Below are 131,205 nucleotides of genomic sequence, written 5' to 3'. Positions count from 1 at the left end.
TTCCAACGCAAGTTATGTCTTCCCCTGCCGTGAAATATTAAAACAACATGCTGACAGTCGCTGTCGTTTCTCACTCAAGATGTCTTCCCCTGTTCAGGGGTATAACATAATGCTGTGCTAAAGACATTAATACATTGCGTGGGAGAGATGTGTACTGAAGTTAGCATGCTAACCAGCTATCCTCTGGCCATCGTGTATCGTCATACCACTTTGTGCTCAAGAGTCTGATAGCCACTGTAGTTTCAGGTGGAAGCTGCCAGTGGCAAGTTTGCTGCAATATACAAGCTTCAGGCTGTTTTTGTATATAATGATCTTAAGGTAAAACAAATGCTTGCAAAATGCTTCCTAATTTCTTTAGGAATGGAAAAAAAATATCAATTCTGATTTATCTTAAATGTTATTTTTGTCAGTAAGCCTTAGCTTTGTTGCGTGCAGTGTGTGTGTGTTTTTATTGTGTATAAAGCACATTGTGTCACTTTGCTGTATGAATAGTGCTATACAAATAAAGTAATTGATTTATTCCCATCCACAAGTATTGCACTGCAGTGGTTTCGCTCTGTCCTCTACCTTTTCATCAAAATACATACATTCTGCTTCATCTGCTCCTCAATAAAGTTGGCTTGGAAATAGATTTTCCATTTTCAATATAAATCCAAAGGCATTTCACATCTCATATATCAATCTTCTCCCCATCCTGGCATGTTTTGATTGGAACGATCATACCACAGGTGTAATTTACCTCTTAAATCAAAATGAACTCAGGAGTGAATTGACCCTGTCCTGCCAAGCTGGGTGTTGTCCATTGTCGCAGCTGAGATCAACGCCTGATAAAGTGAAGGTCATCCCCACTGTCTGAGGCTATCTGTTATGCCGTAGCAATCAACAAAATCTATTTTCCATCACAGCAGCCGCAGAGGAGAAGATGGATTTGATGCACATAGACAAGTATTGATTCGGCAATTTCCAAAGGACAAACAAAATGGTCTTGCAACTGCTTAACTGTTTTTATTTGCCTCAGAGTCCCCAGTGGGAGTTTCATACACTCTTTGAACACAAATGAATCCTCCTAACATGCTTTCACAGTTTTAAGACAAATGACAGAGTCTACAGACTGTAAGCTGGATAAGTGAAAGAGAGTAGAAGACATTTTTCTATAATTGCAATTCAAGTCATTTAAATGATGCCAAGCCACACCACCCAAAGTTTCATTATTACTGCAGTGCTGATCACCCCATTCCCTCTCTCCAACCATCTGCTTTTCTTCCATTTCATTCAAAACAAGATAAACCTAACACACAATCATTCACACACTCAACTTTGTAAGATGGAATCTACGTGGCTTCCGAACACAGACCAAAAGGCTCAAAATCATCAATCATCTCATAATCATATCATATTCATCACACAAGAAATAACAGCAACAAGACCAGGAAACTACTTTAGAGACAAGAATTAAACACCTAACATGCCAATTTAATAATAACCCCAGTGAACAAACACAAAATGAATCAACCCAACTTGAAACCATTATACACCAAAAGATACAGTTCCTCATCCACCAGCTCAAATATGAAAACTTTCAATACAGTAACAAATCAAGCAAATATCTGGCTAATCTACTGCAACTCAAAAAAGAAAAAGCAATCATCCCGTCCATACTCAATTCTACAAATGAATAAAATGGCAGAAGCAATTTCAATTAAACAAGTGAAAGTTGTTAATTTGTTATCAGCACCTAGTAGACTTTGGAAGGACACTTACCCGAAGCGAAAGAGGAAGGATCTGTGTGCCAGGAGTTTATATATACATACATACATATTACATAATACTTCAACAATAACAATTATTTATATATATATATATATATATATATATATATATATACACACATATATATACACATATATATGTATATATATAGCTCTTTTATATATATATATGTATATATATATATATATATATATATATATATATATATATATATATATATATATATATATATACAGCTCTTTTTTCTGAAATCAGCATCTCTACATGTATGACAGCCATTCCATTCCAGTGTCTGTTGAATTCCAACACAAGCAAAGCACACCTCATTCTACTTAATGAGATACTGATTATGTGATCACCTGTACCCAAATCTTATTTAACAAGGAAAAGTATAAAAAACACTGCTGTGGTCATCACTATCCTCTTGCAATAGGAGCAGCTGGATGGCAAAAACAGTGCTAGTAGTACCTCAAAAGTAATTGGAATCAAAAAAGAACTATTGACCATGCCAAAAGTTGAAAAGAAAAGTTTTGAGTGAAGAAAAGAAGGGTTCAATTCTAGCTTGACTGGCAGAGGGATACATTGAGCGTCAGGTTGCTTCCATCCTTAAAATTTCTAAGATGGCAGTTCATAAGAGCAAGGTCAAGCAGCAGACATTGGGGACAACAAAGCTACAGACCGGCAGAGGGTGAAAACAACTCTCCACTGACTGGGATGACCGTCAACTCATTCGAATGTCACTCAGCAACTGTAGGATGACATCAAGTGACCTACAAAAAGAATGGCAAATGGCAGCTGGGGTGAAGTGCACTGCGAGAACGGTTTGAAACAGGCTCCTAGAGGCAGGGCTCAAGTCCTGTAAAGCTAGAAATAAGCCCTTCATCAATGAGAAGCAAAGAAGAGCCAGGCTGAGGTTTGCAGAAGACCATAAGGATTGGACCATAGAGGACTGGAGTAAAGTCATCTTCTCTGATGAGTCCAATTTTCAGCTTTGCCCAACACCTGGTCGTCTAATGGTTAGACGGAGACCTGGAGAGGCCTACAAGCCACAGTGTCTCGCACCCACTGTGAAGTTTGGTGGAGGATCGGTGATGATCTGGTGGTGCTTCAGCTTCAGCAAGGCTGGAATCGGGCAGATTCATGTTTGCGAAGAACGCATGAATCAAGCCACGTACAAGGTCATCCTGGAAGAAAACTTGCTTCCTTCTGCTCTGACAATGTTCCCCAACTCTGAGGATTGGTTTTTCCAGCAGGACAATGCTCCATGCCACACAGCCAAGTCAATCAAGGTGTTGATGAAGGAGTGGCATAAAGTCACCCAAAACTGTTCATTTTAGTCAAACACATATACACCTATAAATAGTAACATCAGAGAAACTGATAATTTTGCAGTGGTCTCTTAATTTTTTCCGGAGCTGTATGTATGTATATATATATATATATATATATATATATATATATATATATATATATATATATATATATATATATATATATACACATATATACATATATGTATATATATATATATATATATGTATAGAGAGAGAGAGAGAGAGATTTCTTTTTCTTTTCTTCCTCTCTGCCAATATCATTGATATTATGACTATAATTCTAATTGTTATATTTCAATTAATGGTATGATATGATGTAATGAAAATTATAATATTAATGCAATGGATGTATTTCATTCCCTCTCACTTGTCTTGTGTTGCATCACTTAATAAGAAAAAGAAAGAAAAAATATGTAGTGTTTTGTTTAGCTTGTAGGAGATGCCAGTGAGATCAAATGGATCTACCACAGGTATGAGGGCAAATGGACTGCAAGAGACGTTTGAAAAGGGTAACTCTGTGCTTGGACTTCTTTTGACATAAGTGATTGAGGAGCTCGAGTGGTTGAGCAAGTCCCTGCAAAAACGAACTGAAACTATTGCAGGAATGAGTACTGCAGCAGAGTGTGTCAGATCCACTCTTACAAGGCAAAAGGAATGAGGAAAGCTTTCAGGAGGTTTTTGACAAAGCAGTGGAGATGGTTGACTCCCTTGGGATTGAGCCCATTCAGATTCCTCACCAAAGAGGGGCGAGACAGCACATTTCCAAGTCACCTGAGGAGCATAACAGAATAAACTTCTACAAAATGCCAGATAGTGTAGATGTTCAGTTTAAGGAGAAGTTCAACCAACCAGATCTAGATGTCTTGCAGAAGCTGGAGGAAACTCTACTGACTGGAGAAGTGAATGACATTGTTGATCAGTACCCAGAACTGAACACAGAGAATCTAAAAGTCCAACTAGTCATGTTTTGGTCCGAATATGATGAGAGGATTGGCAGTTGAAGTGAGAGGCTTGTTTGATCAAGCTAAACCCTTGTCAGGCTGCTTTTAGTCAATCCAGTCTCATCAGCTAAGGCTGAAAGAAGTTTCAGTGCTCTCAGGAGACTGAAAACATGGTTCAGAACCACAATTGATGAGACTGAGCAACGTTGCTATATGCCATATCCACCAGGACAAACTGGAAACATTGATGTGAAAAAATCTGTCAACAGTTGTTACAGACAGGCGTAGGAATGTGTTTGGATTCTTCAAATAGGAGCAAGGCAGTGGACACTGCGCTGCTTGTTTAGGGTGTGGGTAGTATTTTTATTGTATTTTTTTTATGTTTAAGCCTAGATGTTAATACAAATGTACAGATCATTGGTTTGAAAAGGCAACAGTACCTGCCTTAAAATGTGTTTTTCAAGGTTCCATACTTCCATTCAGCTGACATATTTGGTCAGAAATTTCTTGTTTTGTGATTACAGTACTTGTTATTGTTGATGATTGCATTATGAAGTCTCTGTTAAACTGCATTCTTGATGGTCATTGCAATTTAAAAAACAAAACAAAACAAATAAATAAGCGTTCAGTGGTGTTGACTGTTGAGCTCTGCTGTTCGCTTATAACCCTGTAGACTAATTTGTTCTGAGCTTGGTTAATTTAGGCTTGTGACAGTGGTAATGTAACTTGTGTAACCGCTCTCCTCTCTCTCTTTCTGCCCTTCTGGTGCCAGCAGATACCTTAAAACCTCCAGGCAGGGCATGCTTTGCAAATGCTTCGCATTTCAAAATCTGTGATGTCCTCTGTCCCCGCCAATATCAAAACCAAACCTACGTCCTTTGGATTTGGATGAGGTACCATAGAGGACAGTGTTGCAGTAATCCAGTCTGGAAGTGATGAATGCGTGTATGAGAGTCTCTGCAGCTGTGAAGGAGGGGGATGGTGGGAGGCGGGCAATGTTTTGCAGTCCATCAATTGTGAGAGAGAAATTGTCAGTGGATTTAAATGTCTTGTTGAGCTCTGCGTACAGCACAGGCATTGGTGGCCCCATGCGTTGTGTTTATTGCTACTGCAACAAAATGAATCTTTCGTTTTCTGCTAATGGCAGATATTTATGATATTTGGGCTGCTGTAGCTCAGGAGGCAGAGCGGGTTGTCCAGCAATTGGAAGGTCTCTGGTTCAAATCCCCAGCTCCCCCAGCTGAGTGTCGAAGTATGCTTGAGCAAGATACTGAACCCCAAATTGCTCCTGAAAAAAAAGGCCATTCATTTTACTCTCTAATCTTACTTTCTCATTCACCTCTCCATCCTCTCCAATCTTTAATAAAAAATAGTTATGTTAACAGATTCCCATTGCTTGTTTGTATTTTATCTCAAAAACATTGTTTGAAATTAGGACTGGCTGACAGACAATGCCATCGTCCATTGCCAATGGCTGACAGTCTGAGCCCTGTACCACTGATTTCGTGATTTAATCAGTTCTCCACCAGAGCACAAAAAGTAGTGTGTTCCCTCACAGTTGCCATTAGGCAAGAGTCTTTTGCCATTTGTGACAAGCAAAAGAGAAAATGAAAAGAAGTTTGTTGCTGCTCAATCGTGCTGTTGTTATTGTGTTTTCTTAGCTTAGCTACCTCAACATAATCAAGCTTCTGGCTGAACAAAGCTAAGTTGCAGACATGTTGTGTGGAGACAAAGACCCTTTTAAAACCCAGCACAGGGATTTATGTTGGTGATAGCTGGAGACAATTTTCTCGGCTAGGTGAGATCAAATGGTCAGGAAACTACATTGGTTTGCCAGGAGCAATTCCTGCCTTACATTAACTCAGACTCACACTCCCCACGCCCCCCTAAAAAACAATGTCATCATCCATCATGATGTGTCACTGTGGACATCGTCATATACGGTTCAGTAGACATCACCCAACTCCATCTGGATTAATACATTTGCTGGCTCTGTAATCATATCTTTACCATCCCTCCTTTATCTCCTTCTCTCTTCTTGCTATCCAATCTTCCTCCTCTTCTTCCTCCCCACTATACGTGGCCTAAAAAAGGTTAGGGATTTGTGGTGATGGTGTGGATTCACTTAACATTTTCCACAGCAGTTTTCATGCACGTGTTTAAGACATCAACCATAAGCTCTGCTGCCCAGGCTTTCTCACCACAGTCAATATCTATTTTGCTTTGCCCTCTGTTTTTAAGACACAGTTAAAACAGTTCCAGGCACAGTTCCAGCTGGGGACAGGCCACCAAAAACAGGGACTGTCCCTGGGAAACCGGGACTGTCCCTGGAAAACAGGGACGTCTGGTCACCTACAATGTTCATGAAGCTAACACCCATCAGCTGTTTGATCAGCACAAACAGGAGCTACACCAGTTTCCCTGTAATACAACCCAGACTCTAAAAAAGTTGTGACTCTCTGTCAAATGTAAACAAAACAGAATGTGATAATTAGCTCACTCTTTATACTAAGCCAGCTGACTGGCTTTAATATTGTCATGGATGGGTTTACACTGGTGCTAGTTGAAACTCCAGTGCATCTAATGCAGACACTAAAAGGTACCTTTTGCGTCTGTACAAGACAACATGTTGTTATTTGACAACCTGGGAATGACAACAGTTTGAAAGATATTATTAGAGGCCTTTTTATGGCTTTATTGATAGGACGGTTCAGAGATGACAGGAAACAGGGTGAGAGTGACGGGAGTGACATGCAGCAAAGGGCCACAGGTCGGACTCAAACCCCGGGCCACTGCAGCGAGGACAAGGCCTCTGCACATGTGACGCCCACTCTACCAACCGAGGTAATGGGCACCCAAGGCTAAAAAAGTCTCGATCATGCTTTATTTCTTTTGTTCATGTTTGTATTGAGCAGTAGCTACATTTTATTGTTGTTGATATATTATTCATTTAACCAGCATAATGTCTAACAAATGATTTTTTCTGGATAATATCTAAAATCAGATTTTTGTAACTTCTGAAACAATCGTCTTTAGAACACTAGAAGCACCAGAAATCCATAACTACTACAACTGTCATGAGTTATCATTTTGACTACTAGATTCCAAACAAATTATTGTGTCAGGATATATTTTAAAAAAAATGAAAGAACACCAAAATGTACATTTTATAAATTAAATGAGACATTTATCAATATTCATATCATCACATATATCAGCATATAATTTTTGCATATATACACACCAGTATTTTCCATAGAGAAATTCCTTCAGCATAACTCAGAAAAAGAAAATGACAATTAAAAGTATTTGATTTGATTGTCAAACATTACATTTTAGAATTTATAAGACGTTAAGACGTTAAGGCATTAAGGCGAGCCTTCGTTGCAGCAATAATGCGCAATCTCTGTGTGAAAAGGGCTACTGTCAGTGGTAATATTTCTTCCTTTCCCAAGGAATGGCTCTGCCACCCTCAACACCACACTCTCTCTCAGAAATGGAGCCCCTTTCTGCATGTATTTTGATTGGACATCCACAGCCAGACAAAATTTGATGCTGAACTTATTAGGCTCTTTCCCCATGAACAGAATACCCACTGCTCCATAACAGGGCTTTGAAGGCTTTCAATTCAGCCACTGTCAGTTCCTATGATCTGTCACAATGTTGCCAATGTGCCTCAGCCATAGTGCAGTCTCTTATGTGCATCAGCATGCCATCATTAAACACACACAAGAAGGCAGTGAGAGCATCTTTAATGTTGCACTTTGCATGTGCTGTGGGGCCAGCAGCTTCAGTGAGGACATTTTGGCTCTGTCTTCTTCCTGGACATTCACTTGTCTGAAGGACAGTTTGCATCCTTTCCCTTTTCCAAAGCTGCCTCCTGCTGAGATGAATCCATGGATGGTTTGAGCACTCCAGTTGGCTCAATAGCAGGTACAGGTTCAGGGACGTCAAGAGCTTACAATATAGAATGAATAGAGTATATATTTATATATTTATATATATATATATACATATATATGTGTATATATATATATATATATATATATATATATATATATAGAAATAATAATATCTGAAGTTGAGGAGACTTGATGATTGTAAGACTGAACTAATTAGCTTAGCGTGAGCTGCAAACTTTTCACCATACAAATATTAGTATTCTGCTCTCTCACAAAGTTTTATCTCCCATGTATTTTATGTGTTTCAGTTATAGTGACATGTATTACTATTGCTTGCTCAGGAGTCAATACAGGCGTCTAAACTAATATCCCCTCATAAGCACAACATCACATACTATGTATGTGCTATCGCTACTATGTAGTCATCCTACTCTATTTTCTGTATGTTGAGTTCACTTTGTACATTTTTTACATTATTTTGGTGGAGGCTCCAAATAAACTAACTGGGTTTTCTGCCTCTCCCTGAACTGTATAGCATTTTCATTCTTGTGTATTTATTTTTATTGTGCAAAAAATGAAACTTAAAAAAGTTGGAAACATTGCTATTTGTAGAAGCCTAAGTCAAAGTCCTCGGTGTCAAAATTTGAGAGCTGTAACACAAAATTTCAGCTAGTTATGGGTGCTGATTATATGTTGTGCTTGCTCAAAAAAGCATGCGCAGGGCAGTGGAACGGAGCTCACCTGCGTCAGCTGTGAATGGACCTGCGATGAAAGTGGTTGTTTTCTCTCTCTCTCTTCGGCATTGTCTTCAGAGTCGCTCTCTGATTAGGATGGGGATGAAATGTCCACATGCACCCAGGAAGAGTCACTGTCATCATATCCTCTGATAGATCCCCTCCATCTGAATTGTCGCTGTTTAAGTTTTGCAGCATGTTCCAGGCGGCAGCAACATGCATAATTCTCCTCATTTGCTCCGACATTATTGATTACAACGTAATTTCTTCATGTATAAGGAATATTTAGTCTAATTATTGTAGGCAAGAAGATTTTTTCTTTGACAGAGACAATGATAGTGGCCTAGCAACCTAGATGCATCTCCCAGCGCGAAAAAGTATCCGAAACCATGGTAAAATCTGTGTGGTCAATATGTGGCCAAAATAGGTAAAAAAAATTCACATTTTCTTTCCTTTTGTATAAATTACATAAAAGGCTTTTAGGAAAAGTCAGGTACCAGCAGTATTGCAATTTTTAATTCAACAAAGTTATAACACATATAAATTTGAAAACGGTCAAAATGACTTTCGTGGCCGTTCTAGTGTTAACCTAGACTGTGTAATAAATAGTGGATAAAGCCAATGTGTCACCCATTGTGGATGACGGTTGTGAAACCTTAAGCTATATTGAAGAAGACTTGAAACTAGTGATTGAAACCATAAACTCATTAGGAAACTGTTTACTTAATAATTAAGAAAGGTAATTTTCTCATAAGCTTACATATAAATTGACTTCTTGAAACCAGTGGAGTCTCTCCCTGCTAGCCATTAGAAAGAATGCAAGTTTAAGGCACTTCCGCATTGGCTTTACTTTTCAGAATTGGAAGCTCTGTCAGAAGTTGTGGACATCACAAATAAAACAAGCCGGAAGAGGCCAACATGTTCTGTAAATCTGAGGGGAACTGCAGAGTTGATGATACATCTCTGTGTCATTAGTGAGAACCTGTCACATTACGCATAGTAATTTATTGTTGATTGTTGAACAGTCCAGTGCTATAAATTACTTAATACATATATGTTGTGCAAGTAAAGCAACTTTTGGGCCCTTTGGCATCATGATGGCTCTGGTTTTGAAGGAAGACTATGAATCTAAATGAAGCCAATACAGAAAACATAAAGTCACTTATATCAGTACGTGACATGTGGACAGTGATAATGGTGAAAACAGGAAAATCACAATTTCCTAAATACACACAGGTTTGAGTCTGAGGCTCATGTAATCCTATATTTGTCTCAGCATCATGACCAGTGCACAATAACAGGAGCAATCAGCGCACAGCCCACTCATCAGTGTCAACATGTGACCTGTAGCTGAGGATTCAACACTTGTGTCCTCCCCCAAACTGAAGTAATTTCCCAGACTAATGACTCAGAGCTTACCAAATGAAAGCTCTAACTGAGAAGCCCATCTGTTTTTATTTGTATTCTGTTATTCTGTTTTGTCTGGTGTCTGCCTAATCCAAATATTTGCTCAACATCCAAAGCTGCTGCCAAGCAGATAAAGTATAAAAAGCTATGGTTCACAGAAAAAGGCTGATATCACATGACATAGAAGAAAATACAGATAAATTAATCTTTAAATGTCTAAAACAGGAAGGATTAAGTTAAGCAGGCGATGGTTACCATGGTTAACATCGTATTTTAGTATAGCAGCATGCTAGCTTATTGGCTCTAAATACAGATGAGCTGATGCATATGCCAAAGTATTAGACGGACAACAACTTTGACCTGACTATTGTGTGTATTATGGCTACAGTAAACATGACCGCTATACGGCACACAGAGCACACTTGAGACAACTGCTTCACGCGCTCTGCCTTCTCCAGTCACCTCACCTGCTTTATGTTCACCACAGTTCTGGAGAAATTATCGAAGCCTGGAAAATTAAGTCAGTGACAGTGTAACACAATTGTTACACTTAGTCCTAATCATAATGCAGGTCAAGTTCACCATACAAAAAAATAAGATCAAAGAACTATCAAACTTCTTCAAATGATATCCCAGACATTACAACTGAAGAGTGACAGGAAACAGGATGAAAGAGTGACATGCAGCAATGGGCCAAAGGTGGGCTTGAACCCTGGGCTGCTGCAACGGGGACACAGCCTCTGCACATGGGGCGCACACTCTACCAACTGAGCCCCCAGTGCCTTTCCTAGCATGGCTAATGCCCATATTCCACCAGACATGATGCCGTGTGTGTGGCGTGGTTTTGTACCTCCCACAGCACCATACCTCAGCAGAAGCATTTCATATTGTTGTCTTGCTGAGATTAAAAGTGAAGTGAATCCCATCTGTTCAGGGTGTGAAAATTGACCAGATGTTCTATGCTGTTTCTGGGTCTGACTTCCTGCCTGGCTTGGTCTGCTCTGTGAAACTAAAACTGACTTGGTGCACATTGTCTGCGGAGCCACATCTGGGGCGCTTCTGCCTGGTGGATGGTCTGGAATAGTTGGTTGAATCACTTATAGGAAATGTCTTGATGAGACTAAAGAATCTGATGTTGAAATCAAAATATTAGTTGAAGATATTTTTTATTAAGTTTTATGAATTAAAATACATGTAAACATACGTATAGTACCTCAGGCACTTTGAGGAGCTATCAAGGTTACCTTTTCACGCAACTGTAACTAGATTCTCAGCTCTCTAGGTAACCAGTCCACAACTATACTTCACATGGTTTTCTAAAAAGTCCTCACATCATTCTAGCCAGTGCCTGCCACAGTAAAAAAACATTACTAGAAAAGAATGGTAATTCCCACATGGCCACCCAAATTCTCTCTGCTGTGCAATTTCCTCTCAGCTCTCCTCAGTCGGAGTAGGCGGCGGTCTGTCTAGGATACTAGCCAGTGTTTTGAACGGCTGTCCCCAGTCACCAAGTGAGCTAAAGTCCCCTGTATCGTCAATTACCCACGACTCCTCGATGGAGCTGAGTGAGCCAGCCACCGAGCCCTCACCCTCATAGGCGTAGGTCGCCAGTGAATCATAGGGTGGGGCGGCATAACCCTGCTGACTGTCCTCCAACCGCTGTTGGATAAACTCCTTGATCATTTCAGCATCACCCTCCGTCACTCTGCCACGGTAAGACAGTGGGGCCTTGTTCATGGCAGCAATGACACTGGCTGTTTGACAGTGGATGTCAGGTGTCCTGATGTCATCAGAGCGACTGCTGAGGTGCAGCAGAACCCCGTCTCCGTAGCCATTTTTTTCCTTTATGGAGGTGTTGCTGTGAGTGCTGGTGCGTTGTGGATGTGTGTTGCGTAGAGTGCCCATGTCAAAGGCATGAGTGTCCGCCTCTCCGCCACCCTCATCGTCATAGTGAATGACATTATCCCGGATGTCCTCTTTTGATGTCATCAGAGTCTCTTTCTCTTTGTTGTGCCTCTGGTTCATGTATAATCCTGCCATAACTGCAAGACACAAAGAGAAGAAAGTGATGGTTTATTTGAAGATATGTTGAAGAAAAATTTGGACAGTCTCCTTCCCATTTTTTTTTTTAGCTTTTCTTTGAGTCAGCTCCTACTGAATGTTCGTTAAAACCTGTATGTATAAAGTGTATTTGATTATAGTGTCTTTCAAATTATTTATATCATTTATACACTCAAAGTGAAAATGTGTCTCTCCACCAAATAAACTCCTGAGGTCACCAAAATTATACATTTTCTAATCCGATGCAGAGTTGCCGTAAAATTCTATGTGCCTAGTCCAATGTTTGGCATTGATCTCAACCTATTTATGAACTTTTTCCCACGGTTCTACAATACTTTAGTTACTCCATCCTAATAAAAGAAAAGTGTACTGAATGAGTTTGTAGTTATCCTGTAGTTATCCATCTTATGTGTTCCCTTTCTGCTGAGTGACAAAATCTATTATCTGCTAGACGAGTAAGCAGTGACTGTGGATTTGCTTAATTTTTGTCTGTATCTGTAATCTTGGAGACAAGGGAACAACAGTAACTACAATAATATTTCCTCCCTAAACATATATTTAAACTATATACTATACTATACTATATATATATATACTATACTATATTTACACTATGTGACACAACTCTGTGGAGGACTGAGCTGCCAAAATCCTAAATAAATAAATAGCTTTTAGTACATTTAATTGCATATTCAGAGCTTCTTGGCAAAGTTAATATTAATTTGTATCAAGTTGATATTTGTCTACTTTTGACCACTCCCCTTTTCACCTCATGGTCAGTCCCGTGTTGCCTACTATATTTCAACAGAGATGTCACGCCCATACAAAGTGGCAGTGCACCAGATTTTTGATCTACACTGCCCGGCCAAAAAAAAAGTCACACACACAATATTTAATTGGACCACCTTTAGCTTTGATTATGGCTCGCATTTGCCGTGGCATTAATTTTCCACCAAGCTCTTGTATTGATGATGGGAGAGTAAACTGTTCTCCAGCACATCCCAAAGATTCTCAATGGGGTTAAGGTCTGGACTCTGTGGTGGCCAAGCCATGTGTGAAAATGATGTCTCATGCTCCCTGACACAATTTGAGCCCCATGAATTGTGGCATTATATTCTTGGAACATGCCCGTGCCATCAGGGAAGAAAAAATCCATTGATGGAAAAACTTGGTCATTCAGTATATTCAGCTGACCTCAGCTGATTTTTTTGGCACATAACATTGCTGAACCTTGATCTGACCAACTGAAGCCACCCCAGATCATAACACTGCCCCCACAGACTTGTATGGTAGGCACTAGGCATGATGGGTACATCACTTCATCTGCCTCTCTTCTTACCCTGATGCACCCATCACTCTGGAACAGGGTAAATCTGGACTCATCAGACCACATGACCTTTTTCCATTGCTCCAGAGTCCAATCTTCATGCTCCCTAGCAAACTGAAACCTTTATTTCTGATTAGCCTCCAGGTGATGATTTTTTTTTTTTGGCCAGGCAGTGTAGTTGGGATATTTTTTATATACAGTATTTATTTTTTATATTTTTATTTATTGTTTTATTTTGAGTCAAATGTATCTATGTTATAGATGGATAGATAAAGTCACAAACTTCCTTTGCCTATAGTATTGGTTTGGGTTGATAAAGGTACAGTATAGGTTTTTCAAGTGCACATGACACTTTAAATGTGTGAAAATGAAATGCAATTAGTAATTCACATTTTCGTTGAGAAATACTGCATTGTTTGCAAGATAGTTGGCTAGTGCAAGCCAAAGTTGGTAGCCATCCCTCAACACAGTTGTTTATTCTTCTGCCTCGTTGGCTAGTCATGACTTGGATGGATGGTATAACTCTGTACACTGTACTGACACCACTGTAATGAAAACAACAACTGAACAAAGAAAGAACAGAATTTAATGGGATTTGTTGACACAGCTGGATGCCAGACGACCTGACATTACTGTCATGCAACCACCATCAGATGCAGGATAAAACTACAACACTTACGGGTACCTCCTCACAAGTAGGACTAAAGACTCATGAAGAGAAGACCAAAATCATGAGAATGAATGTTTGCAGTCAGGAACTGATAACACTTGAAGGCAGCAGACTCAAAGAGGTGGAGTCCCTCCTCTACTTGGGGAGTATCATTGACAAGCGGGGAGGTAGAGATGCAGAGGTTAAAGCAGGAATAGGCAAGAGAAGGGCAGCATTTTTACAACTCAGTAACATCTGGCCTTCTAGAGGGACACAGCAACAAACATAAATAAGAATTTTCAAATCTAATATAAAATCAGTGCTGCTCTATGGCACAGAGACCTGGTGAAGTTGAAGATGACAATCAATAAGGTGCAGACCTAAATTGACAACTGCCTCAGAAGAATTTTTAATATTCACTGGTCCGACAAAATCAGCAATAGCTATCTGTGGATGAGGACACAACAACTACCAGCAGCAGATGAAATTGGAAAAAGATGGACATGCCATGCCTCCTGCTCTAAATGTGTACCCCCAGGATTTTGGCTTGCATGACACCCCTGTCCCACCACATGAGCAACAATACAGGCAGATGTAAATGTAACTGTAACTGCTGCACACTCTGGTCAGTGGGTCCTACTGTAAGAGTGTAGTCACGTTATACAAGGATCTCTTCACAACCAGCTTAGACAGAGTTAATGATTGCAGTGACCAATAACTCTTTCAACAAACATATGCCAGTTGAGTTCATATATTAAGGAGTGCAAAAGGTAAGAAAAGACAACTTTACTTGTCAACACTCCAAAATCCAGCTGTTCTTTCAGTTGTTATATGTCAGCTGACAAATGGAATATCCTGATGGTGGGGTCTAACAGGATGATACTTTACTCCCAGGTCAGATCCAGGGTAATTTGCTATGCTGTGAGCTGGAGTCTGCATGTGAGGGATACAAACTGCCAAAACTGAGTGCAAATAGCTTTGAAAATAGAGAGAGAAGGAAGCCCTGCTGCTCACTCAACTCTTGTGATTTCTCTTTAAGCACAAAACATTAGCCCTTTTCACACAGAGACTCTGCATTATCTCTGCAGCGAAGGCTCGCTTTTTCTCCAGCTTTGTTTGTTCCCACTGAACCAAGCAGCGCCAGCGTGAAGCCGCACCAGTGTGTCAATTCATACAGCATGAGGGTGCTGCAGAACCAAAAGAGGCGTTGCGATCCTTGTGGGGTTTTTTTAACGTGTTTCTACCTCCAGTTTCCACCTGTTACATGTCACCGGGTTGTGACATGGAGTGCCACATTTAATGGCTGAATGTTATCAATAACACCTTTAAAATCAGATAAAATAAAATATCTATTAGTGCAGCTTTAAATAGAAACCCTCCTTTCCATCATAAATGAAAATAAAATGGATCGGTAAAAGGATAGAAAGGATAGTGGGGTCTGAAACAGTATTTTGATTTCCTGGTATACAATAATACCTTAAACACACTAGCACTGTTGTTATTGTATAGGGGAGCTTGAAGATCTGCAGATTAATTTCAGGTAGAATAACCTGCAGCTCAGTTAATTATTAATAATTTGCCGCGGTTGTGGTGAGAACCTATGTGGACGCTTGTCCTGTTGCCACTTGTGAGGGATGGACTGTATAACATGACCATCTATGCCTTGCTTTGCACAGCTTTCAGTTCGCCTCACAGAGAAACACCAACCAGTTTCTGTGTGTTGTGTCACTGAATTTTGTAGCAGCAACCAAAGAAAAGGCACATACATGGATTAGTGAGAACAGAGGGCAGCTTTAGAGGCGGCTGTCTGAATACAGAGCAACACACAGTGCTGTGGATTAGTTTCCAAACTTGAGATCATTCAACGTCAACAACCAGCCTTATTCATTAAGCTAATGCTGCAAGAATTAAAAGTAATGTATACAGAGAGGTGTTTCTGTTATTTAGTCTATCCTCAGTGACATAAGTGAGTGTGGACAAAATAATAGAAACAACTCTATATAAATTAAACAGCACCACAAACTACATCCTCTGAAATGGGCATACAGTTAAGGCAGCACCTCTCTCAAACAGTTTCAACAAAAGCTGAACATTATAACCTTTATGAAGTGAGGATTAATTGATGACGTTGTACCTAATAAATTGGCAACAGAGCAGACCACATATAACATTTTCTTACATTCATTCATTATCTGTATCCGCTGGAACCGATCGCAGCTGACTTCGGGTGAGCGGCGGGGTACACCCTGAATAAGTCACCAGTTCATCACAGGGCTGACAAACGAGAGTGACCGATTAACCTAACTTGCATGTCTTTTAGATTGTGGGAGGAAGCCGGAATACCTGGAAGGAAACCCACGCAGGCACAGGGAGGACATGCAAACTCTGCACACTGAACCCTGCCCCAGCAGAGTCTGGAACCCAGGAGCTTCCTGCTGTGAGGCAATGACCACTGCATCAACACCTCTATGATACAGTGCCAACACATATATTTATTGTAGGATTGATGTCTTGGATTGAAACTGTTGTTTAAAGTCAGTTGTGTCGAGCTAGAAGATGATCACCCTTTGGCCAGCCTAGTGGTTGTTTTAAAAAGTCTTACTTTAAGCCATAGTGCTGCTTAAAATATGCCTTTATGAAACTGTGCTGCAAAATTGTTATTAATTCTCTACGCTGTACAGTCTTCTACATGTGACCGACTGTTTACATCCCACATCCCCTCACCAGAACCTCCCTCTTCATCTATGGTAGCATTTCAGTGTTCTGTCTCCTAATGAGACCTAACAGCAGTCAGTGCTATGAGATGGAGGTCTGTGTGACCCTCCAAGGATATGACCCCCCAGACCATCACTGACCCACTGCCAAACCAGTCATGCTGGATGATGTTACAGGCAGCACAATGTCCACCATGGCATCTCCAGACTCTTTCATACCTGTCATAGTTAGTTTGAACCTGATTTCATCTGTGAAGAGAATGGGGTGCCAGAGGCAGACCTGCCAATTCTGGTTTTCTCTCGTAAATGCCAATCGAGCTGCATGGTGCTGGGCTGTGAGCACAGGTCCCACTAGAGGACGTTGGGCCCTCATGCCACCCTCATGGAGTCTGACAGTTTGGTCAGAAACATGCACACCAGTAGCCTGCTGGAGGTCATTTTGTAGGGCTCTGGCAGTGCTCCTCCTGTTCCTCCTTGCACAGAGGAGCAGATACTGGTCCTGCTGCTGGGTTGATGCCCTTTTACAACCGTGTCCAGCTCTCCTTGTGTAACGGCCGGTCTCCTGGTATCTCTTTCGTGCTCTTGAGATTGTGCTGGGAGACACAACAGACCTTCTTGCAAGCGCACATATGGATGTGCTATCCTGGAGGAGCTGGACTACCTGTGCAACCTGATTGGGCTGCAGGTACCGCCTCATGCTACCAGTAGTGACAAGGACACTAGCAGAACACAAAACTAGAGAAGAATCAGTCAGGAAGGATAAGGAGAGAACAATTGTCTGTGGCCACCACATGCAAAACCATTCCCTTTTGGAGGTTGTCTTGTTTTTGCCTCTCAATTGCACCTGTTGCCACTTTTATTTGCACCAGAGCAGGTGAAATTGATTCACAATCACTTGTGCTTCCGAAATGGACAGATTGATATCCCTGAAGTTTAACTGACTTGTTGTTATGCTGTGATGATTAAGTGTTCCCTTAATTTTTCGAGCAGTGTATGTCAGTTGACTCTCTGTTTTTCCCTCTAATCTGGTTTATTTATCACCCTTTAAAATGCTAACTCACTCATCTTCAGCCTTTGTTGACAGGCAACTTTATTTGTCCACTGTGTGTCCTGTCCACTGCTATATAATCAATAGGAGCAGGAAAACAAAGGCAGCGCTTTAACCAGACAATCAATGAGTTTAAACTGCTCTGTAGGGCCTCATCTACACGGCTAATACCACCACTGATGCTGCTGACAGCAATATACTACAGCCCCTGACAGCAAAACACATACACACACTGCTGTCCTCTAAGAGGTGCACATACTTGACTGAGTTTGAGATGTTTTAATGATTTATTTCTTATCATTATGATAGTTTTTGTTATTATTCTAATTATGAGAGAATGTTGCAGTTGTGAAACATTTATAAGAAAATAACATAACTTTGTCAATTAAACATTACACTGCAAACACCAAAACCGTAATAGAAACTGGGACAATATCCCCAAAAGTATTTTTTCATACAGTGAGCGAAAACTGCAATAAACTTAATCTCAGTGGCGGCTGTCCAATAGAGGGGAAAAGTGCAAGAATAAATTATCATTTGGGTTTGGGTTACATATTCTAAATGAGCAGACAAATCAGGTTTTACCTTTTAAGCATTTTTACTTATATGAAGTTATACAGTACCAATTTAACTGCAAAAAGTCTATTTTGTATTCTCTTTTCTAATGGGCGATGTCTCTGCAATACACACATTCAAGACCAGCTATGTTGAAATGAAAGTACATTCCATGGTTACAATCAGATGCACATAAACTTTTTTCTTATTTCAAGAGATCTTTCTGCAGTGAGAAAAGAGACGGATGAAGTAAGTAGCTAAGCTGAGCTGTTGGATGGAGTGTGTGTGCTTTTCTGAGTTGGCTGTTGAGTAAATGTGTAATTCTTCTATATTTGAAGCTTAGTGCAACAAGCTATACAACAACATCGTTATTGTGTTCAGGAGCCCTCTGTGTCTGTGGTTCAAGTCAATAATCTCCATCCCCCACTGCTTCATCTTCAATCTTATCTGCATTACACAACAAAGAAAGCTTTTGTCTTCAGAGAGACCATTAAACCTGCCTGTTCCTTAGGCTGATGACAGTGTGCAGTACTTAAACGCACGTACATTTCCTTAAAATGCTTCCAAATAAAAGCCACTGATATTTAGTTATCAAAAACCTTTTATAATGAAGCAGCAAATTAAGAAATGTTCGGTTGTCATCAGAAGTAATCTATCACAGATCCTAAATAAATAACTGGAAAAAAGTGTCCGGTATAGTCTTGTGTATATGTTATGTAGCTTTTCTGGATTGTATACAGAATGGGGCCAAACACTTCTGAAACCAGCAGCTCACTGTGGTCCAAGTAAATAATCTCCAATCCCCCACTGCTTCATCTTCAATCTTACCTGCATCACATAACAAGAACAGATTTTGTCGTCAGTACTTTAACGTACTCAGTACTTAAACGTAATGGCACACAGAGATCTTTGACATTTGGTGAAATTCTGCTTTACACATGTCTCTACACTGTAGGTGTTTTGTAACAAATATCACCAGAACAACTTTCCTTATACATCAGGAACATTTTTTACCAAGCAACATGAATCACTGCAACCTGTTTTGAGAAAGAAATATATAATAAATAAATACCGAAACATTAAAATAGCTTACAGTAGTGACCACAAGAGCACCTGTTGCAAATAGAAAACTGGCATGCTGTGAACTGACCGATTTGCAGTACCAGCACTTAGACATTTTACTCACGAATCGGCACTTCTCAGAAGCTGCCAAAACTCTTTTCTGCCCTCTCCATATCATGGCATGGACACCCAGTCAACGGAAGGGCCGCGAAGCATACCAGAACGCTGCCCACCTTCTTTTGGTGCATGGAGAGCCGAAGTTATGCCCCTTCCGGTTTGCCTCATTGGACCTTCTTTGGGGAAAAAAATTTACAGTAGTCAACGAGGAGAGACAAATACATTTTTGGTCCTACATATATGAAGTTTTTTAATATGCAAGAGCAGCTCTCCAATGTTTAAGTTACAGGTTTTGGTGAGACGTTCAAAGAGACGATGTCACTAACGCAACTGTTGGCTGTGTACTCTTTATGATTGCATATTTTCACAGTCTTATATTTCGTTAGTATTATGAAAAACTCAAACCAGTTATTATGAAAAACTGTGACTTTCTTGACTTGGAAAATTATTTTTTAAATTGCCATGTGTAGTTCAAGGCAAAATTCAAACAGGATCAAAACATTTTTTGTTTCTCTCCATTTACTACCATACATATTTTTTTTCCGAGATAAGGTCCTATGGGGTCATCCTGAAGGGGCGTGACTTAGGCTCTCTATTTGGGCTGATATTTGGAGCGCCATGGTGTGGTGTGGAGCTCCGTGGGTGGCTTGCACTCTGCAGCAATTTTTCAGTATCTGTTCTATTTCCTCCATGTCCCACGAGCATGTAAGTAAACACACTGATAATGTATGAGAAATAATGTCACCACTATTAGTGATCGGCTGTCTCTATGCCTAACTGGTACGGCTCTGGTTCTGAACCATCATGGTCTTGGGCAACAGGAAACTCCAGAGGAGATAAGTCCTCTACTTCAAACAACATTTCTGTCACAAAAATGTTTGTGCTGCTAAGCTAAATCAGAGCTAGATAAACTAGAAAACATATCTAATATGCTAGCTAATATAGAATATTGGTGTGAGTGTGTGTATGTGTATGTGTGTGCGTATGTTATGTGTTAGTGGGAACGTGCTGTGGTGGTGCTGGCTGCAGCTGCAGGTATTGGCACAAAGGAGTGAACGGGCATGTCTTAGCACCCCCTCCCAACCCTGCCAATGTTCATAACTTGTTTCATGTTCTAGAGTCATTTGTGGAATTTCTAGAGAAGAGGCACTTCAGCCAAAACTCTTGGGTTTAGTTACCTTTAAAAGATCTTTGTAGTGCGCTGCTGTTCAGACATAGTCAAGTCTATTCCAAAGTCCAGTCATCTCACATCTGTCTGATGTTTGGAGGTTGGTTTGAGTTTAGCAACTCAAACCAGAGTTTAGCAACTCAAACAAGATTGTTTGCTGGTTTGAGTTTAGCAACTCAAATCTTTATTTCTTTATGAATATGGCAGGTTTTCTTCTGTGGACTGACTATTAAAACAACAGTTCTGGCTTCCATCTTAAAATAAAACTAAGATAATCCATCGAAGGAAGACAGGGCTGTGTTTTGGACTGAGATCAGCGAGCCAATAATCAAAGACCTCCTAATCCTAGATGATTTTATCCCATCTGCTGCTCAAAGTCCTCACTGGAAGCCCTTCATGTAGATTTTATGCAGTTATGCCATCCTTATATGTAAACTGCTCCCCCTCACCTCCCTTCATTAAAAAACCAATGATCCGCCTGATCCGTGGAGTAGATCAGTGCACTGGGAAGGAAACACAACAACATCCCCTAGGGCTATGTGCTATAGAAACTAAACAAGGTCATAGTGGAGACTAGGGGCTGGGTTAATGGGGGATGCTAGTTTGTACTGCAGTATATTGATGTTTCAGCATGTTCAGCTCTTTGGGAGATTTAATACAAAAACCGTCTTGTGTCAGCATCGGGGCTTTTTTGTGAACTGCTTGCTGCTGGAAGAAAGAAAAACTCACAGTATGGTACAGCTGAGGATTGTGAAAAGGAACCAATGCTGTTCCAGAAATAATAACTAAGGAGCTACAGTAGGTCAGTGGGGATTTCAAATGAGAGGACACACGGCTGTCTGTTTGTGAAAAACATCCACTGAAATCCATGCACTATTTATTAGTTCCTTTGTGACGCACGTTAAAGCCAATATTCTGTTTGTTGGAGCGTATCACTAAATAGTTTTACAAGTGCATGAAATATACACAAAATGGACCAAATTGAAAAATATACAATCAATGTACAATAAAAAGGGCAGAACAATGTCCAATCATATATTAGGTTCTGATTCAGCAGCATCAGCACTACTGTATCCTGGTGCAGGTGGTAGAATAACACTGTGTTAGCATTAGAGGAAGATTTATTTGGGGTTGCGAGATGAGGAGGTGGGGTTGTTGGCTTAGTAAATTATGGAAAGTTCACCAGGCTTTAATGTAGCAGAAAGCCACTTTCTGACATAACAGAAAAACTCATAGCACCTTCTGAGCCAAACTGAAGTTAAAAATAGAACTGATCTGACACTGGCAGCAATGAATGAAACAGAGATTTTAATTGCAACTTCTATTATTTTGTTAAATCTGTTTTTAATCATTCATTTGTGTCTATAAAAAAGTCTATAAAATATCCAAATGTAATGAAAAAGTACCCTAAAAATTGCCCAAAGTGAAGTCTTTAAATGTTTGTTTACTATGACCAACAATCAAAACCTGAACCGACAGAGAAAAGCAGCAAATCCTTGCATTGGTAATTGTTAGATATCTTTGCATAATAAATGACTTCAGTGATGTATCGATCATTCATTTCAGCGATAAATGCAATGCAACAATGTTTAAACATTTCCAACATTTGGATGAAGGTTCTCAGTCATCCAGGTCATCAGTCTTCAGTTCTAACTAACAGGAGGGGAGCTGCAGGCTTTTAAACTCTGTGTGGGAGTGTCCTTACCGAGTCGTTAAGGAAACGTGTGAGCTCTTACTTTCAGAGCCATTAGGGCCACCAGCCTTCATGTGGATTGCTAGGGCTAGGTGAGCCCAGGTGTGAATGGTTGTTAAGTTGTCTGGGGAGAGAACTCAGTACAGCATTGTAGGTGGGTGATAATAATGTCGTAGGCCGCCTCCACTGTTCAAAGACGGTCATTCCAGTTTGATATAGATGGCTTCTCTTACTCCTCTTTCAAACCATCTGTCTTCTCTGGCCAATATGTTTACATTGTTGTCCTCAAAGGAATGACTTTTCTCCTTCAGATGGAAGTGGACAGCAGAGTCTTGACCTGAGGAGTTAGCCCTCCTGTGTTGTGCCATTCGTTTATGGATGAGTCATGCTTGCAAGTATGAATCAGTGAAATCCATTGTTTTTAGTGAAATACTTTAATTAATGCTGGGACTGTCAGAGAAACCTGTAATTCCAATAGGTTTTTTGAAGTCACGTGATTCTGATGATGTGGGAAATTCAGGTGGAGGAAGTAAAAAACAGAATGGACAACATACTGTTGAACAGAAAAAAACAATAACTTAAACATTACAAAGTAAGCAGTTAGCTACACAATATCCACAGTTACCAAGTTCCCTTTGAGGAAGTGGTCACTGCACAAATATTATTATCCAACTAGACTCCTCCAGATGGCAAACCTAGGTTTGGGCAACCATAAATTACACAAACCATTGACATTTAGAGAGTTTTTGATAGTACATCAACAACTGTGTGATATATCACACAGTATATACAAGAATAGATGTAGTGGTACACAAGGTTCCTTGGTGATACACAGGATGTACTATCAAAAACTCTCAGTCATGCTCCTGGATTCACACACTTTACATATATAATGACTATATCAGATATTATGTCAATTCAGTTTGTAAACTGTGATTTTGTTGTTCTGTTCTGTACATGCAACATCTATTGCATGTCTGTCCATCCTGGGAGGGGGATCCCTCCTCTGTGGCTCTTCCAGAGGTCTTTTTTTCCGTTCCGTTTTTCTCTCAATATGGCAAGTTTTTCCTCACTCAAATCGAGGGTCTAAGGACAGAGGATGTCGCTCACTGTACAGATTGTAAAGCCCACTAAGGCAATGTGATTGTGATTTTGGGCTATATAAAATTGATCTGATTTGATATGATTGTAGTTCATTTCTGAGATCAGGGAACTAAAATGGGAAAGGAAACAGAAGCAGCCAGGCAGTCAGACAGACTGAAAATAAACACGCGAAAACAGACAGCATATCTGAAGGGGAAAACGAAGTGAATGGTTAAATGATTACTGAAACTGATGTAAACATTTATCAAAGTTTACACAAAAGCTTCATGCTTCATCTTTGACTTACTATAGGCTGCTATAGTTGTGTGCTCAGTTTTCAGATGCGTTCACTTTCAGTTTGACTTCTAAATAATTTGGATAATCTGATCATCATTAGTTTGATGCCTGGTTGTGTTTCCCACCTCTTTGTACTATGTTTTAGTGGAGGGTTAAAGGGGGCAGCACAGTGGCGCAGTGATTAGCAAGAAGGTCCTGGGTTCGAAACCCAGCTGAGGCAGCGCTCTGTTCTCCCCGTGCCTGTGTGGGTTCTCTTGTTCCTCTTTCTCCCACAATCCAAAAATATGAAAGTGATAGTAATTGGTCAATCTAAATTGCCCATAGTTGTGAATGGAAGTGTGAATGGCTGTTTGTCCCTACATCTCAGCCCAGTAATGAACTGGCGAGTCATCGGCTGGAAGTCAATCAGGGAAGCTGTCAGTGATATTTTCTTTGGTGGGTGCAATAGTATGATCAGCAATACAAATGATGACCATAGCTACAAAAATAGGAGCCATGTTGTAAGTACGTCCACAATAATCGTTTAGTGATGGTTTGATCTTCAATATCACACTTTAGTCTCTGTAAATTTAGTTTAGTCTTTGATGTGGTATTTGATTTGAATTTTAGCTTTGAATATCAGGTAAAGGGTAGTTCAGTCATGTTGCTTCCAGACAGGAGACTTCTCTGTTAATCTGGAAAAGGTCATATATGCCTCAGTTCTTCACGCTTGGATTATTACTCCAACAGCTGTCACCCAAAGTGCTGCAGCCCTTTTAACCAAGACTAGGTGACAGAAACAGACCTTAAAGGTCAGCAAAAGTTCTAAGACCAAAGTTCTAAGACCTTTTGAGCCTTTATAAGCCTGCAATAAATATGCAATGTCCGGTTAGACTTAAAATGAAGCTTGCTGAGAAACATTTCAAATATTATGACATACGATAACGTTTGGACTTTGATTAACATTGTGAAATGGTCAGATTTGGTTGGGTTTAGACACAAAAAGTACTTGGTTAGGTTTAGGAAAAAAAATATGCTTTGGATTAAAACCTACGTTCAGTCTTGTCACTATAACAACTTTCCTGTGTATGACCCATCCAACCACACCCCATCTCAAACTTTTCTCATTCTTTATACCACTACCCCAGAGGGTTGCCTCCAGAAGTGACACTAGATAGGTGATCTAAATGACTGAATAGGTCAATTGCCAGTGACTCCCTAAACAACATATCACTGTTCCCAAAAAAACATGACTGCTGCAGTGTACCAGCAACAGGCATACTGGACTTTTGCTCACTTTTTGGTTATGTTTAGGCAACAAAAATACTCTGTTAAGTTCAGGAAAACATCTTGGTTTGGCTTAAAATAAGTATGTTACGTATGTAAATTAACTTATGTTATATGCATAACATTACAATGTTAATAAGTTAAAATAACTCACCGTTGACACTTGACATGAACAGTGGTCTACTGAATGAAAGTCCTGTGTTTTCTTATCCTGACCGTCCACCCCAACCTTCTCCTGACTTTGTCGCTCTTTATCAAACAAATTACTGTGATGTCATGCTAACAATAACAGTCACTTCTCCATAGACAACTAGTGGTTGATTTGCATTGCAGAGATATATGAAATCAGCAAACTTGTGAACTTCTGTTGTCATTTTCATATGTAAGTGTGAAATCAGCAAGCTTGTGTACTTCTGTTGTCAGTTTCAAAGGATGAAAAACACCTGTGATTATTGACTGTGTTACTTTGCAGCATATATAACCAACGGCCAATAGCAACATACACACTTTCTCCTTTGCTAATGTAATAATTACTACAGCCACTAGATGTAACTTAACAACAAACCTCATCGGTGTCGTAGGGTCGTTTTTTTCTGTTGTGGACAGACTGGGTTTATATCACTGAAAACTGATGACTATTTGGGTTTTGAACTGTTGGTTGGACAAAACAAGTAAGTTGAAGAGGTTAGTTTGGGCTGTAGAGTTGTAATGGGGATTATGCACTATACTATATTTTATTGACTAAACCATTAATAACTGTAGAAAAAATCCACAGGCTGATTAATAATGAAACTAATTTCCACAGTACTTCCAGTCTTGATGACATTATGTTGTTGGAAATGTTCTTATCTTGGCCACTATAAAGGTTTTTGTTTGTTTGTTTGTTTTCTTTTTGTTTTCTTTTACCTAGATACCACAACTGCTTTTCCCTTAAGGTAACAAGAGCTTACAGGAAGTTAATAAAACAATGGACAATGCCAGGCCAAAAATGAATCCTCAGGAAGACACAAGCTTTCAAAACTATTTCAGATTACTTTGTTGTTTACCAGCAGTGGCAGTTTTCGTTGTATCTTTTCCAGTCAGCCTTCTTTGCCAAAATATGGTCCATTTAGTCATGCCATTCAGTGCACAAATGCTAAGAAAGTAATACTTCAGAAATTAAACCCACGGCAGGATTTCTTTAAGCATTACTTCAAGCCCCCTCTTCTTCTACAGAAAAGTTCTTTGTTGCCATTCTGATATATGAGGAAGTGATTCTCTCTGTCAGGAATGAGAAAAGCTGGATGTTCTGTGTTAGCAGCTATTAGCCCATCCTCCATCCTCCTTCTTTATGTCCTCTTTCAGTTACCCTCGTTCTCTTCAGACACCAATAAAGAAAGCATAATGCCCTCAGGAGGCTGTGATTCTTCTCAGTACACACACACACACACACACACACACACACACACACCTACATGCATGGGGTGAATCAGTTGTGAGGGCAGAATAAATAACTGCTTTCACACTGCTTTAATTTCATTTCTGCTATCTGTAACGTAAAACACATACATGTGTATGCACAGGCACACACACACAAGTTGTGATGCACAATGAGAGCTGTGTACATGTGGCTCTGCGTGTTTTCACTGTGCTTGGACAGGTGGTTATGTAACTATAATTCTCTGTAACCAAAGCAGAAATTAGATAATAGAGCCAAAAAACGAAGTAAAGGAGGACTCAGCCTCTTTGGATGTACTTCAACATCTCCCTGTGATAATTGGAGGCTTATCACGGATTGTTGGTGCCCTCTAGTGTTACAGCACATGGTTTAATGCACTGGTAAAATCCCTCTCTTCATCATTATCTGCTGTGGACTAGAAACCTTTAAATACTGTTACATGAACCTGCAGGAACATATTTAAGCAGTAAAACACAAAGTGTAAGCTATAAAGAGAGGACAGATGAAACTCTCCAGAGGAAACAGGATTAAACTTTTAGTTTCTGAAATAAATATTTTAATGGAGCACAGGATTTATCAGTAGGATGGCTGCTTTAATAACTATTTCACTGTATGAACCTGAACTGTGTGTGTGACCTTAAGTATGTATAGAAGAACACATAGCATTATTTAACATTAGATCCTGACAAACCTTGTTGGCGTGTTGGGAGGTTTAAATAATTAAATGTTTGTGAGCCGAAAGAGCCATTTCCTCATGCTTAGATGAGCCAAATGAACTGGCTCACTGTAAAGAGCTGGCATTCCCATCACTACTTAAAACATTGCCTTGCTCTTTAATTATTATTGTCAGTGGCATAACTACCGGCTGTGCAGGAGGTGCAATGCACCAGGGCCCATGGCCCGATCGGGCAGATGAATTATAAACTGTTGGTAGCGTCATTAGGCCCCTATGTCAACTACAGCGGGCCCCTTCATGTACTGATCAGAAAATGCTGTATTGACAAAAGTGGCTAGTATTGAAACACGGTGTATGACATCACATGATCGAGGGGAGTATCATGGCTTCCTGTATCATTTTTCAACCTTGAGTTTAACACTTGTTGTTTGAGTCATAGCATATCTGTATGTATACAAATGACATTTGATATATATACCCTCACATGTGCACATCCACCTTTGTCATGGTGTCAATAATGTTATTGAAAAAGTCAATGGCAAGTAAAGTTTAAAAGTATAAAAATATATACATACATATAAACATATATATATATATATATATATATATATATATATATATATATATATATATATATATATATTACACATAGGCCACACAAAAGCTATGAATAAACCATTAAAAACTATTCAATTGAATTAATATTTTCTTATTTTCTTTGGTGTTCATGTCATTTACAGATGCAATGATGATTGCTGGGTAATGATTGTATGTTGTTGCCCAATCTTAAGTCTTTATTTGATCATGTGACAAGACCCATGTCAAATCTGTCAAGACCACCAAGCGAAAAGAGCAGTCAAGCCATTCAAACATAAAATTGGTTGCAAGAAAAGACAGGAGTGACAAGAGCAGGAGGAGAGGTGGCGAAGCTCGCTAAATAAGATATGTTTGGGGTTTTTACGAACACTCGACAGCTCACGGACAGGCTCCCTCCTAGCATGCCTCAGCAGCTAAGCTGCTGCCCTGAGTGGTGTGTCAGCAAGCAAGCACGCAGAAGGTAACCCCTTAGAAGCAAGCAAGCTAACATTGGTCTAAATAATCATAGCATTAGGCTTTTGTGTTAGATGAAACTTATATGTATTTAATGTATTGATGCCATTCATATAGTTTAGTAGAAGTGCTTTTTCAAGGGGATTTGGTGTATGTGGGCTGACGTGCCCTCTTTTAAAAGGTTGTTCAGAGTCAGGTTGCCGCTGAGCACCTGTCATTGTGTACATGTGCTTTTGTGGGTAAACTGTGTGCATGCCGATTTAGCTGGCCAGTTTTCGGTACATGGCGTTGTTTGTTGATAAGTATTGCAGCTCTCTTCTCTTATTTACTATAATCTCTTGTCTCTATGTCGAAGAAATGCAGTTGCTATTATTAGTGATAAGTTACTGTACCAAAAATGCCGGAAAAATTCTGTGGTCATTTCAGCTCAACAGTGAAATGGACAGCTCCCCTGCACTCAGATGCTTGTAATGTTTCAGAATTTTGACTGTCACAACACTATCCATGATTCTGATAACTTTCTCTTTAACTTTTTTCCGTTATTTCTGCTGATCATATGATGCAATGCCTACGAGCTCTGAACAGATTTACACATGAAGTGACTTAGCTGTTTTTGTCATTTGTATATTGTACATATGGCCAAAGTTGAAGCCTTATCTGTAGTGTTTGCTTTTGTAAATGTAGCTCTTGTCCATGCACAGCATTCGGTTTTAGGTGCATGACGGCCAGCATTCAGAACCAAAAGATTGGTCACAGAATCTTACAGCAGAACCTGTTCCAGCTGAAAACTGTCATCTGTATAGTATAATGTGCTGGTTGTAGTTACAGAAGAATGAAGATGATAGATGAAAGATTAACTTACCAATCAGCAGAGCGACACATAGCAGAATAGCCATCAGAGCTCCAGTGCTAAGGCCCACAGGTAGGAAGATGGCCTCAGCTGAGCAGGTGAGTAGTGAGCCTCCAGCCTCGCATGAACACACTCGGATAGTGAGGGTGGTTGTGCTGCTCTGGGCAGGGTAACCACTGTCTTCAACCACAACCGGAAGTACATAAACATCCTGCACCCGCTGCTGAAAGCCAGAGCGTCGAGTCACAATGCCAGCTGTGTTGTCTGGAAACCAACAGAGGATGATGTCACATCACTGTCCCAGACAGTAATTATTTCCACTACCTCAATGCTGTCCCACCAACATCTGAGATATCTGATCAACTCTTTAAGAATATACCAACAATTCACAAGAAGCTGAACATAATGTCAAAGCTAGAGTTGGCCTTTCCACTTACAAACGTACATTTACAGTGAATTGAAGGGTAAGGTTAGCAGTATTCTATATTTATTTCTTATTGTCAAAAAATCCCATGTGAAGATCAAAACCACCAATGTGGACACAGACAGGGTAGTATGCTCTCATGGTGGAAGAAAGAGATAAACTAGAATATTTACATTTTTAAACAGATGGCCTTAAACAGATTTGCAGAAAAATTCAGAAACATTCCCAGATTTACGGACTGTCAAGTGCATCAAGCCACGCCCTCAAATGTTTGATAACCCCTTTACGGACAAGCGGTAAGTGATATCAAAAAATGGATGGATACGTTTTGTTTCAGCTCATCTAGATATGCACATGCAATTTGCTGACAGGAACAAAATAATACAGCCTTGAACACAAACGCTACAGTAACACATACTCAAAAGGAAGACCCAGGAGTTAGACATATTTAGAATTGGAGGTTAGGTCAGGAAGTGTATTCACAGTCTTGGTCAAATTAAGTTTAGTCCTTAGAATTATTGCAAAATTTAATGTTCTCACCCTTTTCCCTCATATAATAATCTGGTGTTAGGATGGATGGTAATAGTAATTCATTAGGAGACTGGATATCAGAGTCCAAGATGATGCCGCTTAGTCAGTAAACTGGGATGACATCAAAGACATAAAAATACTGTAGCTTTCCCAGGCTTTGCTTAAGTTTTACATTATAAAACACATTCTAAATTATGGAATACAAGGAAAAAAATAATAATTGACATTATTGAAGGTGTCCTGTTAAAAGTTTTCCAAGATGTCTCTTTTAACATGTCTCTAGGTCCATGAAGAAAAACAACTGGTACAGATCTTTGTCACTTGAAGGCAACCATACAGTATGATATTTCTGGCCGTTTGCTCAAATGACAGATACTATGAGATACACACTGTTGGTTCCAGGAAGTCCAGGAATCAAAAGAAAATGCCTTATTTTGTACTTTGGGGCAGTGGTTTATGTTGAATATGATAAACGTGTACTTGTACTCCAAGTTAATTGCTGAAGCATTACATTTTGACATACCTACAATCAAGACTGACGAAAGAAACACAAGCAGCCAGATGATTAAATGAAACAAGCCTGGTTCGAGAAGCAACCCAGTCACAAGAATAGTTTTTGGCTGTGTAGGATGATGATGATCGATGATGATCGATGATGATCGATGATTGATGGTTGATTTCTATTTTCATGTCATGCAGAAATAGTGTCTGACTATCATGAGTTTACAAGAAACAAAACAAAATATTATGCCTTCTCTCCAAAGCTTGAACAAAGAGAATCTGGCACAAAAAGGTTCTCTTCCTGAAGCACAGCTCAAATCTTTCATATTCATCCGAACTAAAGATATCAGCATTGTGGAGGACATTTACATTTACATGTACATTTATGCAAAACATGTAATTGTAACTTTACATGTCTTTATGTTGCAAGTTTACATTTCATTAGGATCAGTTTTCAATTTTATGTTGTGACAATGCTGTGCTTATGTTTGTATTAGGTTTAGGCACAAAAACTACTTGGTAAGGGTTAGGAAAACATCATGTTGTAGTTAAAAACTACTTGTTTTGGTGAACACAAACACGGCTGGAAATTACCAATGTCTCATCAAAAATATCCACAAACATGGCGAGAAATCGTAACTATGTCTTGTCAAAAATATCCAGTGGTGTCACACTTAAAAAATAACAAAGTCTCAAACTGTGTCACTGGCTTGGCAGCTTTCTTGCCTGTAACTATTCCACTCTGATAGTTTCACAACATACAGTTACAGTTTTTTCACCCCATTTTGCTTCTTTCATAGCAGCACAAAACAAAGAAGCCTGTGTAATACCTTTAATATTTTATACTGAAGCAAAAAGAGGATGTGCAGCTTATATACAGTAGAAAGCACAGGATTTAAAATGTTTCTATCTTCCAAACTACAGATGTAGACACGTGTGTGTGTGCATGTGTGTGACAGGAACAAGGTGCCTCAATGGTGTCTACCTTGTCAGGCTACATCTCCGTCCAGCTGCAAGAGAATGAATCTTTTCTGACACACACACACACTCCAGTTGCCCTTGCTGGCTGTAGGCCTGTGTGTCTGACTCTATCAGATGTGATGCTGACTGTATAGGTACAAACATATAAAAATGTAACAATGCTTGTAGGTGAGGTGTTGCAGGGGGAAAACAAGAAATGTCAGGAGAAGATTTGTACAAGCTGAACATCCCGCAGCAACATTCAGAGACAACAGAGGCAGACTCAGTGTTCATTCATCAGGAAAGATAATGGGTGTAAGAATGCATGTTAAATAGCAGCAATTGTGTTTTATTTTTGTTTCAACAACAGAAACTCTTTAAGCAAATGATGCACTAAGCATCATTTAGCACTTGTACCTCCAACTGGTTGGTCATGAGCAGTACGTGTGCCGTATTAAGTGGAACTGTCTAGTAATGAACAATAAAACAAGCAATGAAGATAATGCTTGAAACTGAAGTTAGATAAGTTATGTTATTTTATCCCAAACCACAATGTTTTCCTAAAACTAACCAAGTAGTTTCCTTGCCTAAACCTAACGAATCTGCAAGTGTTCAATAAAGGTCCCGTACACCTGTCGCTGGTACGTTTTTGGGAGTCACTGGCAAATGACCTATTCAGGCACTGAAGAAGTCATAATACAATAAAGTATTTAAAACTTTCTTGTTCCCTTTTAATCCTCATTCTTACTTACTTCCAAAATCTCGAACAGTGAAGTTTCTGTTGCGAAGCTCTTTTGGGGATTTAAAGAAGAACCTCTGTCCAACAGGAGGAAGGTCTTTGTCCACAGCGCTGACCGTCTGGATCACCTGGTTATGGAGCAAACAATCAGAGAATCTGCTTAACACACCAAGGGCCGGAACTACTAAGATCCCAAATTGCTTGTACTAATCTGCGTGCGCAATCTGGAAATTTGCGTGTGGGGTTGAACCACGGTTTGCAGGCGATTTATTAAGAGTGATTGCGTAAATGACAACAGGTGCAAATGTGTTGGAGACACGCCTATTTAAATGAGGGTTTAGCGTGTTTCATGGTTTTCAGCATGGCGAGTTTGAGAGAGTGAAAGCGCAATGTGAAATTCGACCCTTCGGAATTAGAAGTGTTGGTAGAGGAAGCGAATAAACATTTCAATGAGCTGCAGCAAAGGAATCTGATGGTCGCGCAAAGGAATGGGAGAAAATCGGTGAAAAAGTTAATGCTGTTGGAAAAAACAGGCGAACAGTGGATGAAGTGAAAAGGAGATACCAAGACATCAGAAGAAGAACAAAAGAAAAATTGGCATATAATAAAAGGTCTGCAAATAAAACAGGCGGGGGCACCGTGGATGAGATGCCTCTGACCAGCGTTGAGGAGCAGGTGCAATCCGCTCTGAGTTCCTCCAACAGCTCCAAAATGGCAAGGCTGGATAGGCGATATGTTCTAATGATAGTTTCCTCATTCATCCCAAAAATGTTCACACGAGGGTGAAAAATGCGTTCTCGGCATCTCCTTCCATTGTTTCGGCGTCTCCTTCTTGCAACAATAACCGCAGCCATGTGTGCGCAGTTATGCATACAAACCGTTTGCACCTCCCTTTGAGACGTGTTAAATATAGAAGCAGTTTCTATGAGCAAAATTGCTTTCAGGTTTGATAAATCACTTTGCGTGTGCTAAATTAATATATTTACATTTTCTCCATCCAGAACACGCACAATTGCGTGTAAACGCCCCATATTGCATATTCATTGCTGCAAACGTACTAACTGGATGCAGACGCGCTATTTTGCACCTTTGACAGACGCAACCCTTTTTGCACACTGTAAGTAAATCAGTTTGTACATTTTTTTTGCGTGTGCAAGGAGTTTGCACACGTTTTAGTAGATCCGGGCCCCAAGTGTTTATTTAGTTAATGAGAATGTATGACCTACACTCTAAAACCTAACAAGATATCATCATAAACACAAGGACAACACACTGAAATCTGTGAGTCAACTAATTGACCAAATGCCACAGTTTGCCTACAAAGTTTCAAGGAAGCTAATTGTCGCAGCTAATCATTTCATTCCAGTAAAGGAGGAGCACCACACTGAGCATCTATCCCTAACCATTTTTATTGGTAACCTGAGGGATGCTAAAGACCTTTCTGGACCTTTCTATGAACACTAGTGATCACACGCCACAACAGATTTAATGGTAATGTCTATTTTCCACTATGATTCATGTGTTCGGATGTCATCAGAATGTGCCGGTAAGTTGTCTCTGTGAGTAAGTTGAATATAAGAGTGTGTCTTATTTTACCATGAAACTGAATGAATAGTTGAACATTTTGGGAGAGTTAAATGTTCTGAATCATACCATTGTCATGCTTGTATCCTTAATAAAGCTACAGCTAGCAGCTGGACAGCTCCAGCCAGCCTGGATCAATTAGTTCTGATCGATTCTGTATTCTCTCGTGACGATGATTACGGATGATGCTTTGACATTCAGGAGATGCAGCGTGTAGAAACCATAGAAATAAACCACTATTTACTTTATTTAAATTTTGTGTATCAGGATGATGTGATGGGGCCTACCCAATTTAGGATTTTAACAGTTGAATCTAATTTGGCTGTTCAAAAAATAGATTCAACAATTCATCTTTTTTCAGTTCAGCACCATACTAAACTTCTACACTGAAAACTTGATCAGCCTATATCAATATGTTTTACCTGCAGCTTCAGATTCATGTTTTAACACCTTTCCTTTGTCATCTGTGATGTGAAAGCATACGATTTCCACAGTCAGAGAAAGTTCAGTTATAAAATCCCAGATGACATGGAGCGTCTCTCCCGTCGCTCTGAGGCTTTTTGTAATGTACTCCGACTGACTGCCATAGATGTGCCAGTGTTTTGTTTTCAGGATGGGGATTTTATTAATTGTTCATTCGTTTATTTTTTAGATACATTTTCATTAAACACATTACCATCATTATAACCATATAACATTGTTGTGACTGTGGAACAAAAACACAATAATTTTTCCAAAATCACAAATTTCATTGGAAACCCACTACATTTCCCAGGGACCCACTCAAATGACCACCTGTGGGACTCACTATATGGAAAACCTTGAAACATCACTGGGTATTGGCACAAGAACCTGCTTAGACTGCTGCTTGTAGGATAGGAGGAACAAATGGGGAGGAGGCAATGTAATGACTATAAAGAATATAGTTTTTCTCCTTTTTTGTGATATTATAAGGACATGGTAACCACAAGTGGGTCTCAATCCTATCTGATGATAGAGAACAAAGATCCTAATCGTCAGTGTCCAAAATATATACAAAGGATGCTAGTCAGTAAAATGGATGGAAAATGATTATGTGCGTCATAGACACATTTGTGTTCCTGCTGAATGCACACAACAAGGCATACTGATGGTAATGTGAGGTTGAAGTTGTTTGTTTGTTATGAAAAAATGTTGTGTTTTCAGTTGAGTGTTGAGAATTCAACTAAATAAAGCATTTAAGTTGTGTCAGATGTTGGTGTTTTGTATTTTGTTAATACAACTTAAAAGGTTTAAGCCAATTGGTTTCCTCAAATGAAATGAGTAGCCACAACAGAGTTTGAAGTTGTCACAATTAGAATTATATAATTTGCTGCAGTGGAAGAAAACAATAAATGCAACATTTGTATGAACAACATGCATTTAAGATATTATTACTTTATTCAGATAAATTATATTAACACGTGAAGTAAGTGCAGATAAATGCTGCATATGAGTTCATTAATTAGACGGGATTCAAATTATTAACTTAAGTCACCAAAGTTACCACAGCTATAAATACTTGAGTTGCTTTTACTCAAGTAGTTTGTAATGCTTAAATTGTTGTAATAAATGTAAATGGCTTAAGGCAATCTGTTTCCCCAAACAATTTTAGTTGAACTAACTCTCAAGGTTTTACAGTGTAGATTTCAACATCAAGTGGAAAAAACATGTAATTAAAATGTGTGTAGTATATGTCCCACACTGTTGTCTTACTGTAGTCTTTATGTACAATCATCATATCATCATTCAAGAAGATCCAGAGTTGTTTACCTGTCCGACTCTGGAGTTTTCACAGACGAAGGTATCTGAAGGAACGGCCAGCTGAGGGGGGAACTCATTCACATCCAGCACGTTGACTGTCACGGACACTTTGGTGGACAGGAGAGGTTTGTCTGTAAGGGTCATCATAAAGACATATTTTACTTTATTTTATTTTTACACTTTGTGGTACAGCCTAATGTGTTAATCCAACATACTGACAGTCTATCAGTGTGACCTCAACAGAAATGATGATGACAGTGAACAGAAGGCAGAAGGACACAGACAGTCTACAATTCCAATAAAAATGCCAACACAAGTTCATCATTATGCATTATTTTTTTTTTAAACCTCTCGAAAACTGTATTTTAGATCCTCCATATTAAATATTCATGACACAGTGTAAAGCATTAAAGTTAAATCTGGAAGAAAACATCCCTTAGGTTTTATTTATTAAGCTTTCACAGTTTTATACTGAGTGAATCTGCTTCCTCAGGACTGTGTGTGTAAGCATTACCCAAGAGATCATTCAAGACCCATGTTAATACTAGGTGTGAACTGACAGTCTTAGAGTTGTCAACTTGAGATATGATCACCAAAGATGAATGTTAATACCGAAGACAAACAGCCTCATGGTTTATAACAATGCAGTAAAGTGAGGACACAAATGTTTCATGGAGGAGACTAACGTATATAACCTGGTTCTGCTTGTTTGTCACTGTCAACACCAGTTGGCCACTATTGAGGACACCGGTGAGCCCAGGGCACAGCCGTGCTTCTGTCTGTAGAAATCTTCACTGTACTGGAAGTAGGTGGTCATCAAACAGAGGTCAAGTAAGGCACAAATGTGATTCTGCTAGACAGAGTGCTGTCCTGTAGCAGGTGTTTCTTCACAGTATTTACCGCTTCTTTAGAAGTGGCCAACCTCTACATGGAAGAAGTTGAGAGCAGAGCCTAGATTATCTTTACAGGAACTGCTCCTAGTCACTGGTTCAGGTATGTGGATGACACCTAGGTCAACATCAGAATGTTGGTGAACAACAGAATGTTTTGACATTAAGCTTCATGATCAAAGAAAGTTTAATACCATGGACACTTCTGCCCTTACTCTCATGCTCCATCATTTCTCGCTCATCCACATGACCTCCCTCTCTCTCTCTGTCTCTCTGTCTCTCTGTCTCTCTCTCTCTCAATTCAATTTGAATATCAAATGGAGTTTTATTGGCATGAAAGTTTTCAAAAACAGTTTTGCCACAGTATTTAGGTACATATAAACAAATATTAGTAGAATACACAAAAACGAAACAAACTCTCTGTCTGTCTTTCTCTCTCTCTCCCTCTCTCTCTGATGCGAGTCTACATCATCATATTTAAAAAAATAAAATAAAATTAATATACTTTTTAATGCCTCTTTTTTAGGGGTGCTGCAGTCCCCTCAGCACACTTACTTCCTCCATCCATGGGAACTGAGTACATTTACTTAAGAACTGTACTTAATGTCCCTGTACTTTGAGTAGTTTACATTTTATGTTACTTTATACTTCTACTCCACTACATCTCAGAAAAAAATGTTATTACTGGACTATATTTATTTGCCATTTTAAAATATATTCACTTGCAGATTAAGACAGTAAAAAACCTGCTGCAGAATGACCCTTTAAAATATAATACATCTTTATAAAGTAAATTAAAATTCATATATAAAGCATATATAATTAAAAACCTTTAAAAATTAGCTAAAGAAAAAAACAACAACAAAAAAATAAGAAAACAGATAAATAGATAGATACATAGCAAAGGGTTTTTAAAAAAGCAGATGGGACAGAGCGATTTTCAAATGTTTTAGTACTTTATGGGTTTATGTTTAGCATAGAATTCTGAAATAACTCCTTTGTTCAAGTTTTTTTCTTCACATCTTATAAAAAGTTGTTCTATGTTGGAAGGTTCCTTTAATAGGTTTTCCCACTGTTAATTTTTATGAAGTTAATGTCTTGTAGAAATGTATAATGATCTTGGGCAAGCCCCTTGTCCATCCATTTCTCTTGATGGATAAAAATCTGGATTTATTGCAATTTTGAAAGCTCTTGAAATTCTTAGTTTACTCTGTATTTTAGTCCATATTTTCCATGTGTTCTCTACCCATTTGTTCTTTATCTTGAGTTTTTTTCCCCCCATTCTTTCTAGACAATGAATGGTAGAGAACCTAATGGAATTAGACAGCAGTTCTGTCCTGTTGCAGCCCACAGCGAATCAATATCTTTTTGTTATCCATGACATTATTGTTTTTAGTTGTGATGCCCAGTAATAGTTTTGCAAATTGGGTAAATTAAAACCTCTATATTTTTTAGCTGCATTAAGGTTTCTAAAATAGGACCAAAAGCTTCTGCTATATCTTTCAGTGAAGTCAAATATTATTCTGATTCTGGATGTCTTATCTTTGCAAACACTCTGTTTGTTTGGTTTGTTTGTTTGTTTTCTAAATAGAAATTCTAATAAATGACTTGCTCTGTTCTGCCCATTTCATAATATTTCTGGCTTGAGAAGCATATAGCTCCCTATGCCTTCTCCATGAGATGTTTGAGTCTCTGTCCAGTTTTAGTTCCACAGGGATATCTTTATTTGAAGTCATTTTGTGTTCTCAAAGTATTTTTTTTAGTCCAAACGATATTTCTATCATCCTTCCCTGAATAACTACTTTACATCCTTCCTATAGAATTGAGGGTGTTACTTCATTATTGGCATTGACAGTAAATATTATTCTATATTTTTCGAGTTTCAAGTTCATCTACTGTTACTTTATCTTATAATATTGATGTGTTAACTCTATAGCTGCCTTTCTCAAACTATGGTACCCTCTAGTGGTACGCGGAGGATTCTCCGAAATACCCTGCTTTTAAAAAAATTAAATACAATTAATTTAAACATGTATAATACCATCAAAATGCTACGGCAAATGAAATCAAAACACTGTAACCATGAGATAAATGAAAATGGGTTTAAAATAAGTTTAGCCTTAACTGTATTTTTTTTTTGTTCATCTGCCAGTCAGCCTGCTACGTAGTCGGGTTGTGGCGCGAGCGCCAAGCCATTACAAGGTGAAGACAAAGATAAGCGGAAGAAGCTAAAAAGAGTTAAAAACAATGCAGCCGTGGCTCCAAACAGGATCTCTTCTGAAGAGAAGTCTGGATCAGGAGGATAATAATGTTACGGCAGAAACGGCAGTGGATGACAGTGATCACAGCAGCATCCCTGAAGTATCTACAGCACCAACAGGCTGCAAACGGTGAAAAACTGTAAGAAAATATGAGGCCGGTTACATTAAATTTGGATTCAGCTGGAGCAGGATGGAGGAAGAGCCCAGGCCCAGTGTGTGGTATGTGGTGATGTTTTGAGTAATGAAACCATCTCATCTCAAACGGCATCTCACCACCAAACACGCAGCGCTGACAGAAAAACCAATGGATTTTTTTTTAAGAAAGCGGGATGAACTGAAGCAATCCAAGTCCACCATTCAATCTTGTGTTACACCCGTAACCAAGGCACAGTAGGCCTCATATCGTGCCAGTCTCCACATAGCAAAAGCCGGTAAGCCACACACAATTGGCGAACAACTGTGTCTACCTGAGACTGAAGCTCACCTCAATTGAGCCAGATATGGCAGGACTGTGTTCACAGAGGCAGGCACACCCTTCTCATTAGTGTGTGTGTGTGTGTGTGTGTGTGTGTGTGTGTGAGAGAGAGAGAGAGAGAGAGAGAGAGAGAGAGAGAGAGAGAGAGAGAGAGAGAATAAGTGTTTCATCATGCTGTTTCTTGCTGTGATCATTGCACACAGGTATATTGCATTTCCCAAATTGTTGACTTTGTGATCTTGGGCAGATCTGACACAGTGTTTGAATGATCACTGAACAGTTGTTTTGTGTGTGTGTGTGTGTGTGTGGGTGTGTGTGTGTGTGTGTTTGAATGAAATGTGACTTTACAGGGACTTACAGTTGGTATTGTTAATGTGCTCACTTGCTCTGTGTGCGTACTGTATGTGTGTGAGGGGTTGCCCCTGCTTTATAGTTGTGTGAAAGAGTTTAATAGGGCGTGATATTTGTGCCACATTTGTGAAGGAACAATGGGAGAGTTTGAGGACATAAATTATATTTTGAAGAGAAAATATGCACAAGCAAGACATAATTTCATTTGAGCAAACAAAAACATATTTTGTGCTCAATAAATGTGTTTGCATGTTTGCTTTTATCTATTTTAACGCACAGTAATGACCTCTGCGCTCTCAAACTCTTGCTGGCTACATGCAAATACATTTATTGAGCACAAAATATATTTTAGTTTGCTCAAATGAAATTATGTTTTGCTCATGCATAATTTCTCTTCAAAATATAATTTATGTGCTTGCAACATATATTTTTCTGTGCTCAAAATCTCCCATTGCTCCTTCGCGAATGTGGCACAAATATCACGCCATAGTTTAAGTGCCAGTTCTAGTGCTACTCCTTTGCACAGTGTGATTGTGGCTGACAAGTCAACAATAAATAATATTCCTATTGGGAATAACTTTGACTCCTGTTTGAACTCGATTTAGCTGAATAGGGTTGCCTATTTCTACTACTGTATTTTTACATGGGTCAAAATGGTGGTACTTGGAGAGCCGGATATTTTCTGAGGTGGTACAGGGTGTAAAACGTTTGAGAACCACTGCTCTATAGTATTTAAATGATTCCTTTCAAATGTCTATAATAAGTTTAATAGGATTGTTACATATTTAATTTTGCAGTCCCATACTTTGCGCAGGTGTTTCTTTGACATAAGGAAGAAATCATTCCTTGAATAACTATCGTGGGTTAGATATGTGGGTTAGAGTAGAAAGTGTAGTCTCTTGATCCTGGACTGTGGCCTGAGGGGTCTGAGGGTGGATAAGTCCACACCTATTACCAACATCACTTTCCCCTTAATGATTATTGCATTTACTATGGTTTTAAAAAAACGTATGATCATCAGTAGTATTCTCCTAAAGTACCAACTATCATAAAATATCATCCCTCTTCATCTCACAACTTTGACAATGTTTTTTTTTTTTAGAACAAATGGCACTGATTTATAAATTAGAATGGTGACTGCCCTTGTCCTACTATAGGATGCATAACCCTACACCCTACACTTGATTTACCCACTCTTTTTGATTTTTCATTCTCCTTCTCTGACAGGTGGGTTTCTTGCAGGAAAGCAACTAAGCAGTTTCATTTCCTTAGTTGATTTAGTATTTTATTTTACTTTTCCTTTAAACTACGTTTCTCCCACATCAAATTCTTTATGTCATTTCAAATGAATACATACATAAGTTAAGCATTGAACTAGCATATTTTCAGCCATTAAATAACCTTATTGACATACTTGTCAAACTTTAGTGAATAGCCAGTTATTGAAATAAGCCTAACATTTACCATCTGAAACTGAAGTCTTCATGTCGGCAAATTTATATCTGTATTTTTCATCTACTTTCTCACCCCGCCACTCATCTAGATGTCACCACATCCATGACGACGTGCAGGTCTTGACAGTCTTTTTATTTTCTCCTCCCTCCTGCAGTGGCCCAGCTGTCTTGTGGCCATTTGCTCCAGGCACGGTCGGTTTCTTCCACTTGAACTTGAATCCCAATCTTCTGGAGCACTGGCACAGCTTCTGATAATGTCTTAAACGTCACTGTGTCCATGTCCAGGAATAGTTTTAGTTACACAGGATATGACGACTGACGACTGACGACTAATGTTCTTTTCTTTCATTTTTTTAATGATGTCTCACACCTGCCCCCTTTTCATCTGTGTTTCATTAGTGTAATCCTGGTTGAAATATATATTATTGTCTTTCACATAATAATCCAGAAAGAAAACAATTTTTGCTCTTGGTGGGGCTGTGTCATCCCTCCTTATGGCACTGGACAGGCGGTATGCTCTCTCAATGTGCACATCCAATTTTTCTGTTACTTGTAGTGAGGGCCAGATGAGTTCAGCTACAAACCCGACCTTTTATTTTTCAGCTCCCTCAGGGATACTATTTATGCTTAGGCTACATCTTTCTTCGCGATCGGAATTTCTTACATTTAGCTGAAAGTTTGGTCTCCTTAAAAAGTAAGAAAACAGAAGATTTTTCAAGCCGGGCTGTTCTGTCTTCCAACACACTCACAAAAGTGTGATTTTTCATGTGAACAGTTAGATTCTTGCCCAAAAGTATGTCCGCAAAATGTTGGCATTTCTTCTTGTCATACTAACTGTAGTCTGGCACAGGTGTTTGGGACTTTGAACAAGCATGTCATGGTTTAAGTTAATGTAAAATGCTATATATCATATAAGTGTAAATAAAAAAGATGGGATTTCTAATGTTTTTTTCTGTTGTTTTTTTTAAGGAACTTGTAGACCACCTGAGCTTCATTAAATAAAAAGTTGAACATCACAACATTATTCAGCCAGACCCCATCTGTCATCATGCTGACGCCATCTAAAGCAACAGTTTTGGCCACTAGATGGAGTCAGATACTCATCAGACATTTCTATGCTCCCCAAAGCTGTTTCAAACACCTGGCAGATAATCCCCTCCAATCATCCTACCATTTAGCCAACAAAGCCTTGTGTTTCACTCTATAACTGACTGTGACAGAGTCAACAGATGTATATTGTTGTTCAATCTAATGAGGAGGCTTGGCAGATGTGTGACTCTGCAGCCCTTTGCCTCCTCAAGAAGCTTACAGGCAGAAATCATATGGAGCATGCACAGTCTGGATTAGTTAAGCTGCTTGCTTAAATTTACTTAATTTAGTTTCTACCAGGTCACTACCCACAGTCTCTACAGCTGCTGCTGAACTCCAACCAAAGGTGTAGAGGACTGTGGGAGACACGGACACAACTGAAATTTCCCCATAGAATTAAAATAGGTACAGTGGTTTGTCTTCATATCTTCTTCTTCTTTCAGTCACAAGTTGCAGAATGCAGAAATTGTTAAAGTGAATACACTGTTGGGTAATTCATGTTTATCCCATTTATACTACAAATCACTTTTCCCTGCCCCATCAGCTGATAAAGGTCACATAACATGATCAAAAGCTTCACAACAGCTATATGGAGAGAGATTGTTTATTGTTCAAAGTGGACAAACTTCATCTGCTAATGAAGATCAGGTTTGTGATGTAATGCTCAAAAGCATCAGAACAGTTAGTAAATAGATTTGGGGTGTGACTGTTTTTCAATATCCACAACTTGCTCTAGTTATGTGATCAATTATAGTGAACGTCAACTCTGCATTAGTTTTAAACTGCATTATCCGCTACTAGTAGTAGTATGAGTACTAAAGTTTTAATACTTCTGTTGTAAACCATAAGACCTTTGTTGTATACTTTGTTGGGTATACTTGCATCATCCCAAATGTTTCCGACAATGTTCAAACCCAGAGAATTCTGTAATTTTATTCAAGGTAACGGTGCATTTAATTCTGTTCATCTCTAACTTCAGGAGAGAGTCAGAGAGTCAAGTAGGTCTATTTGTGGACCCACAGTAGCTACAAGACACAACTACTACATGGCACTACAGGCACCAAAACTTATTGGTTAGGGTTGGGGAAAGTTATCAGGGAGAACCTCCATCAACATCAGGGGGGTGTGTTGTGTAGCAAGTGAAATGTCTGCTGGAGTCAAGTCAGACAAAGATGTGTCATGCGGCTGCAGGTTAAGATAAGTTAAGATGAGATAAGATAAGATTATCCTTTATTAATCCCCAGGGGGGAAATTCAAATGTTGCCGCAGCACAAAGGAGCAGGTAGAGACAACGTAGCAAGCAGAAAAAGTAAGCGCAAATACAAATTGAAATAGGATAAAGATAAATATCCCAAAAAATAAAAATAGGAGGTGACCATAAACCTTAACCTTAAATAACCTTTAATTCATCAGTCTGCTGTTCTCTGTGAATGGTGAAGCAGATGTCACAGAAGCATTGTTGTGTCTTTGGATGAGTGCACTGGCCTCTCTATACTTTGTTCCAGATGGAGGATGTGTTTGTTGTGGGGTACTTACTGACTTTGGTTGCCACCACAGTGATATTGTGCTGAACAGCTTTCTCTCTGTCCAGATAATCATTAGTGGAAATGGTTCCTTCAACCGTGTCGATATCAAAACAGCTGTCTGACTCTGTGTGCCATTCCAACGAATACCTGCAGACACAAGAGCAGTTCACATTAGTCCAGCTGAGAGGGAAACAAGTTACAGTGGTGGGCTGGGTGCTTTGTCATCAAAGGAGCCACATTTGAAAAATGCCCTCACTCCAGCAGTGGGGCACAGCTAAGAAACCTTTGTAACAGAAGGACCACTTAAATACAGCAGAGTATATTTCTGCAGTAGCAAAGCAGTTTGGTGTTTTTCGGTCCACTTTGGGACGTAAATAACAATGAAAAATTCAACACAAGTACAGCTCTATTTTATTTTTAAACCAGGGTTGTATTGTTGTACATTTCTGTCAACCATTAGAGACCACCAACATATATATATATATATATATATATATATATATATATATATATATATATATATATATATATATATATATATATATAGATATAGATATATAAAAATATGTTGTTTGTTTGAGCCTTTCAAAATACCTACATGATTGTTCAATAGCTCAGTCCATAGGGACTTGGCTTGGGGACTCAAAGGTGGCTAGTTCAAGTCCCACTTGGACCAAAAAAAGTGTGATGTGGACTAGTAATGGAGAATGCTAGTTCACATCCTGGGCATTGCTGAGGTGCCCTTGAGCAAGGCACCGACCCCTAACACTGCTTATTGGGCGCCGTGCATGTGGCAGCCCCTTCACTCATCTCCTCTATACACTGTGTGTGTGTGTAATGTGAGTGAAAAAGAGAATTTCCCCATTGTGGGATTAAAAATAGTATAATCATAATAAAAAAATTCAAAAACAGGAACTAGGCTAGAATTTAAGCATTTCAGACAGAGGGTGAAGAGAGGTCCTGCAGCAGTGGGCAGTATGAGAAAGTGTTTGTTTTGTTTTTTTTACTTGAAGCATATAAACCCATTCAGGTAGACAAGCTGCCAAATCTCTTAGGGGGAGCAACACTTTCGAAGGTGGCTTAGGTAAATTAACCTAAATCAGCTGATATTGTCATATTGCATTGTAACACATGTACATGAGTTCATCCTCAAGACACCTTTTCATGTAAAGGCAACTACTTATTGGAGCAAATTAATAACAGTGGCACTGGACCTGATGATGCGCTATTAATAAAACTATTTACACTTTAACTGTTGGGGAGATATAAATGCAGTGTTGCTAATGTAACTAATTAATTCTCATAAACTGAATTGGGGTGAATTTTTCCATTGTGTGTTGAGAAAATTCTCCTTCTTAAGCTAAATAAACTCTTGGGTTTTTAAAGATAAAATGCATAGTCTCAAACCTGAAAACAGGCCGTTTTTTATAGAGCCGTGGTTCTCACAGGAAAGCCACACTACAAACGTAGGATGGTGTAACTCTGTTACTGTGATGATACATGACGGTTAAATATTGAATCTGTGTCTACGATAACCAGATCCTGACATGTAAATGTGACATCTGTGGGAATAAAAAGCACCAACATCGTTTTTATAAATACAGTGATTTTTGATAATCTAAGTACTAATAATAACAATCATGGAGTCAAAAAATTAACAAAGTCTGCAAATCAAGATAAGAAACGGCAACTGGCAGTGAGCCTGCTTTCTTTTCTTTTAGCAGTGAAGTGATAAACTCCATGACAGAACATTATAAAATATGATATTGTATAAAATGACATTTCATGTTGCAGTAGGCTACTTTTAAAAATATGCACCATATATATAGTTTTTATTATTATTATTATTATTATTACTATTATTATTACTATTTTTCTGCATATTCTTGACTTTGAATGGGAGCAGCTGTAACGCAAGCAATTTCCCGTCGGGGATTAATGAAGTATTTCTAATTCTGATTCTGATATTATGCAGTCAGTTGTCCATATTTAAGTTGACAGTATGGTAGACAGATGTCACATTTACATGTCAGGATCTGGTTATTATAGACACAGATTCAATATTTAACTGTCATTCATCATCACAGTAAAAGAGTTACATACATTGGCAGCTGTAAACACTCATAAAAACATTATAAAAATACATCCGGTGGTTTGGTGCCTACCTGTATACTGAACATGTAAGGAGTAGTTAAGGTTTATAATCATCAGAGAACGTTAGAGACATTGTTTTTGGTTCCTATCTGTTTCCTGAATATATTTGTATATATGTGAATGTGTACATGTGTGAATGTGTAAATGAGAGACATTAACTTATAGCACTTTGTAGAAGGGCGCTTTATAAAGTTCACTCCATTGACTTGTATTAGTTCACGGGGCAGAGCTGCCACCTCCAATATGGCGGCGACGTCGACGTACTGTCCAGCGCTCAATGAGGCATCTATGTAGTATATATGTCTATGGTTTTCTTAATGCCCACAACGACTATGCTGTTTTAACAGCCAACGCAGGACGCTGCAACCACCTTTAATCCACGCCGAGGAAGTGAGCTGGATTAAGGAAAACACGCAATACAAGTGAGGCTTAATTAGTGTCTGGGCAGATAGTTAGCGTGTATTGTATGCTTGTAAGCTACATTGTTTGTTTGTGAGTTTGTGGACCGCCGAGTCCTTTTAAATTGCTGTTAGTTTCACATTGTAAAACATTGCTTGCTGTTTGCTTCCCCTTTTCGCTCATCAGGAGCCGAGTTGAGCCTCTCCACTCTGTGGAGCGGAAAGTGTTAGCTTAAGGGCGTTAGCCCTTTGTCTCTCTCTCTCTCTCTCTCTCTCTCTCTCTCTCTCTCTAACTAACTAACCCACATGTACACACATATTAGGGGTCAGCGCACACACACGTAATGTTATGAGCGACCTGTTGGAGACTTATGGTTGATGACCTCGCTATAACATAAGATATGTGTGTCTCGTGATATTCCCCTTTTATGACTTCAGAGACGGACACCTTGTGGTAGCATGACTACCTTTGTGGAACAGTAGGTCACTATCCCTCCAAATTCATCTCGTGTGCAATCCAAGTGCACACGAAGCCAACGGCGGTGTAACCATTGCCGTTGTTCAAATCTTGCGCATTCGTTCAATTGACTACCTTTGGGTGACATATTCACGTCCACCATTTTTGAATTCTAGATACATGATTCAGCAAAATCATTATCATATTTGAATTTGTGTCCGCACGTGACTTCTCCAATTCCCATTTGGCCATTTTTGTAGTCCTTTCTATGGAACACTTCGTGACATCACCTTCCAAGTGATCGTGACCACCATTTTGGCTCTCCGCCATCTTGTCTCTTTGACTACGACCGCCATCTTGGCTCCTCTTTCTTTGTCTCTCCGACACAAACACAAACACACACACACACACACACACACACACACACACACACACACACACACACACACACACACACACATCTTATTCTTGTTTGCTATTTGTGCTTGAGTTTGTCTTAGTTTTAGTTTCATAGTTTAGTTGCTTAAGGTGAGTAATCGATGTTTGTTTATTGAAAGTATTATTGATTTGATCAATTTGCTAACAATAATAAAGTCTATTATATTGTACAGAGCAGTCTGTGATTATTTTGTGCATATGTTTTGTGATAATTGCTGGTTGTGATGGTCAGTGCTCGGATTCATTTCCTTCACTGTTCCTTTAATTGTAAATATTTTACAAATATTTACATTTAAAGTGAACCCTTCTTTTGAGACTATTTTTGGTCCCTGATTCCAGGGTGGTACCCCGTTTTAATGATTTGAAAATTTATTTTATTATTTTTTATTTATTTAATTTTAATAATTATTATCAATAATTATTCATTTCTAATAACCACACCTGCCCTACCATCAATTCCCAAAAACAACATACAGTAAATGCAAGCATGAGAAGTCACAAATATATTTCCTTGCTGGAGTGAATTGCACTGGCAATTCTTATATCCAAAGTATGTGTGTGAAGTCCAACTAAGTTCTTAATAACTATAAATAACTATGCAACTATGCTATACATGTATAAACCGTTTCAAATTTGTACTAACTAGTCTTTCAGTCTGACATTTTGTAATTTGGGGAATATTGAGTTAGTTGTGAAATGAATTTATGAAATCGAAATTTAAAAGCTTTACAGTTGACATTACTGAACAGAACATTGATGACATGTCAGCTTAAATATGTCAACTGGTCTTCGTTTAACCTCTTTTGCTCCTCACTTAAGACATTGGTTCTCAACCTGTAAGAAACACAGCTCTAAAGGGGGTCATATCACCAAGCTAACATTAGCTTTGTCAGTTTAGTTTGTGTTTGCTACGTAACAGTTGCACCTGGCAGTTAGTAAGTGTAAAATATTAAGCTATTAATAACTATTGTCTATGTAAGAACTACTTTGTGTTGTGTAAACTATTTCAATTAAGTGAGCTGGTGCAACCGGCTCCATGACTAGAAACTTAATACTTAATGCTAATACTAACTCTGGAAACTATCTTTAAGTTCTCTTTTGTACTTTGACAGTGGCACATGCAGCACATTACTAGTATTACTCCCACTGACTAATGGATTCATTTACCTGACAGCACTGCTGCTGGCATCCAGGTCGTAAGCCGTCACAGAGCCAATGATGGTTCCTGGAGGCGTGTCCTCGTACACATCCATAGAGTAGGAGGGCTTGGTGAAGACAGGTGGCTCATCCATGTCCAGGACATTCACCTTGACTGTAGCTGAGTCCTTGAAGGGCCCAAGATGAAGGAAACGGGGGTCCAGCTGTGCGTTTGACGCCTCAACCTTGAAGGTGTAGGACTTCTTTGTCTCATAGTCAAGAGTCTGCAGAAACAAAAGAATAAAGAATAGAGAGACAAAGAGGGATGAAATCTTAAGAGAATAAAGCTGCGCATATAAATACAACAATTTTTTTTGTCCTTTTTGCCTTAATTAGATAGTGAAGAAAAATGACCACATAGATTGACTACGAAAGCAGCTTATTACAACCCATATGAACATTTCTTGTAAGACGGCAACCTATAATGGCGATGGTTATTACAACGGCTGCAAAGGAGGAAGTAAGGATAATTAGTATAAAGCGTGAAGAGTGAAGAGTGAAGGAGATCCGGGATGAACAGTTCGGGTAAACAATCACAGGACTTTCATTGAGGAGACTGTTCATGGCCACTGTGAAACCAAAGTCAACAATGAATTATTTTTAACATATTAACATGAATGTGAATAGAACGTAACGTAACGTAGGTAACCTGAAGGTACAGAAATACCATATGTAGTGGACCAAAAACAGGAATATATGAAGAAACTTAATTCTTCCATAAACATGTTGATGGTTTAGTCTAAAGGCTCCTTGTGCCTGTGTCACTGGACACAAGACCTGAGAACACATGCTGTGTCTTCGTGGCCTCTGATAGGCCTTGTCATAATCCTGAAGCAGTGAGACCTGCTGCTCCACTGAACCTACTGTACAGCGGTCATCATCTGGCTGTGTCCTAGTAACTGAAGATGACCAAGTCTGCTCACCATGCTCGGTGCTTTCTGGGAAGTTTGCATCATCGTCAGCCCATCCATCACCACAGAAAAGTAGGAAATAACCAACTTCATGCATTCTGTCTGAGAGTTAATGCAGAGCTAATTCTTAAATGATCTTTGCTTTTATTGAGTGACGTTTTCTCCTTTTTGCATTTTTGAATTGTTTTTGATAACATTCATTCATCAATTCATCAATTCTGTCTGCAAAACTTTAATTCATGCCTTATCACTCATCCACTCTAGTTGTATACATGTTCATATCTATATATGTGAAGTGGTCCTTTCCATCCATCATTCATCCAATTGAGTCGCTGTATTTGTGTTTTCCTTTATGACAGAGATGGAGTTCAATTTAATCAGAATTTACAACTTTCAGATATAAGACTGATTAATTTGGTGTGATATTTTTTTTAAAATTAATTAATCAATCCATTAATTAATCAATAGAGGAGGTGCCACTTCTAATGAGGACTTAATGATATCTAATATATATGGTGTGAACGCTACACTTCATTATTTTAAGCCAAACCACAATCTTTTACCCGACTTAACCAAGAGGTTTTCCTGCCTAAACTGTGAGTGTACTATGAAGGTTACGCTGCAACAGTCATGTTGTTTTGGGAATGGTGATATACATCATTTTGGGAATAACCTACCTCTTTGTCTTTAATAGATGCGGCCCCAATTCACATTCCTCAACTCTATACTGTATGCCAGAAATAAGACCACGCAGATCTTTTTGCTTCACTGGAGCTTTGGACTACTTTGAGTAAAGGAGTTTACATGAAGATGAGCATCTGGCTTTTGTATTGCAATGAATACTTCCAAGGACACACATGTTTCATTCATCCACTCACTCCCAGTGACCTTGTTGGAAGGAAACATGTTGTTACCCACAAACCCCCGTCAATCACCTCTAGTGGGAGTAAATGTAAAGGAGATGACAAGCACGTGTGGATGTGTTTGTTATGGGTCCACATGCCCGAGCATCAGAACCTATACATGTGAGTGGAATGAATGAATTTTAGAGTGGAAAACATACATGAAGAATAATAATGTCACAAAAAGTACCACATCTATTTAAATCCTCTATCGTGTTTTCCGTGTTTTGATACCTTCAAAGAGTAAGCAAACATACATGATGTTTTCAACATCCATGCATTCATATACTGTGCACTGTATGTGGAGAACTTAAAGGTTACTTTAAATTCAAAACTGATGTCATGTCATGGAAACCTGACCAACTAATTTTTTAATGTTTTCAATGTAATTTATGTTTTTTGTGAGGAAGCATATAGGCTTGGATACAATAGGTAGTTTCAGTGGTTGTCAGTGCAAGTCTTGGTGTGACCTACAGAGTTCAGTTCAACAATGCATATGGTCATATGGCATATTTGGTTAATTCTAAGTTTAGCTCAACAAATTGCCTTTGCCAAGCACTGAGGGACACACAACCAAACTTAAATTGATGGTGTGTAGGAGATAGGCTGATCAACTGTCACTCAATACTCTTTACACTGGCAATAGACTTTTCTTTTTTGCTTTGAAGGAGCAATTTGTGAGATATGGGCAGTATTTTAGTGTGAAGAAATGACAGTCTTGACATTTGGTCAAAGACGTCTTTGTACTTTGTAGCAGAGATGTCTACTGAAGTTAGCATGCTAACCAGCTAGACTCATCCTGTCCTCTCTCATAATACCACTTTGTACAGAAAAATACAACCGGACACCGGACACCTTCTGAATTCAAGTTTCTCTCTATTTCCAACTCTCTCCCTCTCCTCTGCTGCTTCATGCCTCTCCTGTCCCTGCCCGCTGTGTCTTCTTGTCCCTGTCACTCTAAATCACCTCAGTACTGTATCCCCTGTCTTCAAATTGACCTCCATCATTATCAGAGGCAGTGTTCAGTCCCAGTCTGGTGTCCAGCCGTGCTCACTGGCAGGCTGCTGAGCCCAGTCGAGCTGAGCCCCATTGACATCGATGGCTATCTGAGCTACTTGCTAACTAGCATAGCTAGTCGCTATGGCCAAAGACAGCTACAGCAAAGAGTATGCTGCCCCCTGTATTTTTGAAACTACTTTTGAATTCTGGCCATTTCTTAGAAATTACACCTATACCTATCATTCTGAAGTAATGTTGATTGCACTTTGGTGTAGTGAGTGTTGGGTGTGGTTATTAGCATAACTACAACTGTCTGTTAAGGTTTTCTCAACGCTGTGCTTATAGTCGAGGTTTAGGCAGAAAAACATTTGGTCAGGGTTAGGAAAACATCATGTTTTGGCTTAAAATACCTGTTTTTGACAACACAAACACAGCTGGAAATTGTCCCGAGGTCTCCTATAAAATATTCAGCAGTGTAAAACGTACAAATATTGGAATGCTGTGGTCTCTCATGGCAGCATTGTAGCCTCTAACATCAGGTCATAAACACATTTTGTAGACATGTCAGTACAGTGTGTTGCCTGTGACATCTACATATGTGAATGTATCAGTGTTCTTCAGAGACCTTTAACTGCTAACATTTTAACCTGGCAGTTGGGCTTCATTAAGATACTACAAAGAATGGGACCAGTCATTTATTTAAATAAGAGTAAAAACTGCAACTGATTTTGCTCAGAAGTTTGGCAGAACTTCTGAGTGCTACTGAACTACCAACATGCAGTCCAACCCATTACAGTAAGCAAATCCTGTTAGACTGACTGCCCTCTAGACTGTACAGCAGAACACCTTGACAAAATGGTGAAGGGAAGCAGACAGAAAGGAGAGGGAAAAAATATCTCACTCCAATAAAGTTTCTAATAGCTGAGAGGAATCGTCTTCTGAGTGATCTGAACTTGTCTGGTGTAGACCTGCGCCATGATTAAAAAGGGGAGAGTTGAAATCTTTCCTGGATCAATACACACATCATTCACTCTGCATTTCACTTGGCTGACACTGAGACTTGTAGGGTTAAGAAAGGGGAAAGGGAAAGGGAAGAGGGCTGACTGGCAGCAAGAGAGCCAGAGAGGATTTAACTGATTGCCATCTTGCCACAGATGGTAGAGAGGAAGAGGAGAGTGGAGAGGGAAGGTGTGGAGAGAGGAGAGTAGTTGGCCTGAGATTAGTGTCTGATAGAGCTGCAATACGCTACTCCTCACATTGTGATTTAAAAAAAAGTATCTTGAATCAGTTTGTGTCTGCAACCTGTGTGTTCATGCCCTTATTTTTCCCACTTCAGTGGTGTTTGCAATTTGTCCTTTTGACATGCCATGTCCATTGGGTCATTAATTAGCTGTGGCTATAATGATGAGGCTGGCAGCCATAGAACAGAGTCCTCTGAATGAGGAATGAATAAGGACACTGAAGTTAAGTTGATAAAGAAAAGAGCAAAGCTCAACATTTAAATAAAGCAGCATTGTTCTTTTATTTACAGATCTGCTGTGTCTGTAGACAGTCTCTTAAACCTGAGGTGGCTTTATGGATGCTGGCTGCTGTCCTCTGCTCCTGGGTAGGAGCCAGAATGCTGCCTTTCTTTAAAGTCACATTCTCTGACTTCGTTTATCCTCAAATACCAAGCCTTAATCAGGTAATGGTGTGTCAAAGGTGCATTAATGGTTTTTGTTTGGCCACTTGGGGGCAAAAAGCTGTAAATACAGTGACATACTGTATATATTATCTCCTTATAAAGTTGCTATGTATGAGTAAACAGGTGCACACTTACATCTCCAGTATATTTACAACTACACAGAGGTACATTACCATACCACACCATTACATTTGTGGTTGTGATTGTGTCATGATTGTAAGTTCAATAGCCACTTTCCTTTTAGCTCTGATTTTGTCTCCACCAAGTCCTAAGAAACATGTCTGGATCTTTAGCTGCTAAATGCTACACTATGTTCACCAGCTAGTCTCTAACTGTCTTTCCCTCTAGTGCTGGGCAGGTAGTGTACAGTAGATTTATCAGATCATTTTCACTGAAAACTGCCTGATTCTGGACACAATGCTGATGAGAGCAGTGAGACTGAAATAAAACAGTAATCAAGTCCCCCCTTTTACACATAGTCATTAAATATCTAATATTAAAATAACAATTATCATTAATTATATCAGTGTATACTATGATGTATGGCACCTATATAATTCAGATTAGTCATTATGAGCTAATTAAGAGTAGTATTTGACTACTTGTTAGCCTTACCTGAAAGGTCCTGTATATTTGTCATTGTTAATGTAAGCCTACTTGAATATAAAGGTTCTGCAAAACAGGAGACTGGCCATCAACACTTAGCCCATGTGAATTGATGAAGCCTATGCCTGTAGCCCATTTGTTTATGTATTAGCCTACCATTAGTAGGTGGCTATTTAACCTGCCAATGTTAGCAGCAGACAGGGGTGGGCTGGCCATGGCCATAGGGAGGTTCGGAAGTATTCCAGAACGGCCGGTCTGTTCCAGGTTTTTTTACCCCATAAAACAGCCGCAGGTGGCACAGAGTGGAACGTCAGACTGGGTCAATCTAATATTTTGCATATTAAGGGGGGATACGAGCGGCCCCTCCCAACTTGAGCTGATCCTTGTTTCTATTGAAATGTGATTGGCTCAGCCGCTCAGTCAGTCATTAAACCGTTATTTTCGTGTTTTAAAAAAAGAAAGAGGAGCGGGATAAATTCAAATTAGCAAACATGCTAAAAAGAAAGAAGCCGGAGAAAGAGATGGGTGGAGCAGGAAAATTAAGGGCAAAAAAAGAAAAAAAAAGGTTAATACAGGATGCAGCCAAATGCGCTAAATTAACAGAGCTTTTCCGTGGTGGAGGGGCGAAGGTCAGGGCGGCTAGTGTCAGCCAGGCCAGTGACGACACGGGACCCAGCAGCTTCGGGCAGACAAGTAACGCCGGTATGTCGGGCTGCGTCGGGTCGGGTTGTAATTTCCAGGCCCATTGAGAACTCTAGTTTGTGTTTTTGGATGTGTTCAGGGCACACAGAACTAGGCTTTCCGCCGATCTGATCGGCTATATCGGATCGGCCGATATTTTGAACAGATCATAATGTATTGTTTTGGTGTCAACAAAGACTTGAGATGTCTTAACTTTGAGCGGATGCATTAATAATGTTAGCCTGCTAAATACTTTGTTTATAATTCTAGTTTATGGTACGTGTGGCAGTGTATTGATTTATGTTTGTTTGTTGTACAGATAATCATCCTTCCTCCCATTTGACCAAACAGTTCCAACTCATACCAATAAACGGTTAAATGGCTTTCTTGGATCCTGCATGTTTGAATGTGCACCCCAGTTAGTAATTCTATGGTCCAGTCACCTTCATCCTCCACCACATGCAACCTTTAAATCATACAGCTCTTTTACACTTATCATTAAGCACACACACATAGTAGTTTTGATTGTTGAAAAAACATAGTGTGTGAGTATGCATAGTATATGTGAGCATATGTTCTTCAATACACTCTACTGACTGACTAATCTGTGTGTGTTGTGTTTAATATCATTAGATTGTTTTTATACTGCAAATAAAGTATTTGTGTTAAAATTACGGTTCCACTTGCGTCCGTCATGCGATCGGATAAAAGGCCTCTCCAAACCAAGCTCCCGGGCTGAATTTCAACCCCAGCCCGCCCCTGGCAGCAGATGTCTGTTTCAACTGATCAACCACTGAACTAGTAACTGCAATATCCCCAGACTCCCTTAACAAATCATGTGTTTTTAAGAGTTGATGAATGAGGAGAAGCTTTATAAACATTGCGAAACGGGGGCGGCTGTAGCTCATGGGGTAGTTCTACAGGTCGTCCAGTAATCGGAAGGCTGCCGGTTCGAATCCCTGGCTACTCCCTTGAGCAAGATACTAAACCCCAAATTGCTCCTGATGAGCAGTTGGCATCTTGCATCACTGTGTGATGTGTGTGTGAATGTGACAAGTGTTGTGACAGCTTTGAGCTGTCAGTAGACTTGAAAAGCAATATAAAAATGCAAGTCCATTTACCATCCATCAATGTTGCGAAACGGCCAATAAATTGTCCCTGCTTGTAAATTCAGAATTAAAAACAAATACCTTAATATGTTTCTTTCCATGTAAAAAGTGCCAGTTTGTCGCAGCATCACTATGCCAGCCGGTCTGTTTCTGTCTAAAGAACATCTTACCTACCAACATTCAATTGATTTCACCATTTACTTTACATTTATGAAAGAATTTTAATTACAGTAAACATGTCACATTTTCGAAGTAGCTATTATAGGCTACTTCTTTGACACCTGTGTAGAAAATCATAGCTAAATTTTTTGAGTTACTGAGTTCTTGTTAATTCAGCAGATGTTATACAGAAGGGTTTTCTCTCTTTGTGTAATTAAAACATTGTTTTCCTTTGTTCCAGTAATATACAGAATGTGTTTAGTGGCATATAGAGCAGGGAAGTGAGATCTGATCATGAGTGGTCACTCAAGAAGTAAACTGTAAACTGGCGGACTGAGAGCTGTCCACTTGTGATCGGATCACTCAGGACACACATACCAAGGTCCGGTCTGAACAGCTTGCAATACACATTTTTGAAAGCAAGCACATGAAGCAATGCTTTGTTCTCTGCTGCTGAGTCTGGAATAATAATAATAATGGAATTGGAGCAATTGTCTTCCAGCCAAAAGAAGGCTGTATTTAGGGGAATTTTTTGATAAATGGCCTAATGTTGTCAGCGCAACAGCAAGACCAGTAAATGAATTACAAATGCCTCCAGGGATTAGGAAAAAATAAATCACTGAGATGTTTGGTTGTTCTTAAAACTCCACTGGCTGAACTTCTGCTGTAAACAGAATGAAAAACAATTTCACAGACCCACATATAAGTATTTAATTGGCTGCTTCAATCATATCAGAGAGATCAGAAGACATCGCTGCATAAATAGGCCTGAATATCAATCCAGTGTGTGGCCACCCTCTGTCATCAAAGTTTTCATCATGATAAGCAGCCTGATGTATCCTGAATATGTTGCTGTCATCCTGTCACTCTCTTAAGAGACCTGTTAAACAAATATATGAAAAATGAATTCATCCAGCAGCCTAACAGTCTGTTCTGTGCCTTTTCATGACTTTGTGATTTAGAAGTTTAGTTAAATGAGGGACAATTATTAATGAAGACTTGTCCAAACATCACAGAGTAATGCTTACATGTATTCCCAGATCAAACCTTCCCTGCAAAAAAGCACTTCAGAGAGTCCACCAGGCCATAAACATAATCAAGGACTCATCTCACTCAAAAAATCACCTCTTCACTCTGCTGCCCTCTGGAAGGTGCTACAGGTCTTAATAAAGACCTGTACCTCCAGACTTCAAAAACTGGCGATGAGCAATACTCCCCTGTGCAATATTTTACATTTTATTTTTATCATATATCCGGTGCGATATATCTGGTTAAGTGCAATTATATGCTGCTGAGTTTTATTCTTAATCAAGACGAGTTGTTTATTACTATTCTTACACTGCACTGGAATTTTGTTGTACACTGTGCAAAGAATCAGAAATCTAGCATTTCAACCTGAGCAGTCTCACCACTCTCTGAATCACTTTCCACAGTGACTAAAGCTTCCTTTTAAACACTGAATCAACTTAGAAATGACAAGTTCCTCAGGAGTTCAGTGCACATGAAAAAGCTTCATGTCCTCATTCTGCTGAACTGTCATTTTCTTTTCTGCAATGTGTCCTGGGGAAACAAATGCATCAGGTATCTCCTCAGAGATCTGTGTCTACCTGTACACTGTGGAGCACAAAGACCTCCAGCAGGAACAGGTACCTGTTGTATGGTACCAGGTTGTATGGATGTGGTATGTACTTCATATTATACCTTCGGCATTTAAAAAAATATTATAATTATTTTCCAAATTACTAAGGATTCTTGGTCAGCTTGAAGTTTTACTTCCACACAATATTAAAAATGATCACATCAGAATATCATAACTAAAACAAGTCTTTCAGCTGTAATTGAAGCAATTTATTCACATTCTTGTCTATATACTGTATAGGTTTCTACTAGCAAAGACTATGTCTAACTTTTTTTAAATACCATTGAAACACTTTTTTTCCATTACCATTCAGTTTGCAAATGGTTTGTCAGCAGGGTTACACAAAAACTACAGAACAGATTTTTACAAAACTTGGATGGAGGATGGGTCTCAGCCCAAAACCGGCCCTATTACCTTTTGGTGAGAATTTGGATAAAGGGACTGATCCAGGATTTTTTCTTGTTTCCTGTAAAAACGGTTAATGTAAATTATGCCCCTCGCCATGCAGCTAGATTTCAAAGTAGCTGACTCTGTATGACCATCAGTTCCCAGTGAACACATAAGTGATAAGAGGGCTGGCCAAACATGGCCCCAATTCTCTACTTTTACTGCTCATAAAAGTCGGTATCATCAGTTCTCTACGTTTCACGATTTAAAACCTGACCTTATTTTTAATTGTCACAGTCAAGCCTCTGTAAATAATGAACAGGATGACTTGGATGATTGAGCGTCACCAGATTTATTAGTGCCTGAACCTGAATTTCAGCCTGCACAGAAGTCTAGACTAGAAGTCTAGAAGTCAAGACTGCGAAGGTATCTAATGTGTGCCTGGAAGTCCTAGACAGTGGTGTCAGACAAGCTATCTTAAATAGATTAAGTAATGTTGACACTGTTGGGCTGACCCCTAAGACCCTCATAAATGGAACAAAGTATTCAAAGGGAATGATTCTTTCTGTTGGGAGTACAAGTGGACAGAATTTTGGAAATATGCATCATGCTGGCTGGTCACATTTGCTTCATTGAATTGAATTGAATTCATCATCATTGAACCTTTAACGGTGTACTATGTGGAGCATCTGCAGGGTTACCATCTTATGAAGAAAAGCCCTGCTGAAGGCCTGTTGGTAAAACCAGAGGATCTCAATGACTACATGCCACTTGTGTCATATCTTGTTCAGGGGCACATGTTAGTCACTCCCAGGACATTCTTGCTGAATTAAACCTGCTGTAAGTAATTGTTTTTGTTCTACTTGATTACAATGGCCAAAAGCTTTGACAGCATTACATATGTTAGTGTCATGAGACATGACACTTGTCACCCTGATCCTGAAGAATTAACGCTCTATGGCAGTGTTTCCCAAACCTCTCCTGGAGTGCCCCTTGTCCTGCATGTTTTTAGATCTCTCCCTGCTCCAACACAGCTTATTCAAATGATCAACACATTATGAACTCATGAAGCTGCTTAATAACAAACTGATCATTTAAATCAGCTGTGCTGGAGCAGGGAGAGATCTAAAACATGTATGACAAGAGTTACCACCTCAAATAGAATCTTATTCTGTGGTAAACACTGGATATGAACAGTTTATATAATCAATATTTAAAATGTATTTTTACTTAGAGTACTTTTTCCCCCTCTTTCCAGACACCTTTTAATTGAAAACATTCACGCAGGTGTTGAGGAGCTGTGCGAGGTGTTACACCTGAGAGGTGGATTCATTGTACAATTTGAGGATCCTGAATTCAATAATGAGTTGTGCAACATGACAGACATCAAAGACCTTCCTGTTGAGCGGGCAACATTAAAATTGTTCACAGCTGATGCTGTTCTCTCAGATTCTACATTGGACAAATGCAGCCTACCATCTGTCAGTGGTAGAGAGTCTTTGGAATGGCCTTACCCCTTCCCAATTCCACAGTTCCAACATGATGTGGAACTCCAGCTGAAAGAAGCAATTTGTAGGTATGGTAATGATGGATCTGTGATGGTGATTCCTAAAGGTTTGAAGACTGATATCACTGACACACTTGCAGACAGTATGCCAAGAAATTAGTACATTTCCTGAGAGGAATCATAATGAGAGTGTAGCCAAAACACTCATGGAGAAGCATCCCAGTCTCAAGGAGCTGGGGTCTGGAAAGGGATGGCACTCGTGGTTTCACAGCCTGAAATTTAAGCTTGGTGCCCTGAGGTGGTAATCAACAAAAGAAAAGGAGGAGATTTAAAGGGGAAATGTGTAAAGAGGTCAAAGAAAGGTAAGGTCAACTACTGTCCAGATCCACTTGAAGAACAGAGTCCTGAAAATGTGGAGGAAAAGCAGAAGATGATGGAGGTGCAAATGCTGCAAAAAGACCTTGATCACCAGCTGGTAGAAGACCTGATGACGGCTATGTTTTCCCAGCGCATAAAAAAGATTATTTGAGATCAGCCACTCATCTCATAAGTCACTTCTAGATGGCTCTCCAGATTAGGGCATAGATCAAGAGAAACATTACCACAGACTTTTTCATATCTTTTCTTGATGGACTTGATGGCCTGGTCCCAAGACTGCTGGAGGTGTACAAGGCAGCAACCAGGTCAGGAAAGAAGCGGGAACTCAAAACCATTTTGGACTGCGTTGAGAAAGATGTAAGTGGTGGAGCTGATTGAGCGTAAATTGAGGCACTATTCGTTGATTGTCTGTTCTTTTCATATCACTGCATATTTCCTTTGTCTTGTAGGACACAAATGAGAGGAGAAGGACTGCTGCTTTGCTTGGTCTGCCACACTACATGTCTGAAGATCCATCAGACGTCATCAGGATGTGTGATCGAAGACCATATTTCTCGAAACTCTTGTAGAGCATATGTACTTGAAAACAAAAATGGAAACGCTATTATTTCTACTTTTTCAGGCTCATGGTCAGACCCTGGATGCAGCCATGAAGGGGATGCAAGTTGGACTACTGAGGTCCGGAACAGGATGCCTATCCAATGTGGCAGTCGTGGTTGAGGAGGCCATTATGCTACACAACTTCAAAGATGTGCTATACAGCTTTGCTTTGCTTATGGGCATTATCTACTGTGTGAATCTAGAGTATCCACAAGCCAGAGTTTCTACAGAGAATGGTGATGAGGATCAAACAAGACTAAGCCTCTGCCCGAGTACACAGGTTAAGAAGAAAACTCCTGAGGTACAAACTGTGAAACCTTCCAGACCTGCCAACATGTACACATTTTTCGTACTCGGCACGCATTTTGACCCTTAAGTACACTTGTACGAATTGCTGCTCTCCAGGTACCCATTTTGTTGCATCTCGCAGTTCGCCGATTTCAGTTTTTATGCAAGTTCAATCTATGAAGTTGATTCTGCCGCTGAGCCACAACAATCTGCGTGTAAGTGGAGTGTACTCATAAAATTTCTTCAAGGTTGGCAGGTCTGAACATCTGTCTACGTGGTTGGCGATGGGAATGCATGTTTCCAAATAAACATACGGACTAAGTTGAATGCATAGAATCATACATCTATGTAGTGAGTAGGTCACTACTAGTGTTGTGACGTTCACGAATGAACCGATTCTTTTGAACGGCTCGTTAACATGAACGATGGGAACTGAGTCGCAGCTGGGAACCGTTCTTTTTTTTTTTTTTGTTATATCACTGTGTGTTTCACGCAGATGCACACAAAAGCTCCTCCTTTGCTCCTCCCCTGAGTGGGACAGAGAACAGGAGGGAAAAAAAAGTTACATGGGGAGGAGCGCAGCTCAGCTGCACGGTGCTTATTAGATATGCAAATGTAGCATGACGCCACCTGAGTTGTGCACGCTGCCTTTGCGTAAAAAAAAATAAAAATAAAAAAACAGAAACACGTGACAGCCCCTGCCTCGGAGAGCAGAGCAGCTGCAGTGGTCTTAATTAGGAGGAGGACAGTCAGTCTGTCGTGTGTCGTGATAATCAATATTTCAGAATAATTCAAACTCAGAAATTGGTGGGATATCTAATTTTGTATTATTTTGTTCCAAATCTCACCCCATCATACCTCCCAGTGATTATTTCCAAGATAAAATGAGTTACCACCAGGCTGGCTTCTTAAAACTTAATAAATATAAAAATCAGTCAAATGAGCCAGTTTTTTGAACGGCTCTTTGAAGGGAACGGCTCACCGAGATCCGGCTCCCCTCAAAGAGCCATAAATCCCATCTCTAGTCACTACAAGATGAATTAAAAGCAGACAGGAAAAGAGTATTCTAAATGAAAGAGAAAAGCACTGTGAAATTAATCTCCGTTTTGCTGGACTGTTTGAACATATGATCTGTTGATGATTTTCTTGTTCAACAAATATTGTATGTTTTGTGATGTGCACTTATGCAAACCTTCAGCACATTCTAAGGACTTGAAGCAGTGTAAATGTGAAAATCTGAGTGGAAAAAACATATTTAGACCACTTTATTTTGTTGGACTGATTATAATGAGAGCTGATGGGCTTGACTGTTCTCTGCTCAGGCAGACAATTTTTCGAAAACTATATTTTGTGTGAATGTTAAACGCACTTATGCAAAACGACTAAAATAAGGGCTGTTTCTGCTTTGGCAGACAATTTTTCTTTGACATACTGTTTAACATGCATAACTACAGTCTCACTTTGACACACTTGCCTGTTGTGTATAGGAGATTTGTAGATTGTCTTTTAGACATTTATCTGTTGGGAAAAAAATAATATTTTCTACTTTTCATGCAAGCAAATAAATGTGAGATTTTTGCCTCAAGAAATTGTGGTTTGTTATAACTATAACTTGTAAGTTGAAACAGTACATGCTTTTAGATCATCTTAACTAGAAACGTTATGTCGACACTTATTTGAACTAAAATAGGTAAGGTGGTTTAAGTGGACAGAATGCATTTTAATAAGTTATCCATATTTTGAATTTGCATTGCAAAGTTGAAACAACAAGTAATTTACAGTCATGTTGACTTACAGTCAGAAATCCAATGCTAAACTAGACTCACAATAATGAGTTGAAATTTTAGTTTTTAAGTTGAACTACATGGATTTTTATTACAGTGAAGTTAATCTGGAAACCATAACACATAAATCACAGAGGGTTCAGGCAAAGAAGCTGGAAGAAATTAGAGGTAAAACCAGAAAACATTGTGTACATAAAATGAGATCCAGTTTCACCCAAATCAGTAAATAAAGTTATACATTTGTGTTTTTGTACAGTTACCATTGAGGCCCAGACCTCAAGCCATGACTTTGTCATAATAAAAAATAAATTGATTTTTTTTCAATTTGTTTGGCATGTATTGTTAAATTGGTGTACAAGGTGACTGTGGATGTGATCTTAAATGGTTAAACAGATTTTTTTCATTTCAGCTCGACTTCATCATTGTTTCTATTTTTATCAACTTTATTCTTCCACAACATAATGAGGTTATGATTCTATCTGCATTGTTATGTTAAGCACAATTGGGTGATTTCCAATTTAGGGTTACAAGGCTATCAACTTTGATATTGCATTAGACTTGACTGAATTACAGGGGATTGTTGGGTCTTGGCAATGAGTGCAGTTCCAGTTCAGCATTTAATGTTGATGTCTCATCAAAAACACTAAGATTTGAGCAATCTCACAAATAAAAAAAAGAAGCAGAAACACTGAACATGCCTGTCTGCTGTTTGGTCTCAAGCAGGTAATGTACAAATTTTCAAAGAGCCTTCATTGGGAGCATAAAAATGGTTTCAAGTTTCAAATTCAGTAATTTTCAGTCACTGTCCTTTCATCTGCTCAAAATCTTTACACACATTATGTTTCAGTAAGACTATTTTCATCATCACAGTAATAATTTCTTCATTGACAGTGTTTTGAATAAATGACTTTGCTATGTAATAACTTTGAAGAACATTTGGGTTAAATGTTTCATAATAGTGGGTCAGCTTCCTTTTAATGCTCGCCAACTGCCTCTTTGTGTTAAAACAATGAGCAGAGACAGAAAATCAGTAATGAGAGCCATGGATTTATGGCTTATCTCATTTCTAAAAGAAGAGGCGAAGCTGGGAAAGTTTCGTGCTCACAAAGTAGCTGTCGTGTCGGTTCTGATTTGGAGGACAGTTTGAAACAAAAGCCTCTGTAGCCCTCTGATGTTAAACTGCTTGATGCGATGTGACATGAGCGCTGCGTGTTCCAGTGTGCATTTCTCTGTGGGTGTGTGTGTGAGTGTGGTATAAGGTGGTATCCCTTTAGTTGGAGCATTTAACAGAGTTTAAGTTTCTGGAGTCCTCACATGACTCCTTTTGAAAAAGCTTTACACAGAGATCTGATTTCCAGTTGAAAGTTTTTGAGGAGTTAAAATTGTGTCAAGTTCAAGTTTGTGCTTTAAGAAAAAGAAATGCAGGACCTTAGCTGTCCATTCTTTCTTTCTTCCCTCTTCCCCATTTTTCCAATATATACCACAGATCTTAAATCATCAGTGGAACCCATTCGCTGACGCTGCAAAACAAAGCCTGTTTTTGTGCATTATCTAGATAATAGCTTGGTTCAGTGGAAGGTTAAGAGGCAGAATAATTGGGATCATAGCCAGATCAGCACATTCCTCCCACTCTGAGATCACTGACAGTACAACACAAGCAAAATGCTGGTGTTTGCAAAATGTGCCTTTGGAACTGACTAAGATTTTATCATTGGATAATTCAAATTTATATGTATCTGATTCGGGGGAATTAAATACTGTAATTTTCAAAGAAACTTTGAAGGCCAGAAGCTGTTTTTTGGTTAGAATCCCCTTTTAAGATAGTGATTATGCATGCTATTTGTTAACAGAGAGTTTATATCTTTACATGAATAAATGTAGCTTTCAATTACTCAGCATTTGTTCAAGACATCGTGCATGTTTTCATCAACAAGATGTTACCTAATCCCAGCCGATCTTTTTAGGTACACCCAGGATTGTTTGCTATTTGTTTAAATGTCAGAGTGCACCTACAACAAGCGTGACACCACAAGCACATGCACATGCATGCACATGGCTAAGTTGTGGCTTGTTTCAAAGGTCAAGTAACCCCTGTTTTTACTGTGGCAAGTTTACATACATACAAAACAACTGTTTTGAATGATTACATTCATACACATACATCATTTTACTGAAGTGTAAGTAATAACTGTGAACACTTTATTTCCTCACTTCCCCACTGAAGAACAAAGTGGCGGAGCTTCACTCCCACAGCATTGCACCTATGGGTACACCCACATAACAAACAATGATGTTGTTTCATGTAATATAATTGAATAAAACAAGATCATTGCTAAATTGGAGAAGAATTTGTGTTACAGAATATTTTCCTCATTGTTTTTCCCCACTTGGAATTGGAATTTTAAAATGCTGCACCAGAGCTGCAGAGATAATTAAAAATGTCTGTATAAAGTTGACACAAAGCTTTGTAGTCAAAACATAGTCCAGTTAAACTAGCCAAACCACGGAAACTGATGCTCAGTGACTGTTTCTAGTTTATTTTCTAACATTTTATATGCACCGTCTTGTACCTTTGGCTTTTATCAATTAAATTGAATTTGTAAATGTGTCAAGATTCTATTTTTGGCTTTTAATTTTGATGTTCACTTAAAACACACCAAACAATGACAAAGATGAAGATAGTGAATAAAACAGTATTTGTGTGAAAAAGATAGAGTGGTGACTATGACATACTGTTAATTTGCTAACACAAATCATGATGAAAAATATCCGTCAAAAATCTTCATCTTATGAATGTTTCTCAACCTGACAAGAAAGGTGGTGGTGATGCTGCTGTATTTAAAGATTAATTTCAATACAGGCAGTTATCATATGGTGATTTTTCTTCCTTTGAAATTCTTTGTACTGTGTTGAAAGGCCTGTTAAAAGCCTGCTGTTAACAATTTACAGACCTGTACAGATTTTTTAACGACTTCATTGAGCTGCTTTCTGTTATTTCAACAGACTTTAACCATCAAGTGATTTTCATATTCACATTGATAATCTCAAAGACTACACAGCTATTTGAAACTTTTGATCTGTTACTACTATGTGAAAGGGCCCACACACAATCAGTGACACACGGTGGATTTGATTATTATTATTTAGACTGTTGATGTTTCTCAAGCATTGTTGACAGGAATGTAGGCCTTTCTGACCATTTCTTTGTTTTTCTGGAATGTCAGTTTCTCCTGATACTCAAACAAGATCAGTTCCTGTCAGAAAAGGTATAGAAATGAGCAAACTAGTTGACTTTTTTCTGGATGTGATGTCCAGCACAAAAAGCTTAACAACTAAGTCTGTTGATACACTCGATGATAATTTTGAAAACTGTAAAACTCTGAAAGTTTGTGACGCCATTACACCCAAAAGAGTGAAGACTCTGGCAAGTAGAAACATGCCAGCTGTCACAAGTCAGACAAAAGAATGCTGAAAAATTGAGCATTCTCTGTGGTTCTTTCCACAGAGAAACTGTTTTGGTCCTTTAACACCATTACCACAGTGGGGTGCTGCAACGCAACAGAAAAGGAGGGGAGGCTTTTATTTTATCCAGCTGATTTTGCATTAGCTGCAGTGCGCACCAACAACCACCAGGTGACACATGTGAGCAGTCCAGACTACAGTAACTCATTAGGACCCTGAGCTTCTCTCTCCTCCCTCAGCCAAAGCAGCCATATTAACATAGCGTTAGACTACATACATCCATTTCTTGTGGAGTCAACCAGCCAAAATACAGACAGCGCCACTCTGCCATTGCTAAGCACATTGTGGTCAAACAGGGTATAAAGTAAAATCCTGTCATCGTATGATATAGCTTTGGAATAACAAACAGAAATTTCATGACACAATCTGGCACTGCATATGACAATTAAATTAAATCTTGAATCTTGTTAAGTCCCTTATGAAGAAAAGCCTGAATTCTAAAATAATGAATAATTAAAGACCCATCTCTGATCATCGCTTTATTCTAAATTTCATTGACAGAGCTGATTTAATTCCACCCACTATCTTTTTAAATGTAAATGGTTATTTGGACACATTTCAGTCTGGTTTCTCAATCACAGCACCAAAACTGCACTGACAAAGGTTTTATTCAAGTAGAGCATCACTTTTGGTGCTGCTTAACTTCACTGTAGTCTTTAATACTGTGGCCCATAAAATACTATTTTGGGACAGGATTTGGAGGAACTTATTCATGCCTTTATTTCCAAAAGAGTGGAATACTGAATTGTTTACCTGTCTGTTCTTCCCAAGAAAAATCAAAAACTGAGCACATTACCCTTGCTCTTACATATTTAAACTGACTTCCAGTCACTTATAGAAAAGATTTTAAAGTGCTGCTGCTTGTTTATAAATTACTCAGTAATCTGCATTGGTTGATTGCTATGTTTATCTACGGAACTTTTTCCGTCTCATATGATTTTATGCCATTTTTTATTGCTTTTTGTTTTTAAATATCATTTTAAACAATGCACAGGATTAAATCTTGGTGAAACACAGGAGGAGCTCAGGCAGGACTCAACCCACAGGGCCCAGTCCCTCCACGCGCCTGTTCCTCCGACTCCATGCAGAATAGTTCAACAGTGGATCAAATGGCCTCCAGCAAACATCAAAAGTGAGTGGCAGCAGTTCGAAGAAGATGTGAGCAGAATCCTTCAAACAACAGCTAAGGGTGCCACTGACAGTTAGCTTCAGGCAATGACAACCATCATGTCAGCTATGCCTCTGAGAGATACGGCCACGTTGTGACGGAGAACAACAAGAGACCCTACAACAAGAACCGTAGGGCCTCAAAAATACAACAACTGCCAGGAAAATGGTGGTCAAATCAGCAGAAGTGGAGTGCCATTGACCTCTGACAAAGACCGGTGACAGCCACCAATCAGAGATAGATAATCGACTGTCACAACATTGTCTGTTAATGTCATTGTCAAATAGTGGACAAGTTCCTCTTCACAGTACCCAAGACCACCATTCTGACACTGATAGAAAAGCCAGCAAGGGCTTGGGCAAACTTTTCGAATGTAGCCTGAAGGATATAGCTGCCATTCACGAAACCAGTGGAGACCTTGAGGCCTGGCTCACCAAGGCTGCCTGGTCATTTTAAGGCCTTCATATACCAACATGCCATCCTGTCCAGGTTCTGTGGCCTCAACCATGAAGTCCTAGAAAAAAAGATCAATAGCTATCCGCAAAGGTGCCAAGCCTACCAAGGACCTTGAGCAATACAGCTCTGCACAGGTCCACCAACACTCTACAGCTCCCCTTCAGGGGCCCTGTGGAAGAATTTGTGGTGGCATGAACGAAAGAAGCCATGCAGTACAGGGTCCCAAAGTTGCAGCAGTGGGCATAGAGGTCCACACAGGCAGAAAGTGGAGTGCTGTCCGAGAGTTGCAGGTGGCACAAGCACGATTAAGGCAGAAGGCTCTGGTTGGGAAGGTAGCAACAGGGAGATCAGGAATAGCCTACTTTCCAAGCCCCCAGATTGGCAAAGTTACAGGGAAGGTGCAACAACCTCTCCTCCTGGAAGAAGTGCATGCGGGCATAGACGAGGTGTGGGTCAGCAAGATGGTGGGACTGGGTCAGCAAGGTGCATGGACAAGGTGAGAAAACATAGTACAGCGGAAGCTCACTTGGACAGCAGGTTGACATTCACAACATCAGATTCTTGGTCCAAGCTATACACGACACCTTTCCAAGCCCAGCAACCCTTCATACATGGAGCAAGATTGAAACTCAAGGCAGTTGCAGAAGCATTCACCAAAGCCATCCAGTCAATAAACACCACCCCAGAAAGAACACCATCTGCCATATGCACTACCACAGACAAACCTCAATCCACCCAGACATGGTAATCTTCTCCAATTCCCCCAAGAAGGTGATCATGTGGGAAGTGATAGTGTCCTGGGAAGATCACGTGGAAGAGGGTCATGAGATGAAGCTTGCCAAATACTAGGAACTGGTAGAGCAGCACAGAAGCCGAGGCTGGAGGGCTCTCTGCCAGCCAACTGAAGTGGGCTGCCGGGGGTTTGCCTCACTCTGCAGAGCTCTGACAGGGCTTGGAGTCACCAAAGCAGCAAAGAGGGGGCCATATGTTCCATAACTGATGCTGCAGAGAAAGCCACTAGGTGGCTTTGGACTAAAAAGGCAGATCCATGGCTCATTGCTGCTGGGATGCAAGCTGGTACATGATCATACCCGGCTGGGTCACCTAGGAGAGGGGATGTGATGTTGAAAAGCCTGAAACTCCTGATGACCCTAGGTACATACCTGATGATGCATCCCAGCATATCTCAGAGATGTATCTTGCAACCTAATGCTTCTCTTTTAATTGTCGCTGTCTCTGAAATGTGCTTCATAAATTAAACTGCCTCGATAAAATGATCCTCTGTGATGAAAACAGGACGCTAACTGACTTAATTAAACAATAAGTGACTAAATCTCAAAGACAAACGTAAATAGACTCATTCAATCAATCCTGTAATCCCAATCTCCTTCATGTCATTGGATAGATTGCTTAAACTGGCAATGGACACTTATGCTGTAACTTTTCATTTCAAAGTAAATATTGATTGGTAATGGCTGTATTAAAATGACACCATCCATGGACAGATTTGTTCCCCATAAACCTTGCTTTCACTGTGCTATTCAGTCTGCCACTGGGCTCCATTTTTCCCAGAAAATAAAGGTTGAATTATGGCACAAGAGGATATGTGTCTGCCACTGCTCAAGCAAAACTACAAAAGCCATTTTTTTTACCTGGTTACTGTCCCCAGGTAACAGTGGAACAACTGGAATAACTGTGGAAACTCTCCACTGCAAAAGAAAAAGAACCCCGCGGATGAAGGAGGCAAAGAAGGTGAAGAGGGAAACAAAAGTGTCAGATGGGCATTCACTCAATGGAGAGCATCTATCCAAGAGCAAATTTTGTTTTGCCACAGTGAAACTGGGGACTAAAATTGCTCTAATGTGTCTTCCACATTTGTGGAAATATGGAAAAAATTAGCAAATGTTTTTGTCTTTGTTTTGTTTCGCGTAGGATTGCTTATGACTCGTGTAATCCGAACATTTCTAATAATTTCAGAGCACTTGAAAAACCCAAAAGTCAAAATATATTGAAAAAAGATTGATGTAATAATTTCCAAAATCCACAACATGTTTTTACCGAATGAAATATTCTGCCTCAATCCATATTTGTTGGTATTTAGTCTTTCAAAAAACGACATTTTCAATGTGGCAAAAAAACGTTTGCTCTCAGATTTCCGCACGCACCTGACGGCGTGGTCTCGCAGTAATCTAACAGCATGAGAAATTACATGTATATAACTACAATAACAAACAAAGTAACGGCTCTTACACTATAATATTTTTTCCTGGTATCACTGCAGATAAAGTCAGTCGCTCAGACGAGTGCTGCACACGCAGTTTTTTCCTTCCTGTTAAATAATTAACTCCCCAGCCATATTACTTTCACTTTCATGAAGAACTGTTGAAAAAGAAAAAGCTGAAGCATAATTTTGATGACTTCATGATATGGTTGCCTAATAATTATTAAATATGCTCTATGTGGGAATCACACATTCAAATACTGTATGCCTATGATACAGTCTAACAGCTGATTTCACACTGAAGTAATGCTTCAGCTTCCATCATCACTGCTCGCCCTGGTGGGTAGATAAACCATTGCAACTGGTTTCCACACATGGCATTTAAGGGCATTACCATCGGGCCCGCGATGTCATCGCGGGGGATCTCATTCCAGTCACAGACTCTTCCAGGTCCGAGCACAGACCCATCACGCCCCGCCCCTAACCTGTCCTTACATGGACCGGTTAGGGTCCTGTCACGGAGGAACAGGACTTTTTAAGAGGCTTCATCTGGAAGAAGCAATGAGCTGTTTTTGTCCTTCCATAAAAGTGTAGTGATGATGTAGCCTTTGTTGTTTATGACCCACATTTTTTAAATTATTCAGCAGAGTAACTAGCATTATAAATACAGAAGATTAAGATCTATCGATTGATTGATCGATTAAAATCTGTTGATTTTAAGAAGAGGATTGGCTGTCCTGTTTTGGTATGTTTTTGTGTGTGCAGTGCTGCTGTGTTGCGTTACCTCTCACTTTTCATTTCAGCGTCATGTTAACAGGTTAAATCGTTCACACAGGATGCTTGAGACACACTTGTCTCGTCATCTAGAGATTCAGAGTCTCACCTATTTCACCTAACATAACGCACGTGGTTCTCAGCAAAAATCGACCTGAAAACGAACTGTAGACAGTCATATGGACATCATTCGAGCATTCTACTGCAGTTTTAATGTCTGTATGTGTAGAATATGTCACATACATGAAGAGAATACACACAACAGGTGAGGGGCAGTTTCTTTCCCGTGCACTCTCTTTCTTTCACTTTCACTTTCTCTCCTTTGCTCCCTCTAGTTCTCCCTCTGGCTTTCTTGCTCTTTCAGTAGGGTAAAGGAAAATCACATCATCATATTTATCAATAATTATCAAAGGCAAACTCCATGTAAACAGAGAGGGCAGGCAGGAGCAGCGCAGCTGACTCGCAGCCTATGTGAACACGAACGCGTGTGTGAGCAGCAGCAGCTCAGTAACACATCCAGTGTGCCCAGCCTGTAAGGCCTCCAACCCACCTTCATGGGGTATGATCGTGTGTGGCTTGTGACCTCATGTCTTTGGCCAAAGTGTATATTAGAGGCCGTAACGGGTACTTGCAATATAGAAAATCGAATTCCCAGATTCAGAAATCCAGCCTCTCTTTTTTACATCTTCAAGATAAGAGAGTATTTCATTTATAAAGGAGATGGTGGGGTCATACTTTATTTTCTTGTATAATGTGGTGTTAGACAGTTGAGAAAGAATTTTGTGTCTGTATTTCTCTGATGCCTCGTTTCCGCATACGTATGTATACGACTGGTGTCAGTAGATATGTAAATATATGGATAATGTCCCTAGTGTCCAATGCAAGGAAATGCATTTCTTTACAGATGGTTAGAAACTACCTGTTTAGCCATGGGTGAAATTATAGAGGGAAACAACAGTGGTACAACTGGAGGGAATAACATTACTCAGATTCAGTGTGTTAGAACTAAACATAGTTGATACACACAACAGTATATAAACTACTTCTCTTTAATCATACAACTAACTCACTTGACAATAAACATAAGCAACTGAATTGAAGGAAATAGCCTGTTAGCTAGTTAGCAGTCTGTTAGCTAAGTTAGCACACTGTCATACAGTCTCTCTCTCTCCAAAATCCACAGCAGAAGTAAAATGTTTTGAACATACTCAAGGCAAATTTAGGACCGACTTATAGGAATGAATGGACTTCCTGTTGACTCGCCTCGCTTTTGACTTAAATGTAAATTGTTTTATCATGCATAACAGGCTGGTGCAAGCCACTGTATGTACTTGAGTCAAAAACAGCTACTATGCACTTGATTATAAATGAATGTACCTTTTTTAAGACTACAACTCCCTCTTGACTTTTGCCATCAGAGAAGATGTCAAACATGTTGCCCTCATCTCCTGGAACAATGGCATAATCCACCTCTGCATTGCTGCCAGCATCCAGATCATGGGCTCGAATCCGACCCACAGCTGAGCCAACTGACGCCGACTCTGGCACCCGCAGATGGAAAATACCTGGAAGAATCAGAGAGGCCAAGGAAAGGAAAGGTACATTTTAAAAAAAGATCATATAGGAACTTTTTGTTCATCCATCTTAAAAAGCAAACCAATCAACAACTTATTCATCCCTCCAATCAATCAACCATTCAGAGATCCACAGTGAGACTTTCTTACTCTTCGCGAAGCGCGGCGGGTTGTCATTGACATCGCTGAGGGTGATGTTGATGGTGGTGGTGGAGGCCAGCCCCCCCAGCTGACCTCCCATGTCCTTGGCCTGGAGAAGAACCTGGTACTCCCCTTTTACCTCTCGGTCCATGTTTGCTAGAGCTGTCCGGACCACCCCTGGAGGAGGAGGGGTTGAAAAGGGTCCTCATTGTGATATTTAGCAGTTTGACAGACACAGAAGATTGTAGATCTAACCTTCCTATAGGCGAGCATATTACAGTATTTTGCCTGTTGAAGTTGTTTTTCATTCCTCAAATGACAAATTATGCTTAAATGCCTCCTGTCTGTGTCTAAGCAGCATTCGATCAGGACTGATTCATGACAGAGTTAAAAAAATTCAGGCAAGGATAGCCAAAGATACAGCGCACCAGGAGAGGACCGAAAGGTTGGATAGTAAGGCATGCTGCTCCTCAGGGTGAAAATGAAACATGACACTCCATGTTCAGAGTAATTACTGGTTGGTTGAGATGTCTGTTAAAGGACTGAACTCTTTAAATGCTTGTTTTAGCATGCAGTGGACGCACTGAGAAGCTCACTCTCAGAACCATGCACTGTGTCATTACCAATTGAATTTCATGCTTTCTGGGAGGCAGTGAAGACAGCAAGAAGTGTGCGTTGTGGGTTTATGCAGAAGTCATAGAACTGTTATAAAACTCCTGTCTGTTCACCTGTCTTGGGGTCCACAGAGAAGTATGGCTGACCATGAAGGATGCTGTATACGATACGTGCGCTGTTGCCATATGTAGGGTCATCTGCATCTGTGGCAGTCACCTGGGTCACATAGGTTCCTGAACAAACACACATGCACATTATGTAGTAGTCAGTCTTATAGGAAATGCTTTCCCAATGGTTGACAAATCTCAATTTCAAGAGTTGATTCTGGCCATGCCAACGAAAAGGCTAACATTTCGGCCCAGTAGCCTTCATCAGAGCATGGAGGAAAAAAGAAGTCATGTCATTTATGTACAGTAGCTGGAAGGGTATTGGCTTAAAGGGTCACATGGTTATTCCTCTTCGTTCTCTTCTGGACAGTAGTTTACAGTGCCTTTGCCCTGTGTAGTTGCTGTCTGGATTTTAACTTGACAATGGTTAATTTTAATATTTTTTAGGAGGTTTCTCTTTTAGTTAGAGGCGTCGCTGGATGCCCCTAATTTGTATAAAGTAGCCAGATTTCAACTAGACATCCCGTCTCTCAAAACACAATGCTTCCCTACCAGAATACATTGCACAGCTTCCTACAGAGACAATGATTTGGAAACTCAGAAACAACGGATCCTCTGGACATGTACCATCAGTATGCAGTCTGATCAGTCTGCATGATTTCACATCATCATGCAGAAACCTATGTTACGTCATGTGGGAAAAAGTTTTCTGAAGGGTTTGGGAAGATAGCTTTTTGACTCTAAAACATACATACTTTGAATACAAGGAATGCTGTAAAAACCAGAAAAACACAACAACTAAGGACTTTCTTGCTTTCTTGAAGGACCCATATACATCCTTTCTTGACAACATGGTAATAACTGAAAATAGGTGAAATGGTAAATTCCATAAAATGTAACAGTTCAAACTGAGAAATAAAGGTTCTGTGAAATATATTTAGATATCTTGAAACTTGTCCAGAGAAAGCATTTGAAACTGAAATCATCCTTCAGTTCAGCAGGTTATCATTGTGCTGAGTGTTAAATCCAGCACATCTCTCTCTGAGAGAATAGCTTTAGTAGGTTGCCCCCTCTGGCTGGAGGAATTACATTTTTAAGTCCAATAAAGTCCAGAGTGGCTGGAGAGCCATGGTTGGCTTCATGATCATGTTTGGCAATAGCATATTACACATTATGTAATACTTTTACATACTATTATGTAACAAATAGTTGCCTATTTACTGTCATTCATAGGTTCAGTAGAACTCTAACATGACGTACCAGATGGTTTGTTCATTCAAGTTAGTGGAGGGCTAAACATGAAGTTAGCTGCTCCGCCAGAGGTCTCTAGTGCACACGCAGTATGGGCTGCACAGTGCAGAAGCTCTGTGGGAGATGTGCTTTTATAGGAATGAATGGGGCTCAGCCTCCGGATCCAGATTTTCTCTCATTTGATCCATGTCGCCACGTGCCCAGTAATCTTCATGTAAAAAATGGTTTTAGCATGCCCCTTTACAGCTACAACTCAAATGCATTTATTGAAAGTCAAAAGAAAAAAAAACTCTCAGCCCTGACTCAAACAAAATAAGCAAACCTGTGCAGTATGAGGCTCATATTCATTGCATATCAAAAATGACAAGTTAGTCACTCCACAGAAACCAGAGCTTTGAGCAGAGAAAATATGGCTGCATCTATTCTTGGTAGTCAGCTTCTCATAGATAGGATTATGTTTTTATCATACGGATACTTGTGCTGTTTGCTACCATAGCTAATCCCCCATACAATTTGTTACTGTATTTGACTGCAACAGAGACACACTGGGGTCAAGCGTGTGTTCTCTCAGAGCACTTTAGGCCTCAGCTAAAGCATTAACAGCTTAAGGCCTAAAGACCTTGACTGTTAAATTACCTCTCAGTAATGGTATTTAGCAGACAGATGGGCCACTAAGTCTGGCTTAGTGCACTGTGTGTGTGCGTGTGTGTCTGTGTGTGCAGCTACAACTTAATACATCCAAACAGACTGCAAAGTGAAACTTAAGAACTGAACTAAACCAAACAGCTTTAAAAAAATATGTTTAAATTTTAGTTAATGTTTAATTTAGTCCAACGAGCCATAAACACATGACAAAATCATCTAAATTTCCATTGACCTTTTATCTAATGCAACATTTTAAAAACTAAAGATAAAAATGTAACTTTCAGATTGTGGAGACTTAATGTGAGAACAGTTAATACCTCTTGTTTCCTCTAGTGTCATCTTCCTGTCAAATTTTAGATTTTACATGCACATAAAATTTCCAGGAACAGCTTCCACGTTGTATACTTGCTATATGTATCCTGTGACAGTATGTGAACACAGGCTTTGCATTTACACATGGTATAATATAAAGCGTTCTTTAAACTTTGATTGTGTCTGCATTGTGATAAAATCTCAATATGCAAATTAGGTAGGCTGGCAGAATAAGGACAGGTACATCAGGATGCTGTTTCTTGACTTCAGCTCAGCATTCAATACAACCTCAACCATGAAACTGATTAGAAAAACTGACATGCTTGAGTACGACACTCTGTAACTGGATATTATAAATAAAAAAATAATGTAAAAATAAATAATGATATAAAAAAACAGACCCCAGTTCAGATTGGCAGACACACCACCTCTACTTTAGGGCATGGTTCGTGCACTGCCCAGGACAGGAAGGTTCAGGTGATTAAAACCACTCAAAACATCATTGGTACCCATCTACCGAGCATCAGTGATAAAAGTGTCTGCACAAATACAAGAAGACAACACCCACCCCAGCCGCAGTCTGTTCACCCTGCTGCCATATGACAAAACATACAGAAATATCCACTGCCATACCACCAGACTGCAGAGCAGCTTCTCTCCTCAGGGTGTGAGACTACTGAACTCATCCTCAACACTCCACCGTGAATAATTCTATATGTCTAGCTTGATGATCATTCATTGATTTTCTTTAGAGTACAAAAATATCTTTAGAGTACAAAATATTTTTTGTGTGTATGTAGCTTTGGGAATTACAAACAGAAATATCATCAAACAATCTTGTCTTGCATAATGACAATTAAATTAATCTTGAATGTTGTGTTGCCAGAGCATGTAGGAAATCAAATTGTCTACAGATGTTCTGAACTGAAGGCTGGCTTTCAAAGTTGGTCGAGGGTTGAGGGGTTTTTATGTATTTTTTTGGCCTTTCATGTCTTTCTTGATAGGACAGCTTAGAGAGGTGACAGGAAATGGGATGAGAGAGGGGGGATGATATGCAGCAAAGAGCTGAAGGTCAGACTCGAACCCTGGGCTGCTGCAGCGAAGACCAAGCCTCTATACTCCGGACACACGCTCCACCAACTAAGCTACCCAGGTACCCTGGTTGAGGGCGTGAGAGCGTGTCAAACTCCCTTTTGCTAGTTACACGATGGATACTCTGGGCACAAAGTAAGGCGCATGAATTAGTCCTGTGTTTTGGACTAAACAGCGGCACTTGTCTTCGCTGAAGGACAGGGATGTGACTAGGGTTGGGTACCATTCGAACTTCAACCTACACCGGTTCCGATACCGGTACCATGAATTCCATACCAGTACCCAACGGTACCTTTTTATAGTACTTTAATCTTTCTATAATACCAAAAAACTGATTTCAGTTCTAACAAGTTAAATCATTCACTTCTAGAGACAATATATCAGAGTCATAGTTCCAGTAACAATGCACATCACATGTCAGTCAGTATTTCTTAGGTTTCCTTCAGTAGCATCTTGTTATTCTGCATATAAATCTCATCTCATCTCATCTCATTATCTGCCGCTTTTTCCGTGAGGGTCGTGGGGATGTTACCGCCTTATCCCCCTTTCAGGGGGTTGCGGGTGTAGGAACTTGTGCCATCGCCTCTGCATTAAATTGAGGCCCTGTTTTTGTTGTTAACCCTTTTCATCTGGATGAAGAAGATTTACAGGAAGGAGGCGTCTTCCAGGCTGACCATCTTATCTCCTGGCAGAGAGGATAGTGTTCTCCTGGACCATAAAGACTTCAAATGAGGACAGTTGTAATTAATTTACAACCCAAAGCCTTTGGATGAACTTACTCTCCCATTTCTGAACTCTCTCTCCCCTTTTGAACAGATAAAACTCTTCCCACAGGTCAGGTTGAGTCCTGTGACAGTTCACCAGGAGGGACGAACGAATGTCATCAGAATGTGTTAATACAATGTCTTTACATTTGCAGATTAAGTAACACGCCTGATCACTTTCTACCTATTTCTCTCTCTGTCTTACTTCTGATCCACAAACACACTCTCCAGAGTGGACATCAGACACCTTCTGCTGAGTTGTTCTATGTGATACTCCCGTCTGTAATTTACGACTTATGCCTGGTATCCTTATCTGGTCAAATTCCATTCAAATGGCCTCTGTATTCTTCCAGATTTCAGACCATTTCTAATTAACCATTAAGTCAGTATCTCACAATCTTATTTCTAACACATTAAGAAACAGTAAGAGAAGCTCATAAAACTGATCTTTCTCCCGTTTCTCTACGATTAAGATTGACTGAAATCAAATTTTAATGTTTAATCTGTACTGTGTTCGGTGGAACCACAGCACCTCCTGATGGTGAGTCCTGATACAGTTGGACGAGAAATATTCTGTTTAATATGTTCATGGTTATAACCAGTAAATGACTCTGATATGTCTTTGTTTTAACAAGTATTAAGCTGAATATGTATAATTAATGTTTAATCACGTAATAATCATTTTCATGATAGACAACGTACATCTATTAAGCCATGGTGAGAATCTGTGAGAAGGTGAAGCACTGTTTTGCAACGTTTATATCTTGGAGATAAAAGCCGGTAAGCCCCGCCTAGACACGCCTCGATTTGCAAGTAATAAAACGGAGAGATCACGTCTCTCAGTTCAGTTTTTTTGTTTTTCAGTTTACAGTTTGTTTTTAGTTTTACAGTTTTTGTTTTTAGTTCAGTTTTAATTTTGTTTAAGTTTTTCTTTTGTAACTTATTTTGAAGCTCTTTACTTTACTTTGAAACACGCTCCAAGACAGCGATCTCATCAGAAGTGCTCACGCGTTGATTTTTCTCATTTTATATTTTTCGCAGTATTGATTAGCTTCTTTTATTAAGTTTGTACCAGAACGAAGTTCTGTTTTAATTTGTTTTATACCGTTAAGTATCGTAACCTGCTTTGGAAGAAGTGAACTTAATTTAGATTACCTTGCATTAACTAACAACGGAAGATCCGCCTGATCAACGTATCGTCCTCAGTTATTTTATTCAAGAAGTTAAATTTAGTTTATAAAGTCAGAGCCTGAAAACCACTCGAAGAAACGAAGAAGAACATCTTTATCACAATCATCATCACGACACAGCAACTTGCTGTGTCCGAGACCGTGCAAGCGGTTTCCAACGAAAGACAGACTCTGTGACAAGCCCCCAGCGCTCGCTAGCGGTACCATACCGCTGGGCATTGAGCCAAGATCTGCACCGGATCGGTACGGGACCAGCTGCCCTCTTCCTAAAACAAAGGACCGAGGTGCCCAACCGACTGATACCGGATGAGCTGACCCCCGGCCATCGGACCGCCAGCTAGAGTCGCAAATCACCCGAGGGAATCCGCTGCCGCGGCCCCGCAACTCGGCTGAGAAAGTAGGCTCTCCATCACTCACAACAGCTGGATTCACACATGATACATGAGATGGTGTATATGGCTCTGGTTCTGATCTTTTAGCTTAAGAGAAATTCGGTTAGGGTCTCGTTAGTATTAAAAATTACTCCCGTAATCTTTAAATGCTTCAACCTAACCCATAATCTCACCATCAGCCCATATTCCACTAATAACCCATGACCTAGTTATTTCACATTTCCTGTTACCTGTGTTATTCATTTAAATTGCCATTTCATTTATTTAACCTGAATTATTTAGTCAATAAACATATTTAACCGTATGTCGTTGTCTGTGCAGGTTTGTTTTTAATGTGGAGAACCGATGGATATGTGTAGAATTCACTTCTTCATATATGAGATGAATAAATTGATCTGAAATTGATTAAAATTGATACAAGTTAAACTTGTCCAGTCGAATTTGATTAATTACCTCCGGATTATTCAAATAGACAAAATAACGGAGGTGGTGCCCCATTAACGAGTGTTTATTATTAGTGTATCTCCTACACGGGGGTTACTGGAGCCAATCCCAGTTTCTCTATGGGCGAAGGCCAGGGTACACCCCTGGACGAGTCACCAGCTCATCACAGGGCCCTTTCTGATGGCAGAGGCTGCCACTTAAGGTGCCATCTGCACATCAGGAGCAATTTTGGGGTTCAGTATCTTGCTCAAGGATACTTCAACATGCATATAAATCTGTGAAATAAAATAATCTTTGAAGTAAACTGCTACATTTAGCTGTTCCTGCTCATCAACTTAGTGCTATAACAATAAATAGAATAGAAAACACCAAGATGTATATGTGCTGCCCTCTCCTGGCATGCAATGTCTCCACTAGTGGCAGCTGTATTTTAGACTGACTGAGAATTTAGGGTTTGCGTTTTGACCCCTTGAGCTTGTCAGTGTTACAGTGCTACAGCAGCAGACTGAGTTAATTATGTCAGCAGTTATAATTTAGTTTCCAAAGCATATGAAATACTGAATATGCCTGTAAATATAAGCACACATATTGTTTTATGTTTTGTTAAGTATGTGAATTAAAACATATCATTACATATCATAAATATACTTTTATTGCGGTAGTGATGCTCACGACCAATGGCGTATTAATGGAAATTCCCATTATGTGTTAGTGTCAAGCTAGCTGAGTGCCTGTTATATAAAATCGGGAATCAAAGAATGCATGCTGTAATATTTTCTCATATACAGTATGCAGTTCACATAGTGTTGGTTTCATATCAAATTTTTGGACATACTAATACTGTTTTAGTAAACTAAATGGCACGTTGGTAAGGAATTTCAGATGCTGAGTTTTGGGGAGACGTCTCACTCTGTCTCTCTCTCTCTATAACATTACTGTATAGATGTGCAGTCAGGTACCGAAATGTGGCACCAATTGTTTTAATTTGAATCGCTACTCTGTAGTATTGACGTAATTCAGTCAGTACCCTCAACGACTTTGGGCATGGAAATGACAACTGCGTCGGTCTGAATGAAACTAGCAATGACACATGGTGTTGCAAAAAGTAAAAAAGTTAAAGATAGGTATGAAACTGCGTGAAGTGGATATGTTAAAATGTTAAATTGTCCATTTCGGAAAGTTACGGAAATTGTCAGACGCAGCCCCCCCCCCCAATCCAGTGTCAGAGAGAAGGGATGGGGGGTGAGGGGGCTATTCAACCATCTGTCCAGAATACTGAGAGAAGCATACTGGCATTTTAAACTTTTTTTCTATCTTCTCTAGCACCTTACTGTTCTTCTGTTTGGATTTAATATTTATTTCATGCAGAAGATAAAGAAACATATACTGTATTCAGAGAGGCCTAATGCAAGCTTAGTGGCAGGTCTCTTCACCTCGTCTCAATCTCTAGTTGTCCTACCTGTCGGAGACATCTCAGAGACACTGGCACTGTAGGGACCATCAGGAAATCGTGGCTCGTTGTCATTGATGTCCTGCACCTTGATGATGAACTCAGACTCTGGCTCCAGAGGGACACCTGTGTGCATGTCAACAGCCTGGGCCCTCAGCGTGTAGAAGGACTTTTCCTCCCTGTAAAATATCAAGTATCACATACACTTAAAATGCATGTTAATATGTCTAAATAACAGAGGCAGCATGATGATAATGTAGTCTGGCCTAAGATATTTGTTACATGGTAATTAGGTGTCCATATGGTTTGAAGTGAGCTTGTGTTCATGCCAACACTGTGAACTTTAACACAATAATACCAGGATGAATGAGCAATGAATACCAACAAGCAAAATAGTTAACTGCTACAACTACACCTATATAAACACACACTTACAGCAAGAATGTATGGGTTTTCAAGGGACTGGGGTAAAAGGTGTCATGGTCACTCAGTTGGACACTGACACTGATTTGTGATTAGAATTTTATTGCCATGGCAACACCGGCAAGGTTTCCTCTTCTACATCTGCGTCTCTCCATAGTGTCTGTGACTGTTTATGGTTACAATTAACTTTGAAGTCTACTTTATTGTGTGTTCACCATTTTGTAGTGTTAATCTCTACTACTGAATATTACTATATATACTAAATAGGAGATTTAGGTTTTTGTACAAAGCAATGTACAAAATAAAAACTAATATAATGCAATAGATCAAATAGAAAAAATAAATAAATTTGACAACTTCCAAATGAGTAAAAGATTTTGTTTTGTTTGTCATCTGACAAACAATATTTTATACAATATAATTGTGATATGTAAATAACAGCAAGATTCTGTATGTACTGCACTACAATAGTAATTCCATGTTAAGTGATGGACATATTGAATATTGAACAAATCCAGTATCTGTGGCTGTCACAAGCCTCCAATGAGCCCATTCAATGGTTTCATTTGGTGCATATGAAATGACTGGACAGGCTACCTGTCTGTCTAACTGTGTACCTGCCTGCACCTACTCTGCCTGTGCACTCATCGCACATGACTGGAGTCCTCCACAAGGCTTGGTGGGAAGCTATTATCAAGCTAGTTTCACAAGAAATGCCAAAATTTCCCAATAGCACCTGAGTCATTAAACTCAATAGCACAAAATACACAACCCCTCAGCCAAAGAACAGAGCAACTGGGGCAGCAACAGACTCATTCAGCAGCGACCCAGTTGGCACAAAGCTCACACCTACAACAGTGAGTAGTAATTGTTGTACTGAGACACCTTTTCAGACTGAGGTTTGTTGTAAAGGCTATGATTGTGGCATTTAACAGAGTTGTGTATTTATGTACTTAATAGACTACAAAGGCTAAGAAAACTTGTTGAACATAGTGAACTAGCCACTATTACACATCTCCCAGCTGGCCAGTGAGACCTGTCAGTGTGTGACAGGAAAATATAGTCTAATCCCCAACAGTGAATGTTGTTATTCTATTTGACCCAAATTTAGTGCCTTTCTAACAAAAACTGTGATTGATCCATAAACCTGAATCAAGGTTATGTTGCCTTAGGGTCCAGTGTGTATGACTTAGTAACATCTTGGTTATAGATTGGTTATAATCTAAGGTTACAAATTGCTACCAACTGAATACCCTTCATCTCATCCACCTCTATGGTGGCTGCTAAAAACGCAAGAAACAAGAAAGTCCCTCTCTAGAACCAGTGTTTGGTTTGTCTGTTCTGAGCTACTGTAAAAACATGGCAGTGCAACATGGTGGACTGTGTTGAAGAGGACCCACTCTCTTCTGTACATATAAGGATGATTCTAAGGTAACGAAAACATGATGGTTCTGTTTCATGTGATTATACACTAATGAAAACATACAGTCATTATGAATAGTGTAGTCCATTTCTGCCAAATCACACTGGACCTTGGGTCTAACCTTACCCATAAAGGTTTTGGAACAATAACAAAAGCCCTTTTGGAAGCCATTAAAAAGTGACTAATTTAGTCATTTGGTTTGAGGACGCCTTATGAGTTTCCCACCTCTATTCCTCTCTTTTGACAAGTTGTCACCTGCCTTTACATTCTCTACTTTGCTAATTGTTTTAGCTTAGAGCTTGTAAATCTGAAAATTACACAGCAGCTGTTCATTGGAATCATATCAAATAATACTCAATTAACGTACATAACTACCTGATGTTAGCTGTATTATGCCAGCTAGCTTAATGACTTCAAGTTGAAGAATATCAAGATTTGCTACAATACAAGCTCGTAGCTTGTATTACCTTAGTTGAAAAGACACAAAAAGTGAGGAAAGATGGGGAGCAACTGTGTTATTTTGCATATCTAATACAGTAAAAATGCATGGCATTGACATCAATGATGCTATAAATGTGGTCTCCTGGACTGATCAGATTCCAGTCACAGGAAAACATAACTCTGGGAAAAAGCCTCATAATTCATGCTAAGACAGTATAGTTTATAAGCTAACATCACTGTTGGAACAAATCCTTGGCTCCCACACCCAGATGAACCAAACAAGGATATTTTAAATATTTATTGATTACTGTTATATCAAAACTTAAAAACACATTACCTACACTCTTTTTTTTAAAGTTGAAATCTTGAATGTAGCTGCAAAGCTAAAAGCGTTAGTGCACAATCTGTCTGAAGTGGTTGCACAAGCTTGACCGTGTGTGGAGGATTTAAATATTGAATTTTTAAATCAATTTGGGATCTTATGGCTCCCAGAGAGGGTATAGAGCCATTTTATGGTTTGTTTGTTTTTTGTTTTTTGGGGGGTTATTTTTTATTTTTATTTTTTTTGTTGTTTTTTTTTATGTTTTAAGACAAGTCCCCAGCTACTTTAGCTGAGAATGTTGCAACGCTGTTTTGCTGTGAAGATCCAGAAATGATTTGTGGACTATGAAACTTCACCTGACTTTCCATCAGAATGGGGGTGAGTAATGACTGAATTTTCATTTTTAGCTAAGCTGTTCCTTTAAGCAGAATGGCAACTAAGTGCACTTGAGCAGTTACAACCATCTGTCATTATCATATATTACTGTAAGGTTTTTTATTCCTTCACTCATCATTGTTCTACATAATCATCATAGCTGAAAGGCTGTTGGTGACAGCTGTTAGCACTGTATGTTACAGTTTCTTCTCCTCTACAGAGCAGTAACATGCCAGTAACATGCCTACTCAAAGCTTCTATTTTGACTTAAATTATGAATGGATAAAATGTTTACTTTGATGACTTGAAAGCAGTCAATATAAGCAGAATAATTCTGTGATACAAAATTGCTAATAGTACAAGACTATACAGCTTGATGTGTTGTTATGCATATTATCCTTGTAATGATTACAACGTTATAAACAAGGACTAACTAATGAACATTATTGATATCAAGAATCAGTCATATCTCTTTAATAAAGATCAATTGGTGTTGATTGAATGCCAGTCATTTCTCTATTAGAAGCTCTGCACTGAAAAATAGACAGCATTACTTTACTGTTGTAATTATTAATTAGTACTGACCTGTCAAGCCCCACCAGTGCATGTATATCTCCTGTAATTTGATCAATGGTGAAGATGGACCCAGCTCCTTCTCCTGACAGAGTGTACTTGACTGCATTGTCTCCATGGTCCATGTCTGTGTGTAGCTGACAGAAGCAAATATACACAAAACATTAAATCATAAAGCTCCTGAATGTGCTGAAGCTGCAATCAGTCACAATAAAACAAGATTTCTTGCCAAGGTCAATGTCATCAGTATCAATGTGTTAACCAATGTGCAAAACAAAACATGTGTTTTTTACTAAAAAACTTGAATCCCCTGAAAATAGATTAAATATTCACACATAAAATATTCACACATTAAGGTAATGGTGGACACAATGTATAGAGAACTAAAAGTCAACACTTTGAAAAAAATGTACATATAAGCAGTTGTGTAATATTAATATAATTAAAACAATTATTGGTTTTAATAAGTGTTATTTATTCAGGGGTAAATATGAGGGGAGTATTTGAATATGTACATTATTCTAGTCATTTACTGCATTTGTTATCTATATGAAAGCTTCATAAAACATGGCAGTGGTGAAAAATGAACACATATCTGAAACAAGCAAAGATTTTATAAGCACATAATGAGAGTAAAGGGAGTTTTTTCAATTGGAGGTATGTATCACATTATATACTTGAAATGGTGATTAATCAACATGCTCTTCTCCACCATGTATAGCAGATTGCTGAATTCTCAAAAACTGCGTAAATCATCAGCAGGACAGCACTCCAATTAAATGATTTATTAATGAAACCCTTCAGGCAGACACCCATCCTCAGCTTACAAATTGGCCTGTGTTTATTCAGTATGAGCGCTGTCCTGCTAGTAATTTTTGGTTACAGCATGCATACAAGTTTCCTTAAATGTGTTATTTGTTCTGTTTGTCCTCTTGTCCTACAAACAGCAAAATGTACTATACCGTCTGTCTGCTGAATTACAACAACATATAATTACATGTAATTACATTGCTTTTGTCTAAAGCAACTTACTGTAAGTGTATGAGCTTCACATCATTTCAACACCTGACTCCATTGACTCCTTCTAAAACAGTGACTGGAGAGGTGATGGGTTTTTGGAATCTGTTGACAACCAAAACTTCAGCAGTCCCACTGAGCTGAGAAGCATTGTAAAAGAATGTGTCTGTCGAAGTTGGGAAGATTTGGTAAGATTTCAACTTGAACTCACTGACAGGTTGTCATCAGATGACTTAAAGATGTCAACAGCTGAAAAGGTTTTTGATCAATAAAATGAGAAAAGTTCTCATACATAGATTGCACTTGTTTACTTGTTTATATTTATTTGTGCATTACAGCCACAGAGTTCATGATTTTATCTTTACACAAGCGTGCTGCCCAGGCTGCATTTTCTGTCCAAACCTGTCCAACTCAAATGACAGTAGATACCGACCCTGACAAAAACTGCATAGGAGTTCTGTCTTTTATGTCCAAACCCGACTCATGCCCAATGCAGTTAATGTAATGTAAAGCACAGAGTTTGTGTTACCCTGTCATGCAGTTGTTACAATAGTTACAGCTTGCGTGTTTACCCTGTTTACAGGTATGTACAGTATCGACGACCATGAAAAGCCACTGTTCTACAAACATAGATATAAAATAAAAAAATATATACATATATTTTATATGAATGGGTTTGCACTTAGTCACAAATAGCCTATGTCGTGCCTTCATGCATTGTCATGTAAATAATAAACCCCAGCAATTAACACGACATATAGCCCCAACACAGACGACAGGTCCATCACGTATTATTACTTCCTATCACATTTCATTTATTTTTAAACCTTATTTATTTATTTTTATAGAATCTTTTCAGCAGAAGAACTTAAAAGCACAATGTCAAATGATGTGACCAAACCCAACTCGAACCTGGACATCAATTCTAATATTTTGTCCACGCAAAGCCCAGCAGATGTTTTTGGGTATCCATGCTCTACTTTACAATGACATTTTACCTAGCTTGTGTCATTAGTAGCCCCAATCTAAACTCAGCAATATTATCTCCTGACTGTGCAATGCAGTTTGCAGGCTAAACAATGCAGCCACTAGATTATACTACAGTTTCTAGACTAAACTACCAATTTTAGACTAAAAGCTGTTACTAGACTAAACTACCAGTTTTAGAATAAATGATATGATTTCTATATTAAAGAACATGAGTTCTAAACTCAACAATTACATTTTTTCAAGACTGTGTTACTCCGTGCTTACTAATTTAGGAATACATTTCTAGACTACACAACTAAGCAGTACAAAATATAGATGAAAGTCATGAACTATTTACACATTTATAACCACAAAAATAGCTTTACCAGAAGAACCAACTTGTTCAAAACCACATTTATTTTCAAAGGGAGGTGATGCTTTCCAGCAGTGAATTCATTACATATCTCCAAAAGGGGTCCACTGATGTGAAAGTTAACATCTAACTGACCAAGACCCAGTGGGTTCCAAACACTGATGTGAAAAAGGGCCTGAATATTGCTGAAATTTAATGAAGATCCAGTGGAGATGAAATGTTGGTGTGAAAGTTAATAAGGATCAGAGGAAGGCCTAACACACAATATAGGAGCTGAACATTACACAGTCCTCTGCTTGAGGTCAATGCACAGAAGAACTGCTGTTGAATTATAGCCACACAGTCACTCACAGTAGCTCATAGCTTTTGAAATATTAATTTCTTAATATATATTTCAAATGAGAAAGCATATGACTGATACATGCAGCAGTTGGGTTTGAGGACACTGTGTTGTGTTAAGATTGTCATGTATCAAATAGCTGCAGTCAGTTCAGTGTGAGATTTGTCCTGTGGAGGGAATCCATTTCCCAGGCAAAGTTTGCTTTTACAAAGGCTTCTGCAGAAACGTCTCAACTGTTTTGAGTTCAATTGCAAATTTATTGAAAGGAAGGCTGAAGTGTGAAGGGGGCTGCAATGGTGGGGTCCAGTCTGTGTAATAGATCTGTGATTTGGGAGGCTTGTCAGATGCCAAAACAGTGCACTGAAACAGGATTTTACAACATTGGGCAATTATCACAGTGATGTATCCATTTATAGTTAGAAAGGTAAACAGTAGAAACAGGGTAGTTATTGGGAATGAGCAAGAACAGCTATCTGTATCTGTTCAACAAGCTAACCTATCTGTGTCTGTAACCGTACACATAACAGAGAAGTAGAAGTGGGTGGTGCTTAAACCCGCAGTGGGTGGGACTAACCGGATGTTGTTAATTAAAAATGTGATATGGGTTGATCACAAGTTGCTGTATTTATTCATTATTAGAGGAAAAGCCTCAGAATTCATTTTCAGATAAATGTTTCTGATCACGAGAGTAAGAGAACAGAACATGTTTTTTATAAACTCCATTGAGCAAACGAGAGTGGATATTGGCATGATGATATGCATACCCATATAAAGATATTGTGTTAAAATATTAGGTAAAAGTCTCAAAGTAGCTGATATGAAATGCACGAGAAGTCATTTTCTTGCAATTAATACGCTTAAGTTTCAAAAGTACAAGATAGATTAAAGATAAGTAATTAAAGATAATTACATATATATTTACATGTATATTTATACTGTATACTATGGGTTGACTGATTACCCACCTGGCTGATTATTGGATCTGGTATCATTTTTCACACTTTATATTAGGGAACACATATTAACCATGAACTAGTTTCTTACTAGCCTATATTTATTAAGTGGTTTACAACAACTCCCTAACTCACTATCAATAAGCAGTGATTAGGAAGTTATTAAGGGAAAACTCTCACAGTAGTTAATGGCCTAGTAATTGCAGAATATGATCATGCAGAATAAGGCATTAGTAAGTGATTTATAATGGCTTAACCACAGCCAATATGCTACTAATATGCAATATGCAATATGTGTGACTTCTAGTATTTGACCTTGAATGTAATGCGTTGTTGCATCAATAAATCATAACATTAACTGTCCATATCAGAGATATCAGAGAGCGGCTCTGAAACTCATCTAATTAGAAGTCTCTCAAACCAGCAGCATCCTTACACCAACTTACATCACTTCATCTTGATATTGAATCACTCTATATATTTGTCCATAATTCATTACAGTCAGTCATAATTGTAGGTGACACCACTGATTTAGAGGCTTGTATGAAATTATTCCAGAAATTAGGTTTGATATTCGGAGTGTTTAATTAGAGTAGCAGTCTTGGAATATTTAAAATGGAAATCACATGTATTGTGTTTGTATTGTATTTCTTATGAAAGACACTGCTGTTGGAATAGAGTTAGAGTCTTGCTTGTTTGTGATGAATACTGATGTCCTCACACTATGTTCTGGAGCAGTCATTTTGTTTTGCCATCATACCCTACAGTGACAGATGGAAGTGCCACAGCAAAGGTCAGACAGACATATGTAATGAGGGCAGTGAGGTGATATGTCTTTACACCCAAAAGACCACAAGAGCTGCAAAAAAATCCTACTGGGAGACAAACAAACATGAGAGTTCTACATAATGGCTGCTGCAACACAACACATTCTACAGTGTTGCAGTATGAAGGGAATGTTCAATATGAAAATACTTAACTGATGTAATGGTGTCCTTTTGTTAGTTGTGACTTGTCACAGGATGTTATTCCATCCTGCTATATGCTATATTTTTACTAAAGTGTCATGGTTCTCCAAATCGTGATTTGATTTGATCTTTGATATAAGCATTTTTTTCCCACTTTTTTCCCACTGATGGCTATGTTTTTGTTCGACAATCACGTCGACAGGAGTATTTTACAACCACAGCTTGACTTTATCCTGGTAGATTTGCAGGTTAGGGTTAGGCAACTTCAAGCAATATTTGCCAAAATCGTTCAACAAAAAAATACCACCAATGATGTGCCTGTGCAGGCATCAGATTTGAAATACTAACACCACACAACCAGCAGTATTTTGGGAAATAGTTACTCTTTGTATAGTACTCATGTAATTATATTGTGACCTCTTTGGCACACAATGACCCCTTCAACACATGCACACATAAATGAACACATACTGTGTCTACCCCAACAACAAAAACTCTGTCTCTGACTTGATGTCACTTTGACAGTCTCCGCTGCTCCTGCCTCCTCACAGTTCAAAAAGAATACATTTACCTCAGCATTACAGAACTGTGATAAGTATTTGCAGTAGGAGAATTTGGTCATTACCGATTATTTCCTGTCACTGTGTACTCACATGATGCTTTAGTCAGCTGTGTATCTCTCTAACACCTTAGATTTTTTTTCTCTTTTCAATACTTTCTAAATGGGTATACAGTGGTTGTAGAAAAAGCAGCTATGGTTACTGGGTCCTCATTTGATGCCTCAAAATCGTATAGGTGGAGTAGGAGCGTCAAGGCAGTTTGACACGCCTGATAACACTTTCAGTGTACATATATCCACTTTAAACGTACGTATTTCAAAACTCTTGCCTCAGCAACTTTAAATGCATTTGGGCTGTCAGTGATTCAACTATAAAGAACAAAAGATAGAAACTCAGTTTGTTACAAGTTTGGTCTCTCAAATCTGTCCCTAGTAAACTATCGTCCAAAGCTTATCAATAAAGGATCTCTGAAAGAAAACAAACAAACAAAAAAACACAAACTAACATCTCTGACACTGTTGTAGTTAGCTCAAGTACCAGTCAGTTGATCGTCTTCATGCAAACAGGATAAGTGTCTGGAAGTGCAGCTGCAGGCTAACAGTAGGCTAGAGGTGTTGTCCTTGAAGTGTTTTTTTAAAAAAAAGTACAAAAATACAGGAAGACTCTCCAATCCTGACTTCGATGGTCAAAACTTTATGCTCACACTGTACAGCCCAATAGAGTTACGCCCCTTCTGGTTTGCCCCATGGGACCTTATTTTGGAAAAACATTGTATGGTAGTGAATGGAGAAAGACAAATATTGTTTTGATTCCGCTTGAGTTTTGCCATGAACTACACATATGATGATTTTTAATTTAAAAAACACAAAACTCAATGGTAATTTACTTTATTTACACTAAACTGCAACTATATTGACTTTGAAAATTATTATTTTAAATTGACAAACATCATATGTGTAGTGTCTGGCATAATCCAAGCGGGAGCAGTTTTAGCCAGAACATGTAAAATACTAAAATTGCTCTGCTTTATGAGGGTTCTTTAGACACTAGTCATATGAGGAAAAGTGAAAAGTAGTCAGGAGCAACAATTTCAGGTTTTGAATCAATTTTAATTCATACAGTGTCTGCCTGACAGGAGACTCAATCATTGAACAGCTTGATGACCCATCATCCTGCAGCCTATCTGTTCTGATGTCACAAAGAACTGCAAGATTTTGCTGTTATTGAGCACGGTGGATGAAATAATTCATCATTAATGAGGAACCTGCAATGGACTCCAGCATCAGAAACTTAAGTGCGTCTCCCCCTTAAGAGAGAGGATGTGCGCATTTACGTACGAGACCGAATATAGTTTAATTTCCTTGACTATTGAAATCTCCTGACAGGATTGGTCAGGATGTTAATTAGTGTTCTGTGTTCTTCTTCACAGCCCAAAATCATACAGTGAAAAGGTTTGGAATAAAGCAGCCTGCTCCACCTGATAAATCATGAGCTACATTTTAGCTGTTTCCTCTGGAGAGTTTCCTCTGTCATTTCCTGTTTATAATACAGATTATAGTTTGCTTAAATGAGTGTTTACTACAGTGACATTACTACGTGCATGGAAAGGAAACCTTTAAATGACTGAAAACAGCCTCTCTAATCATTAAAGCACAGTGTACCTGTGTTGTAAACCCGCCTATGTAGGCCCATCTTACTACTACTATATGAATATTGAGCCCTCTATATAGCAGGTATGTTCCTCATTGAAAATGAATTATTTCAACCACCCACACTGCGCCCCTATTAATCCGAATGATGGTCCTTATGACCTGGCCTGCCCGATCAGTGGACTGAGATCTGCGCATCACATTATGCATGCAGACGCATCGCAACGCTCCTCCTCTATAAGTTAAATACGTCTTTGAGGTCTGAGGTCTTTGTGCCCTTACTTCAGATTGATAAAATTTATTCAGATGTAGAGTGTGTGTAACTCCAAACTCAGAGTACTTTCCCCTACAAACTGTACTCAGCTAAAGTACTTCAGTACATTTATTTAGTGTAAACTTCTTGTTGTTGTCACATTTAACTGCAGTGTACAGTTTAACACATGTTCATGTTCCTCTGAAAAGTTCAGCTGTGTTTAGCTCTGTTGCAAGCCATTAGCTCTGTAAGCTGTCAGCTCAGTCAGCTGTTATCTCCAGTTGCTGTTAGCTCTCATGCTACAGACAATCCCAAATAAATTGAATTGACTACCTCTGACTACAACGGAGCATGTCTTCAGCTCTTCTGATCAGGCTCTATAGACCACCGTTTAAACTTTAACCCAAATTGGCTGATAACGATTGGTGCCCGATCAATCAGAGCACCCTTAGAAATGACGTTTCCTCCAGTGAGAGGAGGACTGATTCTTTCCTCCGTACAGCCCCATGCATTTTTAAATCCTCTTCAGCGTACACATACTTATCACAATGTAATCCACTGTGCTCAATAACAGCAAACTCTCGCCATGTCTCAACCCAAGCATGAAGTAGAACTTAATTAAATCTTGTAAATGAGACATTATAACAATATCACCTTATAACGTGAAACTTTTCACGTTCTTAAAATACAAGTCATCACATTTTAACCTGAAACATTTCATGTTATTGCAATAAAATTTTCATGTTATAGTGTTATAGTGCTTATTTTTTGCTTATAGTTCATTTGGTTCGAATCTGTGGATGAGTTAGTAAACTTGATGTGTTCCCCCTTTGGTTTTCTTTTCTCTTCACACAGAAATAATAATAATAAAAAAAACAAAAAACAAACCAAAATACATCTCTAAAAGTCATAGTACAAGCCATGTCACTTTTTTCAATGGTTAGATGTGTCTGGGGCGATCCTAGATCAAAAATACAGGAAGAAATAATAATAATAATAATAACAATAAAATAATGCCTAATCTTGTCACCAACATTGACTTGACAAGGTGAGGATTCTGCTCCTGGCCAAGAGAACACAGTTTCCAGCAAACACACTGATACACAAACACACACTGGTATTTTCCAGAATGCAAACCCAGCAGGAATGTGTACAACCCTTTTTGTCACAGCCAACCAGTGAAGAGAGAAATCCAGCTACCACTCAGCCTGTACCTAGGATATGTATTCAGCTGAGTGTCATTGTGTATGTGGGCGCATAGCACATGACTTTTGCACGGTGCGTATCATGTCACAGTGCAGTGAATTTGTGCTGCCCAGATTACAGAGACCCTTCCTGCAGAAGTGTTTATGCAATGGAAGAACAGCTCTGTGAGTTTTATTCTTCACAGCCTTCTTCACTCCTTAAACACTGTTTCTTCTTTCTTGCTAGGTTTCACCTGCCTGCCTTCAGTGTTAAAAAATAAACATGTGCTTATTATGTTGATACCATTAAGATATTAAAAGAATAATATTAGTGTTTGGGTACAGTCCCATTAAAAAAGACCTCCAGATGAAACTCCATATCAGCAGAATGACATCATTTGCCTGTGCCAGCTACACCAGGGCTATAGTGTGCTATAGCCACATCACAAATCTGTATAGCCCCAGTTAAGCCCCCTCAAGCATATTAATATTTTCTTTTTCCATTAAATAAAAAACAGTATTTCTGTCCCCAGTTTGTTCCCTGACAGCATATATGCGCAGTTGACATAGGGTCATAGGTGGTGGGTGAGGCTGATATAGGGAAACTAATATTTGACCAATGATTATACTTGTTTTACCGACCACAGAGGACACCATCATTATGTTCATCACTAAACTATCATCAAACACCATTAAGTATTAAACAACATGACAGCATAGCTCATATAGCGTGCACAAAACTCACTTGCTTCAGGTGTTACTGAGTGACCTCACAGTGTTCTTTCTTTTCCTCTCTCGTTTTTGAAATCATTTTTTAAAATGCATCCAAAACACTTGAAGTGTGCATTAAAGCCCACAGGGGTCATACTTACAGTTTCTGCTGCTGGAGGATCGCTGCAGGTAATGTAGACTAATTAATAATTTTTATCTGTCATTCAAAACATTATTATAAATGCACAGTTGTCTGATTATTGACCTTACACTGGAAATAATGTTACTGTGATAAATCTGAATGCCAGCCTGTTCTCATCAGAAACATCCAGCACTAAATAAGTATCGTAGTAATTCTCAAACTCAAACCATGATGTTTGCCTAAACTTAACCAGGTTGTGAGACAATGAAGGTCTGGTGCACTGCTATGAACAGGTGGGGACTATTTTCAATCCACATTTAGTGGTCTAGGTTCACTCTCTACCTCATACATTTTTGGTTGATGTGAGGTCATAAATTTTGCCACAGCAACCTTCTGACCAAATTTGAATTAGCAAGCCTTTATACAACTTCATTATCCACTGTCTAAGCCAGACACGTGGTCTGTAGACATTCTGTGCAGGTTGCAGATCAGTGTGAGGGGAATTATGGTGTTTTCAGGGGAAGCAGTGCAGCAAATGTAAAAAAGAAAACATGTTCCTTTATTTGTGTGGCATGTTTGCCTGTTAGAGGTAATTAGCAATTGATTAGATGTGTATGTGTTTAGTCGTAACTCCTTTAGTCCAAGCAGGAATGCAGATCTGCCATAATCTTCTAAACCTGCCTGCCTGCCACAGATTCAACCAAAGGTTTTAGCACTAAAAGCTCTCACTCAAACTCCAAGTGGCATGAGGTCATGTGATTCCCTCTGCCTCCCTCCCTCCCTCCACACAGCCCTGCACCCTCCAGTGATAATCAAGCTGTGACCCTGCTATTAGCACCAACAGCAGATTAATCAGAAGCCCCTGGGCACAAGTTGTCTCTGGCTGGGCACGAATGTAGCCAAGCTTAATCAGCCTGACTGCCCTGCACGTGTTCTCCTCCCTGTGTGTAGCCGGGCCAACAGAGAACTATAGAGCTTAGAGAAGTTCAGTTGCACAAGTACTCTCTCCACTGTGGCGTGTCATGTCAAGTGTAGTGATCCTGGCTGATAGTGCTAGCTCACCTGATGAAAGTTGGTCTTAGACCATATAAAGTGGGGCTTCTTAAAACATAAGCCATGTGCCAGATCCAGATTGTATGTCACTTACTGGAGTATATAAAGACATACTCTCCTGTGTTAGCTACACAGAATTACCTTAGCTTAAATGTATTTGTCTGCATTCATTTTGTTTCAGTCACAACCATTCTAATATCATTACTATTAAGATGCCTCTCTCAGTCAGTAACATAATCCCAGTACACCTCTTGCCCCTACCACTTAGCCCTACCCCTCCATTTTGCGCTACATGCCTAGGGGTAGGGCGGAAAGAGTGCCCTGATAGAGGAGTAGAGTGAAGTGTTAGGGCTACATGGCCCTCCAAGAGGAGGACATCCTGATGAGCAGTTGGCGCCTTGCACGGCATGCTAGTTGCATGCTAGTTGCATGCTAACTAGCTAGCTAGTTAGCAACACAAAGAAGCTTTGTTTGCATGAAAATGTATATTCAGTAGGTGCATCACATCCTGACATGTCCAATGAGTGATAAAACTGTGACAATGAAACAGGAACTGAACTCGTACAAACCACAAAACCAGACAGCAAAGATGAAGATCCAGCTGTTAAGAGTTTCTCCAGAGATCAGCCTTTGGAAAAATAAAGTGATCATCCAGCAAACTGTTCGCCATCCGCTTTAAAAATATTTAAACAGGTATAAAGGACAGAATTGATTCAAATGTAGGATGCAGACAGCAGCTGTAATAATGCAGAGTACTAACTGCAAAAGAAATCTGATCTTTATTTTAACCCATCTATGAATCAACTTCATCTCAGTTTAATTTCCAAGGATAGGCCTAAACTATATTCCCTATAACTTAACTCATGTAAATGTCTGAACTGACTACACTTAAACTGCAGACACAAGTTTGCTTTTATCACTTTAATGCGCAGATCACAGGTATATCCATGGACACCATGGAAAATCTGGGGACGGCCTTCCATTCCGAAACACCTCCATTGCGAAACCCCTCCATTCTGAAACACCCCCACTCCGAAACACCGCTGTTCTGAATCAGACTTTCAAGTTCCAATTACTTCCCAATAGGGTTAGGGTTAGGGTTAGGGTCAGGATTACCCCAATAGCCTTTTCGGAATAGCGGGGTCTTTAGAAAAAATGTCTCTACAGCTATTAAAGCTGACTGACAGCTGATCCAGCTGTGATCAGCTGCAGCCGTCATCAGCAACAGATGTCGGTACTTCTCATTTCACTAACTCGCACGTGCTAATTACTAAAAAGTCTTTAAAAAACACATCCATGTCACCTCCTGGGCTCCCCTTTTGGCTTTCTAGAGCCAATGTTTGGTTTGTTTATGTAGAAATATGGCAGTGCAACATGATGGACTGGAAAAGGACCTGCTCCCTCTGTAGATATGAAGACTCATTCTAAAGTAATGAAAACACAAAGATTCTTTGATTCAGGTAATTCTACAGTAATGAAAACATAATAATACATATTGTCTGCTCTTAAATCCTACAGTGGATCTTTAAAATTCACTTATATATCAAGATAGGTTTACCTGTATAGGAGCACTATTCAGCATTAAACCATTGTATGATGTCTTCTGTGGCTCTAAAGTCTGAGAAAATAATCCTGATGATGTCATAGTGATGTCATCAGTCCTGTGTTACAAACTTGGGATGAACAAACTTGTGAGAACATAAAAATGAAATAATGCTATCAAGATGCAAGTGTTCAGCATTTTTGTAGCTTGAGCCTTCCAGGGGAAGTCAGGATATTTCAGCCTCTGCTGCAGCTAGTTTGACCATTTTCCAAGTTCAGTACAAACACTCAAACCCTGAACTGTTTTTTATGGCATTTCATCCACTTTTGTTTTAGAAAATGAGACTTAATGACATAAGAGCACTACATAATGTAATCTCAGTTTGAAATGAAGTAGATCTGTGCTGTTCAGATGACATGTAGTGGCAGCTGATTACAGCTAATTAAGCAGCTCATTCACATGTCACTGTGAATTCTGCTTCTGTCTCCCTAACACGGAACCAGACAACTTTTGGTAAAAGCCACATAATGAAGTAAAGTGGAGCGACATGTTTGTAGAGTATAATGGATTCATAGTGATGATGTAACTGTGAGTCATCCACCTAATGCGCCATGACACAGAGGCTACTAGAGGTAAACATTTCTCAGTCGCACAGTTATGGTGAATTAATCAGAGATGACATTGGAAACAACACATACTAGTGTTATAAAGCACCTGTATTACATCATGATTATACAAACAGTTTCAACCAAGCAAACTGTTTGGTGAACTAGACATTTAGAGCACGCTCAAATCAGCATGACAGCACACCAACAACAGCAACACTGTAACTGACATCAGCGACCAAGCACCTTGGTCCTGATTGCATCTCTGTTGTGCCCTAATGGCGGTAAAGCTCATGGTCTCGTGTAATAATGCTTAATTTCAAACCAGGAAGAAGGAATGCTACTTTCTTAATCCACAATCTAGGAGTTCATGAAAAACAAACAAACAAAAAAACCAAACACACATATCATAACATATCATACATATGATTGCATCATTTTGGCAACATATTACAACTGATTGCAGATTGAGGTTTTAAGGTATCACAATGAGATATCGTCACTGATAAATGATAAAAACATGTTGAAAGTGGAAATATCCAATAATAAACACATTGGTTCATTCAATTTAACTCACCATCTGTTAGTTCTCCAGGTCTTTCTATTTGACAATCTACAGTATATCCATGTTCAGTACCATTGACAGCTCCCTACTCAGACTGTAGCAGGTACCAGCAATTTCTTTTTTTTTTCAGTACTAATATATTACTAAAGCTGACAAGAAAAAACTCAAGGAACAAAGTTCAAGATCACTAACCATGTGCGTCTTCATCAGAGTCAGGACTTTTACATAAAAAATGTCACAATGGCAATCTGATGGACTAAGTTGGATGAAGTAACATGTATGTCACAAGGCATACATCAACATAAAGGCTGCACTATGATGAATTTAGCCAAAACTAATCATCAGACCAACAAACACTCTATATTTTCAATTTACTTCATCTGCATCCTCCAAATTAAAAACACTCTGCCTACAGCATGTACATAAATAGGAACTGAATGAGAGTCCAAGCTTAGCGTTTGTTCTATGCTTGGTCACTCTCTGACTCTATAAAAGAGGCAGCAAAAAAAAATAATAAATTGGAAATAGGAATAGGAAATTGATGAAAAATGTAGTACAGGAGGGAAAGTGTCCCTCGCAGTCAATTTATTAAGACTAAGACTACAAAATAAGTTTCTAAGAGAAAAAAAGTAAAATAAAATAAAATCTAAAAAAAAAAAAAAAAATAAATAATTAAGAAAAATTAGGATTTCTATTGAACTCAGGGGAGTCCTGCAGCTATTGATTTATTGTTCAGTATCAGTTTACCTGTTGGTGACACCAATGCAGCTCCAGACAAATGTATGGTGTGAAATCAGGCTGTCTTTATTAAGATAAGTAACTGTGTTTATAAGAGTGAAACTGTAATTTAGAAGGTGTGTGGTTGTATTTTTTCTGGTTAATAAGGATTTGGCTCCTCATCCCTTTCAGCTAAAATAGTAAGGAGCGAATCTCAGTGCTCTGGCTTCATGGCTCTACAGACTGAAGCTGTGCTCACACATGATCCTGCTCACATGATCTTATGGGGAAGCAGAGGTAAACAAACTGGAGATTAGCGTGGTGCAGCAACTTGTTATAGTAACACATTGCAGTGAGAAATAGTCAACACAGAATGTCTATTCTTCAGCGAGAACTGGAGTTGAGATTTTATTTTTCTTTTAACAGTAGTATGCTAGCTAACATTAGCCTTAAAGGCTAGAATGTTAACTGTGGCTTGGCAGTGCGTCAGCTGCTCCAGGATGCCTTTCTCATTGGTTATTGTGGTCAGTAAATATTAAAAAAAAAATGATATTATCAGGGTGGCCCCAATGAGTCTGTGAGCAGTTCAAGAGGCTTAAGACTGGATCTGTAAACCCATCACATTACCAGATAATCTGTGCCAAACAGCAGGTTTTACACGGGCACTGCACTAGTTTTATTAAATGGGCTAAGGAAACAATCAATTTTGTGTAATTATCACAACTTAATTTGACAACATACAGTTAGATGAAGGATGTGTCCATAGAAATGAGTCAGTTATGACTTGAAAATAATTCATGTGTGGAGTTTACATTGTATAATGCTGACCCAGGTCATGATTCAGGTAACTGTGAATCATGTTGCAGAGACTGTTGCAGGTTTGGCAAGAAACAGCTGCTAACTTTGAAACCAGATTTTAAAATAAGGCTTGTATCAAATCATCGACAATCAAGTCAGGCTAACTCAGTCATTCACATACAAAGAACAGAGCCTGCGTTTCTTAACAGTACTTTTTTTTTTAGTCACATATGATGCTGACATGTTTTGACATAAGTCAGGGTTATTTGAGTCACCAACAGAAATCCTGGTCTCTCTTTGCCTCTAAACCCTCTCTTTACTTCTTGCTCACACACTAACCATAACCCTTTCAGTGTGTTTGTGTGTCCGCCAGCTGGAGGTCTGAGGCCTCCTGCAGAGAAAAAGCTGCTGCCGGTCTACGGTGTTAGGTCAGTTGGTGGAGAGCTGCTTGCCAAACTGATCACATCAGCAGCAGCACCCTGAACTCTTCCTAATACTTTCAAGGATGTAGGGAATTTCCTTTTTCACAACTAACTGTCTTTGGTTAAATTATTAGAAAAAGTTATTAGAAAGTTATTAGAAAAAAATTCTGCTTTCTTGACTAGGAAGGAGTGCTGCAGGGATGACATATTTTTGTAGGCTAACCCAGAAAATTAGCATCACCCTGGATCCCTTGACAAAAAGCCCATGGGAATTTTCAATGGGATTTTGGATTTTGAAAAACAAGTTCTGTGGAAAACACAAGCATATGAAACTTACACATTTTTTCAGCAAGATAATCTTCACAAATAAAAGCACTTTGTGCACAATTTTTGAAGCATAAATGAAATCAATAGAAGTAGAAAGCTAACCTTAGGCTATAAACAACTACATCCCGGTCGTCAGTCACCACCATTGAGCTTCCTACTATATTTTAATATACACACTATACTATAAATTGATCAATAAATAGGTGGACTTACAATAGTTTGTGACTAGTCCACCTATAAAGACAAACTGGAGAGTAGATGAATCTCTGTGTTTGGCGTGATGATGTTTCATGTCCCCAGCAGCCTCTGTAAACTTATTTAGCCACTTGTTAACAACTGCCTTTTTACACGTAACTGCTTCAAAATTCACATGTTGAACAAAATGTAAAAATCACTTAGCTTGTGCTAACCACGGACCAAATTTCTGGCATCTAACTGATGCTCATTAAAAAAACCCATTGACTTCAAGACAAGGGAACCAATCGTGTAAAAATGCTAACTTATTTCCAGGTTTTAGGATTTATACCTGGTATAGTCAGAATAGGCAGAACAAATTAATAATAACCATTAGCTACTCAAATCCAATTATTTTAGAACCTGCTATTTAGCACCTTATTTGTCTTGATTTCCAGCAACATATTCAATGTTCACAAATGGGTAAGTTATTTTAAATACTACATTTTAACAAGTATTTTAAAGGTGCACTATGTAGTTTTGCGGAGGAAATTTTAATCAGAAGAGAAAGATTAACTGATTTTCTATGCCTCAGCAAACTAATTAAACAAACACTCTTCATTTTTCATGACCAAAAAAACTGAATAAACAAACTGACCTTAAAGGACAACACAATTTCATACTGTTTTACTTTGTTTATATTTGGCGGACCCTGCCACCTTTCAAACTTCAAACAGTGTTCTGGGACCTTATTTTCCTCTGAGAACAGCTTGTTTATTTATTTTTAGGAAAAATACATATTTCTAAGTTTGTATCATTACCTCATTAATATTGTAAATATTAACATTCTAAGTTTGAATTTTTTGAAAGTACATGGTGCCCATTTAACATTGCAATCTGAACAGCAGAAGTTTTAGATTTATGGCATTTCTACTGTCCCAGCAGTCACTCTCCTTACATTCATTCATACTTGCATTTTAAATTACAATAATCAACTGTGGGAGACCCTCATTTTCAATTATTGATGGACAATCAGAAGCAAACCAGTTCAAATAGAAATACAAACACAAAATAACAAACTATATCAGTTAAAACATTAATAGGGTGATAGTGGATGGTTATTAAGTATAAACCTGAAGTGATATAAGAGAATACAGTTTTAGGCCACATTGTAAGAGATTCAAAGAGACTGCACTAATACTTAAAGCAAGTATTTCCAAGATCAGACCTGGCATGAGGCAACTGATGAACCAGCCAGTCACTGGAGTGAATTAAAGAGGAACCATGGTTACAATGTAACATAGATGTAATAAATGGTGGTACATTTTCCAACCAGGGCTTTTAAGATGAACAGATGCCAGTAATCATCTCGTCTCTCAGGGATGCAATGGTATTGTGGCTACAACTGGTAATAAATTGCAATTTACAAACTAGATTCCTGCTGTGGTATTTAAATGTAAATTTGCCATCAAGCCAAATGTAAAGATTGACAGTAGAGATATTCAGAGATACTGCGGCACACCTTTTGATACAGGCAAAAAGTTACATCATTTTTTAAAAGCAGACAATAATCAAGTGTATCAAAAGCTTTAGACAGTATGCAGTATATTACTACAGTATATTGTGCCTCTCCAAGTATGCATAACCCTGCTGCCATTATTTTCCATGAGGAGTGTCATTGCACTCTCTCAAGTAGTCACATCAACCACGGTCCCATGCACTACCCTGACATTCAGTCAGGTTTTATTGCCAAAGGTAAATAAATTAACCCTCAATGTCCAATGACATCAAGGCTTAATTCATCATCAAATGAACATTTGACACACAAGTTATGACAGCAACATTTTCACTGTAACAATAATGATGACAGAAGCTCTGAGTCCTTTGTTAATCTGCACTTAGGGCAATAATGAGTCTTTTGGGTTTCACTCTCTGAGGTCACAGAGTGTAGACTAGGGTTGGGACACCAATGGCCAAAAGTCATTGACTGCTGAGCCCTGTAGCCTCAGGCACACACACTCACACCAATTGCAGTGAGCTACCACGCAGGGAGTTGGCCTGACCATCAGGAGCATCAGTGGCTACTTTTTTGTAATAATGGAAGACACAGAGACCAATTTCAGTTAAGAAGACTCACCCAAACCCGTCTTATTTTGAAACAATGAGTCAGAATCCTCAGTGTAATTAGTGCTGTGCATTATTGGTATCCCTATGGAACTAGTGGTTTCACAAATGCTGTTGATGAGCCTGGTGATACATCTTTTTTCGTTGTTGTTTGTTTAAGTGTTACAGTCATTGTGGACCTTGTCTAAAGTAAGTCCTGAGTGAGTCTCTTGTGGCTGTTATTTTATCTCCTTCTTCCCCTTGGATGTTGTCTTCAATTACTAAGCAGTGCAGCCATCGATCCTGGAGGCACAGTCTTCAAAGAGGAGAATCAGACAACAAAGGCATCAGAACTCCGTCCTCAGCTTGACCCTAACCTCTCAAACACCACTGTCAAAGATAAATGGAGGCTTAAAAGGTTTGCAAAGGCATGCACTAGGAATCTGCAGTCATTGCTGATGGTCAGTATCCTTTCTGACTCATTGTCAATGAGTATGAAAGGAAAAACTGCAGGAAATTAGATTAAACCACATTAGTTCTGTAAATATAGAATAGGTGAACAAAGATAGCATGACCGTATTAGTTTTCAACTAATTGCTTTGATGCCAATAGATAAATGAGAGGGTTTACCCCCTCTACAAATCTTCAGTCACCTTTACTATACAAGTAATCAGTTAGTTCCGGTTTGAGCCATTCTATGAACCCAAATCAGAGCTAAAATCATCTGGCTGAGTGAAACCTGGTTTAAACCGTAAAGATAACCACACAGAAAACATCTAAAGGGATACTTCATCAGTTTTACATATGAAGTGTTCGCTACTACCAACATGTTGTCACTCCCAGCGCATCAAATACGGCAACTTGGTCAGTGGCCTTAAACTTCACACTATGATGCTCTACCTGGCTCTAGTGGCAGTTTTACACCTGAAGGGCTCTGTGTTCAGGTTAGCATTCATACAATTGCAACATCCAGTTAGACTTTAAAAATAAAGCTTGCATATATATTATATATATTATGACATATTATGACTTTTGGACTATTATTATAGTTGTAAATACACTGGGGTGTGCTTAAGTTTGGGCAAAAAAAAACTACTTGGTTAGGTTTGGGGAAAGATCATACTTTGGGTTAAATTAACTATGTTGGTGGTGAAGTAAGTCACATCACTTTGCATAAGTGATGGAAGTGTGTCACTTGCACAATGCTTTTCTTGGACTTTATACTACTGATACTACATTATACAGTTGTATAATGTCTTCTTTGGCTCTGGGGGAGTTTTGTCAAGTCTAGCAAAATGGCTTAGAGTCACTACTTGTAGACTACAACTTTATTAACAAAAACTATATTTGCTTCAATGAAATTGTTGTGCACATGACAAATAAAGAACTTGAAACAACATTAATTTTGCGGGAGCACACTGTTCATTTGTTTACTCACAAGTTCTTGCAGGTACTTGGTTAACTTCACTAAAACCTGACTCACACTTAAAGAAGTACTTCACCGCCAGAAAGATGGCCCTTGCATAAAACTGCAACACAAAGATTTTTGAAATTGGTGCTCCATGAACAGAGAAAAGCAGAAGCGCTTTCTCTCGAAAGCCGACTTCAATCTATGTCTGTGGGTGCACGCTTGCGAAATGCAGGACAAGAATCTGCACTTGATACAACTTCAGATTGACATGTTTTGGTGAATTTTGCTGGCAAATAAGGTGGGGGGGGGGTTCTACACCCAGAACCCAACACCCAATACAAACCTGGTTGAAAATTGCTCTAAAGTTCCTCTTTAAGCTAGATTCAGGTATTCATTTGTAGTATTGTAGTTGTGATGACCCCCTCTAAGTAGGACTCCTTGAACCTGCAGGAGTCAGTCATTGTAAGACTACAGTAGGTGATGGCCGTCTGCCAGTTTTTTGTTTAGATTACTTAAGCTCCTTTTAGTTCTTTTTAACTATAAAAAGCTAAATCATTTAAGGTACAAATTTCTCTAACTTTTCTTTTGACCTTTTAAATGGGCCCTTTAGTTGAAAGGTTGCACTTTAAGTTCTGTAATTTGTTGGTTGTTTCTTTTTGTCAGATGTGAACAGTATTTCCTCACCTTTCCAACATACTGTGGATCAGATCCCATGTACTCCTCAAGGACAAAGAACTGGTTCCACACCCATCCTCTTTTAATACGCTGGATTCTCAACCTCCCATGTCTCCTTAGCCTTGTCCTGTCCTCCGATGATGTCACTTGCTCCAACGGTGCCTTCACAGTCATACCTCCAGCCTCTCCCCGGGCTGACATTCCTCCAGCCTTAGTTCTGCTCTGGAGCTGAGCCTGTGAGGGGACTTGGAAGCTGTAGTCCAACAGGAAACAGGAGCCCACCAGAAACAGAGTGACATATTCCCTTGTGATCATCAGGGAGTGTCGTTGCTAAAAAAGGTAGTAAAATGTTCAAAAGGCTGGCTATATCCAGGTTGGAAATGGACATGCATCCAAAGCTGGATTTGCCCTGCAGGTGAGCATTGGACAAATTGTTAAAGTTCCAGTATGATCTGAGATGATTAGAGGAACATCTGCTAATGCACTGTTCTCACTTAAGTATGAGAGTTGATGATGATCATTGTGTTGCTAAGGGAGTCACTGAATACTTTGATTTGATGTTCTTTTTCTAAGGGTTTGTGTTAAGAGTAAAAAGTCTTTGGTCTGGTTTTGTGATATCAAGGTGATATTTGGAGGGTGACCACAAAGATGACCACCTCTTCAGCTCTTCTCTGTCAGTCCTCCGCTTGGACACCTAGAGGAAAAGACGAAGATAAAAATGTTGGACATCAAAGTTTATTCTTGACTTTGGGTAAGTTGTGATATACTTGGATGAAATCTCCCCAATGTCTAATATCCTGTGGCATCCCACAAGGGTGTTGCCTCATACCATTGATGTTTCTTATATGCACAAACAATCTTCCTTGAGTGTTAACTCTGTACTTTATGTTTGCGGAGTAACAGAATCACAAACTGAATTGCACAAATATTTGTCAAATGACTTTAGATGTGTCATCAGATGGGTGGAAAATAATACATTCGAATTCAATATTAATGAAACAAAAAATATTATTGTATGTACAGCAAGAAAGAGAATGCAGTTGGAGCCATGGTACTTGACATATGGCACATGTTTAGAGAGACTATATAAGTTAAATAATTGGGAGTTAAAATACAAACTCTCATGCATAACTCATATCACAGATTTTTCGAAAAGAGAATATGAAAATGGCAGGAATGGTTGGATGAATTGCAAAGTTTTTATTGCAAGCCATTGTCACAATATTATGTCATCGTCTAATCTACAGTCACATTAATTATTGCTGTGCAGTGTGGGGCAACGCAGCTTAGAGAAATCCAAAGAGACTGTATATCACACTAAACAAGGCAGCAAGAACGCTCTGAGGGTGTGGGAAAGAGCAAGGACTTTTTGAGCTACATAATATAATAGCCCACAGTAGTAGAGCATGTGAGACAACATGCCACTGCAATTATAGAAAAAATTCAAGCCAGGGTAATATTAAAGACAAGCTGTTACGAGTACATGATAAACATCAAGTTATTATATAGACTAAGAGATAAAAATCATTATGTGCTATCAAATGTAAAAACTGAAATGGGGAAACAGACTTTTATTTTCAGAAGTATTAAATTATGGAATTCATCACAATAAGTCACTTAAGAAGAGTACTGCTGTTGTACTGCTGATTCAGGGTTGCTAGCATCCTGAAAAACCTGTCAAACACTTGGCCAATTTTCCAGTGATGTAGAACACAGGGAAAATGAGAGAAAAAGCCAAATGTCCTGTAAAATCTTGAGATGTCCTGGACAATTATTTAAACAATTTCCCATATTCCTATCAGAACTCCCCAAAACGGATGACCTTGTCATCTGGAAGGGCTAAGTTATGTTAAGGATCATAGTAACATCTAAATGGTAATGTTTATCAATGAGTATTAGGAACAGGGTTAGGGTTAAACTTCAAATAATGTAAGTTACATTATTCTTCAAATATAAACGTTAGTCACTGCTGGCTGGTAACTGTGATGATTTTTATTCGGTTTATAGATTAGCTTTCTTCCCATCTTGTTGAATAATGTTATATTGATGATACATTTATATTATATTGATATTGATTAGCATGTTTGGTTCAGTTGCTAACGTTGTTCTTCCTCGCTTGTTTTGCCTGCAAATGTTTGTGATTCAACTCTGGCTAGGAGCAATGGTTTCAAATCTGTGTTGGGCATTGTTGAGAGAGTTTGAGAATAATGGATGGAATGCTGGGGTTAAAACCATAAGTGGCAGCCCAACTGTATGCGAGTCAAACTCTGGCTAAATACTAACAATACTTTTTTTTTACTTTGCTAGGATTGTCTCTTCAAATGCAATGCTGCTGTTTTGGTTAAATGGCCCGTAACATGACAAATGTTTAACTTTTGCAGTAGTGTCTCTTCGTGAGTGTTTATCCTCGTTAAGACTCTATTCAAAATTACTATTAAAGGATCTAAAGTACTTTGTGATAAACTGATAAGAGTCAGTAGCACTTCTAGAGGAGTAGATGTTCATTTATACTTAAAACAAGTTCATTGAGGTGAGAATTGATGTATCAATCAAATTTATGACCCATTTATTAACCAAAATCATTTAGGTTATTAACTGCCATTTCGAGCCATTTGCTATTGTTACTATCGATTCGAGTTGAAAGTGTAAGATTTTGGTTCAGCCCTAAAGAAGAGTCTTCTCTGGGAGGTTCGTCATCTGCGCAAAGTAAGGGGATAGGTACCTAGCATAATTTGTCTTATCATAGGCAAAGCATCATGGGGTCATGTTTCTTAATACATGCAGTTGCTACTCTCAGTCACCCTCACAAGAGACATGCAGAAGGCCAAGTTCTACTTCTTCTACCATGTGGAGAGCTCTCCGTTGTTGTGATGGAGATGTTCCAGCAAGTCTGTCCACAGGGTTATCACCTCAAGTAAGAGTGGACTTTGCACCAGACTGTTCAACTTCTCTTGGTTCCAGTCAGTGGCTATATCGCTATTATTGAGCACGGTGGATGACATTGTGATCAGTTTGTGTACAGTAAGGAGGATTTTAAAATACATGGGGCTGTCCAGAGGAAAGAATCAGTCCACCTCCCAATGGAGGTAGCTCATTTCTCAATGATCAGCTGGAGGCACCATGGATAGAAACAACCCAGCACAGCTACTGACAGTCCTATCTTTCTACATGGAGTTTGCCTTTGATAGTGATCAATAATGAATAGAGATGATGACAACAACTCTGTTTGATGGGGGTGTGGGTGGGTGAAATAATTATTACATATTAAGTCTACTGACTGTTTTTTGTAACTGCAGTGTGCACTCTTCACAGCAGATGTCATTCAATTTCACAACAAAACATGTACTATGTGGTGACAATATATATATATATATATATATATATATATATATATATATATATATATATATACATATATATATATATATACATATATATATATATATATATATATATATATACATATATATATACATATATATATATATACAGGTTATATATTAATAACATAACCTGCAATGAACTCCAGCATCAGAAACATCAAGTGCATCGCTGCACTCAGAGTATCCTCTGTAGTCCTGTTTATGAATACAGATTTTAGTTTTGCTGTTTAAATGAGCCATGATGTTTGCTACACTTCAGCCAGGAATAAGATGGGCCCCAAACTCCATCTAGAAAGATATGACTGTCAGTTGCTGTGCTGGGTTGCTTGTATACATGGCACCCCCAGCTGATCAATGAGAAGAGGGCAAAATCCGTATTGCCCTTGGTTTACAAATCTGTTCGCACGGATTTCCACATCCAGTATTTTTTTCTATCATGTGACCCCAGAGGAGCTCCATAGATATTGACTGAGTCAATGAGGGGCTAAAACAGCGTGGTCTGATTTTTATTATTGTTGTTGTTATTTTGAGTAAGGCAGGTGCCAGGTACTTTTGCTGGCTCTTTATTTATATATCTTTTTTACTAGCCTTGTTTTTATTTCTTTTGGAGAAAGAAACAGGAGAGAAAGTAAGAGAGAAATGATGAAGCTTAGGTTTTAAATGCCCAAACCATAATTGTTGGTGAATGGTTATAGTCATAAACTGAATTGGTATGCATCTGCAGGTTGCATTATTCTCTGATCAACTAAGCATTTATGATTTCATAGTTATAGCCATAGACTCTACTTTTTTAAATTAGACCCCCACGGAGAGTAACATATTAGTGTAGGAGCGCAATCCCTGTCTGTCATACCAGCTAGATCATCAGTGAAAACGTCCTGAAAAAGTCGTGGAAAATGATCTCTAGAAGAGAGAGGGGAGCATGTGATCGTAAAATGTAGCTTTTGTAATGTTGGTACGGTGTCGACTTTTGGTAGGCTATTAAATGTGAACATTATGAATAGGTGTGTATACAGTATATAGGTATATTAGAGTATATGTGAAAATGTATAGGTTAAACATGTATATGTATGCTTGTATGGATATATGTTTATGTCAACAATTACGTGCTGAAATATTGAGGAATCATTGTATTCGTAAATATTAATTAGGAGTCTTTGAAGATTAGCCAACAAGCTAAAAGAGATCCAAATCAAATTAAGCAAAGTTTCAAACTTTGGCACCGTTTAAAACTTTTTTTTCTTAAATCACAATCAAGTTGACGCGGTGAACTGTCATCTGCACACATTGCTGGGCTTTTTTTTCTTCTTTTTTTTTTTTTTACTTTGCTTGCGTTATATTTTAGTACAGAAAAACTGCATTTTTGGCTTCATTGTCATATATACAGTAAACAGATGTCAATCAGAACTTTTCCCTCACAAATGTTATGAGTAGCAAACGTGGACCTGCTTTCATGGACTTGGAAATGGATGGAAACACTTGAAGTCAACTTGATGCACGTCTGCTTTTTTCATATTATTGTAATTCATGCAAGACATCAGAGAGGTGATGTAAAGTGTTTGCTCAGTTACTCAGTTATCACTGGAAACATTGACACCAACACATCAGGCCAAGGACCAAGCATCAAATCAGATCAGAGGGCTCTAATTAGAAAAAAGGCTTTAGCAGGCAAGGTTGGCAGCCTTGATGGATTAGTTTGAGAGCTGATGCATGACTGCACGTGCAGAAGTTGCTTGCGTAGCTTACGTAGAGCACTTATTGAAAGCCTCATGTGTAATTGTAACAGAACAGATTGCCTTGTTTTATATTGCATTGTACCAGAGTGTTAAAACTCCACTCTTTTATTTAGCTTTTCTTCTCCACAGTACAGACCATCCCTCACATCTACTTCAAAATAGGGCAACACTGACATGCCATCACTCATCAAATAAGGACAGAATGAGTTCTCTCATTTGTCAACATGATCTTAAGTACTGTAGGTTTGACTGTTGTTTACTGTTATTCAGTGGCTCCACAATTCACCTGAAGACATATTTAATAAACATCTCAGAATAATTTAATACATTTTGAAATACCCAAAAGCATAATATTGTCTGGATTGAAGGTAGGATTGGACTACCAAATCTGGATCAAAATCTTCAAGATCAGAAATATTTGGATCTGCTTTGAAATACCCAATTTTTTGATCAGGTCATAATTTATTCTAGTCCAGCCAATATAATTTTATGAAATCATTTTGAAATAAAAATTAAAATAATGCCCCCTGAGGATCAATAAAGGGATATTTATAAACAAATTCAGTGTACACATACTTACACAAAAATGACATTGACTGTATGTTTCTGACAATGCTGTGCGAATGTTTGTATTTCCTTTTGCAACCAAATTGTATGTCTTGGAGGGAATGTAATTTCCAAAAACATCAATATCAGACACTTTTGTGAAACCCCAGATAATGATCCCTTTTTTCTGTTTGTTTTTATGTCCAATGCCATCATTCAGAATTCTTGTTTTCAATGATATCAGTTCATGGCAACATGGTGTTCATGGTGTAGTAAAGGTTAGGGCAAGATTAACAACATAAAGACCCATCCACTGACCCAATCTATGTACTTTGAGCATTCTGTGTGTCTTTGCCGTGTTGTCCACAGTCAAATACAATTCAAAGTGTTGTTTTTAAACGCACATTCGAACTTAACAGCTCATGAATCAGGGCAATGAATCATTAACTTTAAGAGCATAGCAGGCCCTGACCATTGAGGTCAGCTCTGCCTCTGTACAGTCTAAATTTGCTGCAGGCTGTAGTTGTGCTTGACTCGATTTATAGTGAATCTCCTCTCAGCTGTAGCAGAAATTCTACACTTGAGGAGGTAGGTGTTGTGAAGCTGCTCTGTTTCTATCATTCATCTGTCTGAAACTATCACATTGAGGATATATTACTGATTGTCTGGTGATTGCCTGGTGATGTACAAGCAATATAAACTTGGATTGACAAGGAAGGAAGATTCAAATTCACTAATACAGATAGAGCTGCCATGAAGAATAATACTATGTTTTCCAAATATCCACTGTCATCTTTAGGTCATGAGGGACATTTCAGTGCTCCACTGTCCTGTACACCATCACATGACCAGTCTGTCATGGATCATTACTCCCTGAAACAAGAAAAATTTGGGAGAGGCTTCTGTGTGTATAAGTATGAGTTTGGATGTGTCTGTGTGTGGACTGGTCTTCAGAGAGTCACATAATCTGACATTATTTAAATCATTTTGAATGGAAAATGTAAGTGGAGTGGTACTTCAGACTTGCACCTACTAGCAGATGTCTATGACCTGGAACTTTTGGGCACATTGTACTATAGGCTACACAACATTACTGTCATGCAAATATTTTTACTACGGCAAGATACTCAAGATACTGTAGTTTTTTGTGGGTGTTCCCATGAAATCTTTATAGACAAAATCAATGTGATGTCACGCTAAGAACAACAGTCACTTCCTGTTAGACAACTGGTGGCTGATTTGCGTTGCAGCGATACTAGAAATCAGCAAACTTGTTTATTTCTGTTGGCACTTTCAGTTGCGACTGTAACGTTAAAGGATATGCAGTTACAGACATTTCTTCTTTCAGTGGACGCCATTGCCGTGGTGTTAAAGGTGCCTCGACATGGCAGAAAAGCAGGGGGGGACTTTTATTTTATCCAGCTGATTTTGCATTAGCTTCAGTGTGCACCACCAACCACCAGGTGGCACATGTGAGCAGTCCAGACTACAGTGAACTAAGGCTGGTGCGACGCAGAGATGTTATCAATTACGTAAATACATTGATTTACGTAACGTGTCGACGTGGAGGATGTAAGCAGTACAGCCGCCATGCTCGAGCACTTGAAACGGAGGCATTCTGGGGCAATTATTCAAGACGGCCGCAGGAGCAAGACGCCCACTGATCAGTTTGCCGAAAGACTAAGCTGCTATGTTGTTGTGCTACTGGCATGCTGGTCCTACAAGTGATTGTTTGTCCTCATCGATGGACTAAAAATAACAGTAAACAACCAGGATGAGGCAGATCATTGCTGTGTTTTAAACTAGGGGACAAGACCAAACCGAAGTGAAAGTGAATCTTAACGCTACACAGAGAAATGTCTGTCGTGTTCCCTCTGTAGTATTTATCCATGCTAAATAGCATGCCCTCCTGAACCCCAGCTTACGTGACTGGCCACCGCAACCTGTAAAAAGTCCTGTTTACTTTTTGTCCCCACCCAAATGTAATATACATTAAGATTACACAAATTACCAGTTAAAACTGGCTAATTTCTTTTGGGGAATAATGCCCTGCAGTTCATACTTTGTCATATTTGTTTGTGACCAGGACTGAAGATGATTGAATAAAATATTGAAATATAAAAGACAAGCTTTAAAATGTTATTTTGCGTAAATTCCTTGTTATATGAATCTAGTAATAAAAAAATAATAGATTAATCTAAAAAATAATCAATAGATTAATCGATTAATAGAAAAAATTAATCAATAGATGAATCGCTAAAAATAATAATCATTACACATCAGGGCCCTGAGGTTCTCTCTCCTCCCTCTGGAACCAGACATGCTGTGTTATTTCCTCATTGACTCAGTCCGTATCAAAGTGTGTGTCAAAGCACATTAATAAGCGGTTTACTGTGTGTCAGAATGAAAATCCTGGTTGGGTATTAGTTTGTTACTTAGGACTATCTAAAGTTAGGGTTAGTTTATTGCACATAATGCTTACTGTTTCAAGATTTCAATGTCCTTTTATTGCTCAACAACCTGCAAAGGCCCCTCCACAAGGTGCATTGTCACACTGAGAGCAAGAGCTTTTGTAACACTACAAATTTGGTGTTTTGTTATCTTTTAAAGCCATTCCTCTGTGGTGAGCTTGAATAGCAGGTACAGTAGAGATGTGAAAATTAAACAGTAATAAATGTGTGCACGGCTGACTAATCTAACAAGGCACTGAATAAAGAAAGCTACGTTTGGAGGAGCCAGGGATCAAACTTCCGGTGCTGCACTCTGCAGACAAGCAGCTGTACAGGGCCATCCACACCAAGATCAATAACTAGGCTAAAACAATAACAATGTAAACAGCGGCACCAAGAACACACTGTGAAACTGTGTCAGCAGCTTAAGGAAATTAATATTGATGACCTTAAAATTGCATTTACAAAACATGTAGGGCCTACTTATACACATTTAAATGACCTCTTAGTATTTTTATTCATCAGTTAGTTACTATAATAATGACAGAAAAACAAAAAAAATAAAGAAATTGACTTTAACATATGGCAACAATTACAGTATTCTAAATTATCCCAAAGAATTATTCATTCCAATATATCAAAAGGTATTATTTTCTATAGGTTTACTAACTACTAAAATCATGCATACTGTGCTGAATACAAGGGATCTTCATTGTATTTACAATGTAGCCTCGTTCTGCACTCTACAGTATTCACATACCATCAGCCCATTTTGTGACGCGATGTCTACCATTGCTATGACAACAAGTGGCAGCTGCTGTTAGCACATATTAGCTAGTTTAGCCCCATCGCCTGAAGAACAATAATCCATACAATTACAATTTGGTGTATTTGTACAAAATCAACAACAGCTACCAACAGTCATAGTCCTTACAACCTTAACTAACTTGTTGTCTTGTTGTGACTTAATTTCTGTTTGGTTGCCCGACCTTTCAATTCTGTTTGCACCTGACATGGGCTTTTCTTCATGTACTCTCTCCACCCCACCAGTGTCTAGACTCCATCAGGGGGTTTCCTATTCTACGCACAACATCATCACCTCCCCAAAAATATTCTTCATCACGATGGAGTCAAACCACCTCTCTTTGTACACATGGCAATAAATCTTGTTCACTCAAAGAAATTACTAGTCTTTTCTTAAAAGTAAGAAAAAATCAGTCATGTTATCAGTGTAGTTTAGGCTGGCTTCACTGACTTTATTCCTAACTTCAAAATAGTAGGTGTGTTTCTAGCACATTAAAATATGTTGTTGAATTATAAAGCCCCATGTTATTATTGCAAACTACCTCATGAAATCCCACAAACTTGAACCACCTAAACAGTCTGGAGAGGCTGATGTACTGTAGATACTGCAGAGCAGCCTGAGTGGATAGTTTGTTCACTAAAGTGCACTGATACAGTATGAATGTAGCTGAGAATAAAAAAAATGTGAATGAGCTGCTTGGAATTTTTATGGTGAAAACTGTCAGCCAAATGGACAGGTGTCTCATGTAATATTCCATGCACCACTTAACACTAACTAGCTTATTAATGACCCTGTCAATCACACATCAAGGGCGACACCCACAGAAGAGCAGAGCGGTATTCCATATTTGGAACTTTCCCTTCTCCTGAGTATTTGAACCAGAAAATAATAATGAAAACATTACAGACACAGCAGGAAGGATGTCCTTTTTTTGTTCATTTTTTTTTCTGTTTTCTAATATTACTTTAATGTAGTAATGATTTATGTTACCATGCAACACATGAAGCTGACCCTTTGGACCCATCACTCATTCTTTCTCCAATCACACACTCTTTACCCACTGCTAGTATCCACGTATTATCACACTCTTTTGTGGTGTGACACATCACAGAATGACCTCAGGTGCAGCTCTTGGCTGTTTGATTGTGTATCACAATTAAAATGAGAGGAGAGTCCAATACAATCCTTCAAATGTTTAAAGTATGATACAGGTGATATAGAAATTACAGGATGGGTTATTATACAAAAACTGTGAGAGCTCAATTACTACACCAGTGGCAATGAGATCATAACCACACTGAATTGTTATTCATATTATTATGTTGTAATTGGTCATTGTAATTGTAGCCGATCCCAGCCGACATTGGGTAAGCAACAACCTCGCCCAATGCCTGATTAAGACACCACATCCAAATTTCTCAGTTGAAAAAGCCAGCATTGCAAATCCTGGTGAAATATGGTCTAAATGTGAAGATCTTCAAATAGTCGCTGAAAAAAAAAAGGTCTCAACCAGTTTTGAACGTCTTTTTCACTGGTGATCATAAACTTATTTTTAAACGTCTTTTAAACGCAAAAATGCTCACAAGTTGTTTTGTCTGTAAGTCACCTATCAAAAACTGCATCAATCTAATGTACAATATTTCAGGCTCTGCCTCAGGGGTTTTACGCTCTGTACAGCGTATGACGCTCTCACTCCTTAGCCCCAGATTCCACAAGGTATGTCTGTGTCGTGTTCTGACTGCATCAAGGCCGCCACAGTTGATCCTGGCCATTCTAGACTAGCTTGCTGTTCCATCAGGCATGGCACAGCTCGTTTCAGCAACGTCCCAGAAGTGGCTCTCGGCTCTGCACCGGGAAGAATACACGCCAAGTGTATTTTTGACAGAAGTGGACAGAAGTTGCATCAAGCTACACAGAGCACAATGCTCTGCTTCTGAAATGGTCCCAGTGAGATATGAAGGCATGTAGAGGACAGAGCAAAATATCGCTGCACATGCAGGTAACAGAGCGGTGCCCTGAGGAATCAAGGTGTCAGACTCTATCCTAAACAGTAGGTTTCTGTAAAGATAAGTGCACTTTAAAGATAAGGCTGGGGATATTTTGTATTTTTGTTTCTGTCAGCACATCCCTAAAAAAGAACCAAACCAACTTCCTGACATTGTATGTAATAGGGAATTTGAACGACTTCATCTGTTGGTCCCAACAAATTGAATCAAATTAAACAAAAGTGTGTGCATTAATGGTAATGGTGGAACATTATCATGTTCCCAGTGAGACAGTGATGATGTACTTCTTTATGTTTTTGTTTTTGCACAACAACAGAGCTCTATGGCACAGAGGACGAAGATACTGCATTTCAGGCCTTGGATAAAACAAACAATACTTATTAGGAGGATACATTTACTGTTAGTTTGGCTCTGCACAGGGGACTTTTACCAATGAGAATTTACAATCAATGTTTTGGACAAAACTGAAATTGAATCTCAAGTGTTCCTCCTTTCTTGTGAGACACTCACAGCAGAGCGTACTAATCAGGAGTTCTTTTTCATGATTGACTCACTTCATGAGGACTGCTGTGATAAGCCACCCACTGGCAGACTGTGTTTCATCTCAAGCCACCCTCATTTTCTGGTCTCCCTGTTTCACCATTTTCTTTCTCCCAGAAAAATAGCTACAAGTGTTTAAACTGATGTCGGAAAATGTTGATGAAATCCAGCTTGTGTGCTAAAGCATACAGTAGATTGTAATTTCCTTCATTTGAACTTTCTGATAAAGATATACAAGCAATTTGTTCAGAACAATTTAACAGTGTAGCTGCGGCAAGCTCAATGCTCTAAGTGTCCCATAATTAATTAAAAGCTTCCCACAGACACACTCATTAAACATAAACACATCAATGAACTTTACACACACTTCATATGTGTAATGTGTGGGTAAGTATGAATGAACATAAAGTGTAAAGATTATCTGAATGTATGAAAGTGATCTCAATAGTGTGTATGAGGAGACCTCAGTGAAGTATGTTGACACAAAGGCTTTGTTTGGCAAATGGCAGTTTGCCCCTTCAATATGCACCCCTCTGTTGTTATGACAATGCAAAATTTCTTTATAAAAACTGTGGTGTTGTGTGTAAAGGCCTGGTTTTACATTGCCCTCCTAAGGCCCAGCCGGGCAGAACACCTAAGGAGGGTATTTAAAGTCAATATTATAGTCAACTACTTTATACACACTGAGGGACCCAAAAAAGTTACATATGACAGACATTCAACTTCAGCATCTTAACTAATTTAGACATTGTAAGTACCATTTAAGTATCTCACAAAACTATTAACACTTAAAAAGGGAACAATTTATAAATGTATAAATGTATCTATATATAAAAATATAAGTATGATGCCTCTAGATAAAGACCATTACTTTTTTAAAATTATGATCTAATAGATTTATTCATTCACAATATACAGTAATTCACACATAAAATCCTGTGTGTACTAGCGAAAAACAATGTGTGTATGTTTGTGTGTGTGTGAGTAGTGTTGTAGTAGTAGCGGTATCCAGTCCAGTTCCACTGCAGTGATCTTTAAAGACCCAGACAGCGTCACAGTGATTCAGGCTCAGCAGCCACCTACCAGGCCACAGCAGCAATTTATAACTTTTTAGCTAAGACACGGGATAAAGGAGAATGTTATGTGTGTGTGTGTGTGTGAGAGAGCGTATAAAAGACATACTGTTCTTCCCTGAATTTGCAGATGCACTCTGTTTGCTGCATATTTTATTCCATGCTATATTTAGTTTGTGCACACAATTCAGCACATATTCCATACTGTGTTCCCACAACAACACATTAAAATAAAACAAGACCAGCAACTTGCAGCAAAAGTAGATTATATTGCATATAAAACAGGAAGTGCTGTCACATGTTTGGCATGTCATACAACAGGTACTAGAGGACATACCTGGTGGTTAAACAAATACCTGCTTTAAAGGAAAAGTTCACCCAAAAATTCAAACTCAGCACTGAGATCCCAGATTGATTTGTTATAGTACAAATATGTTTGTAAGATGTTATTTACACCAAGCCAGAATCTTGCTTAAGCTGCTAAGCTAAAACCAGCTCCTTTGAGATAGAATAAAAATGACTGCATATTGTAGCTAAGTATCTATTTAGCTGATGTCTGGTGGGTTGCGAAAGACACTTTTTTTCTTCTCATTTTCTTCTTTACATCTGTCAGAACTCATCTTTCAGTAGCTGTACAGCATATTCATTATCCATTATTTTGAGCCTGTTTGAGAAACATGGCTATGAAGCCTGTTGGAGTTTTGATGATACAATCGTTACAGATAACATGAATATGGCTACCGGACATTCAGTCTCAACAGCCAAATACAGATCAGTATATAATATGAGATTACTATGTTATTACAAAATATCCAACAATCACAGTTGGTCAAGTTCAAAAAGTTCTTGTCAAAACCGATCTGTAAACTCCTATGTCCAACTACAACAGGCATACAGGTCTCATGTGCTACCAAGGTGAACTGATGAATGGAAAGGGACTGGAAAGTCTTAATAAATATTTTTTTAAAAGTCCTAAAATATAAATAAAAACAGACAAAAGGCCAAAGAGTATACCGAGGCTCAAATTTGAAACGGCTACTCTTGTTTATTTCTCCTATGAAATAAGATAACCCTTCAAGACCCTCATCCATCATCAGTTGTCGTTGATGGAGTTTATGTAAACAGACGCTACCGGACATCTCTAATATGCTGTCTTCAGCTGTGGTGATTTCTCTTGCGTTACCATGGCAATCCTGGTATTATCACAATGAAAAGCATCGACATGCACAATTAATTCACAACTTCATGCTTTCAATCAAGTCATCAAATAAAAAATAACACTGCTTCATTATATGGCCACTAGCAATGCTCAATAGGTTAACATTAGCAACCTGTGCTCCTACCCTGCCAGTCTGCACCGATAATAGAGGAGCAGTACCAGGTGAAGCAACTTCACTGCTGGACTTTAGTTAAATTTCCGGAGTCATAAACCATCAAAGTGGGCAATGCAACATTGAAATACATCAAAATGTTGGATTATCATGCACAGATCAGCAATAACAATGTAGCCTTATGGTAGCTAGCTAACTAGTTAGCTACCAAGACATCATCAAAAACTAGCACCAATTGTTTTATGCTTCTTATAAAAGGACTAAAGATAAAGGACTCATATATTGAAACCGTTGCCACAGAGCAAAATGGATTGTGGTATCACGATACTGCAAATATCAATATCAAGTTGATACCATGGGGAAAATTTAAAAAAAAACACAAATAGAACAAGGCTTTTGTGTGTGTGTGTGTTTATTTAGTACCACAGCATCTAATTTACTTTACCTCTGACCAAAAGTATTTTCCTATTAACTGAAACGCTGCTGTCTGGGCAACACACTTATCAATCACAGGTTAGAGGGCAATTTAGTTTAAAGGAGATAAATCATGCAAATTTTCAGGGTCATGATTTCATTTTGGGTTACTACTAGTTTATATGTCTTAGTGCTCCATAAACACATCCGTTTTCTTATACTGTCCAGTGCTGCAGCACTGTATTCCCCCTCTGTCTGAGATGCTCTGTTTTGGCTCCTGTCCTTTTCAGGCCACCCCACCCAAAAGCCCAGTCTTGCTTTGATTGGTCAGCTCACGAACGCCTGACCCAGCACCGCTAACAACAATTAAATTTGCTGTGTTAGCACCTTTCATTTGCACAGGGATACACGCTTGTATCCTTTCCCTTTCCTACACATTTGCCTAAAATGCGAAACATTTCATAACAGCACTCCTGTTGTATTCTTTGTCAAGCAAAACCGGTTGCAGAGGTTCTGCACTTGTCATCTTTAATGAGCTAACACCTAAGTCAGAAAGAGCAAGTGAGACGAGTGACAATGTGACAATAGCCCTTTTCAGACAGAGATTCCGCAATATTACCACATCGAAGGCTTGCCTCTACACACCGCCTTTGTATTTTCACATCGAACCAAGCAGCGCCGTCATAAAGCTTCCCCAGTGTGGTTCTTCATACAGCATGCGTATGGTTTGTTGTGGAACCATTAGAGGCGTGACGGTACACATCATAATGTAGAGATCTGTGGGGGGTTTTTGTAGTGTGGTTCCGCCCAGTTTCCACCTCTATATCTAAAAATATGTCCGCCAACTGTTTATAATGATGTGGATGCTGTTATAATGTGTTGTGATTGAGACATGACCCACCATCATTGTGGAAAGTGACAAAGAGATGTTTTTTGCTCTAAATTACATCACATGATCGGCATCACTAAGTAGTAGACCCTGTCTGGCTCTCACTTGCAGAGAGAGATGCTGTTTTCTGAGGGGAAGTTCATTGATGACTTGGTAGGTTGGGCCTACTGTCGCGGTGACTTTTCCTCATTAAATTTGGTGATTTTTTTCTATAGAAGTTGCCAACGACAGTAACTACAACCATACAATAGTGGAAGGTGACAAAGACATGGTGAGTTTAAGATTTTTGCTTGAAATCACGTCACATAGTCATTGCCAGTCAACTGCGAGAGCCACCCGGCGTAACACTCCTGTCCTGTGCTGCCGGTTCACCCTTTCACACAAGCGTTGTCTCGCCTCTATTGCAGCTCTGTTACTACCTCCACTGGCAGATCAGAGGCTGAACGAAACTGTCCCCCCATTCTGCCTCGATAACTTTCATACAGAGGGCGAGGCATAATATTGGCGTAATATTCCCTCCTTAAAAAGTCAGCATGAATGGAGCTCATAGCACTGTGAGTGAGTGGGAGGAGGTGCGAATATGGGCACTGCAGCAGTGTGTGCATTTTAACTTGCTGTTTGAGAGAAGAGAGTGCAAGAAAGCTGGTACAGGTGCCAATATGGCAGAAGATTAGTATTGAAACTGTTTCAGAAATTCAGAATCTTTATGTATTGAAAATATGCTGCATTTGACCACGCATGTCTTTTTTTTCACAAGTAACCACAGAAATTAGACATTTTCAGCACTTGAAGCATAAAAATAATCATTTTGGCAATGCTGGTGATTCAACTGATTACTTCCCTGAAAGCACAGACCATGTTAGGAAACCAGTCTATTTCTAATCTGCAAGAGATGAAACAAAAATTGCTGTTGACACAAACATACAGCGTTTACAATGATAATAATGAAGTCAGTGGTAGGCCTGGTCAAACAGAAAATTTTAAGTAGCTGTGAAGCTGGTTTATAATAATTGTTCAATGTTCTGGACAGGAAATAGATTTATTATTATATTATTATTTTTATTATTAGATTATTATTATAAGTATGTTGCAATGCGTTACCAAACATTTATTAATAAACAAGATATGGGTACCTAACAGGTGGAGTTATACTTTTTACATATTTATCTATTTTTTTTTACATTGTACCTTTTCCAATGTTTTCATAGGCACCAGTTCATGACAGAAAAATGTGAACCTATCCTTCAACATGCCAGTAAATAACACTGTCATTGTGGAATGACTGTTAGTCCATGAGCATCAGGCCTGCTGATGAAACTTACATGTGCTCACTCTATCTTTAAATGTAAGAATTACATTTGATGCATTACACTAATAACATACTTACTCATTAATAATTAATAATGACAATAAAGTCACTGAACAGGAGTGAGAGCAGAACATGTAGAGGGAAGGATAGGGGGAGAGAGGGAGACAGCAGGAGAGAGGAGTGGAAACCGGTGTAAATCCCAGAACCCAGAAGTCATCAATCTTCCACTGAGGTGGAACAAGGCGAGCTGGCCCACTTGGAGCCACACTGAAACTCTCCATGCTGTCAATGTATTACTCTCATTCATTTCCATCTGCACCAGCACTCCCTTCACCGTACCAAGAGCAATCTGACAGGAAATATAGATAGAATTGTTTTATTTATTTATTTACTTATCCATGGTCTACTCATTCATAATGTTGCAGTCTTGATTTACAATGGATTGTTCAGGCCTTCACTCTGAAGGCTTGGAAGTTCCTGACTGGACAAAACACTTGTACGCACAGTATGTATTCAGGCCCACAGTCTGAATTTAATGTATCCTGCTTTATTTAATCCATATTAGATGGCTGCTGAAGTTAATCTGAGGCAAATTAATTGCTCGACTATTGAACTTCACAGCATGTCGAAGCAGAAATAAAGCTATGAAGTCCAGGATCTCTCCAAGAACCTGAAACGTGCGATTATCAACAGGAACCCGCTAAAATTGAAAATTAAATTGATTTATCATTATTTGACACAGCGTCAGGTAAATAAAAAACAAAAGAACAACACACTAAGAACTTTTATTTCTAACTATATCATTTTTTATATAGTATAATGTGAAAAGTTTCACATTAAAAGGTGATAACTTATATTGTTATAATGTGAAAAGTTTCATGTTAAAGCTTTTTTGGTGCTGAATGTTAAAAACAAAATAAACAGACAACAAACTCCCCAGCCCCATGGTGATGTCATTAACCTGATGACATCTGTGTTGTCCAGATGCATGCCAAAACTAGCCTCCAAAGATGGGGTTTCCTGTAATTACCAAGAAAAGTGTTGGGAGCTCTGGATTTGACAATAGACCAAAAAAACAATTACATGACAATGACAATAACCCACGTGTCATTGTAACAGGCATACCATCTTATTGAACGCATGGAGGGTGTTGGGGTCCTCTTTGAATAAATGTGGAAGGAGTAACATAGTTAGACTCTCTTGCAGACAGATTTACATATATCATAAAAACAATGACAGAGATTGTAGCCAGAAATTGTCGATGTAATTGCTTATTATTGATAGGCATTAATATAAGCTCTGCACATGAGGAAAAGGTCTTGTCCCGTTGCGTACCGCTAACATTTGTCCACGATGTTCTTCACTTCTTGGCCCATTTCTGTCACGATGCTGCCATCAGTGTTGGCACTAATAACACACACACATACACACACATTAGCAGAAGTTCACACAATGACAAAATACAGCTATCAGCTAAAAACTGTCAATTGCAAAAACTGCTCAGTATATCATTAATGACGTTTACAGCAAAAAAAACAAAAAAAAACAGCTATATTTACCATATCTGGCTTCATGCTGACCATCAGCTTAACTGCAAGTGAAAAACTAAGACCAAAGCACTGGAGTAACTGAGTTGAGATTACGCCATTTGAAACATACCCTTATTATCAGGATATGAGGATTAATGCTAGCTTGTATCTAACGTTAGCTGAAAGCTGGTTGCTATTAATAACAGGACAGGTTCAATTTTTACATGTCCCAGCTATACAATGATGTTAGGGAGTGAGAGTGAACTATACACATCTCTTATTTCGTGGAAAAAAGTATAACTCTCCCTTTCGACAGTGTACATAGCTAAAGCTAGCATTAGTTACTATCCAGCCGAGAGTATCATTGCTAACGTTAGCTAACACAATAGAAATAGTAAAACTACATATTGTACACTATAATGTGTAAACTCCTTTGTTATCACAGCAATTTAATGTTAATTTAAACCACTAAATCTGTGTTTACTGTTAAAGAGTTAGTTAGCAGTAGGGAGAGAGATAGTTAGCTTACCTTCCTCAGAGGATAAAGAGCTGTTGGTCTGTTGGTCAGATGTTTACATTTGAAATTGATTGTGGTGGAAAAATGATCCTCCCTTTTGAAAAAGGGTTCCTCCAAACTAGTGTTGTAAAAAAAAAAAATTATTGAAATATTGATAATATCGATAAATATCAATACTGACTTTTCAAAACTGTTTCAATACTCATTTTTCACAGTATCTATACAGATACCTTTCTTCTCTCCGACAGCAAGTTGACATAAACACCGTGGCAGTGTCCATATCGGGCCGCCCCCTCTAACCCAATTACTTTACATGCCTTCTTTTTTTCAAAAATCATCAATCAGCTCTTTCGTTTTGTTGATGTTGAGCAGTAGATTGTTCTCTGTGCACCAGTTTGCAAGATTGTTGATTTCCTCCTGATATGATCTGTCATCATGGTTTATAATTCAGCCAATGATGGCGATGTATACTGCACGATAGAGTTCTCTTAATGTCTGGGAGTGCAGTCATGGGTGCAGTGTGAATAGGAAGGGGCAGAGCACACAGCCCTGGGGGGCTCCAGTGTTCACTAACGAAGTGGAGGTGTGACTAACAATCCATACTCTCTGGGGTCTGCTTGTGAAGTAGTCCAATATCCAGTTGCAACATGTTGTACTCAAGTCCAGAGTGTTTTCCAATCAGCTTCATGGGTGAGATTGTGTTGAATGCTGAGCAGAAGTCAACAAACAAATGCAGCCGATGAGAAGGGTGTCAGCCGCATACGAGCTGATAGTCCCAGAATACTCACATGGTACATGGTATCATATAACTTTTGTTTCTGGCAGAAAAGTACTGGCAGGGTGCTTGGGAGAGCTGGGATGAAGCCCTAATGTGGGAAGAGAAAAAAAAGCACTGCAGGGTAAAAAGCCTTCTGTGATACAGAAGCATCCACTGACGTACCACCAGACTACACAGCAGCTTCTTTTCCTTTCCCCCTTTCCACACTCCACCACAAAATATTTGTATTTTTCTGATGTTATTTCATCATTTATTTATAGATTTTTTTTGTGTGTGAGTAGCATAAGAGGACTACATCCATCATTTTATTGTACAACCATGCAATTTATAACGATAAATTGTATTGATAAATTTGAAATTAAACACCTTACTCAAAGCTGTTAATTCTATTTTCTTAACAGAATAAAACATTATACTATCCACTACACCAGTGGTTCTCAACATTTTTTTTTCCCCAGGCAAAGGCCACCCACTGAAAACGGGTCGGTCGCGGACCTTTGCCCGGGGAAAAAAAAAAATTTAAGAAAAAAATCTAAAATTTTATTTTGATGGGGATTTTTTATGCAGTGGAGTGCGGTCTATTCACACTCCTTATCAGTAGGTGGCGATAATGCCCTGTAATGTTAATTGACACCCGCCATTTCACAGCATAGAAGAAATGTTTTTAAATGCTAATTGAGCATGGCGAAACGCAAATACAACACCAAATATATGAAATATGGATTATCCTACATTGAGGACAAAAGAGGACAAAAACCTCAGTGTGTTTTGTGCAGCGAGGTGTTGGCACAAGAAAGCATGAAGTCGTCAAAACTGAAGCGGCATTTGGAAACCAAACACCCCTCTCTCAAAGATAAACCTGTTGAGTACTTTCCAAGATGACTTCAAGACCTGAGGACATCACAAAAGTGACATGTTCCCCAATGCCTGTCATGAGGGACAGGAACTGGACACGGCAGGAAAAAATGATCACGACACATCTGAATAAACTTCTGGAGCGATTTGACTACTTTCCCGAGAAACAGAGGGATGACGACTGGATACATGACCCCTTTGGAATCGACATGGAATGCGTCACATTGCCAAGCAACGAAGAGAGTCAGCTGGTGGAGCTGTCATGTGACCGCACACTGAAAAAGAAATTCACAGAGGAAGGCCTCTCCCATTTCTGGTGCAGCACTGTGATGAGCGAGTATCCTTCCCTTGCCACTCGAGCAGCAAAAGTCCTCCTACCATTCAGCACTACCTATCTCTGTGAGTGTGCTTCTCAGCTCTGGTTCAGCTGAAGACAAAACAGTTTGTTTTGTGCAGTGAGGTATTGGCACAAGAAAGCATGAAGCCGTCAAAACTGAAGCGGCATTTGGAAACCAAACACCCCTCTCTCAAAGATAAACCCATGACTGATAGTAGTCCGCCGCTGTGCCCGATCTCCGGCGTACCGGCGTGACTGCGGGAAAAAAATGAAATTGGGGTTCACCTAGATCTAACACACATTTCTCTGGATCCAAGAGAAGCGCAGCTTTCATTCTCAGCCATACTAACAAGAGGCCTACTAGCCAATCAGAAGTAGGGTGGGGGCGGGACTTGGGGCACTTCACGTGATGTCGAAAGTGATCCCCATTCTAATGATGCACCACAACTCACAGGATGGACCGCAGGTTAATGAAAACAGGAGAAGACACCAACAAAGTGGACAAAGACATTAGGAATAAATGGCACTGGGAACAGGAACTGGACACGGCAGGAAAGAATGTCATGAGGAAAACGATCACGACACATCTGAATAAACTTCTGGAGCGGTTTGACTACTTTCCCGAGAAACAGAGGGATGACGACTGGATACGTGACCCCTTTGGAATCGACATGGAACGCGTCATCAGGTTTTTACTATCATCTTCAGGATTCAAGCACTTTGCTGCCACTTAGCATCTACAGTTATCAAGTGCAGCCCCCCCTTTTATGGCCCGTGGTGTCACTGTGGTAACGCAGCAGCAAACAGGTCTCATGAAAGGAGAAACATCTGTACTTATCAGGTTTTCTGGAAGATTCATGATGGCCCTAATTAAACTGCATTACCTGGGGGCAACAGGTGATCTAGTTCTCATATGCCTGCTTTTCTCTGTAGGTGCTTGAGGCAATTTGTGTGACACACTTTTAATAGCTGCCCCACTAATGTTATAACCCACCAATAAAGTCATGCAACTCAGTGCAATTTACCCTTACTCTGTGGAAGTAAGAGTGAACGCCCCTAATTGACCGAGACGAGGAAGCAGGAAATGAGGGAGAGAGAGAGGAACCTGTTTAGAAGTAAGGTTCACTCTAGTTCGCCTAACAATCAATATGTCAGCACTGTTGCCGCATAGCAAAAAGGTTCTGAGTTCACCCCGTTTCTGTGTTGGTTTCCTCTTCCTGATTCAGCCCCCTCCCACATTCCAAAGACATCTAGGTTAGTTGGTTATCTGTTTATGACACGAATACCAAAGAAAATAAGAAATATGGACATGGGCAAAAAAGGTACACTTTACGGGATCTGTTACTGTGGTCAACACAGCACAGTATACACTATTGTGTGAAGTAAATAATATGACTAAGTCTTCACCTTAATGTCCTCAAATCAACAGATGCAGCAGATGGCAAAAGAACTTGGTGGATGAAACATCAGAGGCCATGTGTGGAAATAGCACAGTATAGAAGAGAAGTGTGCCATAGACATTTTACAAAGATAGAAAGCCTAATTTGTTTGAAGTTTGCAAATTATATTAATTCCAACAGCTTTTATAAATTTGGTATTCTGATCATGTTATCATGCTTATGATCATGCTTCCCTACATTGATTGGTTACTTTTGCAATTGATTTAAAGATTTTCTTGATTACTTACAAAGCCTTGAGAGGCCTTCCTCCAAGTTATTTAACTGATCTTCCATTGCCATATGTTCCTTCTCTTTGCAGTTAGACTTCCAAGACTTTGGAATGACCTGCCTGAGGAATTCAGGGCTGCATTTGTTTAAAATTACCTTTAAGTGATTTTATCAGATTTATTATTGCATGTTTTACTCCCATATGTGTATTGTTTTTATTGATTTTAGCTTGTTTCATTTGCTTTGTGTTTTATCTGGTTTTGTAAACTACTTTGTAACTGTGTTTTGAAAAGTGCAATATAAATAAAGTTTATGATTATTATTATTACTTTGAGGGGTGTTGCACACTCAGCAACATAGTTATTTCTAATATTTTTTTAATTTAAATTTTAGATGTTCAATTTTGATCAGTTTCTCTATAGACAATAATGAATTAGAATACAATGTAGGCAAGCAGGGAGGTAGAGCTGAGGATTCCTACTCAACCTTATTGTTTCAATGTTGCCTTGAAAGCATCTATAGATGGTTTATATTGAGACAAATATGAAATTGACAGTGCAGTGTGCCGCTCATCGGGCAGTTGATCTCTCTCCCTCCCCTTGCAATCAACTTAAACAAATGATTATCCAGTCAGATTGTCTACAGAAGCTACAGCAAAAAAAAACACACACAATAGATAGGATGTTTAATTTTCGTATGTGCATGCTGCCTGTTATAAATATAACCTGTTGCTGGTAGATAATAAGTTATCACAGCATTGAACATTAAAAAGAGTCATTAACAACCAGATGCCCTAGTTGCTTTTCACAGCTTGATGCCATCTCTGTTTTAGACTGGAAACTGTCAAAAGAAGGCAAACATTATATTATATAGATATTAATGAGGCCCAGCAAAAGTTATTGTGACAGTTGTTACAATTTTTGATACACACTTATCTTTTGATTGACTTTTTCTATCACCTATAATCAAGCAAGTGACAGTTCCTGTATTAATCCTGCTGGCATCAGTGTTTCCACTTTGTTCCTCTTCTGAGTTTTTCTTGCTTCATTACCCACTTCTTTCAGATTACTTATAGTGTGGTTGAGCCTATTCAAGTGTTTCGACTGTTTTCACTGTAATTGCTAATCGAACATTTATGTTCACAAGTAAGGGGTATTAACTCCTGTGTTGCAGGTTTCGATCCTCTCACTCAAACATAAGCTTCCATCTTTGGATGACACAAACCGTCATGATCCTGGGTTTTGTTGTTCTTACTTCCTGTATTTATTTTCTGTTCCTCATCCTCTCATTAGTGTGTCTATGTGTATAGTCTTTGTTCTCCCTCATGTCTTTGTCAGTTCGTTCTGTCTTGTTCCGTGTACTCTGTGCTCGTCCGTGTCTGCCTGTGTTCGCCTGTGTTCGCCTGTGTCGCTACTTTGTGATCCTCAGTGTTCGTTCCGTGGTCACCTGTGTCACTGCCCTGTCTTTCCCAGCCATGTCTCCTCATGTCTCGCCCTGGTATGTTTCTGTTTTTTGTTCCTCTTGTTTTTTATTGATTTGTACTTTGCCATTGTTGCACTTTGTTTGAAGCTTTTGGTTGTCCTTTGTGACTCATTTTTGGTTTCCCTTGGTCTGTTTTTTTGTATTTCAGCTTTATTTAATAAAGCTTGCCTTTTGTTCCCCTATTTCTGCCGCCTGTGTGTGTCTGCATTTGGGTCCTCACCTTTGTTTAACCAAGAAGTGTAACACAAACAGCTCCCTCTCATCACTGATTGAAACTCAATACAGTTGAGACAAGAAGACATTTTTGGAATGAAATTAATTTTTAGAATTGGTTACTTAGTTTTTAATCATGAACACCTATCAGACAGTGTAGTCACCAGAATAAAATGTTGGCAGTAAATGTTTCTCCAAACCACTGATATGTTCACAAATGTGCCAAATCACATTCACATAAAAAAAAAGCCCAGTTTACACTGCCCTACCATGTGCCAAACATCAGACAAAGTTATCAACTAGCTGGTAAACTTTATACACACACACACACACACACCACATATGGAGGTTGTCTGGATCACGTTGTTTTCGGGTCTGTGGTAGATATAAGCATCTATACTCATATACTCACAGAATATTTATTAGTTTTTAGCTACCATAAATATGTTCAGTTGTTGTTTAATTTTAGTGAGTGAACAAGTGAGAAGGCTGTAAAGAGACACACCTCTAAATAAAATACTAGATATACATCTTTTCTTTGCAATGAAAGTGCCAAGAGATGCATTATTCAACAGTGCTGAGTGAAAAATGAAAGCTATATGGGTGAGAAATGAATGTGAATGTTAAACAGTAATAAATAACACAACGGTGTCACAGAATTGACTCAAGTACTGAACCACACCAGAACAAAAAGACACAATACCTCTATTCAAAGAAGGGAATGAGGATAACAAGAACATATTAAAAATATGCAGATGTAAACGCAAAGATCAGATTGTTTATTATCCAGATATACGTCTGGATACAGATCAGATTTTAATACCACGTGTAATTGGGGTGAAAGTGGAGCATTTAGCAACTGAAGAGATATTTCCTCAGGAGCTGGTGGAGAGCAGGCTCGCCTTAAAAGAGAACATACTACAACTACAACTTAGGGATGGCAACACTTACCGCTTACTGGATACACATGTCAGTCTATAGGTCAATTTGCATACCGACACACTGTCTGCTAATGCTAGAGCAGTCTGAGGTAAAAAGTGAGGCACACTAAAAGAAGCTCATGATGTCGAAAATATGTGATGCCACAGTTTAGTAGTAGTACTATAGGAGTAAGCTGTACCACATTAAGAAGACACTCCCTGCTGCCATGTCCGCTGCCAAAGATCCAGGGGGAGAAAGTGTGATGCACTGGTCTGAGGAGTAGGGCTACCAAGCAATTAAAAAAATAATCTAAGTAATTACAAGCTTTGAGATGAATTAATCAAAATAAAGTGCACACACCAATATTTGCCTTAAGTATTCAAAAAAATATTTCAGTGCAAATGTATTTTGATCGATGAGTGAATCAATGAATAAATGGACATTCTAAACTTTAAAAAGAGGTGATATTTCAAGCCTGAAGTACTCCAATGGTACAAAAATTCCTTGCTGCATAAGTTGCACAAAACATTGCTCCTGTCAACAGTTCCATTTGGGTTTTCTTTTAAGCCCCACTCAAGTGTGTTTTAGTATTTTTGTGATCTTTCCTGATATGTTATATAATTTTTGACAATTCACTACAGTAGAATCTGGGACTTTCATGTCATCCACCAAGTTTGGCTTCTTGTGTTATATAATAAAAGCTGATATATGGTTGCACGCAGGCTCTACACAGAGCTGATGCCGTAACCTACGCAGGGGCTGACAGAATTGTGAGCATTTATACATGTGCCACATTTGTCCGCGTTTCTGGTGGAGGTGAGCGGACAGCCAGCTGACTTTCCCCTTTAAACACACCAACCCATTCGACTCACAGCTGTGTCTCTAGGCTAAAGAGAGCAGACTCTGTCTGCAGAGAGGGCCGCCCGCTCCATACAAACCCAGCTTGAACGACTTGGTTTCGGCAAGCCAGTGTTTGCCACCAGGCTGCCCTTCAGCTGGCAGCCAAGAGAGGCTCTGGAGGAGGACTATAATCCAAGGAGAGCAGCAGCCAGCTGGTTAGGAGCAACTGCAACAGCCGATTAGTGGAGTGTATTTATTGGGGAAACTTTTTCCAAGTGAACTCAATCAGTCGCTGCGGTCCACGTTGTTGCGATATACAGTTACATTTTTGGGGAGGTACGCGTCAGGATATGATGTGGGTTTGGCATCAATTCAACAATAAATCACATCTAAGTCTTGGTTTGAGGGAGCATGTTTTAAAGTCATCTGCCTCCATCATGGTTACAAAGCTGCTGCTAAGGGCCATCAGTGTGATTAATGTGCATATTTTTTTTTAACACGTTATTTTTTATACAATACATTAATCGAAATTAACGTGTTATATTGACAGCCCTACTTACAGGCTGGACACACTGGATGTGTGTCAGCGCTGCTGCAAGGCGTTACCTCTCGCTTTTCATTTCAGCGTCCATGTTATCAGGTTAGACTGTTCACACTGGATATCTGAGACATGCTTCTAACGCATGTGTCAAGCGTCGCATCATCTAGAAAGTCTTGCCTGTATCTGCTGCGACACACACACAGTTCTCGGCAAAAATTGACCTATAGACAGTCATATGGACATCATGCCAGCATTTTACTACAGTTTTAATGCCTGTATGTGTAGAATATGTCACAGACGTGGAGAGAATACACACAACAGGTGAGGGGCAGTTTGCTATCTGTACACTCACTTTCTTTCACTTTCACTTTCTCTTCCTTGTTCCCCTTCTGGCTTTCTAGCTCTTTCAGCGAGAAAAGGAAAAAAGGAAAATCACGGCATCATATTTAGTGATAATTATCAAAGGCTAACTCCCACACTAACACGCGAGTGAGCTGCAGCAGTACATCCATAATTGTGTATTATGTGTTCTATATCACATACACGACACAGACAGTGATATTGGGAAAAGATCAAATGACTCTCAACAATCACAGTGTTTCTGTGAAGAAGAGTAATATTCCTTCTTCAGCAAGTGAGTCTTATTAAAAAGACTAAACCATCAATGTAATATAATGCACAGAAAGATTTAATGAATGAATGTAATGATGATAGCAATGCAATCTGATAAGCTACACCCATCTGTTCTTGCAATGTAAGATGACTACACAGATAAAGTAACAACATAAACGAGGGTTATTACATTACATTAATTGCATAGTTTGTATGACATCACTGGGGACTGTAAATGATTATTTACAACAATTGCTAATATTCTCATGACTTACTGTATAAGTTAAAGATGCCATTCAGAATGTTGTGACTGCCACATTTCCCTGCAGCTCAACTAAAGTCACATTCAAGTTGTAAAAGAACAACAGTCAACTTCTAAATGTTTCATTAAAGGAATTATATTGCACAAACAAGTACAAACATTTAAAGTAATGTAGAACTGGCTGAGCTTCACCTTTCTGTGCTCACCAACCAGTCTGCTCCACTAAATACTAACTTCTTCTGTCCACTTGACTTATTAACATGCCCTACAGCTAGCTTAAAGAATACTTGACTTCCTGAGAAAAAAATTTATAAAAAACTCCAATCAAGCATCACATCACATCACATCATATCACATCACCATAAACTGATCAAAGGGCTTAAATCACAGGCATGTTCTTCCACAGAAAGTGAATAGGCTTTCCCGTTTAGGGATGCACAACATGTCCTGGTTGCAGCTCCTCTACTGTAGCTGTCACTTCTTTAATTGATTTAAGGGAACCTAGAAGCCACAACCCCCTCCGGCTTAATGTCCCACCTCTCACATTAAATATTTCAGGAATAACCTTGATACTTGGCAACACGTGAAAGAAAGCATCATTTAAATTCCTGTGTAGAGTCAGTGCCCTTTTGTTCAATTTCTCATTAACAAGCAGTGTTAGGAGAGGAAAGCAGAGCAGTTACCTCGCCAAGCCTTTCAGTGTCCCCCGGTGCCTCCAGTGTCCAGATATTTCCCGTTACTCTGTCTGTGGTGATTTCTCTGTCCGTTAGTTCACCCTGTTGAACTAAAAGCACGCTCTGTCAGCCCTGTTCCCTCTCTTCCCTTCTCTTCTCTGTGGATCCTCAAAGCGCTCACTCTCTTTTTCTCTTTAAGTCCCTCCCTCTCTCTCTCTCATACATCCCATGCCCCCCCCCCCCCCCCCCTTCTCTGTCCCTTGCTGTACTTTCATCCAATTCCATCTAGTTCTCTCCCTGTCATTTGCTTTGTGGGTTTTT

At 39.0% G+C, this 131,205-nt stretch overlaps 1 protein-coding gene across 1 annotated transcript; it reads right to left on the bottom strand.

Moving 5' to 3' along the window:
• Window positions 1-11,519: 11,519 nt before the first annotated feature.
• Window positions 11,520-103,489, bottom strand: LOC141016640 (cadherin-12-like). The gene is made up of 12 exons (XM_073491131.1): window positions 103,184-103,489; window positions 83,675-83,799; window positions 80,115-80,284; window positions 72,572-72,691; window positions 71,853-72,020; window positions 71,506-71,693; window positions 48,324-48,577; window positions 43,720-43,856; window positions 35,673-35,794; window positions 32,311-32,425; window positions 29,155-29,406; window positions 11,520-12,130 (listed from the first exon to the last, which is right to left on the bottom strand). The coding sequence occupies exons 1-12, from the start codon at window positions 103,487-103,489 to the stop codon at window positions 11,520-11,522; spliced, it is 2,568 nt and encodes an 855-aa protein (XP_073347232.1).
• Between the last annotated feature and the right edge of the window lie 27,716 nt (window positions 103,490-131,205).

Source organism: Pagrus major, chromosome 21, assembly GCF_040436345.1.
Source record: "Pagrus major chromosome 21, Pma_NU_1.0".
Classification (NCBI taxonomy): Eukaryota; Metazoa; Chordata; class Actinopteri; order Spariformes; family Sparidae; genus Pagrus; species Pagrus major.
Note: the sequence above shows the minus strand (reverse complement) of the source record. Positions and strands in the feature narration are given on the sequence as shown.

What these genes read in the sequence shown, in the direction of transcription:
- LOC141016640 (XM_073491131.1), bottom strand. Translation starts at nt 103,489, where the DNA reads ATGATCACAAGGGAATATGTCACTCTGTTTCTGGTGGGCTCCTGTTTC. An exon ending in ATCCACAGTATGTTGGAAAG is followed by an intron (nt 83,800 to 103,183) that starts GTGAGGAAATAC and finishes TGCTTCTGTCAG; the next exon opens with CTACACACAGACATGGACCA. An exon ending in CACTGTTCGAGATTTTGGAA is followed by an intron (nt 29,407 to 32,310) that starts GTAAGTAAGAAT and finishes GTTGGTTTCCAG; the next exon opens with ACAACACAGCTGGCATTGTG.